General features: G+C 35.6%; 1 protein-coding gene across 2 annotated transcripts; it reads left to right on the top strand.

The window, feature by feature from the left end:
• Positions 1-49,820: 49,820 nt before the first annotated feature.
• Klhl4 (kelch like family member 4) lies at positions 49,821-115,383 on the top strand. 2 transcript variants are annotated; one of them, XM_070040106.1, is made up of 11 exons: positions 49,821-50,427; positions 77,047-77,211; positions 77,581-77,717; positions 80,458-80,654; positions 94,167-94,379; positions 96,668-96,854; positions 102,793-103,017; positions 103,606-103,768; positions 105,320-105,532; positions 111,751-111,922; positions 114,182-115,383. In XM_070040106.1, exons 1-11 carry the CDS (start codon positions 50,012-50,014, stop codon positions 114,239-114,241), a joined length of 2,148 nt encoding a protein of 715 aa, XP_069896207.1. In that variant the 5' UTR covers positions 49,821-50,011; the 3' UTR covers positions 114,242-115,383. The 2 variants fall into 2 exon arrangements, with proteins under 2 accessions (XP_069896207.1, XP_069896208.1); XM_070040107.1 differs by lacking the exon at positions 49,821-50,427 and adding an exon at positions 57,906-57,969.
• Positions 115,384-144,179: the final 28,796 nt, after the last annotated feature.

The raw sequence follows: 144,179 nt of genomic DNA, 5'->3' as shown, positions 1-144,179 counted from the left end.
AAATATTTTAGTTTCCTTATTTACAAAATGCTTATTAGCAGTAATGTATTATATATATATATATATATATCAAAACAGAAGAATATTTTATGGTTTTATTTAGCATACGAAAATGATAAAAGTATTATTTTAGGAATAATTACATTTGAGTTAATCTATGGCACAATGTATACATAAATTAAAATATTATACTGTAGCTCATAAATATTTACCAATGTTATAATAAAAAAAAAAAAAACACTGTACTGGGGCTTGAAGTTAATGCTTTATCCTTGCTCTACCACTTGAGACCTAACTATTTTTTTGCTTTAGTCGTTTTTCAAAAGGGGCTTAAATAGGGATACAGGTTGACCCATTGTAACAATAAGATGCACAAAAAACTATGTTGAAAAACGGACTTTACAATTTAGGTGGGGGTGGGGTGGGAGGGAGAGTGTAGTTGTGGTTGTGGGAGGGAAGGGAGGGAAGGGGAAAAACAAAGGAGGAAGTAACTGCTTGATAGGAAATGTACTCATTACCTTGCTCATGTACATGTAACCCCTCTGTACAGCATTTTTACAATAAAAAACGTATTAAAAAGGGGGGCTTGTGTTTTTATTTCAGGGTAACCACACATCCAAACCCTCCTACTATTGTGTAGCTGGAACCACAAACATACCACCGTAAGAGCTCAGCTGATTATTGGCCAACTTTTTGCCTGAACTGTTGTCTAAATACTATCTTGATTTCTGATTCCCAAGTAGCTGGTGATGACAGGCATGAGGCACCCGGACTGGCTAAATTTACAATTTAAAACAAGTTTTTACAATAAAACTGTTGTTTACTCACCATACTAACAAAGCTTAAGAGCTCAATATTTAATTAAAAATACAACACATCCCACTGTTTTCCTTAGGGAAATTAAATGTTTATATATGAGCAAGAAACTACAAAATTAATATTAGTAATAGTAATACCCTTGTTTCTTAATTTGTTGAATGAGGACGAATCTGTGAAACTTGCTGCAAAGAAAAGTTATGAAATTCAAATATATACCCAAATTAATTGCATGAGCTCATGAAACTGTAGTGTTACATAGTTATTTTAAAGTAACTATGTTGTGGAGTGGTTAGATATACACCACTGGGTTGTCTAGAGATAGAGAACCCAAAACGAACTTTCAGGCCTAACATTCTATCATTTGTAAAAATGAAATCACAACGGTTTCTCCACTACTACTTATAACTATGTTATGGTACATAGATATTCTTCATAAAACTATTCGAAAGCCATTTAATGGGTTATTAACATATTTCTGCATTTTCCAATCTAAGTTATTTTTGAAGGATTTCCCTTGTATACTTTATCCAAAATAGCATATTTGGTCAAATAAAAGATTATAATAAGAATATAGTTAATTTCAATTAAGCCATGTGTAATGGAGATTTCTATATCTCTCTGTATGTATTGATATGTATCTATATTTGCATTTTACTGTATATGTGTGTGTATTGTTGCCATTTGTTGATTTATATTACTTTCATTCTCATAAGATTATTAAAATTATTTTAAGATTAAGTGGTTTATATTTATCAACTAATTTAAAATATGATATATATATATATAAATTAAGAATTGTATATAGAATTGTAACCCAGGTAAACAGTACAACTTTGAGGTTATTAAGAATTTATTCTTTTTATTATTTAAATCGTGGTAAAATATACATAACAAAAAATACTCTTCAAATTTCATGCTTTTATTTTTCCTAAAAGAGCCTATGAAGTGCAATGCTTTAGATGGCTTGTTGTTGAAAGCCTCCACTATTTATTGCAAATAAACTTATTTTGTAGTCCTCTGTTTTGCAGGTCACACCGTGCCTTTTAAAGTAAAATTAAAAGGGGGATATTATCATGCTGCCACATTTCTGTAAGTATATCTCCCTTTTTGATGCTTTCTTTAAAATGGGGAACTTTTGATAGGCAATTTTCCAGGCAGTCATGGCAACTGACAGATACTTCCCATACCCACAAGTTAATTTGAAAAAAAATAACTAGTCTAGCAGTTATTTACCAGAGTATAATAGCATGGGTATGTGATTTGCCACAGTGATGTCTTGTTACAATCTGCACCTTTGCACAAAATCTATCAGCACCATGACCTTCAACACTGCATTAAAAGCAAAAACCTCCCTGGAGATTGCATTAGTAATATGAGTAAAGGACAAAATCTTTGTTGTTTTGGGTTCATAATCCTTAATATGTCTTAATATGTTTTCAGATTGACCTTATTTTCGATATTGCTTTGTAAAGAGGTAAATCATTTCCAAAAGCATATTCACATCCTTTGCGTAAAAGAAGATTTATCTGATCACCAGTGGCTCATGCCTATAATTCTAGTTACTCAGGAAGCTGGGAGCTGAGGATTGAGGTTTGAATCCAGCCCAGGCAGCAAAGTCTGTGAGACTCTTATCTCGACTAAACTAACAAAAAAGTGGGAAGTAGAGCAGTGGCTGAAGTGATTGAGTGCTAGCCTTGAGGTAAAAGAAGCTCAGAGACAGAATCTAAGACCCAAATTCAAGCTCCAGGACCCACACAATCAAACAAACAAAACAGAAACAAGCCACGACTATGTTGAACTTGTAGGACAATAACCCCTCCCCCTGCTTCAGCGGGACTTCCGTTGGAGGAGGAGGAACTTCCGTCAGAGGAGGTGGGACTTCCTCATTCTGCCATTGCCCTCAGCCTTACGGTCACCCGCTCCCAGGTCGCCCGCTCCCACACTCTCCGCAGCATCAGAGGCTGAAGTCCTCTTCCGTCTTGTGCAGTTGCTGGGATAAGTGCTTAACCTTAAGAATTATCACGGTGGCAGGTAAATGTGCCATGAAAAAATGAAGTCTTCTTTTCTAAATGTTCAAAATTTATTGTTTAAGTATTAGGAAAATATAAAATTTAGTGTAGATTTTTATAATGAAAGATACTCTTGTTGGGAGCTAGTGGCTCATGTCTATAATCCTAGCTACTGAAGAAACTGAGATTTGGAAAGCTCTGGTCAAAGTCAGTCCGGGCAGAGAAGTCCCTGAGACTCTTATCTTCAACTAAGGAGCCTAAAGATGAAGTTGAGCTGTGGCGCAACTGGTAACGCCCCAGTCTTCGGCAAAAATAAAAAAAATTAAGAGGCAGTGCCCAGGAAAGGAGGTCAAGTTCCAGGACCAGCACACACACAAAAATTAATTAATAAATACTATTACTAAATTGTGTGAATAATAATACAAGATGGCAGGTTCAATTAGAACGGTAATACCCTGCCAGAATCCACAGAGGCACGATTAAAGGTAACAAAGGAGTTTTATTAGTTATGCAACTGCCCTATCCTGAGCTACCTCAGAATTAGGAGCAGCTGCAACCTCCAAAGGGAGTTCCCCCCCTTCCCCCCACTTTTTCCCTCCTTCCCTCCTACACACAGGTCTCTGTCAGCCTCTGAGCTTTTCTGCCGGCCTCTCTGATTGTTGCCAGCCTCTCAGCCCTGTGCCGGCCTTTCTGAGGCCTCTTGGCCCTGTTTGGGCATCCCTGGGCCTATCCACCAGCCTGGGCCTTTCTTCTGGCCCAGGTCTCCCTAAAGCCGGCCCAGGCTTTTAGGGCCTCTCTGTTGGCTGGGGCTTTCCCTCAGGCCGGCCTGGGCTTTGCTGGGCCTCTCTTCTTGTCTGGATCTCCCCTCAAGCCGGTCAGGGCTCTCCTCAGGTCGGAGGCGCACCTGGGCACTGGTCTGCTCAGGGAGCCGAATTCTTGGCAGCGTGTCTCTTGTGGAGTCTCCCTTCTTTTCCTCTCCCATGAAACCCTGCCCCTCCATATTTGGTGGCCCGGACCCTAAGCCACCCACTGCCCTAACCCCTTGGATGCCCCATTCTGCCAGCAGGGAGGGAGAGTGGGATGAAGCCGGCTGGTTCTCACAGGACCTCCACTAGATGTTGAATATTTTGACTTTAAGTGTATACAATATAACATAAGTCATTCTTGAACTAAAGTTATTCATTTATAGGAAGTACAAATTTAACTCGTTGCTCTTTGTATTATCCCTTAATCTGGCAGTAATTCCCGAGAAGGTTAAAGAATTTCTATGAGAGGGCAGGAGTAAAAAACAAAACAACAACAACAAAAAAATATATATAATCAACTCTCATTGGGTCTAACACATGTACATTAAATTCTATTAGCCAATGAGAATGTGAATTGGGTGGGAAACTTCCTTGAGGTGCAGTTGGTACTAGGCTGGGCAGTTGGAATAAAATGGCATTAATAATATGATCTCTTTTGAGACATAATCCTTTTTAATTTTGATAATTACCTAAGACACTAGGTAAATGAAATTATATTTAGTAAGACTATGAGTAATTATTTACTACTTTAGATTAAATCCAAGTCTACCAAGGAAAGTAAACAGCAGGAGATAAAGCCCATGAAGAAATGGATGGACACAAATTTCCTTTATGGCTAGAACAATATATGTAAATCGCTAATATGTCATTTGTATCTTAGGAATCTTAGGGTCTAAAGTAAGAAATAAAATTCAGCTAGTGTTTAGAGACAGATCTCAGATGGAAGGTAATACCTGGGGGAATTTTCTGAAAAGCAAACCTTGAAAATGAGAACCTAGATTGTAGGTAAATGTTTTAGCCCACAATACCTAAAACATGGCAGTTGTTGTTGGTGGTACCATGTACGAGTTATAACTAGGACTAAAGTTTAGTTGTGTTCCTCAGGGGGAAAAAAGCTATGTTAAGCTTGGTGCTGGTGGCTCATGCCTGTAATCCTAGCTACTAAGGAGGCTGAGATCTGAGGATCATGGTTCAAAGCCAGCATGGGCAGGAAAGTTTGTGAGACTCTTATCTCCAATAAACCATCAGAAAACCAGATGTGGGGCTGTGACTCAAGTGGCAGAGTGCTGGCCTTGAGCTGAAGAGCTGAGGGATAGTGCCAGCCCCAGAGTTCAAGCCTCATGACCAACAAAACAAAACAAAACAAAAGCTTTGCTGAATGTGAGTAGATAATTTAGTTTTTCCCTTTATTTATTTTTTTTTCTTTATGCTGTTCCAGGGGCTTGAACTCAGGACCTGGGCACTGTCCCTTAGCTTTTTCTCTCAAGGCTGGTGCTCTACACTTGAGCCACAGCTTCATTTCTGGCCTTTTGATGGTTAATCACATATATGAGTTTCATGGACTTTCTGCTTGTGCTGGCTTTGAACCACAGTCCTCAGATCTGAGCAACTGGGGGCCAACTTTTTTTTTTTTGGGGTCCGGTCGTGGGGCCTGAACTCGGCCTGGGCGCTGTCCCTCAGCTCTTTAGCTCAAGGCTAGCACTCTACCACTTGAACCACAGCGCCACTTCGGGCTTTTTTGTTTTTGTTTATGTGGTGCTCAGGAATTGAACCCAGGGCCTCATGCATGCAAGGCAATCACTCTACCACTGAGCCACCTTCCCACCCCTGGGGGCCAACTTTTTATAAAGAATATTTCCCCCATACATTTGAATTCAGAGAATTCCACAAAACTTTCCTCAAACTTAGATTGCACAATCCTATAATAATTTCAATAGGAAAAAAATAGAGGAGTTTTGAGAAAAAATTTACTTTGTGCTACATTGAACCTGTGTTCGTCTGAAATGATATTGCTGTGAAATCTTCTTCTTTTTCTTAGGGGGGGGAGGTTCGGTCCCGGGGCCTGAACTTTGGGCCTGGGTGCTGTCCCTCAGCTCTTCAGCTCAAGGCTAGCGCTCTACCACTTGGGCCACAGCGCCACTTCCGGCTTTTTTCTTTTTGCTTATGTGGTGCTGAGGAATTGACCCCAGGGTCTCAGGCATGCAAGGCAAGCGCTCTACCACTGAGCCAATTTCCCACTCCTGCTGTGAAATCTTCTAAGCAAGATTTTTTCTAAATATTTCCCAGAATCAGATAGAAAGGACTTTTAAGTTTGAAACATACAAATGTAAGTGTACTGCTTGGTTATGAAAGTCTATTTGACAAAACTTTTACCTGTTAAAGAGTTGTGATTTATTTTGATTCTCTCTAATGATACCTATGAAATGTGTTCAAAACATAAGCTTTTTAAAAACATTCTCATTTTTCCTGAGGTATTATACTGTATACTATATGAAACATAAGTGCCAGCATTGCTATTTTTTTAATGGTTGATAAAGAGAAGTACTAGAGAATTGAATTAAAAACAAATGTGGCTGACTCAGAGACAATATAGTGTGAAGAAATTTTCATCATTGCTTTTGACTACATGTGAGAAGTTTACCAAAAAAAAGGTGAAATATTTCCCTTCTATTTTAAGAAATCCTATAAAGCAAGTTTTTGTACTTAGCAAACATGTACTTTGTAGTTTCTACATTAGATAAATTTAGAAGTTTAAATAGATTTAGGAAATTCAAAGAAAGATCTAATGGTTTTTATAGGTCTTAAGGCAGATTTTCATGTTCTTTTTTTTGACCTTTGGATGTCATTAGAAAAAACTTTGAAATGAGCTTATTCCATCCAAAAGCTGAATACTTCAGAAAAAAGAGAATACACTTTGTTCCTATGTCAGAAAATATGATTTCTGCATCTAAATATCATTTTGTTCTCTCATTAGCCATAGCAATTAATGTACAAGTTAATTATTGTATTATTTTTCATTCATATTTTATGTTTTTCATTTATATTTAAAAGAGTGTTATTCAGCCACACTCAGGATGGGAGTGGCTGTGCTATACAGAGAATGGGTGAAAACGAAGGATGAGAATTACCACTTGCTTAAAAAAAGATTATAGAAGTCTGGCACAAGTGGATGCCACTTCTAATCCTAGCCACTCAGGAGGCTGATTCCTGGAGGACTGAGGTTGGAAGACAACTCCCAAATCTACAATACTCCATCTCTAGCTTATTAGCAAAAATGCCAGACCAGAGACATAGCATATGTGGTAGAGTGCCTGCCATGGTCCAGCAGGCTAAATGATACCCTGAGTTCAAGCTCCATTATTAGCACACAAAAAGAAGAAGAAAAGGAAAACAAAATAATCCTTCTGGCACATAGTAAGTTCATATTAGTTTTAGCTACTCTTATTTTTTGTTGGCATTAAGGTTGGTCAGTTAAGGTATTTGGAAAAGAATTCTAGTTGTTATTTTTTTTTTTTAACTTTTTAGGTTGGTTTGGGCTGGAGTGAAGGGGATGAGAGAAGGTGGTAGAGAGGTGAAGCTCAGCAAGGTATGTTGTATGAATACATGGATGTGTTCAAATGAAATCCCCTGTATGACTATTTCTAATATATAAATATGAAGTATTTATGATGTAAAATGTGAACTATAAATAAATATTTATTCTAATATGTAAATATGAGAGAAAAATATTTGTTGGTCATGGGGTTTGAGAACTCTGGGCCTGGATGCTTTCCCTGAGCTCTTTTGCTCAAGGCTAGGGCTCTACCACTTTGAGTCACAGTGCTGATTCTGGTTTTCCAGTGGTTAATTGGAAAAAAGCCTCTCATAGACTTTCCTTCCTGGGCTGGCTTTGAACCATGATTCTCAGATCAGCCTCCTGAGTAACCAGGATTATAGGCATTAGCCACCAGAGCCTAGCTCAGAGATAGCATTTTAAGCTTACATATTAGAGCTATGGTTCCCACAATTGGAAATTCATCTGAAAAATTACAAGTTACCTTTGAGAAACAGAACTGAATAGGCAGCCTGAGTTGATAATGAAAACCTCTTTCAATAGTCTGAAGTTTGGGAATGGATTTCAGTGGTAAAGTGTTTGTCTAGCATGTGAAAAGTTCTAGATTTGATTCCCAACACTGGAAAAAACCACTCTTGTGTTGGATAGAGGCATAAGAATTTAGCTAATGGAAAATACAATTTTCTGCCAATGCAGCCCATATATGCATGCATGCATATATATATATATATATTTATATATATATATATATATATATGCATGAGTGAAGCAGAGCATATATATTTGAAGAGCTCTATAAAGCACTGTCAACCCTGAGAGTGTGGGTTTGTCCAGAGTTACTCTTCTCAAGAAATTAAGTTAAAATGAGTAGTAAATATAGCCTGCAGAAGAATTAATGAAATTAACTGGGAATATCAGAGATATGCTGCAAACTGATTGTTTTAGAAATTGAGGGCTTATTTAACAATCTTTCCCAATCATTTCCTTTCTCAGCCATTGCCCAGATAGCAATTACTTGTCCCATGTTACTGTGAATTTGTGGCATGACATTTTTTGCTTTCCAAATAATTTTATATTACATTCATGATTTTATTTAATGGGCCTAAAATTGTCCAGGACTGGTATCATTGTGCTAATTTTATGGACAAAAAACACTTAGAAAGATTGGTTGTTTTAGAGTTTCAAGGTAGATTTTTTAAAAATAATTCCCATTGTGTCCTCCCTCTCTCCCTCTCTTCCTCTCTCAACTCCCTCATTTTCAATACTGAATATTAAATAGTGAATTTACCAACTATTTGTAGGCATTAGTTGATGATACTAATTAAAAATTAAATACTCTGTATAGAAACTATGTTAAAATATAGTAATTGTGCTAACAGAGGTGCCTCATGTCTGTAATTTTAGCAATTCAGGAGGCTGACATCTGAGGGTCATAGTTCAAAGCCAGCTCGGATAGGAAAGCAGTTGAGGCTCTTATTTTCAACTAACTACCAAAAATATGGAAATAGAATTGTGGCTCAAAGTGATGGAGCACTATCCTTAGCAAAAAAGCTCAGGGAAAGTGCCTACCCCCTGTTTTCAAGCCCCAAATGTATTGACTGAAGCATGCACTGTTGGTTCATACCTATAATCCTGACTACTCAGTAGTCTGAGATCCAGAGTATTGTAGTTCATGACAAGCCAAGCCAGAAAATTTTGAGAGTCCATCCTCAGAATAATCAGTAAAAAAGCATGATTCAAATGTTAAAAGTGTGAGCCCAGTAAGAAAGCCAAGAGAATAGGTTCAGTTGTAAGATCTGAAAGGTCCATAAAATCAATAATTTAAAAAAAGTTTTTATGGTACTGTGGTATGAACTTAAAAGAGTTCTAGTTTATACTATTTGTTTCTTGTATTATGGATGAGTATAGTTCACAACTATGTTCTATGTTGTCATATGTAATTTTAAAAACTTAGCAAGATTTGTTAGATTTTTTTGCTTTAATTTGATGACATTTCTACAAATATTTTGGAAGGAGATAATTTTCATAGTAGCTAAAAAGTAAGTTTAAGTGGTATGTGGAAACAAAAGAAACATGAGATTGAGTGTAGTGGCTCACATCTCTGATTCTACCTATTTGGGAATTAGAGATTAGTAGGAGAGTGGCTCCAGAGTAGTCTGGTTAAAATAAAAAGTTCCTGTTTTCACTGTATTTGATGTTGGTATAATTTGTGGAGGGGAAGGGAAAAAACATATCATTTAAATAGGGATACAGGTGGACCCATTGCAACAATGAGATGTACAAGTCGTTATGTCGAAAAACAAATTTTAGAACTTTTGGGAGGGATCGGGTGGTGGGGGGGCATGGGAAGGGATGGGAAGGGGAAACAAAGGAGGAGGCAACAATGCTTGATAAGAAATGCACTCATTATCTTGCCCATGTAATTGTAAACCCTCTGTATGGTATTTTCACACACACAAAAAAGTTCACAAATCTCTATCTAAACAAACAAGTTAGACATGGGACGTTATGAATTTAATCCAAGTAGTGTGAGAAATATAAGTAGGATTGTATTGCAAGGCCTTCCATGGCAGAAATTCAAGACCCTTTTTGAAAAATAACCTAAAGCCAAGAGGGCTGGAAGTATGGCTCAACTGCCCTTGCCAAACAAGCGCAAGCTCTGAGTGCAAACCTTAGTGAAGTAAAAAAAAAAAAATGAACAAACCATCCTACTTCAAAGAATGAATGAGTAGTATATTCTTACTTATGTTCCTATGCCATAAACAATGTCAAATTTTAAAGGAATTTCAAACAGATTTACTGATCATTGAGCTCTTTGTACATATCCTGATCTAATTTATACCCTATCTTAATGTGTTTGCTATATTTGAAAGTATTAACCTTGCTTTTTTCACATTGCCACAGATTGAAAAAGTTAGCCTTTCTTTTTATCCTTATTATTATTCTACTCTGTGACAAATTTTCCCTATTTAATAAAGATGAAATTAGAACAATTGAGGAAGAACCAAAAGCATGGGGAAAATTAAATCATATTGCTGATTTAAAGACACATTAAAATGGACTAAGAATTAATTTCCATCAGAAAAATATGAAATATATATTATACACACATTTCTCTGCCAGTGTATTAATGCATACACTTATATGTACTTGACAAGTTTATAAATTTCTATTGTTAAAGTAATAAAACCTTACATGACATCAATAAGTCTACCAACAAGGAGAGTATACAATAATATATATACCTCCATACCAATGGAGTATGATACAGCTCCTAAAATGGGGAAGTAAAATTATATGTGAATACTTGCAAGATTATCTAAGATTTATTTTCGTGAATTAAGCTAGTTATATAAAAATATGTAGGATGGAGTCATCTGATACATTTACAAAACACATATACATATGAATGTTTGCAAAAGTAAGTGAAAATATGTGGAAAGGAAAACATCTATTTTTTTTCTGATCTCAGCACCTTGTGCTCAGGGCTTGGGCACTGCCCTGAGTTTTTGTACTCAAGGCATTCTACCACTTTGAGTTATAGCTCTATTTCCAGCTTTTTGGTAGTAAATTGGAGATGAGAATCTCACTGGATTTTCTGCCCTGCTAGCTTTGAAATATATCCCTTAGATCACAGCCTTCTGAGTAACTAGGATTAGAGGCATGAGCCACAAGTGCCCAACTAAAACATCTAACGTTTACAAAAAATAAATTCATTATTGTATTTCAGATGCTACAATATTTTTGTCCTGAGTAATCCATTCAAGGTCTTGTTGCTGTCCTTGAGCTTACTTGCTCAGGGCTAGTGCTCTATCATGTGAGCCACAGCTCACCTTTCATATTTTTGGTGGTCAATTGGAGATAACAGTCTCGCAAACTTTCCTGTCCAGGCTGATTTTGAACTATGATCCTCAGATCTCAGCCTCCTAAGTAGCTAGGATTAAAAGAATGAGCCACAGGCATCCGACTAGCTGCTCTAATTTTTAAAATAAAAATACAACTAAGGTTTTCTATGGGTATACACACATTTTGTAATAAAGCCTATGCATTAGTGTTTTTAAGACATTAAAAATATGCTGTTATTTTCATAATTGTATAAAAAATTTGCCCAGATAATGTTTTCTAAGCTTGTCTCTTCATCTCCTTCATACCCTGTCATAATTTGTTTAGAAGTATAAAATACAACAAAATACTGCTTTCTGTAAGGTACTAATATTTTGAATTAATATATTTCTGAAGAGAATTTGGTAGAGACATATATGCAAATACTTTAATGACATAGTTGCAGCAATTCTGATGTTAATTTTAAATTCATTTTTATTTCAAATGACAAAGGACAAATAGTTTTAGTTCTTATTCATTCTGTGGTAATCCTTCCCTATGTTACTAGCTGAAAAGTACAGCCCTATATTTTGGATTTAAAATTACCAAATATTTTCACATACACTCTTCCATTTGAATGTATCTAATTCTGTCATTTGTACCACCTTTAGTGGGACAAACTAAAATTATGAAAGTCATGTGTTCAAAGCCTCACAGGTATTAACTGTAGCTCAAAGGTTCTCAGAAAGTGTAGCTTCTGGTAGTTTTAGTATGGCCTTGTTTGTGATCATTATCACAGCATTAATCACCATAGCTAAGATATGGAACCAACCCAGATGCCCCCCAGTAGATGAATGGATCAAGAAAATGTGACATCTATCTATCTATCTATCTATCTATCTATCTATCTATCTATCTATCTATCTATCTATCTATCTATCTATCTATCTATCTATCTAATGGAATTCTATGCTTCCATCAGAAAGAATGGCACTGCCCCATTTGTTAGGAAATGGAAAGATGGAAAATATCATATTAAGTGAAGTAAGCCAGACTCAAAGAAATATAGTTCTCATGTTTTCCCTCATTTTCAATAATTATTATACATCTAGGATAATTTTATCAAAGCAGAAAAGTTCAAAAGCTATGTACATATGACCATGTAAGATGATGCTAAGCGAAATGAACCCCAAGATATGGGCACAAGAGATCTTTCTTTGTTGTTGTTGTTGTTGTTTTTAATGTACTACGTGATTTTTTTGTTTCCTTTGTATGTTCTTTCCAATTGTCACTGTACTTGATTTTGCCACCCTGCATCTTGTATATACATTTGTCTAATTTGGGAATAACAAAATACTGAGACAAGGACACAGGATGACCCATTGCAACAATGATACCCACAAGACACTATATTGGAAATGAACTCTACAACTTTGGGGTGTGGGGGAGGAGTGAAGGAGGTGGGAGAGGGAAGGGATAGTGGGAGAACAACAAAAGAGCGGGTAAAAATGCTCAACTAGAAATATACTCATTACCTTACTCATGTAACTTTAACACCCCAGTACAGCATCTTTACAGTAAAATAAAAAAGAGAATATTAATAGAAAAAAGTGTAGCTTCTAAGCTAATCTCATTTCTCTACTTATGATTTTCTACTAAAAATGGTCCACAAAGGATTTGTGGTTTGTAACAACATATGATTTAGCAATGCGTTGGGATTGTCTGTTTTGTTAAAACAATGTACAATAAAAGTCATAGACCAAGATGTATTACAGGCATATAATTAGGTGAGGCCAATAGAAATAATATGATTAGACTATAGAAATTTGATATTTAACATAGTACTCTCACATTCAATTCAAGGCATATTTTCATGAGGAAAGTGTCTATATTAAGGCATAAAACTGTATTTTGTGTTACTGACATAGACTGAAGCTGTGAGCACATCACATATCTAGAATGGAATACCCAACCACCTATTTAAATAAATTCTTAAAGAAAGTTGACCAAAAGCATGATCTCTGTACTCGTGGATTCTGATACATTTTAAACCACTTTATTTTGAGTAGGCCATTTTTTGTGCATATTACTACATTTGCTTTTCTTGTTTCAGACAAAAGGATGCCTGAAAGAAGTTTTCCTTTACTTCCTGACAGTATAACAATGCTTGAATAGTGTAAGCAGCAATAAGCAGCAATTTGACACCAACTCCAAGTCTTTCAAAAATTCCATTTGCACTTAAAGCTGCATTTTAATTCAGAACAATGACTGCTAGAATGTGTGGGAGTTTTATAAACATTTGTAAATATTTTAAAAAATAACGTTCAGAATGGAAATTAGTAGTTGGATCTACTGAGTACACACACACACACACACACACACACACACACACACACACACACACACACAAACATGAACAGAGGAATGTGAACAGGAATAGGGAGGGGGTAATTGGCAATACTATATTTTAATTTAAAAAAGATAGGGCTCGATTTTGTTTAGCAGTATAACTCAGTTTGGCAATCCAGCAAAAGAATAGCTGTGAATTATAAAATGTTAGTATATAATGTTGTCATGTTTAAGATTGATAATTAAAGTATATAGGTCAAATGAACAATATTTTCCCATTGCACAGATTGGATAATGGTTTCACAGAGAATTTAAAGTCTCAGACATTTTCTTACTAACACCTGAGATCAAATGACTTGAGGTATACAGAATGTATATATTTTTGCTGTTAGAGTTTTCAGTATCTTTCATTTTAGCTTGTGTCATATTAATTCTCAAGTTGCTTATATCTGCAGCTTACATTTTCACAGGATACATGATGGTTAGGACATTATTTAAATTCATTATGGAAGCAAAAGGCTTTTTTACTTTTTAGTTCTTGATGATTCCGTATTCTTTATCTTATGCATGGTGAATTCGTGTAAATATCTTCGGAAGGGTGGTAAGAGGGTACAAAACTCGAGAGCAAAAAGGGTGAAAAAAATGCAGCAGTAGAGTTCGTGGGACACTGATGAAAGTGAGCTATACAACTCCTGGGTGGAGATGTGAGGGAGGGACTGGGAGAGAATGAGGTAACAGAAGACACTGTAAGAAGGGAAATGTACTCATTACCTGACTCATGCAATTGTAGTCCTGTATATCGCCTCTATAATAACAATAATGTAAATTAATTTAAAACAATTTCTCAAAGGCTTTTAAACTATTCAGATCACAAGTATGAGTACATTTCTTGTTGAGCATTGTTACACCCTCCTTTGGTTTTCTCCTACTATCGCTTCCCCGCCACCTCCCCATACGCCTTTCCCTACCCAAGATTTTCATTTTCAACATAGTATCTTGTGAGTATCATTGTTTCAATAGGTCATCCTGTGTCCTTATTTCAGCATTTTGTTATTCCTCTTTCCCTCCCCAAATTAGATAAATACATTCTTTTTAAAAATCTTTTTTATTGTAAAGATATTGTACAGAGGAATTACAGTTACCTGAGTAAAATAATGAGTACATTTCCTATAGAGCATTGTTCCCCGCCTCCCTGTGTTTTTCCCCTACTATCCCTTCCCACCCCACCTCCCTAACTACTACCACCCTCCCTTAATTGTAAAGTTCATTTTCAACATAGTGTCTTGTACTTCTCATTGTTACAATGGGTCAACCAGTATCCTTGTTTCAGCATTTTGTTATTTTCCTTCCCCTCCCCTCCCCAAATTAGAAAAATGTATATACAAGATGCAGGGCACCCAGATCAAATACAGTGACAACAGAGGTTATACCATAGGGGGAAGAACATACAAAAGAAACAAAAAAGTTACATAGTACATTAAAAACTACACCAACAAAATAAATCTTGTTCCTAAAAGATGATGAAGAAGAAATGTCAAAGAACTTTAGGTAAGTGAAGCCCTGAGAGGTTTTCTTCCAAATCAATGATTTCTATGCAGACATTGTTACATGATTCCATCTTGGCTACTTGTCTGTACTATTCCATTATTACCTTGGTAACATTTCTGACCATGTTATAAGAACAAATGGACATTGATGAGTGTTGTTGCTTTAAATGTTTGGTTTAGCATTAATCTCAGCCCTTGCAAGAGAGCAATTGAAGTTGTTTAGTGACAACAATAGTAGTCTCTTGTCATAATCTAGAGTTTGAGTGATTCATTTTTTTCTAAATGTTTAAATAAATTATGTCATGGGAAGAGGATAATATCTTGATATGAGTTTTAGAGTAGGGAATCATCTATTTTCCAAGAGGTAGGATCTTGTTAGAAGTTTGTCTCCTGAGATGGTATGTGACATGAGGCACAAGCTCCCTGCTTCATGACCTATCGGAGGTGATGTTGTAGACTTAAATCACACTTCATTGGTTGAAATTCTGGCTGTTCTATTTGTAAGCAGTGTCATCTTGCAGAACTTAATGGATGTTGATCTGATCTTTGTTTTTCTTCTGTGAAATACAGATAATATCAGTGTTTCATAGGGAATCAAATCTCCCCTGCTCCAAACCCTTGCTCTGTCTGTGACACTACACTATGATACAATATTTTGAAAGTTCATTGAGATGGATATAGTAATAAAAATGGACAGAAACTACAAAATGAAAATAAAATGTTTAATAATCAGAGGAATGAATAAAGGAATACAAAAGGGTATTTTCAAAAAACAGATTTTTTTCCAAATTACTGAAATAAGCTGGCTATTTCAGAAGACATCTTATTTGGAATTTCTGTCTAAAATAACAACAACAACAACAAAGTGAGTATCTGTCAAACCATGGCAGGCGGGGAATGCCAAAGATGTTGACCTTCCCCTGGAAACACATGACTTCCATTGTTAGCAGTGCAAATCTAGGAGCCTGCATAGGAAGGACACGAGCATATCTTAGGTATCATGATGCTCCATAAGTATCTAGGTTTAAAACATAGGAAACTTCATAGAGTTCAGTCATTTAGTTGTAGAGCTTCTAAATTAAATGAGACAATGAGTTTTATTTTGATTTTATCTACCACCTATGAAACTCAAGTTCTAAGGAGATCTAAGCTAAAATAAAGAATGAAAGTATATAAGAAATATCAAAATTTCTGGCTGAGTCAATCATGTAACCAAAAAATCCCAGTTAATTTAAAAGTTCTAAAATGAAACAAAACTAAAGGAAATATTGGTGGCACTGATTTGATGAATCTACTTTAAACAAGTTGTACTTCTTTAAATTATGAGCAAAAGTATTCATTCTCTGTGTTGTAGAGATGTATTTTAAAGTTTAAATCAGATCTATTTGCTCCTCTAAATAAAATGTTTTTCTATATTGCAATTAGAGTAAGATTTAAACTCCTTACTGTGGCCTACAATATCTTGCTTAGTATGGTTTCTGCCTATTTTCCAACCTCATTTCATGTCCCTCTCCACCTTTTTGTGTTTATTAGTGTAACTTTCTTTCATTACCCTGAACACACCAAGCCGATTCCTACTTAAGGCTGTAGCTATTACTAATGTCTTAGTCTCCAATTTTCTGCCTTCTGTAGGTGCTTCATAAGACAAAATTTTCTCTTTTGGGACTATAGTCCCAGCTTAAAATTTACTTTTCTTTTGAAATTTTATTTTAGTTTTGAATTAGTATTTATTAGCAATATGAGGGTGTTTCCTTGTGATAATTCCATGTACATATGTATACATACATATATATACATACACTATCAAGAAATTTACCTCCTCCATTATATTCCCATTTTACCCTTCCCTCTGAATTCCTTTTACAAACAGGGCTTTCTGGGTTTCATTATGTTTTCTGATCTTCAACCCTCACTATCCTTCTCTTTCCCCTTTCTCTTCCCAGTGGTTTTTCCTTCCTGAGAGGTCAAAAAGATCACAAGTTCCAGTCAGTATGGCTGCAGTTTATTGTTAGGATGCTTACCTAGCATGTGCATGATCCTGTGTTTGATCCCTAGTGCCAGAAGAGAAATAATTTACCCACTTCAAGAATTCAGCTAATGGAAAATGCAATTTTCTGCCAAAGCAGGTTTTATATATACAAGTAAAGTGGAGTGAGGCAGGGCTCATGTGTTTGAAAAGAGCTGTGAAAAGCACTATCAAACTTGGAGGTGTGGCTTAAGACTAGAGTTACTGTCCTCCAGAATTAAAGTGACTAATATGTGCTGCCTGGAGAAGTAGACCTAACGAAATGAACTGAGGATACAGGAGATGTACTCTGAACTGATTCAATATTTCAGAGGCTGAAGTAGTACAAAGACATTTCCCATCAGTTTCCTTCCTCAGCCATTTCTTATCAAGTATTGTTGCATTGTTGCCTCCTCCTTTGTTTTTCCCCTACCATCCCTTCCCTCCCACCTCCACAACTACACACCCCCTCTCACCTGCCCACCTAAATTGTAAAGTTCATTTTTTCAATATAGTATCTTTTACATCTCATTGTTACAATGTGTCAACCTGTATCCCTATTTAAACCTTTTGTTTTTTCCCTTCCCCTCCCCAAATTATACCAACATCAAATACAGTGAAAACTAGTCATACTGTGGGGAGGAACATAAAAAGAAACAAAAAGTCACATTGTACATTATGTTAGGAACAATAGCAAGAAAAAAACCACTTGTGTCCCTATCTTGGGGTTCATTTCGCTTAACCTCATCTTATCATACCTTTTCTGCTTGCCCCAGACATATACTAATTATTGCAAATAAGGGAAACCATGGGACCTATGTTTCTTTGGGCCTGGCTTACTTCACTTAATATAATTTTTTCCAAGTCTTTCCATTTCATAACAAGTATGGCAATGTCATTCTTTCTGATGGAGGCATTGTGCCTACTTTTGAACCTGCCATTGGTTAATAAATAATGACTTACTTGATGATGAAGTTCTTAAAGTGAAGATAATTATTACATCCCCCATGAAGTTATTTTAAGGGGTAAAAGTGGTAGGCTTCACTAAGAACTGAAATATGAAAAAAATATATGTCCAAATGAAAATTTCCTTTAATGGCACAGTTTTCAAAGTCATCCGAAGCTGATGGCCATATCTTCTGTTCTTGAGAGATAAATTCCTCAGGTATTAAGCAATATCTTGAAAAACTTGTGCTGAATCTTAGAAGCCTGAAGCCTGGATGAAGATCTTCTATATTAGAAGCAGCTTGATTGATCATTTTCCTTAGGGAAAATGCATGTCATTTTCATGATAGAGGTATAGGCACTTTTAAAGGAATATTTTGGGGGCTATGTCACATAAAATACTATTAGGTTTTCTGGATTTCTTAGCTACTATAAAAAGATCTCAATTTCTGGTAGATTTTATAGAAATTCACAGGTTAGTATCCTTTGGTCAGAATCTCTTTTTAAGGCAAATTGTGTAGTATATAGTCTTTTAAAAAGGACTTTATATATGCTCTTTCAGGTATTTGAATTGCAATTGAGAACACTTATTTGCAGAAGACAATTGCTTTCTTTGACTCAGTTATAGGTAATAAGACATAGCTGGAGTTAATGATAGCTACAATACCACAGTCACAAAACTATTCTCTCCACCAAACTCCTGTGCTCACTGCCTCCTAGTTATAAAAGGATCTGTTTGTCAGATAATTTTGTTGTGCTTAGGCTAACACCAAAGCAATTTTGTGAGGCAATTCATCTTTGTGATCATTTCTCATACATTAGCTACATTTATAGGTTTAATATTTGGAAATTACAAAGTTTAAATTGAGTATACCCTTAACTTATTTAGAATCCCTTTTTCTATATATTGTTCCTCATTATGCTTAATGTTTCTGAGACCAGAATTGACAGTCATTATTGTAAAAATGGTAAGTGGCTTGTTTTGTAACCTACCTTCTTTCTAATTTCACCCATTGTGACACTTTACTTTTGTTTCTTTGGATATATTTTTCACTCCTAAAGTACTATCTCTGGAAAAAAAATCTCTGATACTTTTTACACTATCTTAAAATAATATGGGGGCTAGAGATACAGCTTAGAGCTGTAGTGCCTGCTTAGCATTGACAAGGCCCTGGTTTGTTTCTAACATTGAGAAAAATAAATAAAATAAAATAAAACTGTTACAAAATCAAAATATTATAGGAGCTGCACCATGTGAAATTTCTTGGGAAAAAATAATTGACTGGGAATCAATGTTAGGAAGATTTTATATTCTATCTTAATGTCTTTAAGGATTCTTTCCATTTATACTTTCTGGGAAATACTATTAAAGGAAAATATTTCTATATTTTGACTGATATATAAACATTAGCTATTATGATATGATGAAGCTTCATGTGATTTTATATATGTATATGTATATATGAGTGCATTGTTCAAATTAGGTTAAACATATCTTCTCAATTATTTCTTTTTTAATATGCCTGTCTTGGGGCTTGAGCTCAGGGCCTGGGCATTGTCCCTGAGCTTTGTGCTCAAGACTAGCATAACTTGACTTCCAGTTTTTTGGTAGTTAATTGGAAATAACAGTCTCTTTCCTGAAACCAGGAGTTGGTGGCTCACACCTTTAATCCTAGCTACTCAGGAGGCTGCGATCTGAGGTTCATGGTTAGCTGGCAGCCCAGGCAGAAAAGTCCCCGTGAGACTCTTATCTCCCATTAACCACTCAAAACAAGACGTAGTCCTGTAGCTCAAAATGGCAGAGATCTAGCCTTGAGCAAAAGAGTGGAGAGACAGTGCCCAGGCCCTGAGTTCAAGCCCCATGACTGACAAAAGAAAAAAAAAAGAACCTCACCGACTTTCATCTCCTGGCTGGTTTCCAACCACGATCCTCAGATCCCAGCCTCCTGAGTAACTAGCAATATAGATGTCAGCCACTGGCACCTAGCAAGTATCATTTCTTTATGGTGAAAATACTAAAAATCTTGTCTACTTGCTTTTAAAAATAAATATACAATTCCCTATCAGTATCTATCATCAATATACTGTGCAATGGAAGACTAAATTTTGTTTTCTCATCTAACCGTAACTAAGTATATCAGCATTTTCCCATCACTCTGTCTCTACTTCCCTTCCTGGCCTCTGATAACTACCATTCTACTTTCCACTTACATAGAGCAATATTTTTTTAGGTTTCAAATATGTAGTCTGGTGTCTGCCATGTTTACATTAACACAATAATCTTTATTTTTTATTTTATTTTTTTAATTTTAATTTTTTTATTGTGAACATAATGTACAGAGGGGTTACAATTAGATGGGCAAGATAATGAGTACATTTCTTATCAAGCATTGTAGCCTCCTCCTTTGTTTCCCCTTCCCATCCCTTCCCAGCCTCCCCCCACCCCTCCACCCAATCCTCCACCCCCCAAAGTTGTAAGTTCGTTTTCGACATGACAACTTGTACTTCTCATTGTTGCAACCGGTCCACCTGTATCCTTATAATTCCATTCATATTATCACACAAATAAGGATGTCATTTTTATGTTTGATAAATACTCAATATTTTTTAATCTGTTCACCAGTTGATAGACACTTAGATCATTTTTTGTGTGTGCCTATGTGCATGCATGCACGTGTATGACAGTACTGGGCTTGAGGCCTCATGATTTCTATCAGTTTGCTGTGTGCTGTATTTTACCACTTGAGCCATGCCTCCATCCCAGCATTTTGCTTTCTAATTGGAGAGGAAGTACTGCAGACCACAATCCTCCATGTCTCAGTCTCCTAAGTAGCTAGGATTGAAGGAATAAGCCACTGAAATCCAGCACATTTAGATAATTTCTATTTCTCTGAATAAATCCACGAGCATTGTTCAATATATCAAGACACAGTGAGGCAGTGGGAAGGTAATTAATTGAAAAGAATTTTTCTAAGAAAGCTGACAGGAGCTAGAAGCTTTAGGCTTGGAAATTCATAATACCATTTTTAATACTTTTATTTTATTGTAAAGATGCTATACAGAAGGGTTACAACATGAGTAAGGCAATGAGTACATTTCTTGTGGAGCATTGTTACCCTCTCCTTTGTTGTTCTCCACTATCCTTTTGCTCCCCCACCTCCCTCATACCATTGTTTTTTGTTAACTAAAAATGAACAGCAAACCAGACTCATGCCTGTAATCCAAGCTACTCAGGAGGCTGACATCTGCAGGTCACAGTTCAAAGCCAGCCCAAGCAGAAAGTTCTGCAATATGTGTTATCTCCAATTAACTGGATGTGGAGCTGTGGCTCAAGTGGTAGATTACTAGTTTTGGGCAAAAGTGCTCAAGGACAGTGCCCAGGCCCTGAGTTCAAGCTCCAAGATTGATACACACACACACACACATACACACACACACACACACTGAACAGCACGTTGGATAGTACTAAATTATATTTATAGGGTATTTATAGAATGTAGAGTGAAAATACAGCTTAAAACAATATTCAGGTATAATCATAATAGGGAAAACAAGTATTAGAGTGAGATAAATCTACTAAACTTCTGCTCTGCAGTTCCTAGCAATGTGAAGTAATGGAAATTAATCTCTAGTTTTTCACCTAAGAACTGTGAATAATAATAATACTAAGATAGAATTCTTGCCTAGCCAGTATGGTTCCCTGAGTTCAAACTCTGGTACTTCCACAAAAATCTGAGGATAAATAGAATCTGGAAAAGAAGTTCTCTGGAGGGCACTGTGAAGACTAAGTTCACAATGATGAATTCTAACACATATTGCAAGTAATATAATGGCTTAAATACGTATTTGGTGGAAATTTACTTGTCAAATATTAAAATAATGCATGAAAATTGCCAAGATGTGAAAAATATATGTTCATTCTTAATTTTTTAAATGTAGTTACAAAGACCTGTAAGTGTGAATTTAAGAAAAAAAATTCCAGATCTCAGTCTCCTGGCAGTCTACAACTTGGAGCCACAGTGCCACCTGTTCAGTCTCCTGAATAGCTAATATAATAGACATGAGCTTTCAGTGCCTGGTCCCTACACAGGTATTAAGAAATTTAAAGATATGCTTTATGTTCCTCATTTCGAAGTGATGTTTTTTAGAATTTTATTCCAATTAGAGGTTTTAACTTCCATTTTAATTGATGCATACATGGTTGCCCATTTGTAGGGAAAGCAGAAATATTTGTGCACATGATGTCTTTAAATAAATTACAAACAAAATCTCATTTTAGTTTTGTGACCATTAAAAATTTCAGACAGAATAGTTTGGGGAAACCTATGCTAATGGAATCAATGAATTGATTTCATGAATAAATACAACTGACTTGATCAATACGCACTGTTTTTACAGGGAGGGAACATCTCCTACTCATTATTTTCTTAGGTTGTAAGTTATATTTAAAATTCTGTATTTCTTACTGTCAAACATTGTCTTAAAATGCACAGTACCTATATGCATGAATTCCACTTAAAATAATTAAGAAATAGGGCTGGGAAAGTGGCTCAATGGTAGAGCGCTTGCCTTGCATGCATGAGGCCCTGGGTTCGATTCCTCAGCACCACATAAGCAAAAAGAAAAAAGCCAGAAGTGGCACTGTGGCTCAAGTGGTAGAGCGCTAGCCTTGAGCTGAAGAGCTGAGGGACAGCGCCCAGGCCCAGAGTTCAGGCCCCACGACCAGACCCAAAAAATAAATAAATAAAAATAATTAAGAAATAAAAGCCCCTAGGATGATTAATTTTCTAAAACATATATGCTGAAATTTAGAGGGGTTTTGTGATCAAAAAAGTCTACTAGCATGAAAGAGAGTAGGAGTAAACCAGAATGGTACACAATATTGACTTATTACTGTCATGCATTCTGATATTTCAAATGAAATTTTCTAATCAAATCAACAAAACAAGGACAAAAACTTGCATCTTCACTGTCTATGAAAAGCATCATGGTTCAATGGAAATTGTAAAAGAATTATAATTTTGGTGTCTTACCTCAGGAAAATAATTTTGTGGTACAATTAGTTTAGGGAAGAGTAAATTAAATGAGTTTAATAGCAATAGTTATTTGTCAATCATTTTCATTTCTAATTTATAAACTAAACTTTATCACAAGTATACATATATGTGAAAAACAATACATACACAAACATACATACATACAATTTATCCTGCAAAAGAACAGTTTGACTACTACTGTATTGGCTGACTCTGACATGCTCATTGAGACTACTTCACAATTTCCAAAGGGAAAGTACTAGAATGCTTATGAGATCAAATCAGCATACCTTGCTTTAACTTCATTGCTCACTTCATTCAAACAATTGTAAAATCTAAGAGCTGTTGCTGAACCTAAATTCCAAATATGTGTATATATTTTAATGACTTTTTTTTGGTTGTTCGTGGGGCTTGAACTCAGGGCCTGGGTGCTCTCCCTGTACTCTTTTGCTCAAGGCTAGCATTCTACTACCTTGAACAACAGCACCACATCCGGTTTTCTGGATATATATTGGAGATGAGAGCGTCATGGACTTTCTTGCCTGGGCTGGCTCTGAACCATGATCCCCAGATCTCAGTCTCCTGAGTAGCTTGGATTACAAGTGTGAGCCAAGAGCACCAGGCTTTAATCTGTTATCTTCTAAGAATGATATAGCATTTAACAAATGATACATAATGTTTATTTAGTTCTAAGTAAGTTTTAACTTTTTAATCTAGAAATTGTTTATTAAAGTGTAGCAGAAACTAGGTCTTAGCTGGGCTGCTAGCTAGGCTCCAGGCTAGGATAGGGTTGTTTATCTGAGTTTTGGGTTAGGCATTTTTTGCCTAGGCTCATTGATTGCATGAGTTCTGTAGTGCCTTTGTCAGGCACAATAATTAGAGGAGCTCTGAAGTTGAATGAGATTATTGGCCAGGGTGCTGGTCTTCTGAAGGATTGTGTGTGTACCATTACCACTAAGATTTGTGTGCTAGTCATTGAGAATCCTATGTTCTAATTTTGTTCTTAGCTGTCCTCAGTGTGGCTGAACCAATACTACCTTCCCCCCATGTCTCACCTGCAACAAAAGTGATTCTTTTGGGAAACACACTAAATCACTGGAATAATTGAACGTTTACTTTGGTTTGTCTTTCCTGCTCCAAGGGAAATTTTGTGCCATGAGGATGCTTTCCCACCAAACTGTTGCTTGACTGGTTCACATTAGGGGCTGTGAAACCAAGTGCAACTATTCCTTTTACTTTTTACAGAGCAGCTTTTATGCTCTGCTATGATACTAGTGCCTCCAGCTTTGTTGTGAAATTCAATCAAGCAAGGGCATTCTTATCCACTAATAGTTGCTAAGTTTATGTATGTATGAAGAGACTAGGGATAGGGACTTCCTTCATGTACTACTTTTTGAGGTTCTGTTTCTGGTTTTTCAATATATACCTTTATTTTGTTTATTTTTGTTTGAATATTCTTTCTTTTTTAACATATACCATACTTTATGCCTCATATATCTATTTCATATATCTTAAAATTCATGTGAAATATTTATTTAATTTACTTGGTACAAAGCCTTACCTACATACTTGATCTCATTTTGATTAGTCTCCTAATGTGAATAAAAAAGAAATTTTATGTAATTTTTCCATGTTAATTTAAACCAATTCAAATAGTTTTACTACATGTTTGTTATGTTTCTTAAGTCATTTTGTGATCATGGCATCTGCTTTGAAAACTGAAATCCTTAAATTCTATTAGGATATGAGAAATATGTCTGTGGAGTTCCTTAAGAAAATGTTAGGTGGAAATGTTTTGATTCACGTCACTTGCAGAAAATATTTCTAAAAATCAATTACCTGTTAATAATAGGTTTGAGTAGTAAAAATAGAGCTTTCTAATGTGTTCTATTATTAGTTGGAATGACAATTGAATTATTAACACACTTAATGCTATAACCTAGAATGTTTCAAAGTCCAGTTTTGCATTATTTTTAAGTTTTCATAGAACTGTAAAGGATGATGGAATTCTTATGATCATGTTCTTTAAAATTGGCTAAGCCAGGCCAGGTGCCAGTGGCTCACACCTGTAATCCTAGCTACTCAGGAGGCTGAGGTCCAAGGATCGCGGTTCAAAGCCAGCCTGGGCAGGAAAGTCCATGAGACTCTTATCTCCAATAAACCACTAGAAAACTGGAAGTGGCACTGTGGCTCAAGTGGTAGAGTGCTCACCTTGAGCTGAAAAGCGCATGGACAGCTCCCAAGCCCCACGACCGACCAAAAAAAAAATTGGCTAAACCAAAAGTTGATAATCTCTTGGGGGAGTGAACTATTCCAGGCTGGTAGTGTATCAGCTACATACTAAGTAGCTACTATAAGTTCAAGTAGGGACTTGAATTTATGATGTGCAGGAAATAAGACATATGGATAAGTAACTTATGACCTAGTTTAAACTATGATATATTTCAACAAGAAATCAGCTCTGAAAGAAATCTCAATTGTGCTAAACAGAACCCTTAGACAGTTGTTCTTGACCATTTTAGCTTTTTTATTTCTTTAATAATGTCAGAAATGTTACAGACTCCCTTCTAATAAGAATAAAGACATTTCAGAGAATCCAAGAACCTCCTGAATACTATTTATGAATATTATAAGTATTAAATTCGAATATAAGGTGTGACCACTGAATATGAGGCAGGTAATATCTAAGATGGACCTTGAAATTTGTAATATTCTGGTAATCAGAAGAAATGGTAGCTTTTCAAATCTGATATAATGGTATGAATAGATGTAAAGAGTTAGTGACAAATCAACAGTATGGCTGGGAGAGAATTTGTAAGAATATAGGTATATTAGCTAAGTTTAGAATGTCAGTGGCCTAATATAAAAAGTGAGATAAACAAAATCATTTTTGTCTCTATCCATGAAGAAATTGATCATATGCTTTCTCTACTAGTTTTACTAGCTATTTCTTTTCTCCTTTATCAGTACCATTTTCAAACTATGGTACCATTTTCAAAATACTATAAACATTAGAAACTGGAAAAGAAAGATATCTAAGCTGAGTGCTAGTTCCAATTTTATTATAAGTTACTTCTACAATTCAACTTACTGAGGTCTAGTCTTTTAAGAGTAATATCTATAGCACTATACTTCTCACAGTGTGCCACAAAATATATGTGCAGTAATAAACTTGCTATTCAAAAAAATGTCTTTCAGAAGCATAGGAAATTGCTCACAGCTTTTAGTCAATGTCAGAATATTTTTCTTAATTTCACTATGTTCTGAGTTGATGCATGGTAGTCACTTTTTAGTTTGTGAGCAAATGACAAATTGTTCTTGTGGAGATGAGAACTATGCATTTGCTAAGTCACTATAATGCATAGAAATTATAATGAGACCTATCACACTGCATCAAATAGTTATGTAGTCCTAGAATTATGTTATTAAGTAGAACTAAATAACCTCCTACATTAACAGAAATGAGAGCTGGGCAGACAGGAGGTGTGTGTGTGGGGGGGGGATTCTGCAATAGATAATGTCTGAAATGACTTTGAATTTATTTTGGGCTACATTCATACCTGGATGCAGGTTAGTAGAGCATCATCATAGAGTCACTTTCCTCAGCCTCAAATATACAGGGCATGAGTAAGGAGATTGGATGAATTGGTCTCCAGAATTACTTCTTTTCTCTTGGACACAATATCTGCCCTGCCACAATTTCCTGCTAATGCTCTCATGCAGCATCAAGACTGTGGCATCACACTTTCTTTTCCTACATAACAGTGTGTACTAGAGATCTGATACTTCCCATATTCCTACTGAACTCTACTTATATAACCTATAGATAACACAGATTTTCTCATTAAACCCTCTCTTCCTCCTGTGTGTGACCATGTTTTGGTTGGTGAAACACCCAAATTAAGACAGAATTCTGTGAGGTTGTAATGATGCTACATTAGAAATACATCACATATTTTCCCTACTTTTGTATTTAGTTTGAAACTTAGTTTAGTCATGTGACATCACTTATCATGATTAGTGTTTTTTACTAACATTTTTAACATGTGAAAGCATTCTAATTAATCAGGTTCCACTTCAAATGATTGAAGTAATTAATCTTGTAATGTAGAATGACTTCATAAATTGTACATATTATATTTTAGTTTTGTGTTTTATTGTGTTACATATTTTTGTTTAGCCTTCCCTAAATTACAAGATCCACATTTGGTGAAATCAATTGAATTTCACTCATTGTGACCTATGTAAATTGATAATCTCATACTAATATATATATGATTTGTTGCTTCAAATAGACAAGAAAATTTAAAGCATGTTGTTTAAATAATTCAAATGATGAATGGCTCAGGTGCTGGTTGCTCATACTTTTAATCTAAGCTACTCTGGAAGCTGAGATCTAGGGATGAAATTTCAAAGCCAACCTAGGAAAAGAAGTCTATGATAATCTTACCTTCAATTAAGTAGCAAAAAACCAGAAGTAGAGGTGTAGCTCAAATGATAGAGTACCAGCCTTGAGATAAAAAGCTAAGTGACAACACTGGTACCTTGAGTTCAGGCGCTATTACCAACACACATACACACACATACACTCATACACACAATAATTAATGAATCACATATTAGACAGCATGGCGTATATGACAAAACCATAGGCAGTCATCATAGTTTTCGAAGGGAGACAATGGCATTTTTAACTTAAGAAGATGGATACAATGGCAAGATGAAAATTGCAAAAATGTAGTGAAGACTCAGACTAGAGATGAATTGGCAAACTCTTAGAGTAGTCCAGGTTAGTGATACAGTATACATAGAGATAAGGATACTGACTTGCATGGAAGATAGTAAGATTGCTAAAAAAATAAAATTCTCAAGGGAAACAAAGGAGGAGGTAACAATGCTTGATAAGAAATGTACTCATTACCTTGCCCATGTAATTGTAACCCCTCTGTACGGTATTTTCACAATAAAAATAAATAAAATTCTTTAAGTTACATTTGTTTTATCTGTTAGGAAATCATGCATTTCTTTTAGATTCATTGATTACATGGATAGTTATTAAAGCTCATCAGATATATGACCTTTGAAGAGAAATAAATGAAATTTATCTTAAAAATGAAGGATAAATGGAATATTGTCTAGTTACTAAATTCTAGATTAAATATTTCAGCCATGAAGTTTCTCAAAGAATCTTGTATATTCCTCAAAGATAATTTCTACTAAATTTGCTGTGGGTTGTATACATGACTCTACTCTTTGTTGGAAGATCTACCTGTGTAGATTTTTTTGTTAGAGATTGGAAGTTCCTCATGTGTTACTACTCTCATGTATCATTATTTTAATTTCAGTCTTCATCCTCTGTTCATATGAAATACTCTTGAAACTAATGAAAATAGTCTTGAACAGGTTAAAACAAGAAGTGAAAGAAATCTAGCCTCTGAGTGTAGTAAAAGGCTGGCAAGATTTATTGTGAAGAGTAGTGGGTAACTTAAAAGAGCACAAGAAGAGCAACTCACATATAAATTGATTATCAAAAGACAAGTTAAAGGAAGGAACATAAGGTAAGAATTAGCTGCGTAAAGATTTTTACTCATGGTGGACACCAGTGACATTTGCCTGTAATCCTAGATGCTCAAAAGGCTGAGATATGAGGTTAATGGTTTCAGTTAACCACCAGAAAAAAAAGCCAGAAATGAAGCTGTTACTCAAGTGGTGAGTCATTAGCTTTCAGCAAAAAATATTCTGGGGCAGCACCCAAGTGCCCAGAACCAGCACAATTTGTTTTGTTGTTTCTGTTGTTTGTCTGTTTCTTTGTTTACCCAAGCCTGGCCCCAGTGACTGGCACCTATAATCCTAGCTCTTCAGGAAGCTGAGATCTGATGATCACAGTTCAGAGCCAGCTGGGCAGGAAAGTCCATGAGACTCAATTTAAATTAACCAAACTAAAACTGGTAATGGAGATAAGGGTTAAGTGATAGAACACTGGAATTGAATGAAAAACCTAAGGGACAGTACCAGCACACACAAAAATGTATATTTTTTTTACTTTTGGTCATTTCTGACTAGAATTGAGAACAACAATAAAGAAAACCTTGTATGTTCATGTTTTGGTATTCATTTCACTTAGCATTATCTTATATGGTCATATGTACATAGCTATTGAGCTAATAAAAATCAGTAAATATTGAAAACTAAGTTAAATGTACAATTGTGCATGAATGAGAAAAACAATGGAGAAATAAAGTAGAAACTGTAGTAAATAAATTCAACCATGTCCCTTTGATGAATAATGAAGTTTATTTTGCAAACTTAACAAATGATCTTGATCAATCCAAGAGGAAAAAAGTGTGAAATTTTTGAAAGTGGATATGTTTAAATGTTTTGTGACGCTTCTAACCAATTTCTATAATAGAGACTTTGCACAAATACAGTTTTTCTTATTCAAGGATTCCTAACGTATACGACTTGTAATAGTAGGCAGGACTAATTGCTGACACATTCTTATAGTACCATATAATACTGTACTTAATAGTATAGACAGGAAAACTGATTTTAATGTTTTGTTTTTGTGGCTTGTGGGGCTTGAACTCTGGGCCTGGGTACTATCATTATGTTCTTCAGCTCAATATGAGCATACTAACACTTGAGCCACAGCGCCACTTCTAGTTTTCTGGTGGTTAATTGGAGATAAGAGTCTCAGGGACTTTCCTTACTGGGCTGGCTTTGAACAGCGATCCTCAGATCTCAGCCTCCTGAGTAGCTAGGATTATAGGTGTGAGCCACCAGTGCCCAGCTGATTCTAAAATTTTGCCCTGAGAGAGGCAGTCTTTAGTGGATACAACAATGCTATGGGATATTTTAGTTTCATGAATACAGATTTGTCATATGCCAGTAAAATAACATAAAAAGTGCTTCTTTGGCCAGGTACTGGTGGCCACACCTGTTGTCGTAGCTACTCAAGAGGCTGAGATCTGAGGATCATATTTTGAAGCCAGCCTATGCACTCAAGTCTGTGAGACTCTTATCTCCAATTAGCCACCAAAAAGCTGGAAGTAGAGCTGTGGCTCAAGTAGCAGAATACTATCCTTGAACCAAAAAGCTAAGGGACGGTGGTCAAGCTTTCAGTTCAAGTCCCAGGATGGGTGTGCGTTCATGCGCGCGCACGTGCGTGCACACACACACACACACACACACACACACACACACACACACACACACACACACTTTTTAAAATTAGAAGCTATATTGACATTGTAGTTCATGATTTTGATTCCAGCTACTTGGGTTGTGGAGGTAGAAGGCCAAGTCAGTGTCTGGCTTGAGCAAAAAGAACAAGATCATGTCTGAAAACAAAGTAAAGCATGAAGGGTTGGGAGCACGGTCAAATGGTAGAATTCTTGCCTAGCAAACACAAGGCCCATTTTTCAAACCCCATTACTACCAAAAGCAAATGAATAGATTGGTAAATTAACAATACCCCAGTATTTGAAAGGGCAAATTGGAATGGTATTGTTTCTCTTTTATGCTGAGAATAGATTATTGAAATTATTGAAAAATAGAATAAAATCCTAATATGTGTTGAGGTTGATTTTTATAAAAGTATCACTTTATCATCTTGGATTTCTAGTATTTTTCTTCATGTAAATGAACTTTCTTATTTCTCCTTCCAACATAAATGGAAGATCTCTGACAATAATTCCATTAGCACTAATGTATTTATCATTATGCTTTTGACCTATGCATGCTACTCAATTCCAAAAAATGTACTTCGTAGTTTTTATTAACAAAATGAAAGACATGAAGTATTTGTAATATTCATCCCAATATCAAATAGTAAAATGTATTTGCATACTATTTTGCAAGAAATAATATTTTGCAAGAAAGAAGCAAGTTTAATTCCTCAAGTATAATTATTGACGTTTGTAACAGGCATAACTTAAAAGTATTGCAGTTTCAGTTCCAAATCACTAAAATAAGTGAACATTGCAATAATGTGAGTGTTGAATCCTTCAAAAATATTCATGGACTGACATTAACTTCTTCCAAAATCGTGTTAATATTGATATTTCTCTGTCTCTTATGAAACATGACTGCTATTAGTGGAATCTAGCATAATGACTCCTTTCCACAGATTTTCAATTTACTTTGCCCAGATCCATCAACAGATCCATCAAAGTAATCACTCTTTATAGCATCAATAGCTTTATGAAATGTGTTTCTCAAACACTAAGACTTGAAAGTTGATATTCCTTGATTCATGGGTTGTAGAATGGATATTGTGTTAGCAGACATGAAAATGAAATGAATCTTGTCTATCTCCATCAGAACTTCTGGGTGACATGGTCATTGTCATTGAGTAGTATCACTTTCAAAGGATTCTTTTTGTTGAACAGTTGGTCTTAATAGTAGACATAAAATATTGTCTGAAATGTTTATGTTGTCATTCAGGCTTTGTTGTTTCACTTATAAATCACACATAGGGCAGCCTTAGTAAAATTATTATAAGTCTTAGGATTTTCAGGATGATAAGTGAGCATTAGCTTCACCTTAAAAGTCATTAGTCCTGCTGGATGCTGGTGGCTCATGCCTGTAATCCTAGCCTATTCAGGAGATTGAGATCTGAGGACAGCTGCAATTTGAAACCAGCACAGGCAGGAAAGGCTTCGAAATTCTTATATCCAATTAACCAACACAAAGTCAGAAGTGCAGCTGTGGCTCAAATGGCAGAGTGCTAGCCTTCAGCATAAAAAGCTCAGGGACAGCACCCAGGCCCTGAGTTCAAGCCCCAGGACTGGCACCAAAAAACAATCAGTTCCTAACAAGTATGTCAACTTGGCCTGTGAAGCTCTGAAGCAGAAATTGACTTCTCTCTAACTACTAAGACCATAGATGGTATTTGTTCAAAATAAGCATGTTTTCTCTACACGATAATCTGTTTTTTAGTCACCTTCAGCAATAGTCTTAGCTACATTAAGATTATTTGCAGTAGCTTTTTCGTCAACTCTTTGCTTTTTCACCTTCATTTTTATGCTATAGAAATAGGATTCCTTCAACCTCATGGACCAATTTCAGCTAGCTGCAATCTCCTGTACTTTCCTCATCTTAGCTTTTCTTTGTAGAAGTAAGGAGACTAATGTTTGAAAATGACCTCTTGGATGTAAAACTAGGTCCAGATAACTGATGACACTTTATTAGAACTGATGTTATCAGCCTAAATCATTCACTTAACAATATCTATAATTATGGAGTGCTTTTCTATCGACGGGTTATTTTAATGAATTTTAGATATGCAGTGATGAACAAATCAACAGTCATGTTTCACCTACAGTGAGTATATTAAATGCATAATTTTGTAATAATAATTATATACTTTCCTAATAATTTATGCTAAGTATTATGAAGGGAAAGTGTCCTGTGTTAAAAAAAAACTATGAAACTGTGATTGCCACAATTATTAGGCTACATATAGTTCTCCTGAGGATGTTATACTAAAGCTGAAAGTTGAAAAATTGGTAGAGAGCCAAGAGAAAAAGGATTGTGTGTATTTTATTTATTTTTGCCTTTACAAAATATGTTCTTATTGCTGTGAACTTCTCCTGGATTACTTAACATATGTAACAGTGCAGTTTCTGAATTAATAAGAAACTCAATTATTTTCTTTGCAGATTTCATATTAGATGTTTGAGAGTTTAACATTTGAAACCAAGTCAAATAAAAGCTATGATCAATTATTTTTTCATTAAGCAAACACAGACATTTGATTTATTTCTGGGATCATAAGTTCTCTAATGTTCATTCAGCAATCATATTTTGACAGTATATTTTATTTCTTGGAGGCACACTTAGTAAACAAAAAGAAAAAAAAAAAAGAAATGAAAAGAAATTTAAACCTGAATGGTAATGTGTGCCTATAGTCCTGGCTGATGGAGGAGCTTAGGCAAGATGATCACTTGAAGCTTTGAATTCGACATCAACATTGAAACATACTGAGCCTTTGTGTAAAAAAAAAAGAAAGAAAAGAAAAATAAATAAGAATTTTGTAAGATCTAACCCTTGTGTATATATCACTTGGAAATGATGCTTTAAATATGAATCACTTCACTATGAATTACTTCACTGTCACTGGCAATTAAACTTACATTGAAAGTTGGAAATATCTTGTCATGGCTAAAATACTTGATCAACACAATTTTTATTGTTATTGTTATTTTATCATGACTCTCATAGAAAATATTAAGTATCTTAGCAAATACATCCACAGTCATTTTTTTTTTTTTTGGGTCCGGTCATGGGGCCTGAACTCTGGGCCTGGGCACTGTCCCTCAGCTCTTCAGCTCAAGGCTAGTGCTCTACCACTTGAGCGACAGCGCCACTTCCAGCTTTTTCTCTTTTTGCTTACGTGGTGCTGAGGAATCGAACCCAGGGCCTCATGCATGCAAGGCAAGCGCTCTACCACTGAGCCACCTTCCCAGCTCCATCCACAGTCATTTTTATATATAAATTTATAAGAAATAGTTCAAAATGAGTTTATGTTTTCAAATAATTATATCATTTATGAGGATTAACTTTGCTCAGGAATTTATTAGAGCTGGCTTTTAGTATAATTTACTTTAAAACTCTTAACCTGAAATCTTGTTATATTTTTTGCCTTAGCACTACACAAACATAGTCAAAAATCTGAGTGAGCAGAATTCGTATTAAGAATTAGTGGGACCATCTCTAATACCTCTCTTATTAGGGTTTTCCCCATTCTGGGCTACATTACAAAAGTAATCTTTACCTTATTTTTAAGTTTTTTTTTTTTTAGGTACTAGGGCTTGAACTTAAGGCCTTGTGCTCTCATTTGGCCAGCTCAAGGCTGGCACTCATCAATTTGAGCCTCACTTCTACTTCTCTAAGGTCTTAAAAGCAATAAGAATACAATTTTCAATCAAGTTTTAGCTTGATCCACAAGTGTGTAATGATATCTACCCTTAGAATCAAAGCTATGAAAATGAGGAAGTCACTCAATGCTTTTGGTATTCTCATTTTTCAAGTGTTAGGCTTCTGGAAGTGAGAATATCCACACAAATTAGATCATGTATTTCATATTTAGTGTTCAGAAAAATGCCATTCACCAAATTAAGTGTCAACAATGAGAAAATTATTCAATGTAAAATCAATCTCAGTACTGACTACTTCCTCTAGTAATTATTCTATCTTCCTAGATCATGAGAATAAATCATGTTCCAACATGACATGTGGTTGTCTGGCAAAACAATACACACTACACACTTAAGGCAAAATAATTTTGTCTCTGACTCCCAGAAATCATTTGTTTTCTACTATAACTGTGTTTTTTTTAAAAAAACTTTAGAAACAGAATAATTATCACCATTTTGGAGGGGCCATTTTTACTCAACACAGTTTCTTTAAGATTTGCTCAAGCTTCTGTGTATATAAATAGCTCAGTTTATAATTAAAATTTGTATTAGCATCAATTAGTTATACAAGATTGTTTCAATTTGACATGACCACATTTTCATGAAGTGCAACTTGATCAGATATAGTTCATTTTTTACTGTTGAGTAGTATTTCATAGTATTAACGCAACAGAGTCTGGTTAACTACTCATTTCTTAAAATTCATCAGGGCTGTTTTCACTTTTTGTCCATTATAAATAAACCTACCGTCAAGAGTAGTGTATAAATTTTGCATGGAAATAAGTTGTAATTTTTCTGGGAAAATAAACATCCAAGAATACTATCACTTATCACATGATATCCATATATTTAATTTTATATGAAACTATTGGTTCAGGCATAGTGGTCCATGTCTGTTATCTCACATACTTTGGAGGTAAAGTTAGGTAAAGTTAGTGACCCAAGGCCTGTCCACACAAAACTGTGAGACAGTACCTAAAAACAACTTGAAAAACAAAAAGGATTGTCATATAGTGCAAGTAATAGAACATTTTGCTAGCAAATACAAGGCTTTAAATACAAGGCTTTAAAAAGGATTGTCATAAAGCTCAAGTACTAAAACACTTTGCTAGCAAATACAAGGCTTTAAATTCAATTCCCATTGAAAGATATAAAGAGTGACAAAGAAAAAAGTGAAAGAAGATACTATCAAAGTGCTTTCCAGAATGTTATCAGTTTGTATTACCACTTTGCAATATGTAAGTGTTCTGCTTTCTCAACTTCTCACCAATATTTGGTCTTGTATTTTGTACTTCTGCCATTCCGATAAGTATAGTTGCATTAGTATGCATCTTTTGCTAAAACAAAATACCTGAGAGTGATAATTTCATAGTAAAAGGTGTCTTTGGTGTCATAATTCTCAAGTAAGGGAAATTAATGAGTATGGTGTTAGCCTATACTAAGCTTCAGGTAAGCTTTTTGTGTTTTTGTCACACAGAGTATAAAAGCAGAAAGTAGGCAGACACATGTGAAGAGAGACTGAAAAGAGGTGCCAAGCTTGCTTCATAACAATCTGCTCTTGTAGGAACCAACCTATTCCCATGAATAGACTGAGTCACCCATTCTTTCCAGAAAAACAACATTAAATATTCATGAAGGTTTTTGGGGATATAGGTTTTGGGGATAAACTCTCATCATGAGTTTTGGTATGCATAAACCTTTCCCAAAGCATAGCTTTCAAAGAAGCAGACACAGAGTATAGACATTCCTAAGACAAAATGAAGAAATACTCCAAAAGAAAGGAATAAGGTGTTCAAAACAAGGCCAAAAGTCAGCATAAAAAATACCTTCTAAAACCAGTGGAAAGTATGTTCCTTTGATGTACATCCTGTAGCTGCTGAGCAGGGAATGAGCTCTACGGTCTTGGGCAGCCCTTCCTCCATGAGTTTACACGTTTCTTTAAAGTTACACATTGATATTGGTTTTTTAAGACAGGGCTGCTTTATGCTCAGCAGTTCTAGAGTCCTGTAAAATGCAGTCCTATAAAATGCTCTAATTATCATTGTAGGGAATCTGGTGGTAAATCTGTCCCTAGTCCTTTAGGCAGTTGGATGTAGCCTTTGAAGTCTAGTAGGAGACTGTCATGCCTTTGCAGCAATTTTAATTCTGCATGCTTGGAGAATTTCTGTAATGTGTAGGCACAGAGAATGGTGGGTTGAGTTGTACCTTGAGCCATTTGATCCATGGTTAATGTGAACAAGGAACACTCTGCTAGGATGTGGAGATAACAGAGGCCTTAGGCAGTGCTTGATAGCAAGTTCTTTCTGCCCTCAAGATCTGAACATCTTGAGCCTGTGTTGGAGGAGGCAACTGGAAGATGTTGAAATATCTTCGAGGACTTGCTTTTCATTATCATATTTTTCGCTTTCAGAAATTGGTCAGTTGGCCAAAGCCTTGTTTTGTTGTCCCAAATAAGTTTTTCTTCTTTATAAGATTATGATTTTTCCAAATATGTGTTTTCTTGATTAAAAATTATTCCTGGACATTGCCCCTGAGCTTTCATTCTCAAGACTAGTGCTCTACCATTTGAGCCACAGCTCCACTTCTGGCCTTGACATTTTTGGTGATTAATTAGAGATGTGAGTTTTGTAAACTTTCCTGCCTGGGCTAGCTTCAAACAGCAATCCTCAGATATCTGCCTTCTATATCTCCATTTTCTAAGTCAATAGGATATTAGACCTGAGCCACTATACTACTCGCACAACCCCCTACTTTTTGTCTTGTTCCACTTTTATTGCTATAATAGAATACTTAAAAATAGGCAATTGAATAAGAAAAGAGGTTTTTTTTTCTGTTGGTCAAGGGTCTTGAACTCTGGGACTGCGGGCTGTCCCTCAGCTCTTCAGCTCAAGGCAAGCACTCTACCACTTGAGCCACAGCACCACTTCCAGTTTTTTGGTGGTTTATTGGAGATAAGAGTCTCACAAACTTTCCTGCCCAGGCTGGCTTTGAACCACGATCCTCATATCTCAGCCTCCAGAGTAGCTAGAATTACAGGCATGAGCCACCAGAGCCTGGCTTGAAAAGAGATTTGTTTTGACTAATGATTCTGAAAGCAGTGGAGTGCAAGTTGGCACCAAGAGCCATTTTACTTGATGAGTTCTTTTGCTTCTCTATGAATGAATGATAGGAAAGTAGAAGGGAAATGGATACATACAGAAGAGAAGAACTTATATGAGAGAGATGGAGGAAAGGTGCTCAGCTTGCATTATCAAAATTGGCTTTTACAAAAACTAACAATTTACCTTCAAAACTAATCTAGATCCTCGTGATCAGTTAATTCTTGAGGGTTGTGCTCCTAAAAATACCTCTTTAAAGTCTGTCCGGGCAACACAGTAAGGCACCATCTCAACATGTCAGTTTGACATGTTTGTATAAATCAGTTTCTGAGTTCTCTATTTTGTTCCAAAGATCCTTATATAAGTCTGTCAATAACACACAGTCTAGATTATTGTAGCTACACAGAAAACTTTCCTCTTAAATATCATGTAGTTAGTGTGATTTCTACCTACTATAGTTTGATTTTCAAGGCCATTTTCTCTGTGCTAGGGCATGTGTCTTTCCTTATGTTTTAGAAGAATCTTGTTGACTGGTGTTAGTAATAATTTAATTAAAACTGTATATATACACATATGTACATACATATACATACTTATTTTTAATTGAGTGACTTAGTGATTTTGTGAGAGAGGAAAGATTATATTAGAGGAAAAATAAAATTGCATCTGTGAGTGAAAATGGAATAATGGAATTCACTGAGAGCTCTTGAATAATAAGGAATGGTAGGGATGGGAAAAAAAATGAGAGCACAGGAGGGGGACCACCTGAATAAAATATTCTTCATACATAGATGAAATACCAGAGTGGAACTCTTAGAAACTTCATATTCACTTAAAAAGTGAAGGCCAGTGTCATTCTTTCTGATGGAGGCATAGAATTCCGTTGTGTATATATACCACATTTTCTTGTTCCATTCATCTACTGAGGGGCATCTGGGTTGGTTCCATATCTTAGCTGTGGGAAATAATACTGCAATAAACATAGTTGTGCTGGTAGCTTTAGTGTGGTCTTATTTGTGATCATTTGGGTAAATGCCCAAAAGTGGGATTGCTGGGTCATAGGGGAGCTCTATGTGGAGTCTTTTGGGGAACCTCCATACAAGCTTTCCAAAGTGGATGAACAAGTTTACACTCCCACCAACAATTGCTCCATTTGTTTGTAAATGGAAAGACTTGGAAAAAATTATATTCAGTGAAGTAAGCCAGGCCCAAAAAACATAGGTCCCATGGTTTCCCTTATTTGCAATTACTAGTATATGTCTGGGACAGGTAAAACGGTCAGAGAAGTTGATGTTAGGTTAAATGAACCCCAAGATAAGGATTCAAATGCTTTTTCTTTCTTGCGATTGTTTCTAACATATTTATAACATGATTTGTTTGTTGCTTTGTACGTCCCTCCCCCATGGTATGACCCCTGTTTTCACTGTATTTAATGTTGGTATAATTTGGGGAGGGGAAGGGAAAAAACAAATAGTTTAAATAGGAATACAGGTGGACCCATTGCACCAATGAGATGTACAAGATATTATATCGAAAAACGAAGTTTACAACTTTGGCTGGGGGGGAAGGGGGGGTAAGGAGATGGGAAAGGGAAACAAAGGAGGAGGCAAAAATGCTTGATAAGAAATATACTCATTACCTTGCCCATGTAATTGTAACCCCTCTGTACGGTATTTTCACAATAATAAAAAAAGTGAAGGTCAGAATGGAATAGAATTGAAAGCCCAGGAATGAAACCACAGACATACAGGCACCTAATCTTCGATAAGAGAGCTAAAAATAATAGAATGCAAGAAAGACAGCCTCTTCAGGAAATAATGCTGGCAAAATTGGTTAAACACCTGTAGAAAACTAAAGCTAGATCCTTCTATATCACCCTGCACCAGAATCAACTACAAATGGATTAAAGACCTTGGAGTCAAAGCAGACACCCTGAAAACATTACAGGAAGGAATAGGAGAAACCCTAGGTCTCCTTAACCAGGCCAAAATTTTCTTAATAGAGACCCAGAAACACAACAAATCAAAAAAAGGTTGGACAAATGGGATTGCATGAAGCTGCAGAGCTTCTGCATGGCAAAGGACATAGCTAGCAAGATCAATAGAAAGCCCACGGATTGGGAGAAGATCTTCACCAGCCATACAACGGACAAGGGTCTCATATCTAAAATATACCTGGGGGCTGGGAAGGTGGCTCAGTGTTACAGTGCTTGCCTTGCATGCCTGAGGCCCTGGGTTCAATTCCTCAGTACCACACAAGCAAAAAAGAAAAAAGCCGGAAATGGCACTGTGGCTCAAGTGGTAGAGTGCTAGCCTTGAGCTGAAGAGCTGAGGGACAGTGCCCAGGCCCAGAGTTCAGGCCCCACGACCGGACCAAAAAGAAATATATATATATATATATATATATATATATATATATATATATATATATATATATAATATCTGGAACTCAAGAAATTAAATCCCCCAACAACAAATCCTCAAAGAAACAACTGCCCAATAAATAAGTGGGCTAAAGACTTACAGAGAAACTTCTCTGAAGAAGGAATAAGAATGGCCAATAGATACATGAAGAAATGCACATCTCTAGCCATAAAAGAAATGCAAATCAAAACAACAATGAGATTCCACCTCACCCCAGTTAGAATGGCTATAATTAACAACTCAAATTAAACAACAGATGCTGGAGGGGATGTGGCCAGAAGGGAACTCTACTGCATTGTTGGTGAGAGTGTAAACTTGTTCATCCACTTTGGAAAGCAGTATGGAGGTTCCTCAAAAGACTCCACATAGAGCTCCCCTATGACCCAGCAATCCCACTTTTGGGCATTTACCCAAATGATTACAACTAAAGCTACCAGTACAACTATGTTTATTGCAGCATTATTTACCATAGCTAAGATATGGAACCAACCCAGATGCCCCTCAGTAGATGAATGGATCAAGAATATGTGGTATATATACACAATGGAATTCTATGCCTCCATCAGAAAAAAAGACATCTCCTCATTTGTTGGGAAACGGAAAGACTTGGGAAATATTATATTAGGTGAAGTAAGCCAGGGCCAAAGGTACACAGATCCTATGGTTTCCCTTATTTGCAATAAGTAGTATATATCTGGGACAAGCCGAAAAAGTCAGATAAGATGATGTTAAGTAAAAGGAACTCCAAGGTGGTGACGCAAGTGTTTTTTTTTTTTCTTCCTTGCTATTGTTTCTAACATATTTATTAGGTACCCTGTGATTTTTTTGTTGCTTTGTATGTCCCTCCCCCACGGTAAAACCTTCATGTTGGTATAATTTGGGGAGGGGAAGGGAAAAAACAAAAATTTAAAGTAGGGATACAGATTGACCCATTGCAACAATGAGATGTACAGGACACTTTGTCAAAAAATGAACTTTACAGTTTAGGGGGAGGGAGTGTTGTAGCTGAGGAGGTGGGAGGGACTGGATGGTAGGGGGAAAACAAAGTAGGAGGCAACAATGCTGGTTAAGAAATATATTCATGGGGCTGGGAAGGTGGCTCAGTGGTAGAGCATTGCCTTGCATGCCTGAGGCCCTGGGTTCAATTCCTCAGCACCACATAAGCAAAAAGAAAAAAGCTGGAAGTGGTGCTGTGGCTCTAGTGGTAGAGCGCTAGCCTTGAGCTGAAGAGCTGAGGGACAGCACCCCGGCCCAGAGTTCAGGCCCCACAACCAGAATCCCCCTTCCAAAAAAAGAAATATACTCATTCCCTTGCTCATGTAACTGTAACCCCTCTGTACAGTATTTTCACAAAAAAAAAAAACAATTACAAAGTGAAGGTCAGGAATATAAAACATCTTGCCTATGCTATGGGGTCTATTGTAAGGGGAAAGAGAAAAGAGATTAGAAGTAATTTTATTTTGTACTAATCTGAAAAATAGGAATTTACATAAGTGATATTTTCATTTAAATTTTACCACTCATGTTTCTGATCTTTTCTTCATACATCAGGCATTCACATTTCTGAAGATTGTGTCTTCATATATATTATTATCTTTTCACCTTTCTATCAAAGTTCATATATGTCTTGCCAGTTATAAATAGTTCAGTTTGACAATAAAGCAAAGTACATATTTGTATGTGTGTCTGTTTGTATATACACATGTGGAAAAGAAGAAACAAAATAATAAATACCAATTTTGTGGCAATCAAGTTAACATATATAAAAAGCGCAATAAAATATTTTAGTAAAATAAGTTTTTTCTATACAAACAAATGACAAAAGTCTCAAAAATAAAGTCTGAAAAGTACCATTCTCATATTTTTGAGTGTAAATATAAGCATTTCTTTCTTTGACAGCACAAATAGTGCTGCATTTTTTGACAATTTTTTGTTCCTTTGCTTTGATCATTCTAAACTGAAAGCCATGCTTATGACCTTACTTAGAAGAGATAAATGCTATAAATTTTGGTGAAATACTAACTATAGGAAGAATATATTATTGGCCTTTAAAAAAAATGTTTCAATTGAAACCTCCCATCATTCATTCCCATGCATCTTCCAATCCTACTACCTGACACTTTTTTTTTGGCATTGAGGACTACTGATTTTCTTTATTACAACTGAAGAGACATATTGGTTCATCCAAACAAATCTAACAATACAAATACTCGGAACAATTGTGATGAGAAATTGTAATTTTACGTGTCCCATTTCTAGTTGGGTAGATGCACCCTATAGATTAAGTTGCCTTTCATCAGAACATCTTACAATCTAGAGAATGGGCATATTATTATTATTATTTTTTTTGGGGGGTCCGGTCGTGGGGCCTGAACTCTGGGCCTGGGTGCTGTCCCTCAGCTCTTCAGCTCAAGGCTAGCGCTCTACCACTTGAGCCACAGCACCACTTCCGGCTTTTTTCTTTTTGCTTATGTGGTGCTGAGGAATTGAACCCAGGGCCTCGAGCATGCAAGGCAAGCGCTCTACCACTGAGCCACCTTCCCAGATGGGCATATTATTTTAAAATTATTTTTTATTTGAAAAAGTGATGTGCTGGGAGGTTACATGGGTAAGACAATAAGTACATCATCTGGACTGTGCTGGCAGAGGTTGTGAGGGCATGGGGCTGGGCTTGTGCAGGATTTGCGTAGCCTGCAGTGATGCTGCAGTGGCTGTGGGAGCCCAGGTTCATTGCCTAGTGGTGGCAGGGAGGGTGGGGGTCCCGGCAGCACACGGAGTCAATGTGGTGGTCAGATTGGTTGTGGCTGCGGTGCCCTGGGGGCCAGGTGCGGCAGGGGCGGGGTCCACTGGGATCCCATTGGTATGCCTGCATGGGACCTGATGTTGTCTTGAGTTGCAACTTTGGGGCACTTACTTGGTGGTGCTAATTCCTAGCTGTTCCAATGGTGGCCTTTGCTGGGTCTGTGCTGTGCACCTCCTCAGTGCCCTGGCCACCCTCTTGGGCGGATTGGTGCTGGGGTCTGCTCACCAACTCCAGAATTTTCACTGCTTTCTCTCCTTGGTTTCTGAAGGTCTGGTGTTGAGTACTTTCTTCAGTGTTTGGATGCTACTCTGCTTAAAATCTCCAGAAAGCCTCTCAGTGCGGTGCTGAAGCTGTGGTTCTGGTGCTCAGCAGGGGACCGCTGACTGTTTCACTTTTCTCTTTCTTTGTTTGGCTGTTGGGATATTCCTTCTGTAGCAGGAAAAGTCTTTAGATATTTAGAATTTGATTGGAGTGGGTCTCTTGAGGTAAAGGGTGTCCTGTGATCCTACATCTCTGTTTGGTCAGACAGGTAGTGAGATTACCTGTGAGAGCATCACCATCTTGAAACGTCCATTTTAATTTTTTTATAACAAGAAAAGGTAAAGTATAAGGCAGATTTTAGTATTTTCTCAACCAAGAAGTCAGTAGAGTAACTGAGAATAAGATCAGGTCAAGGATACTACTTTAGATAACTGAGAAAGTTGCAGTTTATGCCATTATTTATTCCAGAAAGGGTCATAAAGACAGAAGCCTTCATAGGCTTAAGCTGTTCTTTTCAAATGGAATTTTACTTAGCATATCTCAACTATAAACTAAAAATATTTTATTGAGCTCATTTTTTCTTCATGACCAAGCAGGCAGTTAATCAGATTTAGAAGAAATAAAATTGTAAATGATTACAGCTCACTGTTGTAATCCTAACTACTCAAAAGCCTGAGATCTGAGAATCACAGTTTTTAGTCATCTGGGCCAGAAAAGTCTCAGGTTAACCACCAGAAAACAAAAATGGAAATGTCTAAAATAGAAGATCACCAACCTTAAGCAAAAAAGGTAAGGGAGAGCACTCAGACCATAAGTTCAAGTCTCAGTACTGGCAAAAAGAAATAATTACAAATTATTATTAATTCAGTCTTAATATTAGTTGAGATTTCCAGTTGTGGAAAGCTTCAGGTGAGCACTGACATTTGTTTCATCGGTTTCATGTGTTATTCCAGTTCCTATCTCCAAGACAGAAAGGTCAACTACATAATGTTCAGCTTGTGGATTTCCTCAGCATGCACCTCAAGACTGTAGTACATAATTACCAAGAGAATGATTTATAAAATGTTCTACTTGTAATTGTTAAAATGAAACCCTGTGACACCTCAGCAGATAGTAAAAAAATTACACTTAAAATCTCTGTGTTCTTAATAGAACACAGCTTAGAATAATGTTTCTAAATAGAAACTTTCAGTGTTCTATATAGTAATTAATTTAAAATTATGTTGAAATTATATTTTATAAATTATATTGTGTAAGCTATTTTGAATTGTTATGTCTACTTTATCTAGATTTTTGTTTTGTTTTTGCTGGCACTGAGCTTGAACTCAAGTCCTGAGTGCTTTTTCAGCTTGATGCTAGTGCTCTACCACTTGAGCCACAGTTCCTCTTCTGGCTTGCGTTTGGTGATTAAGTGGAAATAAGAATCTCCTGGGCTTTCCTGTTAGGGCTGGCTTTGAACTTCAATCCTCAGATATCAGGCTCCTGAGAAGTTAGCATTACAGGCATGAGCTACTAGCACTTGGTTTATTTAGATGTTTTTATAACAATTCTAACTTTCTTGTTTTCTTAGTTCCGTTTTTCTTTAATTTTTTTTTTGTGGAACTTAGGATTACTCATTAAAAGTATCCCTTTATTCTCTGTATCTTAATTTTCCTCATATCTTCTGCTGAAATCATTTCTGTGCAAGTTGTTCTACTTATAACCTTTAAAATTTTATTTTAACTGAAAATTACATACATTTTAAGGAGTACAGCATGTTATTTTGATATATGTGTGACCAAACAGGCTAAATTACACATAAATGACTTCCAACATTATTTATTTGTGGTAAGAACCTAGTAAAAATCTTTTCTTTTTGCATTTTGAAATATGCAATGCATTATTATTAACTATAATGTATAATAGGACATCAGAAATTGTTCTTATCTTACTAAAACCTTGTAGCCTTTGACCAAGGTCTCTTCTTTTCAAGATGACTTCCTAGTTCAGGTTATGGGAATGATTCTTGTATTATATGAGTTCAGTTGTATTAGATTCCACATATAAGAAAGCATATCCTGTATTTGTCTCTTTATGATGTGTGATTTATTCCACATATTCTCTAGATTCATTCATGTTTTCACAAATCTCAGAATATATATATGTATATATATGCTATCCCATTTTGTATATAAACCCTGTTGTTAATATATCCATCAACTGATAAACACATAGGTGCTTTCTATATCTTAGCTATTTTAAATAGTGCTGAGATGACCATGGGTGTGCAGATATCCCTTCAATTTAATGATTTCAATACCATTTTGTATGTAGTGAGACTGTTAATTTTCTATTTTCAGTTGTTTGTTCTTTCTTTGTGTGTATGAGTGCTTGTACTAGGACTTGAACATAGGGCTGGGCACTGTCCCTGAACTTTTTTGCTGAAGGCTAGTGCTCTACCACTTAAGTCACAGATCCACTTTCAGCTTTTTGCTAGTTAATTGGAGATAAGTGTCTTATGGACTTTCCTGATGTGCCTGGCTTGCAATGGCAATCTTCAGACTTCAGGCTATTAACAGCTACTATTACTTTTACAAGAATGAGCTACCAGCACTCAGCTTATTTTCAGCTTATCAAGGAAACTCCATACTGTTTTCTGTAATATTTTCTTTCAAACCCATAACTTTATAAACATTTGTTAATTTTTGTATTTATGATAGCAGATGGGGTATAAAGTGATATTGTGATTTTAATTTACCTTCCCATAATTAGAGATATTGAACCTTTTTATACATCTGTTGGCAACTCTCTGTTGAAAATTCACAAATCTTTACATCTACACTTGATACTGTATTGAGATTTAGGTCCAGATTTTTAAAAATGGTTGAACATACTCATGTTAGTATTTTACTGAGATAGCAAACTCAATTTACTTCAAATTGAACTCATTATTTCAGTCTCTACTCTCCCATTCCATGATCTGTTCCTACATTTCTATTCCCAACTTTCTCATCAAAGTCTGTGATCCAACCATATCAGATAATTATTTGGCTCCTATCTTCATATGAGGATTTATGTTCAATCAGTCATATCTTATTGATGTTATCTGATGATTTCTTTTATGCTTTTTTTCCCCTTTCCATTGACCCCTTATAGTTTTGGTAACTTGTCTTTCACAAGTTCTTAATATAATGATGATTATAATGACTTAATTTAGATTTGGCAATGGAATTAGCAATATAAGTTTAGTATGCATAGATTCAGAATATTGGAAGTCAAAATGCCTACCAAATAACAGAAGAGTTTATTTTATTCTCTAAGTTCTTTTGAAATCCATTCCATGTTGTTGTGGGTAGAAAGCTAAGTATCTGCTCGGTCTTCCTACTATATACAAAAAAAACCCTGAGAGAAGATATCCATATACAGTAAGACCAAAAGTGGATAGACGTGGTAGAAAAGCACCAATTGTAGTACCCAGACTGAAAAGAACCCCAAGCATAAAGAAACAAAGGACCTCTTCTTAATTTGTCTTATCATTTTGAGATGATATGCCTCAGGTATGGCATATACATGTGCACATCTAAGGGAAGCTGGGAGGAGGACACAGAATCAGTGGAAAGCAGGTGAAAAAATACAGCAGAGGGGCCCATCAGCTTCACTGGACATTGACTCAAGGGTGGTGATGGGAGGGAGGGAATGAGAAAGAAAGAGGGAACAGCTGATACTAAGCAAAAGGACAGAAATGTACATATCACCGGATCTGATGTTCATAGATTTCATAAGCTTTTTAGATTAGAATGATGATTATCATTGTGAGGGTTAAAATGTGTTTGTGACTTTAGCTAAGTATAACTATACCACAGAACTGTGAAACATATGTAGTTACTTAATCTCAATAAAAAAAATCTTTGGGCAAAAATAAAAAAATCCTTAGATATAAGTAAAGTGAGGTTGATGTATTGGTGCATGACTACAGTCCCAGCTACTCCAGAGGCATACCATCTCTGCAAAAGAGTTGTGAGATTGTCACCAGAGACTGATAAGAATGGTGGAAAGCTTCCCATTAGAGTCCAATTTCCACACAGACCCACTAGTCCATGACATAGAACAATAAACAGAACTTTAGGATGTACCAAAAGAGGAGAGTTCAACTAGGTGTAAGTTTTAGCATGCTTAATTTTAGTATAGCAAGGTTAAAGTAGGGAGAAAAAAGTGAAACATTTTTAGCTTCTAGTACAGGAAATGGGTGTTAAAGACTCAATGTGGCAGTTGTTATTTGCTGTTTTTATTCCTTTTATTCATTCCTTTTATTTATTTATTTTCTGTGCAATTCCTGGGGCTTGAGTTTGGGACCTGGGTATTATCCCTGAGTTTTTTTGCTCAAGGCCAGCCCTCTAATGCTGGAGCCATATCTCTACTCTGGCCATATATATATATAAAGTTGTACAGAGGGGTTACAGTTACATGAATAGGGTATTGAGTACATTTCGTAGTGAGCATTGTTACCTCCTCCTTTGTTTTCCCCATACCATCACTTCCCTTCCCACCTCCCCAACTCCTCCCGCCTACCTCACCCCGACATTGTAAAGTTCATTTTCAACATAGTGTTCTGTACATCTTGTCGTCACAGTGCGTCAGCCTGTATCCCCATTTAAGTGTTCCGCAATATCCCGTTCCGCAATATCCCTTCCCCTACCCAAATTACAAAAATGTATATACAAGATGTAGGATACGGACATCAAATCCAGTGAAAACAGGGGTTATAGCATGGGGAAAGAACATACAAAAGAAACAAAAGAATCACAGTGCAATATAAGTACATTAAAAACACTAGCAAGAAAGAAAAAAAAAACACTTATATCCCTGTCTTGGGGTTACTTCACTTACTGTAATTTTTCCAAGACTTTCCATTTCCTAACAAATGGGGCAATGCTATTCTTTCCTTTGGAGGCATAGAATTCCACTCTACATATATACCACATTTTCTTAATCCATTCATCCACTGAGGGGCATATGAGTTGGTTCCATATTTTAGCTATGATAAATAAGGCTGCAACAAATATAGTTGTACTGGTAGCTATAGACTGGCCTAGTTTGTGATTTGAGTTTGAAAAAATGCCCAAAAGTGGGATTTCTGGGTCATAAGGGAGCTCTATGTGGAGTCTTTTGAGGAACCTCCATACTGCTTTCCAGACTGGTTGGACAAGTTTATACTCCCACCAACAATGCAGTAGGGTTCCCTTTTGGCCACATCCCCTACAGCACCTGTTGTTATTAGGTTTCTTGATTATAGCCATTGTATCTAGGATGAGGTAGAATCTCAATGTTGTTTTGGTTTGCATTTCTTTTATGGCTAGAGAAGTTCCAGCATTTCTTCATGTGTCTATTGGCCATTCTTCTTTCCTCTTCACAGAAGTCTCTGTTTAAGTCTTTAGCCCTACCTCCCTCATTGCTCCATGTGCATCCCTCCTGAAGCTGTGCACTCCTTCGAAGAGGACGACCATCCCTGACCATCCCAGTCAAGGGTATATGAGTAGTTGTGCTCCCCTGCTAGAACCTCCAAACCAGGTCTCTGGCTTTTTTTTTTGGTGATTAATTGGAGATAAAAGTCTCATGGGTTTTTGTTCTGCTAGCTTTAAACTGGGATCCTTGGGTCTCAGGCTCCAGAGTCCCTGGGAAATTACATAAGGCAATTGTTCTGGGTAGGCCAAAATGGGTGTTACTTGTTTTTTTTTTAAATGTGGAGGTGTCCTTGGGCCTATGCAAAACACAGTTACAATAGGTGATTTTTATGGTTTCCATTTCTCACATAAGCCTCTCTTCCAACTATCTCTATTCAGTGGTTGAATAGCCAAGTTTTTAGCATTTCAAAGAGAAGGCAATTTCAGAAAAGAACTCTCACTTGAGTCATCCAGACCTTATAACTTAGCATTTAAATAGTGGGAAGCTTAACCATTGTGTTAGTTGCTTCTGGGTTCCAACTTCCCAGACTGGCCCTTTTTATATTTATCAAACATAATACAGTTTCCTTGGCTCCTCACCTATTTTTCTTGCCAAAAGCCTTCATCACAACAAAAACGGTGAGTATGATTGCATGCCCTTGTAATCCCTTCTACTGGAGTGATGTGCATGGGAGGAATTTGATCTTAAACCAGCCCTAGTCAATAACATCAGAACCTATCCAAAACTAACTAAAGCAAAAAGGTCTGGGATTGAGGTTCAAATGTTTGCCTAGCAAGAGCAAACCCTAAATTTAATAATCAATTCCACCAAAAATGTAAAGTGACTTGTACAGGACCACATATCTCACTCATTAATTTTAAGCAAGAACTAAACCCCAAACAAAACCTCAGTAGTATTCTTCCTACAGGATACCTACAATAAGTTCTGGCTTGTGTGACAAAAGAGATAGATACAGTTGAAACTCAACTTCAAAACCTGTTCCTGACATAGACTGATCTGTGGTAGAAATATTTTCTTCAGCACAAAGTAATGAATCTCATTTAGGCATCAAAGCTCTTTGGGTACACATTTGAACAGTGTGGTAATTTTGAGTTAATTCAAAACATGCCCTGCTGCATCCTTTCATAAGGACTTCTGAACAAAGAAAATAAGCTATTAACTTTTCCTGTGAAAGGAAAGAGTGCGATGAAAGTGCTTATAGTAGCATGGATCCACACCAGACTATTTTATGTTGAAACACTAAGAGAATACATCTCTTTAACTAACTTAAAAAAGCACTACCCTCTTTTTATTTGTGAGCTTCAGATATTATTTTTATCCCGTGTGTGTGTGTGTGTGTGTGTGTGTGTGTGTGTGTGTGTGTGTGTGTCTGTATGGATGGATGTGTATACAATTCTGGTCCTGGACAGCCAATATTTTTCTAGGTTTCTGCAGTTACTTAGGTTTTCAAGTAGATGGGATAAAGACATTCACATTTTTAAATGTGGTTTGGATATAATAACTACAAGTCTGAAACAAGTGGACTGGGGACAAGATGTTTTTCCTTATTGACCTGCTTTCAAAATTTCTCCCAAGGAGAGTCCCAAAATAGATCATAATGAATTCCCCTGTAACCAATTCTCCTAGGACAAAGTGGCATATTTTCAAAATTGGGCTACTGAGGAATGAATCTGACAAGGGAAAGATGAAGAGATCTGGAAGGGAGTTTAAATACATTGATTTGATTTGATGGCTAAGTTGCACCTACTGTCCATCAGTATAGAAGAGCCTGGGTTTGATATTTACAAGCCCAGACCAAGCCTGCTGTGATCATTCAAATATAACAGTTGGAGTGCGTTGTGCTTGCTGCTTTCCTGTGCTAAGCTGATTTATTTGTTTAAGGTCTGACCTCATCATCCTGTCAGTATGGGTTCCCACCTCTACTGTTAGCAGCAGCTTTTTGCTTCAGCTGGAAGGCTAGAAGTGTTCACAGGGTGCCAGAGGCAGAGGGGGAGGGGACCGAGTGCATGAAAGACTGCTCTCTCTCTCTCTCTCTCTCTCTCTCTCTCTCTCTCTCTCTCTGCACTTGTGCTTTTGTTAGTTCTGTGTAAGAGGAGAGAAGCAAGAGATAACAAAGGCTCCATTTCCTTGCTGTTAGAGAAGGCTTTTGTCTTTCCTCCTTTCCTCCTGTAACCATGTCCGGCAAGAAGGAGTTTGATGTGAAACAGATCCTAAGGCTGCGCTGGAGATGGTTTAGTCATCCTTCTCAAGGTTCGCCTATCACTGGAAGCTGCCCTCAACAGGAAGGATATGAGCATAGAGGAACCGCGGTTCAGGGCAGGCTGAAAAACCACTCTCGGGATAGAAACGAACTGAGGAAAGGCAGCAGTCCTGTCCACCCCAATATACTGACACCAGTTCCAGGACCTGCTCCTGTGCATCAAAGAGCCCAGCAAAATTGGCACCAGCAAAACCTTATAGAACATCTCCAAGCAAATGAAGATATTCCTCAAGCAATTCCAGAGGAGAATTTGTCCAAAGAAGCTTGTGGGAAACACTTAGGAGATTTGGAGATGATGACTGATAACAATATAGAAGATTCTAGAGCACGGTAGGAGTTTTTGGTTAGATAAGTGAAAGCTGTAATCTACATTAATTTTATCTCTACAATTTTCATTTTGGGTTAAATAGTGTTACAGTGTTCTCTGAATTCATGTGTAGCCAAATAATGTCTCCAAGAAACCTCATGCTCTCAGCTAAAAAGAACACTGTAATCATACGTATGTTTTGATAACAAATGGGAACTGTTTTAGGTTAGTGAGTTTACTTCTGCTATTCCATTTCCACTCCATTCAGAATTCTGTTTCATAACTAATATTTTTATAATTACTGATCTGTGTGTACCCCAGAGGCTTCGATCTTCCAGTAATAAGGCACAGTAAATGACAGCAGCTGGTTAATAACTATTAAAGTACTTTAATCTGGAGCTTTTTACAAATAACTTAAAATGTAAGCAGTGATTCTGAAACTTTTTCCAGATGGTTCATTTAAAATTCATTTTACTCACAGCCTCTTTAGTAAGAGTGAAATACTATGGTCCACATGTTACATTCCTAACAGTGGGTGTCTGCGCATACATATTTAAGTTAGTATGCCTTCAATTATAATGCTTAAAATTAGATATTCTAATATCTAATAAGATAGTTGATCTTGTAATATTTTGACTTCTTTAGCTACTATAATTAAACACCTCTTGTTATTATCTCTGATATTTAAAAGTATTATTTCATTTCTGAATTTGCAAATATATATAATGAACACAAAATATATTGTATTATATAACACATGGCATCAAGAGAAATATGTTAATTATATTGATTTGTTGGGGATTGGACAAGTGTTCAGTCACTGAAATATTTTTTTTTCTTTTTTTCAGTCACTGAAATATTTTAGCCTGAAGTTTATTTCTTAAATTTGTATGTGTTGTTTCCTACTTTCTAAAGACATTTTTACTTTAGTGTTAACTGTATTGGAATTTCCCTTATGAATTTATGAGTGAAATAGTTGATATATCACATGTATATATAGCATTGTGCTATATATTCATGGATATATATGCATATGTGTATTTGTGTTCTATTCGTTTATATAAATCAAAAGGGAAAATGAAAAAGGAGAGGTTTGGAAAGCACTGGATTGTCAATAAACAAGTTCTTTAATATGATCTTCTGAAAATGAATGTTGACCACCTTATACTTTCTGAAAATAAGAAATGCTAAAAATAATGATGAGAATGTGTCAAAGGGACACAGGAACCAACTGAGAGAGCTCCTTATAGCTCATATTTAAACAATTTAGAAAACAGTATTATTAGATTGTAAGCCAGGGCATAAAATACACATCTACTAGTACAAATTGATATAAATAAATGATTGAGTAAGTAGGGTGAAAAAACAAAATCTCTTGGGCAGAAGTATTCCAAATCATTTAGGTAGAAATGCTCCCTTTTAGAAAGTTGGGCACAACACTGGGCTTTTAAGAGTGAACGAATATATGTAAAAGGGATAGGGAAGAACACATAGATATGGTCAAGTAGGCACTGGACATGCTGTCTGAGTTAAGTAATCAAGTTGAATATGTATTTGGTATGATATGATGAAATGAACTTTTGTCTCTTGTCTCTCCAAATCTCATCATTCCAGTTTATTCATGAGATAAACATAAGACAAATTCAAATATGGAGGCATTCTATCAAATACTTTGTTAATAATACTAATACTGACAATGTCATCACAATTTTAAAATGTAAAACAAAAAAACAAAAAACAATTCCCTCGATGAAGTGGAGCTTAAGAAGACATGATGAAGATATGGAATATGGGACAAAGGGACTTTTTCTAGAACAAAATGAGGAACTCTGAGTAAAGTGAGGCTTTATCTAAGAATGATATATGAATACTGGTTAGTTATTTATAATGCATTTATCATGCTAATATATGATAGGATTAATAGAAGAAATTGATGTAAAGTGTATGTGGGCTCTATCCATTGCCACTAAGCTATGAAATATCTAATGAGTCCAGCGAAATACTGGACTGGATGTATGGCTGTAGTGTGATAGCGCCAGGCATGAGTGAAAAAGCTGAATGAGAGCCCAAGGCCCTAAGATTAAGCCCAATTCTAGCACAGACACACACACACACACAAACACAAATATATAGTTTAGCATTGTGATGTTACTCAGGAGGATGGGACAGATGATCATAAATGGAGGCCAGCCTGAACAAAGTTACTAGAGTACCCTCTCTGAAAAGAAAACTAAATGAGAAGGACATGGCATGTTTCTCAAATGGTAGAACTTTTGCCTCATAAGCATGAATACAAGTTCAATTCCCCCATGCTGTAAAACTAAAGTGTGCTTAAGAGGCATTTACAGTGTATTATGCTGTACACTAAAGCTCTGAATGCAAGAAAACACTAACACATTTGAGCATGACATACTCTGTAACATCAAATATATACTTTCTTGAATTCAAGCTTGATATTTGATTTGTTTTTATAACATGTTGAACCATCTTAATTACTGAGTTTTGCTTCTGCTATATTATAGTGTTATTTCCCCGAAGGTTTTCTTTGAGACTTATGCATAATAAAGAGAAGTAAAATTATGGAATGTTTTATTTTTAGTACAATAATACCTACTTTTTTCCCTGTATCTTTCATCCTGGAAAGATGACTCCTGAGATTTTTAACAACAGTGCTTATGTCATCATTGCTATGCTAAAGATTACATATGTAGTGATGGAAAGTAATAAAGAGAATTTAAGAATAAAACAATAAATATATCTCAGGTTTTTCCAAGCTTTTGTTAAAAGTTAGTTTGTGGGTACCAAGGTATCATTGACTTGGAGAAGCTTGTCCTTTAAAAAAAATTATTGGACTACATCAAGAAGACGTAATAAAACAAAAAATGATTTCTTTTTGTGGAACTGAAGATTAAACTCAGGTCTTCACAATTGCAATTTGGGTTCTCTATCACTTGAACTGCACATCCAGTGGTTTTTTGTGTTGTTTGTTTTAGAGATAGAGTTTTCCCTTAGGCCAGACTGGCCTGAACTATGTCCCTCTTATATACAGTATTGGATGAATTCTAAAGAATATTACCAAATGATTTTTATCTTTATGATATAGGATTTTGTATGATTTCTTAGGGTTTCAACTTTAAATGGAAATTATAAAAATTACTTCAAGACCTTTATCTTAAAATGTTATGAATTGCATATTGTTTACTAAAAATATTCTAGGCATTCTGTTGCATGTTAATTTATAATTATATCATATACTTATATCATTGTCAGGTCAAAGGTGTGAACTGTATAATTTGAACATCGTCTGACAGCTCCTGATTAAAACTGTAGCCAAATATCAATTTTACATCCTAGGGATTTGAATGTCTCTATTAACAATCCTCAAGATGAGAATATATTAATTTTTACATCATTTTTCTTATTAACTATTGCCAGAATAGCCATAGATTCATGGAATATTTCTATTCATGGAATATTTCCTAGTCCATAATTAGTTTTACATCCACATATATCTTATTGCCCAAAGACATAATCTTTTCTAGAATTTTTTTTTTTGTTGTTGGTAATGGGGCTTGAACTCAGTGCCTGGTTGCTGTCCCTGAGCTGTTTTGCTCAAGATTAGCACTCTCACTTTGAGCCACCGCTATACTTCCAGTTTTGGAAAGGTTAATTGGAGATTAAGAGTTTCATGGGGACTTTTCTGCCTGGTCTTGCTTTGAAACCGGATACTTAGATCACAGCCTACTGAGTAGTTAGGATTATAGGCATGAGCCACTAGCACCCAGCCTCTCTTCCATAACTTTTATTAGGATCATTAACACTTTGAAGTAGGAAGTGGAGGTTCCTAAAAAGCAGCTCAGATAGTGACAAGAGAGAAAGAAAAACATATAGATAGATATAGATATATAACATGTTTTGTAGACTGATTATATATATAATAATTATTATATATATGGTTAAATTTCAAGTGAGCTGTTACTGAAAAGCAATAAGGTATGGACATTTGCCAAGGTTAGTTTTTGAAAAATCCCTGTACTTTTATATAAATACATTTATATAAATACATTTATATAAATACATTTTCTTGGTAATGGGAAAATGTAAGCCAGTTTTCTTCCTGTTCTTTGATCATTCCTATGCTTCCAGTGCCAAATACAGGAATTAATTGGGAATATCTAAATAACAGAAAAAAGTGTAAGTTTTTTCAGTTAATAGTTTGTTTTCCTTAGAAGAAACATCATTTTCTTAGTTTATGTTAATGTTTATTCAGTCTTTTCCAGAATGTCAACTGTCATTTCTTTCTAAAACTAATAGGGATAAAAATCACTTTGATTAACGAATTAATTGATATGAAGAAAAGAATTTATTTTTAAATCATAGTAACTAGTCTAAAACATCCATTGTTTGAATATAAAAGCTACTTATGAATTCACGTACACTGCCATGTAAAATGTGTTCCTTTATTGGAACATTTTCTTTCATACCCTTTATAAAAACACAAAATAAAGAGCCTTCAGAGTCAAAATAGTTTCAGTTCTCTATTTTATTTGCTAATATGCTTTCCAGCTAATTTTTTATTTCTGTGAATTTTGTTCTTTCCTTTGTAAAATGATAAAAGTAATTATACTTTGTTCATATAACTATGGATTAATAGTAAATAGTGAAGTTTTGGAACATTGCCTCACACATAGGTGTTCAATAAGTGTTAATATTATTATTTTACACTTTTAATAACTTTATGAAACCTTATTTATCTGTGATAATGCAAAATATTAAGCATACATAGTTGCTTAGAAGTTATAAAAATTCTCTCCTAGCTGCGTATCTGTGGTGGCTCATACCTGTACTCCTAGCTGCTCAGTAGGCTGAGATTTGAGAATCATGGTTCAAAGTCAGCCCTGGGATGGAAAGTCTGTGAGACTCTTATTTCTGATTAATGAGCAAAAAAGCTATAAGTGGAGCTTTAGCTGGAGAGGTAGAGTGCTATCCTTGAGCAAAACAACTCAGGGTTAGCAAACAGGCCTTTAATTCAAGCACACACACACACACACACACACACACACACACACACACACACACACACACACACACACACACACACACACACACACACACACACACACACACACACACAGAAAACCCAAAACAAACAGCAACAACTTCAAAATACCCTTCCTCCCAGATATATAGTTATTGCCTGAACATTCAGTAAATTATTTTATAGCATAATGTGGCATTATAATTTTAATAATCTCTAACTTTTCATTTGAAAAGATTTTTGTGTTTCTGTTTTCTGGTCGGTTAAAATTTCATTCTTTTGCTGAAAAGAATTTGGTAGTGGTCCAAGCAGTAGTTGGAATTTGAAAAAAAAATATCAAGAAGCTCTTTACTACATTATCAACTGATATGGATTGTAGTAAGTCAGACTATCAAGATTAAATATAGGTTAGTTAAAACTTTGCCAGCTGCTTTCTGTTGAAGTATTCAACTCCAGCTTGAAAGCAGCCTCTTGTGTGTAAATGAGTGTGACAGTGTTCCCATAAAAGTACATTATGATCATTGAATTATGATTGTTATAATTTCAATTTTCTTTTTCCTTTTTATTTTAACCATTAAAAGTATAGACTGTATTTCTGTGTCTTGGAGTATTCAGATGTCTAGCTGGCTGAATTCAGCATGCGGACTAATTTGTCAATTCCTGTTGTAGAAACTATGAGACTTGGAACAGATATTATCTAGAAGAGAAAGCTATTACCATGCTATTATGTTGACAGCTTTATTTGGGATTCTGAGCACTTTGAAAACTGTGGCTGAATGAGTATTGCTTATTTTTTTTTACAAGTGTGTAATATGTCAGTAGGCCCTTACTACTGTTAAAGAAGCTAAAATAAATGTAATGTAGGGTTTATACACTGATGCAAAAGAATAAGAGTCCAGAAAGCTCATTAGAAAGCACCATATTTAGCATACAATTCCATGAAAAAAATTAGAACCAAGCTATCTTTCATTCTTCAGTTCAGTACATATTTTAAATGCATAAGTTCATGACACCTAAAACAGAGAAAAATGTATATGACATAACTGTTTCCAAGTTTCTTACACTCTAGAAGGTAATTTATGTTTAACAACAGTATGGAGTACTATAAGTGCTATAAGTATAGCATATTCAAATCATGGACAATCAATTTTAAAATAAATTAGAAACAATACCAATATAAACCATATTATTAATCTTAATATGTAACTCCTACTGGTGCACAGTGTGTGTATATGTTGGAGACTTGCTCCTTTAGGCAATAATGAGATGCCTTGTACTTTCATAAATAGTCCTTCACATGTATTTACAAAGCATAGATTTATATTAAGGTAAAGCCCAGATATGTAAAGAGAGTATTTCCAACTAGCATTTGCTTTTGAAGCCCTGTGACAATAATGCCTTCTTTGTTCAGTATTGTTCTTGATGTGTCCGTTAGGTGGGCAGAATGTAACTTGAGGAGTACTAAAAAACAGATCAGGCCAACATATTCTGTTCTTAACATCTCACAGATTTCCACATTTATTTTTGGAGATTACTTCCTCTTTAAAAAGTATGTCATTGTCCTTTGTTTAGCCATAAATAACTATGGGCTTTCTGCTACCTCTTTCAGTATCAGTGTGTTCATTGATAGGTGTCTGGTACAATTTTCGTATGTTCTTATTTTATTATTTCTTTGTTGTGGAGAGAATACATAAAATGAAGCCTAACCTCGTAAAAAATTAAGGAACAGTGTTTTGTTGGCTATAAACACATTGTTTTACAGTACATCTGTAGAATGTATTGTTCTTATATAGATTTATACTCATTGAGCAGTTTTGTTAGCTATAAATTGTTTTTACAACATATCTCTAGAATTTATTATTCCATATAAATTTATACTCACTGAATAGCAGTTAATAATGATCTTCATCCTCTTGCTCCTAGCAACCACTGCCTCTTTCTCTGAGTTTGATTATGAAGGATATTTCATGTAAGTTTAATCATGTTGTATTTACTCTGGATCATCCATGTTTTCATGTAGGTAGTTTTTTTTATAAATTAGAATATTTCATTGTATGTATAAACTGCAATTTCTTTACCCATTCAAATATCCATGTGTTTCCATATTCCTGAATCTTTTGCAATTGGTGCAAGAGCACTGATATCCTTTCATGATCTGGGAATTATACCCATGGTCTTGTCCCCTTGCAAGGCATATGCACTAATATTGTAGCTATAGTTCAGCTTAAAAAGTGTTGTTTTGAGTCTCACTACCTTTATTCTGACTCCCCTCAAACTACCTCCTACCTCTGTCTCCTAAATTAGTTTTACACTTGCCAAAATTTTAAAACTTTTTATTTATTTGTTTTCTACCTCTGACAAAAGAGTTGAAGATATTTGAAGTTAAACCACCTTTCTAGCTTGGATTTTGCTATTAATTTGGAGACAGAGTCTCAAGGACTTATCTGCCCCAACTAGATTCAAACTGCAGCCCTCTGAATCTCAGCATCTTGAGGAGAAGGGATTACAGGAATGAGCCACTGATGAGGTAAACGTTCCTGAATGTATGTGTGTATATATGTGTGTGTAGGATGGGTCAGGGGATTAAAGTCATTGCCTTACACTTGGTCAGCTTGCTTTTTTAGCTGGCTCCCTACCTATGAAATATGCAATTTACCCTTGACATTATATTTTCCTTTACTCAGTTAAAATTTAGCCTAACATTGGCAACATAAACAACTTCTTATTATGCTTTTGATTAAGCTAATATACTATGCATTTATTGTATTTATCTCTCAGTAATAGTCAGACATTTCTTGAAAATCCTACTTATGCTCTCTTTTTGCACTTGTTACAGGTAGGACCTGAACATGTTAAATATCTGAAGTAAACATATAATCAAATTCACTTTATCATACAAATGATTTAGAAGTCTGAAAAGTTTAACTAATAAAGAAAACAGTGATTTCATTGTTAGGGATTGCCAAACACAGATTTGGAGAATGTTGTCACCTGTGCTGCTTTGAATAGAGTGTTTTCACAGCACTGAGGAGAGGAGCAATTACTTCAGTTCAGCATTTCTACTTCTGTTACTTTCCCTACTCTGGATTTGGTATAATGTCATTCTCTAAAAAAAGGAGAAAGTGAGTGGTCACTTGATGGAAATACAGTAAGCCCGTAAACCCAATACTATTGGAGTAAGAGGAAATCTTTCATTTTGCTTTGAATTCCCATTTATAAAGACACTACTAGAGTCTAAAAATAATACAATTTGTGTGTATGTTGGGTGGTGCTTCACCTTCTCAAGGCTAGATCTGTGCCATTTGCCACAGTTCCATTTCCAGCTTTTTGGGTGGTGAACTGGAGATAAGAGTCACAGACTTTTTTTTTTTTTTGGGGGGGCCTGGGTTGGCTTCGAACTGTGATCTTCAGATCTTAGGCTCCTGGGTAGCTAGGAGTACATATATGAGCTCACAAATTGAGGTAGTACAAAGATTTCATTACTTTGTAAATTAAGTGATTGAAACAATTAAGTATTAAAATATTATTGGGACCAGTGCACTGAACACAGCCTTAGAATCAGTCAAATCCTGGTGCTTGAAAACTATTTCTAGCTGTGTAACTTTGGTCACTTTTGATATCTTTAAGGCATGAGTTTTCACATCTGAGAAGTGGAGATAAAATTTAATTCAAACTCTAGAAGTTAAATGGATTAACATAGAACTGTCTGCATGTTGCCTGATTTATTTTTTTAATTTAATTTTATTGTGAAGGTGATGTACAGAGGAGTTACAGTTACATACATAAAGTAGTGGGTACATTACTTGCCTGGTTTATAACTGACCTGCAGTAGTTTACTACTACTACTGTTGTTAATGTTATTTTTAATTTAGTATGATGGAAAGTGTAGACAAATTGGAAGGTTCAGTTATATTTGCTTGGCAACTTGTACTCAAATTGTAGTAATTCATGAAGTAAATACAAGTCAAGTTGGACATGTACTTTGATTAGCTAACAGTGCATACATTTTCATAGTCTCTTAAGAAATGTTTTTAAAAATACAATTTTGTAATTATTTGATGATTTATTAAGCTTAAAGATCATTTACCACAAATATCTTATTTATATTCATCATTTAGACATCATTTGGCACATATTGAGATTATACATTTAACCTTGTCTTTAGATCAACATCTAGATGTTGGATTGGATATAAATACATATGATAAAAAGTTGGCTTCATGTCTTTACCTAATGGGCAGAAATATAATGAGTCTGAACACATATGAACATTAAGTTCAGATCTTTTTGATAAGTCCTGGGGTTTGACCTCAGGGACTGTGTGCTTCCCTTGAGATTTTGGCTCAAGGCTGGTCTACTATACCACTTTGAGCCATAGCATCCCTTCTGGTTTTCTGGTGGTTGATTGGAGATAAGTGTCTCATGAACTTTCTTTCCTGGTTGGATCCTCAGATATCAGCCTCCTGAGTAGCTAGGATAACAAATGGGAGCCACCATCACCTGTCCAGATTTTTTTTAAGTTCAGATAATTTTATAATATATTAATAATATACCAAACACATAGAAGAATGCTAAGCTGGTGCTGGTGGCTCATGCTTACAATCCTAGCTACTCAGGAAGGTGACATTAGAGGATTGTAGCTTGAAGCCAGGCCTGTTAGAAAAGTCTATGAAACTCATGTTTAATTAACCACCAAAAAAGCTGGAAATGGGAAATGGAGGTGTGGCTCAAGTGGTAGAATACTAGTCTTGACAGTGCTCAGGCTCTGAGTTAAAGCTCAAGGACCTGCACAAACACAAAAAATGCTAGTGAGTCTTTTATATTAAGATAGGGATAAATAGCCAATAAGGAAATAAATGAAGCATTCTTGGCAGATCTACAAACAACAGAGACAAGTATAGCTCTTGTGCCTAAGTATGTTCTATTTTCAGTAGTTATGTTCATTACATACTGGATACTCATTTCTGTGTTTTTAATTACAGGAACTTTTCTTGAATGCTGTATTATAATATAGCAATATTTAGTATTTATCTTTATAACTTAAATAATAAAAATGTATTGTGTAAGTTATTAGCAATTAATAATTGTGAAATTTTAATTTATTTTGGGTATTTTTATTATAAAAATATTGTACAGAGGGGTTACAGTTATATAAGTAGGATAATGAGTACATTTCATATTGAGCATTGTTACATCCTCCTTTGTTCTTTCCCTACCCTTCCCTCCCCACCTCCCCAACTACTCCTTCCCCGCCTCCCCCCATTATAAAGTTCTTTTTCAACATAGTGTCCTGTACATCTCATCATCACAATGGGTCAACCTATATCCACATTTAAGCATTCCACTATATCCTTTCCTCTGTCCAAATTACAAAAATGTATATACGAGAGGCAGAACACTGGAATCAAATACAATGAAAACAGGGGTTATACTGTGGGAAAAGAACATACAAAACAAACAAAAGAATCACATAGTACAGTGCAAGTACATTAAAAACAATAGCAAGAAAGAGAAAAAAACACTTGTGTCTCTGTCTTAGGGTATATTTCACTTAACTTCATCTTATATGGTCATATTTACATAGTCTTTGACCTCCTCTGCTTGTTCTAGACATGTACTAGTTATTATAAACAAGGGAAACCATGTGACCTATGTTTCTTTGGGACTGACTTAGTTCACTCAATATAATTTTTTCCAAGTCTTTCCTTTTCCTAAAAAAATGGGGCAATGTAATTCTTTCTGATGGAGGTATAGAATTCCATCGTGTGTGTGTGCGTGTGTGTGTGTGTGTGTGTGTGTGTGTGTGTGTGTGTGTGTGTGTGTGTGTGTGTGTATATATATATATATATATATATATATATATATATATATATATATATCATCACATTTTCTTGACCCATTCATCTACTGAGGGGCATCTGGGGTTGGTGCCATATCTTTGATATGGTGAATAATGCTGCAATAAACATGGTTGTGCAGGTAGCTTTGGTATGACCTTGTGTGTGATCATTTGGGTAAATACCTAAAAGTGGGATTTCTGGATCATAGGGGAGCTCTATGTGGAGTCTTTTGAGGAACCTCCATACTGCTTTCCAAAGTGGATGAACAAGTATACATTCCCACCAACAATGCAGTAGGGTTCTCTTTTGGCCACATCCCTTCCAGCATCTGTAGTTATTAGATTTCTTGATGATAGCCATTCTAACTGGGGTGAGGTAGAATCTCAATGTTGTTTTGATTTGCATTTTTTTTTTTGGCTAGAGAAGTTGAGCATTTTTTTAAGTGTCTATTGGGCATTTTTATTTCCTCTTCAGAGAAGCCTAGTCTTTAGACCACTTATTAATCATGCTGTTGTTTCTTTGAGGATTTGTTGTTGGGGGATTTAATTTTTTGAGTTTTAAGTATATTTTAGATATGAGACCCTTGTCCACTGTATTGCTTGTGAAGATTTTCTCCCAGTCCATGGGCTTTCTGCTGATCTTCCTAGCTATGTCCCTTGCCATGCAGAAGCTCTGCAGGTTCATGCAATCCCATTTGTTCAACCTTTCTTTGATTTGTTGTTTCTGGGACTCTATTAAGAAAATTACAGCCTGTGCTACGGAGCTGTAGAGTTTCTCCTATTCCTTCCTGTAATGTTTTCAGGGTGTCTGCTTTTATTTCGAGGTATTTGATCCATTTGGAGTTGATTTTGATGTAGGTTGATATATGGGGATCTACTTTTATTTTTCTACAGGTGTTTAACCAATTTTGCCAGCACCATTTACTGAAAAGGCTGTCTTCCATTCTATGTTTTTAGCTCCTTTGTCAAAGATTAGGTGACTATAGGTTTGTAGGATCATTTCTCTTACATTGGTCCTCAGGTTAGTTTTTAGGCCACTACCAAGCTGGTTTTTTTTTTTTTTTTTTATTACTATGGCTTTGTAGTAGAGTTTGAAATTTGGAATTGATATTCCTCCATGGCTGTTTTTTCCACTAAGGATTGTTTTTGCTATTCAGGGCCTTTTATTTTTTCATATGAATTTTTGGATTGCTTCTTGTATTTCATTGAAGAATGAGGTTGGGATATTGATAGGGATCACATTGAATTTGTTTATAGGTTTTGGCAGTATTGCCATTTTCAAGATGTTAATCCTCCCAATCCAGGAACATGGGAGGTTTTTCTACTTCCTTAGTTCTGCTTTAAATTCCTTTTTCAGGTTTTAAAATTTTTCATCATAGAGGTCTTTCACCTCTTTAGTTAACTCCTAGGTATTTTATTTTTGTGGGACTATTACTAAAGGCGTTGCTTTCCTATTTTCAGCTGTGCTCTTCTCCTTATTGGCATACAGGAAAGCCATGGATTTCTGAGGGTTAATTTTATACCCTGATACTTTGCCAAAGTTTCCAATCAGCTCAGGTAACTTGGGAGTGGAGTCCATGGGATTCTTTACTCCATACAAGATCATATCATATGCAAAGAGGGAGAGTTTTACTTAATCTTTCCCTATTTGGATCCCATTTATGTTTGCATCTTTTCTTATTGCCCCAGCTAGGCATTCCAGTACTAAGTTGAAGAAGAATGGAGAGAGAGGACATCCTTGGCTTGTTCCTGAATTTAAAGGAAATGGCTTTATCTTTTCACCATTAAGCACAATGCTGGCTGTAGGTTTATCATACACTGCCTTTATTATATTGAGGAATGTTCCATGGTTTCCTAGTTTTTCCAGAACTTTCATCATAATTCATCATCATCTTGTCAAATGCCTTTTCTGTATCTATTGAAATAACCACGTGGTTCTTTTTTTTGGGGGGGGGGTGTCTGGTCGTGGGGCCTGAACTCCAGGCCTGGATGCTGTCCCTCAGCTCTTCAGCTCAAGGCTAGCGCTCTACCACTTGAGCCACAGCACCACTTCTGGCTGTTTTTCTTTTGCTTATGTGGTGCTGGGGAATTGAACCCAGGGCCTTATGCATGCAAGACAAGTGCTCTACCACTGAGCCACCTTCCCAGCCTCAATCATGTGGTTCTTACCCTTGCTCTTGTTGATGTGATAATTATATTAATTGATATTCATATATTGAACCAGCTTTGCATCCCTAAAGTGAATCCTCTTTGATCATGATGTATGTTTTTTTTGATGAGTTGTTGAATTCGATTGGCCGAAATTTTGTTGAAGTTTTATGTGGATGTTCATCAAAGAAATGGATCTACAGTTCTCTTTCTTTGATGAATCCTTGCCTGGTTTTGGGATGAGTGTGGATTCATAGAAAGATTTTGATAGTGAATTTTCACTTTTAATTTCAGTGAAGTGTTGGAGGAGTATGGTATGAGTTCTGTTTTGAAGGCCTTGTAGAATTCAGCTGTAAATCCATCTGGTCCTTGGCTTTTCTTGGGTGGGAGGTCTCTTATTGCTATTTCTATTTTGATGCTCGATATGGGTATGTTAAGTCGGTTTAAATCATCTCCGTTTAGTTTGGGCATGTAAATATTTGCTAGAAATTCGTCCACGTCTTTCAGATTCTCACATTTATTAGCATAAAGGTTTGAGAAGTATCCCCTTATTATATTCTGAATCTTGGTTGTTTCTGTAGTGATGTTACCATTCTCTGAGTTTGCTTATTTGGGCATGTTCTCTTTTTTTTCTTCATAAGATTTGCTAAGGGTCTGTCAAAGAACCTCTTTGTTTTGTGGATTCTTGTAGATTTTTTGGACTCTGATTCATTTAATTCTGATTTAATTTTAATTAGTTGTTTCCATCTACTGGATTGGGGTTTAGCTTGTTGCTCTTTTTCAAGGAGCTTTAAGTGTCTCATTAAATTTTTGCATTCAGATCTCTCCAATTTTTTTAATGTAGGATCTCAGAGCTCTAAATTTGCTTCTGAGTACTACTTTCGCTGTGTCCCAGAGGAGCTGATAGTTTGTGTGTTCATTTTTGTTAAATACCATGAATATTTGAATTTCCTTTCTAATCTCTTCCATGACCCACTGGTGGTTCCACAGTGTGTTGTTCAGCCTCCATGTATTACAGGATTTCCTTTGGTGGCTTTTGCTATTATATTCTAGCTTTATTCCCTTGTAGTCTGAGAGAATGCAGGGTATAATTTCAATGTTTCTGCATTTGCACAAACTCTCTTTTTGGCCTAGAATTTGGTATGTCTTGGAGAATGTTCCATGTGCTGCCAATAAGAAGGTGTAATGTGATAGTGCTGGGTGAAATATTCAGTAAATGTCTGTTAAGTCATGTTGACCTATGCAGATGTTAAGATCCAAGGTTTCTCTGTTGAGTTTTTGCTGTGTTGATCTATCTAGTTCGGATAGTTATGTGTTAAAGTCCCTCACAATTATTGTTTTAGGATCTATGTGTGATTTGAGGGAGAGTAGTGTTTCTTGGATAAATTTGTGTGCTTCGCTATTTGGTGAATAGGTACGTAGTATTGTAATATCCACCTGAAGGAGAGATCCCTTAATTAGTATGTGGTGACCTTCTTTATCTCTTTTGTTTGATTTTAATTTGAAGTTTATTTTATCTGATACTAGGATTGCAACACCTGCCTGTTTATTGGGGCCAATTGCTTAGTAGATTTTATTGCAGCCTTTCACTTTCAGAATATGTTTATTTTTGTGGGCAATGTGTGTCTCTTGACAACTGCAGATAGAAGGTTCTTGCTTTGTGATCCAACTAGACAATTTATGTCTCTTAATTGGAGAGGTAAGTCCAGTAATATTGAGAGTTAGGACTGAAAGGTGTTTGTCTGTCCCTGCCTTTTTATCCATTTTTTTTGGGGGGGGAGGGAGGAGCTGTGCATTGGCTGTAATTACATAGTTCTCTGTTTGTGGATCACTTCATTGCCTGTATTCTGTTCTTTTTGTTTTTCTATGTGTAGAATGTCTTTGAGGATTTTTTGTAGGGCTCTTTTTGTGGCGGTATATTGCTTCAGTTTTTCCTTGCTGTGGAAAGTTTTGATTTGTCCTTCTACTATGAATGCGAGCCTAGCTGGGTAGATTATTCTTGGTTGGTAGTTATTTGTCTTTAGGGCGTGGCCTACCACTTTCCAAGCCATCCTTTTATGGTATCTGCTGAGATGTCTGAGGTAATGCTGATTGAGTTACCTTTATATATGATTGTTCTCTTCTCCCTACATGTTTTAGGATTTCCTTTCTTAGTGGCTATTGATCCTGCATGATTTATAATGTGGCGGTGGGATGACCTCTTCTGGTCTGGTCCATTTGGGGTTCTAAAAGCTTCTTGTATCTGGATGGGGCTGTCCTTTTGTATATTTGGGAAGTGCTCTGCTCGGATTCTGTTGAATATATTTCCTAATCCATTGGCTTCACCCTCCAGGCCCTCTTGTATAACTATTAGTCTCAAATTTGGCTTTCTGAATGCATCTTGCATTTCCTGAAGTGTTATGTTATGCTTCTTGGTTTTGTCATGAATATCTGTGTGCTCTTTCTCTATGGACCCTAAACTGTCTTCTGCCTCCTCCATTCTGTCTTCTGCCTCTTCCATTCTCCTATCAAGGTTTTTTACTTTGCTGTTTATCTCCTTTCTTTCTTTCTGGTCTTTTTTAATGGTGACCAACTCTTTACTAAGGCTTTTTTAAAGTTTTAAATAGATTTCCTTACCTCCTAGAGTTGGCTTTCAGACTTCTCTTTCCACTCCTTTACCTGGGTTTCTGTCTTTTCATTAGACTATTCTCTCCTTCTCTTGGAATTCCTTTATCCTTTTATTTGTGGAGGCCATGAAATCATATATTAGCTTCTAGTTGGACTCATCATCTTCTCTTATAGCCCTATGCAGGATGTCTAATTTTTCATTCAGCAGAGTTACCAACCATGCTTTTAAAATATCTTGAGCATTATCCTCTAGGTCATTCTGGGACTGCCCTGTAGTTTGTTTATGTGGAGATGGTGTTGGGGTTAGTTGATTGGTCATGTTTCTTGTGTTTCTTTGGTTAGTTCTATCCTTTTGGAGACAAGAACCACACCAGAACGACAATAAGACAGTCTTTTAGGGCTGGAGCCAACCCAGTGTCATATAGATGCATTGATCTTTGGGTTTTAGAATTATGAGTGGGTGGTTCCTTATTTAGCTTCCTTTTTCTTTGCTTTGAAAGGGATGCTGTGGCTCTGGGGTAGAGATTATACATAGTTGTACCTTTTGAGACAATCTGGGTTTGGCTGATAAGTGGTCTGCACCTTAGAGTTAACAAGATGGGCCCCTTGTATTCAGTCAAAATAGAACCAACTGTAAGTTGGATCAGATATAAACCTTTAGGGATCAATGGACTGGAGAAGATGGAGAAGAGAAGGGTTAGGATTGGAGTGATATTAATTTAAGTTCAGAAGAAAAATTGGGTATAATTATAGTAGAGGAGTAAGAACTGCTTAGTGGAGAGGTATATGTAGTAGGAGGAGAATAGAAACCTTGTTTCTGAGTGTGAGAGGTAGAAATTAATTCGAAGAAAAGGTGTGTAGGGAATAGCTTAGAGATCTTGATGAAGATAAGAAAAAAGTAGTATTTGGGAGAATTGCTGAGATTACAGAAAGTTTTATTCAAAGAATATTGGAAAGTCACTTAATTGAAGACACCTCCTGTAATCATTGTTTACACACATAGAAGGAGGCCTTACTTTGTGTGTAGAAGTAGACAGGGTTGTTCTGACATACTAGTAGTATAATGTGGAGAGAAATGAAAAAGGGGAGACTGAGAAGAAACAAAAAATTAAAAATTAGGAAAGTGAAAAGTGGTAGAAAAAACAAATAGTAGTGAAAAATAGATTTAAGTGAAATAGCAAATCCTAAAAAAAATACACAAAAAAACACACAGAAATAAAAATAACAAATGATCAGACATAAAAACAAACAACAACAACAAAATTTAAAAAAAAAACCTGAAGAGTGGGTTTTTCTGGTTGTTTGGGGGAGCTTGAGTCTCCACATATTCCTCAAAGCCGATTCCTGGATTCTTGATAAAACCATGTATGCTTTGCAGTAATCCACTTTCCTTTTGGCTAGAAAGGGTGACTGCTACCTAGAGTTCCACTCTTAGGCCTGATGGCAGACTGCTATCACAGGCCTAGAGCTGTGTTCCCACAGGAGCTGTAGGAACAGAGCTTATGTCTGTGTTCTGCTCTGATGTGATCCCTCCCTTTTGGAAGGGGATTTTGGTCAGATCGCTTTGGGATCTCACAGAGCTTTCACCCCCAGGGAGTGGACCCAATTGGGTTATTCACAAGGTGTGTAGCTGGTGGTATGCTAAACCACAGAGCCTGTGATGTGGTGGCCTGGCTGGGGTTGGCGGGTTCTCAGTCGGAGGGTCTGGGTGTTGGCAGCTCCCAGTATTGGGGTGGAGTCTGCAGCAAGTCTCCTCTGCGGCACAGGGAGTTCAGGTGCTGAGGAGACTGGGTGGACCTTTGTTCAGCGGGCTGGAGTGGGCAGTGGCAGCCGTCCTGGTCTGCAGAGGAGGCAGTAGGCAGCCCTGTGGGTGGCTGCCTGCGGCTGCCAGCCATGTCAGTGGTAGTGCCTGCAGCAGCATGATACTGAAGTGGCTTTGATAGCCTGGGGGTCTGTGCACTGTGGTGGCAGGGAAGGAACAGGACCCAGCAGATCACCCAGTCAACAGGGCAGTCGGCCCATGGAGTGAGGGATTGGTTGGGGCTGTGGTTTCTTGGAAGCCATGTGTGGGGTTGGCAGGGGTCCATCGGGATCCCACCTGCGCTGCAAGCTTGGGCTGACTTTGGGGGCTTACCCGGTGGTGCCGATTTCTGGCAGTTGTAATGGGGGGGATTTCTAGATTAGCTTTTTGTCTGTAGCTGCGGGGCGGGGGAGGGGGGAAGCGAGTTGGAGCGGCGGCGGGGGGGGGGGGGATGTAGAAGGGGGGGCTGTTGGCCAACTGGAAGGTCTTCACCAGACTCCCTCCTAACTTTCCACGGGTCTGGTGTTGAGCACTTTCTTCAGATTTTGGGTGCTCCTCTGCGTCAAGTCTGCAGAAGTCCCTCATGGTGTGCAGTGCCCACCAATTTTAAACTTTAAAAATTGTCTTTTAGGGGCTGGGAAGATAGCTCAGTGGTAGAATGCTTGCCTTGCATGTTTGAGGCTCCAGGTTCGATTACTCAGCACCACATCTCAATTTTTTATTAGATGAAATTGCTACTTGGATAGAAATACATACATAACTTGATGATCATAGTAGATTTATAGATGTACTTTATATAAGGAAAATCAAAATTAAGATACAGATAATCAGAAGGTTTTGCACTCTTAATAAACGTTATTAAAGGAATTCTGTCTGTGTGTGTGTGTGTGTGTGTGTGTGAGAGAGAGAGAGAGAGAGAGAGAGAGAGAGAGAGAGAGAGAGATACAGACAGAGAGACAGACAGACAGATTGGGGACTGAAATGAGAGTCTGGTGCATGCTTACTTTTCCTATTACAATGCACTCCCCACCCTAGAGTGCTATCTTTACAAATTTGGCTTTTTTGTTTAATAAAATTCAGTCATGAATTGCTTGTCTCTTGTACAACAAACGAAAAATAGCAGCATTAAAACTCCATTAGTGAGATTGGGCTCCAGTCGTTCATGCCTGTTCTGAGGATCACGGTTTGAAGCCAGCCCAACCAGAAAAGTCTGTGAGACTTTTATCTACGTTTAACTACTAAAAAGACAGAAGTAGACCTGTGGCTAATGTAGTAGAGTTCTAGGCTTGAGGGAAAGAAGCTCAGGGACAGCACCTATGCCCTGAATTCAGTCCTCAGGACTGGTACACATATACACACACACACACAAGCAAAAACAACAAAAATTTCCTTCAGTTGTCTTCAGAAGACTCATAAATACATTGTGTTTAAAGTGTTGCCACATTGAGTAATAAATAAGCAATTATTTTAACATAGTTAAAAATTGTTTGGAAGACTTCCTGCTTCCCCTAACCTGGCCAACTGTTCCCACTGGAAAATCTGGAACTTCAGCAGTTACTGAGAAAGCCATCTTATTACATCAAACTTCACATTGAATAATCTGCTATTTGTGTATGGAATATGTTTGGTGTGATCAAGTTGGGCTATTTAAGCTTATTTGAGACACATTGGTGCCCAGCATGTTGTATCTGAAAAAGTGTCATGCTCCCTGGTGTTAAATAACCCATTCAGATTAAACACAAACTAATAAAAATGATTGGCCTAATTCTCTTAACTATTCAGCTGCTAAAATCCTAAACTCTTTAGTCCTCTCTTATTATTTTTATTAAATGTAACTCTGAATTTTATTTGTTGCTTTGGTTCATGTTTTGCACATAAGTTGTATCAGCTGTATGGGCCAGTGAACCTAGTGAAGCTAGTTAGAATGATACCGGTATTAAACATACTACCCATTTTTTTTCTTCTGGAATCTGGTTCATAATTGAGTGGTGGGAGTTTGGCTTTGTGCTTTACTCTTTGTGCTGCTTGGTTTAGTCATTGTTAGCTGTTACACAGTGACTCCTCAGACTAATTCTTCCTAATAACCCCTTTCTGTTGACTCAGTTCCTGACCATCCTTTTCCTTGTTTTCATTTTGGGGACTAGGTTTGGTGGTTGGACAACGATTTTACTGGTGCTTAATCTCTCAATAGTTTTAAAGGTTTGTTAATGGATATTAAGTGTTCTCAACACACAGTAATAAAGTATTTAAGACATACAGAAGTTGCCCTGGTTTTTAAAATAATTTCACATGTATTCCATAAATGCAAGTAATGATTGTCACTTAAATAAAAAATACTACAAGCAAAAGAGAGAAAAAACACTTACTTAAAGGAGCAAAAGATATTTCTAGAAACTACCTGAAAGAACCAGAAGTTGCTGAGTACTATGGCACACTTCAGTAAAGCCTATAATCCCAGATACAGAGAAAATGGCAATAGCAGGTTCATGTCTGAAGGCCAGCTAAGGCAACAAAAGTGAGGAAGATCTCTTTAAAAACAACAGCTATTTTGGTGTACCAGGTATATAACTCCAGCTGCATTGGAGGCTGAGGTACAAGGCTTGTGTTCCAAGCTTCTTCAGGGGCCAAAGCAATACCCCACAAGAAAAATAAATGCTTGTTTTTATTTTCTAGGAAACTGGAATTCAATTCAGAATTATCTTTTCAGTGTTTTCTCTGTTTGCCTCTAGTAGATTTAAAGTTTCAAGTCTTTTTAAGTTTTTGATGCATTTGGAGGTTATTTTTGTACAGAGTGAGAAAGGGGAATCAACTTTTAGTCTTCTGCATGGAGATCATTTGTTGAACAATGTGTCTTTTCTCTACTGTATGGTTTTGGCACCTTTGTTGAAAATTAAATAGCTGTAATTGTGTGGATTCACTTTGGGATTGACTATTCTGTTTCATTGGTCTTCTGTTCTGGTATGTTTGGGAGCTTGTATCATGTGCATTCTGTTACTGTGGCTCTATAGAATAATGTGTGTCCATCACTGCAATTTTTCCAGCATTGCTTTTGGTTGATATTCAGGCTTGCTTTTGCTCTTCTGTGTCTTTTATGATTCCATATGAGGTTTTGGAATAATGTTGGTATTTCTGTGAACAATCATTGTGGGTCCTTGATGAATATTGTATCTGTAGGTTGATTTTTGGCAGGATAGTCCTTTTCAAAATGCTGATTCTGCAATTCCAAAAGCATAAGATGTTTTTCTAATATTTCTGTGTCTTCAGTGTGTGTGTGTGTGTGTGTGTGTGTGTGTGTGTGTGTGTGTGTGTGTGTGTGTGTGTGTGTGTGTGTGTGTGTGTGTGCGCGCGCGCGCGCGCGCCATTCATCAGACTGGAACTCAGGGATTGAGTGCTGCCTCTGAGGTTTTTGCTTAAGGCTTGCTTTCTACTTACTCAATTCATAGCTCACAGAGTTTTTCTGCCTGAGCTGGCTTCAAACCATGATCCTCATATTCCATTCTGAGTACTTAAGATTACGTATGAGCCACCAGTACCTGTCTAATCTTCAGTTTTTCTCTTCAAGGTTTTATAGTTTAATTGTAGAGAGCTTTTGGCTCCTTGATGCAGTTCGGGTCAGTCCAACTAGAATAAGCTGAGTGCCCTGTTACCCAAGAATTGATCAAGTGTTGTTCATATATACTATGAAATATTGTACAGTCAATTAGAAAAGTGAAATTATGTCATTTGCAGGAAAGTTGATGAAACTGAAGATCATCAGGTGAGTAAGATAAATCAAACTCAAAGAGTCAAATGGCACAAATATTTTCTATCTGTGGAAGCTAAATGTAAAGAAAGATTTTTCAGGGATATATACGTAAATTCATGTATATATGTATGTATACACACATGTCACTTTTTGCATAGTTGCATTGTATTTCAGTATTATTTACCCTCTGTGTCTTGTTCTTGTCTCCCTTCCTCTCATCTTCCTAAACAGTCCTATAGTTAGGGTCATGTTCTGGTGTGTGTGTGTGTGTGTGTGTGTGTGTGTGTGTGTGTGTGTGTGTGTGTGTGTGTGTGTGTGTGTGTGTGTGTGTGTGTGTGTGTGTGTGTGTACATATAATAAAAATACATTTGAAAAACATTAAACACAACCGAATTTTCAACAGAAAATATAAATTTCCTAACAGGCAAACACAAGGACAAACATGCAAATGAACATTATTTTAAGTTTGGTTCATAATTCTACTTTTAAGTGTAAAGTCAGTCATTATCAAAACTATAAAAAAGGATTATAAATGCATACAATATGTATATATATGTAATTTTAAGTGCAAAACAGAGGAGCTTAGTTATAAAAGAATAATTTTCTATGTAATTGAAATTATTAGTAGAGTACATTTTATAACTTTTGTCTAGTATATTTAATTTCTTAGCAGCTGCAAATAACTTATCTAGAAAATATTCAATAAAGAAAATAAGCAGGGAATTAAAATAATTAAGCAAACAAGGAAGCCAGTAATGGATAAATGAAGGGAACATCTGTAAGAAATTCAGAAAATAAATTTTTAAATCTTGCCAATAGTAATTCCTTTAGAGGAATATGTATTAAACTTCAATAAAGAATCATTTATTGACCTAAGATTCTTAGAAAACAATTTGAACTATATTATCTAAAATAAACTCCCTTTAAGCATTTATATAATTTGGTGATAAATGATGGGAGAATACAGTATTTCCAAATAGTAACCAACAGAATAGCAGTAACTATAATTAATCAAATAAAATATATTTTAAGTAAAAACATCAATGACAAAGGAAAAGGCAAATATGCTTGTAAATAAGTCAATTAATAAATAATAAAGAATAACTGTAAACAAATGTGTACTTAACACAAATGCTCTTAAATATATGAGAAAACCATTAACAGATTAAATAGAGAATTAGGTGGTTTTGCAATGATATTATATTTTAATGCACCAATATAAATAATGTATAAAATAATCAGGTTTAAGATCAGTAAGGAAACAAAGCACTTAGATTGTACCGTACATGAGGTACTCCTAACACATAAAATACATTCAGGCAATCTTGTCAATAAAATGAAGGACATGAAAGTTCTACAACTAATAATATAGTCAATGACAATTAGATTAGGAACATGACAAGAATGCCTAATTTGCCCACTTCCTGTCAGGTCCTCCCACCACCTGCCTGGAAGTCCTTCCTAGAGTAATTAGGCAAATAAGTAAGTAAAGTTATCCAATTGGAGAAGAAAAATCATGGCCTTATATTGACAAAAGCAAAGATATCATAAAAAACTTAATAAACTAATAAAATCAAGTTGTAAGATATAAAAACAACATACAGTATTAAGTTGTATCATCATTATTTACCAAAAACATCAATTAATAAGGAAGTTATTTGTTCCTTTATAGCTGCATCAAAAATACCTAGAAATAAATCTAATCAGAAGGCTAGTGGGGGGCCATATTAGAAATGCAAATCAGAACTAGAATTCTATATCAAACAAATGCATTATGTTACCTTTTTGTCATTTTAAAGCCAACCAAAAAGAAAATATTTTTGAGGATGTGAATAAATTTAAACCAACTAAGAAGTTGGTGGGAACAAAAGACTGTGTAGCCCTTATGAAAATCAACCTGTATGATGAAACAGTTATTCTGAGTTTATGTTCCAAAGAACTGAAAGCAAAGATTTGAACAGAGATATGTAAAGCCATGATCATAGCACCATTATTCACAGTAGCTGAAATATGGAAACAGTCCAAAGCCCCAATCATGGATTAATGGATAAACACAATGTGATCTGCACAATGGAATACTAGTCATTCTTACCATGGCAGGAGATTAGGATGCATGCTGCAATGGAGATGAACTCTGACACCATTATGCCACTTGAAGCAAGGCAATCACAAAAAGAAGTACATTCATGTTAGTTTTACTACTTATATGAAGTACTTAGAATAGTCAAATTTAAAGAGGCAGACACTGCACTTGGATTTTCAAGGGGCTAGAGGAAAGGAAAATGGGTTGTTTAATGGTTGCAGGATTTCCGTTTTGCATATTGAAAGATCTGTTACATAATGATGTGCATATAACTTTACTGAACTTGAAAATATTTATAATACTTTATGATGTATATTTTACCACATTTTAGATAGAAAGAGTGGTGAAAAATAGTGTGAAAGTCATGCTAGGAGAGAGTCTTGGGCCATTGCTAGCTTTGAGGCATTGAACTTCTGGAAGCGTGGAAAGTCATGAATGCAGATTCTCCTCTGTAGTCCTCTGAAAGAAAGGCAGCTTTGGCAATAGCTTTATTTTAGGCCCAACTGAGAAACCATTTCAACTTTCTTCCTTCATGACTGAAAGAGAATAAACTTGAGATATTTAAGTCATACCTCCAAGGGGAAAATATTAAACATAAAACTATTGTCTACCCATACAGGTACAAGATATATAGTGAAAGGGATTAAAAGCAAAAATTTAAATAGGTATTTATACATCAATGTTTACATTGTTATAATTTCCTACTCATAGTATTAAAATATTGAAAGAACCTCAGTGCCCACATACACATTCAATTCATTATACTTATACAGTGAACTACTAATCATAAAGAAAAATAAAATTTTGATAGGGGTAACATTCTGCACAGGCTTTGAAAACACAATATGAAATATACCAATCACAAATTAAAGATACTGTGTGATTCCACTTATGTAAGATGTGTGTGTGTGTGTGTGTGTGTGTGTGTGTGTGTGTGTGTGTGTGTATTATGGCATATTCATTCTTTCCCCAGTAAAGCTTGGGGATGAGTATATGCTGAGTAAATTTTATATCAGTGCAAGATTTTGGTTATGAAATATGCAAAGTATTTCTCTTGTTGCAAAAAATGTGAATGTATTTAATTTATTTAAGACATGTGAGGCAGGAAAAGATGACAATGATGATGATGAGTGCAAATGGCAAGTTTGGGGTGGAAATTACAGAGAGATATAATTGAATGGGTATACGTTATAATATAGAAATGTTCAAGGGATAATCAAAAGAATTAGGAGAAAGTAGCACAAATTCTTTGTATGAGGCAGAGGATTTAAACTGAGGTCTTCTGTGTCAAAGTGAGAACTTTGTATTTAACCTGAGAAAAATTCTGTAGTATTGTATAGTTTGACAAAGGTAGTTATCGATTTATGTTTTACTTAAAACAATCTAGCAGTATCTCATAAGATGTTTTAGAGGATACAAAATTATAGGCTAGAAATCTATGAAAGACACTAGTTTTTGTTTTAACCAAATTAGACTGAAGGGAAGTCAAGAAAATACAATTATGTTCTGATTGAAACATGCCAAATATATTCCTTTTTTAAGATATGCCCCCAATGTTAACTGTGCGTACATATGATGACAACTAAGATCATTAGCCACTGCATGTTTGGCACATTCAATGTGGAATAAACCACTACTAAACCAGAAGAAATACAGTATCATGACTTAGTTGCAGTCTGAATATTTTCAGTCATACTGCTAATGGATTTTTCCACAACAATTAAACAATGCAGCTGAAAGAAGACATGAAGCAATTGTTGGACTGTTTGTACTAGAAAAAATAAACTTAAACTTTTGAGCAAGAAAATGATTCTAGAACTGGGTAGCATTCTGAACCAGAATGGAAATCACAATGGAAACCAACTTTGATTCAGAATACTGCTTCTTGCAACATAGCAAGTTATATTTTATACTGAGAAAAAGGAAATGGTATACAGAGATTATGTAATTAGTGTACTTTATTATTTGCCTTTCTTGGAGATAATCCAATAGCCTTTGTTCTGAGATTCACTGAAGATTTGGCTGCTATGACTGGTGGAGACTCAGATGCTTTGTTACAAGGGTCTACTCTTGTTAGTTTATGATTTGTTTGACTGTCAACTAGTATTCAGTGTACCATGTGTAGAGGCCACTTTGGGCCAAACTTTCAAGTATGGCAATGGGTTAAAGACAGTTTTAACTCATTAACACTAGAATCCTAATTATTGTTAAAAATATTGTGACTGAATTTCACAAAGGTTCTTTTAAAGTCTAAGATTACTTACAGGTCAATCATTTATTTCAGTCACACAGAGCGAGTAGTGTTATCAATAGGATAAACTGGAATAGAGGAAATTAAAAGCTCTATTAGCTAATATTTGGCAAGTGGTTCCTAGAAAGTAACAAAATATTTAAGTGTATTTACCAATCTATTTAAGCTTTGAAACATATGCCTGCTTGTGTATCTATTTAAATTCTACCATTGTTTGCTATTGAAAATGCATGTGAACAGCTTTTATTATAAATTCATTAGTCATCCCATTTGCTTTTACACTATGATTAAAGAAATTGAGGTATGTTCATTTCTTCATGAGACTGACATACTGCAAAAAAAGCTATATATACAGTCTAGAAATTCTGTGTGTGTGTGTGTGTGTGTGTGTGTGTGTGTGTGTGTGTGTGTGTGTGTGTGTGTGTGTGTGTGTGTGTGTGTGTGTATGCCAGTCCTGGGGCTTGAAATCAGAGCTTGGGTGCTGTCTCTTAGCTTCTTGTGCTTAAGGCTAGAGCTCTACTATTGGAGCCACAGCTCTACATCTAGCTTTTTGATGATTAATTGGAGATAACACTCTCACAGACTTTCCTGCCTGTGCTGACTGAACCATGATCCTCAGATTAGCCTCCTGAGTAGCTACAATTACAGGCATGAGCCAACAGCACCTGACTCATGTCTAGAAATTATTCAAGAAATGTTTCTAATGTGTTATGAGTACTTGATGGAAAATATTAGGACATAATAATGTGTATAAATTATTTTGAGTCTTGTGTAAAGTTTCCATTCCTAATGACATAATTGTGATAGCCATAAGAATCAAAGGAAAAAAGTGATTGATAATTTGATAATTATTTTTATGTATATATCAGTTGTTAGTATGGGGAAGTACACCTAGTTAAGGTTTGTTTCTCAATATAAATGTTAATCATGACTTTTTATCTTAACAGAAGGTTGGGAAGAAACCACTGAGAAATATTTAAGATTAGAGAGAAAACTAATTTTATTTTGATTTATCGTGTATGTGGAATTTGATATGATTCAATTTGATAAATGAGTATATTCTAGAACAAAAATGAAGTGTTTCAAAAATGATTTGATGAACCTTATTGTCATTCTCACTTCACTTTCAGATATTATAGCCAGTATACTGAAGAAATGACTGACCAATCTGAGGAGAACTTCTATGCAGTGAATCATGCAAAGCAAACTATCCAGAAAATGGAGAACTACATGAAAGAGAAACAACTGTGTGACGTGTTCTTAGTTGCTGGGCACCTACGAATCCCAGCTCATCGGTAAGTATCTTTACGCAGACAGGACAGAAGAAAGAAGAGGTATGACTGAGGGAAGATTGCTACATTGAGTATGAATTAGAACATTGGGGAAATGCATTTTTTCTTTTCCTCCATTGAGAGAACATGAGCCTGTATGATATATTTTTCCATACAGCATTTAGAAGAACCAAACTTTGAAGAGATTGATGAATAGGAAAAAAATAGGACAAACTCATACAGGAAAATCAGTTTAGTAATTTTAACTTTCTAACTTCACTACTCATGAATTGTAAACTTTTCATACATAAAATGGACTGAGAAATTAGACAGGTTTGCTGAATGCATTTTATGGTTTTGCTGCTAATGCCTATGAACTATTTCTCTTTCTAGGCTGGTTCTCAGTTCAGTGTCTGATTATTTTGCTGCAATGTTTACTAATGATCTGCTTGAAGCCAAACAGGAAGAGGTCAGGATGGAAGGAATAGATCCAAATGCACTGAATTCCTTGGTGCAATATGCTTACACAGGTGAGTCCTTGAGATGAGATGTATTAACTCAGAATAGCCCTATATAACATGTTGTTATTTCCATATCACAGAGGAGAAAATTGAAGGATAGATAAGCTAAATAACTTTCCCTAGGTAATAGTATTTAAATTCAGTATCATAAAATAACAAGTAATTTAAAAAGTGAGAGCAGAGAAGTATTTTAACTCAAAAATAGATGAGCATGCCTATTGAGCAGGGAAGATACACTTTTTTGTCTCTATTAGCTTACATTAGTTATACAGGGATAATTTCCTTGCTACCTTCCCACACATGTTTATAATGTATTCCAACTAATCTCACACCCTATTTTACATTCCTTATCTCCCTTCAGGGTGTCCACATTCTTGGTTGTACAAAAGAGACTGGAGGGAAGAACTTCTGATTAGACAGTTGAGATTTATTTGGCGTCTTTCCTATTTACTAAAAGTACAAAAGTAATTGGATTATCCTGTACAAAAATGTACTTTGATTTTCCATAATCAATATATCATTTTAAGTTCTCCTACTGTTTAAATAGATTTATTTAATTATGTATCATTTTTCTTGTAGAAAGTTAGAACATACCTCCTGAGTTTCTGCAGGATTATTTTCCAACATTTTTGCCTGCATTTTCCTTAAAATAGTTTCGAAAAACTCTTTTTCCCTTATAGTTTTCCACTATTGAGTGCGTTTTTGTGATTAAAAAATAGTGTTGCTAAAATAAACACCAGGAAACTCATACGTGCAAGAGGGGAAGAGGGTAGATGAATGAAGAGGAGAAGAGGAGGTGGATAATGCAGTCAAGAATTCAGTGTTTATACTACAAAATTAAGAAAAATAAGGGAAGGGGTAGGTCAGGCTGTATGGTTCAGAATCTTGAAAGGGGCGACACTAATTAAGCTGCATTGTATTCATAAACTTTTGTTAAATGGCAACTGCTTTGTATGACTACTTAAAGATAATAAAAATTAAATTTAAAAATAGTGTTGTTACAAAATTCCTAATATATAGTGAACATCTCTATCATTCAGAGGCACTATTGTATTTATGTTTACATGCATCCAATGAAATCTCAATTGATAAATTGATTTCAACAACTATCTCTTTGAAATTAAACAAATATAGAAGTTCTTCAAAAATCAAGCAAATTTGAAAAAGTGAACCCATTTGAATATTGTTTATAATGTATAGCTTGTAACTGAGCAACACACCTCTACGTATATACCTTAAAGATGTGAAAACCATTCCCACTCCAAAATAAGTACAGCACTATGTAAACCAGCATTTCTACTACTATTACTACTACTACTACTACTACTACTACTACTACTACTACTACTACTAATACATAGAATTAATCAAAATTTGAGGAATAGATGCATTAACTTTAGTAAATAGGTATAATAGGAAATTAGTAGACAGTGCTAATGAGAGAAATACTGTTAGGTGCTATGAGATAAGTTACTTCTGACATCACCATACTAGTGGAAAGAAGCCTGTCACAAAAGGTACTCAATGAATTTCCAGAATAAGGAAAGTCAGAGACATAGGGGGTAGATCAGTAGCTGTAGGTATGCAGGGGATATTGAGAATGACTGTTAACTGATATAGTTTACACTTCTCAGGAGATACTGATTGGTAGGGTTGTCTTTCCAAAACCTGTGGCAAGGAACTACATAAAACAATGCAGATAGACCACACTCCTTTACAACACATTTCACATATTAAACAATGTAGAGAAACCATAACAGTATCTACGACTACACTTTCCTTATAGTTGGGCAACTATATAGGATCTATATTAATGTATTTTAGAAGAAAAAATAAAACATTTTTAGGGCATTGGGACTTGAAGTCTTTTGTGGTTGCTAGATAGGCACTCTACCACTTGGACTACACCCTAAAACCAGAAAAAAACAGTTTATAGTTTATATAAGCCATTTGAAATATTATCTATAGCTTGGCTAAAACAGTACAATGTAAGAGTATCTTAGAAAGTAATCTATAATATTTTCAATAATCATCCATAATGCTTGTTCTAAAAATTATGTATACATATGATATATATCATTATAAAGGAAATATTATTTTAATCACGTTAAAAACCATTCTAGTTATTTTGAAAGAGAGCCTGATTTTTATCTTAAAACAGTTATAAAAATAAGTCTTTATCAGTGCTACTTTTGTGACACTTTCTCCCTTTTGAGACAGTGCCAGAAGTCAGTTCCCAACATTGTATTTGGCAAAGACATCCTCCCTAGAAAATAAATATAGTATTAATTTTCATTTAGTCAGAAAGACATTTATGAACAGAAATAGTTCACTACTCTTCCTATATACTGGGACATAATACTACTTCAGTTATAATATAAACAATCTTTTCTAGATTTATTTCAGTATCATTGACAACTAAAATTTTGCTTATTTCATAGTGATATTACTGTATGCTCTCTTGAGTGACCAATGCAAGGTTTAAATACAATCATAAGATGATAAATAAGTTGCTCTTCTTTGTACAGATACTATTCACTGTTCATTTGTTATAGTTGCATTTAGTACTGTAGTGAGGCTCCCTTCAGCCATTTTTATTAGTAAGCACAAGATTTCAGCCTCAAAACATATTCTCATAGTAGCTCCTATCACTAAATACCTAAAGTGAGAAATAGAATAATTACCCCAGCTAGCATATCTATGTCTATATTGAATGTTTTGTCATGCTATACTTTTCCCAATTGTCTAGGTGTCCTGCAATTGAAAAAAGATACTGTTGAAAATTTGCTGGCTGCAGCTTGTCTTCTGCAGCTGACTCAGGTCATTGAAGTTTGCTCCAATTTCCTCATAAAGCAACTCCATCCCTCAAACTGCTTAGGCATGCGGTCATTTGGAGATGCCCAGGGCTGTAACAGGCTCCTGAATGTGGCACATAAGTACACTATGGTAAGACTGCTTCAAATTGACAAAGTAGTAATGTATTAAATATTGTGATAAAATTAAATTAGGAAGCAACATAGACAAGTAATTTATAGATGTTTTGCACATAATATTTCACATGAATTTATTTGTCTTGCTGATCTATAGTACAGAAAGTTTTTGTTTTTGATGGTACATAAGGTTTTAAATTCATGGCCTTAGGCTTCCTAAGTTTTACTCCCCCAGACCTTTTTGCATGAGTTATGTTTTATATAGGTTCTCCTTGTTTTTTTGTTTGCTTGTTTTTTGTTTTTTGTTTTCGTTTTTTGCTTAGGCCAGCCTTCACTGTGATCCTCTGATTGATAAATTGAGATTCTTATTGATTGAGATTGGGTTGGCCTCAAAGCATGGTTCTTCTGATTTCCCCCCTACTGAAAATCTGGGATTACAGATATGAATCAATATATCTGACAAGTTTTTTACTCAGGACACCAAACACATTTATCTAGATCTCAAAACTTGAAAAACTGAAAAGACTACTCCAAACTAACAAGAGAAAGAAAAATTTACAAGAGAAAGAAAAATAGTACTTCTCTGATATTTTTCATAATTAGAAATGTAGCTTATAAAATTGTACAAATGATTTCTAATAAAATATCAATTACATACAAGTGAGCATGTAAAATTTTTAGATAGAGATCACAAAGATAAATATTTTTCTAGAGTCTGTATCAGATTTAGAATTTTTAAATCTGTAAAATTTGAGTGCTAGAAATTTTTTCTTTAACTCTTTTTCCTTCTTTCTGCTGACCTCAGGAGATTAGTCAAATTTTGAGATTTCAAACGTGTTTTTAAAATGGCAATATCAATATCAATATCACTCATTTAAGAAAAATGCTAATATTCATGAATCAATACTAACTAGAAGAGCTTAAGAGTACTAAAATTAGTAACTAAAACAATTTTCTTGAGTGGACTGTTTGTCTTAGTATTTGCAGTTTTAACAAATTTTCAGTTCAGTCTCTTTTTTTGTGCCAGACTTGAGACTTGAACTCACGGCCTGGGCCCTGTCCCTGAGCTTTTTTGCTCAAGGCTAGCATTCTACCACTTCTGGTGGTAAACTGGGATAACAGTCTCATAGACCTTTTTTTTTTTTTTTTTTTTGCCAGGACTGTCTTTGAACTGTGATCAATAGATTGCAATACCCTTCTCAATAGCTAGGATTACAGGTATGAGCCACTTGTGCCCAGCTTGCAGTTTCATCTTTTAACTAAATTAGTTTTTAATTCTACTTGTAATTGTAATGAATTAAGTGAACATGTCAGTCAAGGGGCTGTCATGAAACCTAGACTGTAGAAGACATAAGGAACCTGAACAGAGGTTTTCCTTTAATTTTTTTTTTCCCTGCTTATGTGGTGCTGAGGAATCGAACCCAGGGCCTCATGCATGCAAGGCGAGTGCTCTACAACTGAGCCAGCTTCTCAGCCCCTTCTTTAATTTTTTAAACATGTAAAATAGTAAATGAAAAAAAAAGATTAATTTCAATGTGAAATCTAATTGAATGATTTTCTTTTCAGATAAGTAAATTGTTTTCATTGTTTAAGAATAAAGAATAAGTTCTGGGAAGGTGGCTCAGTGGTAGAGGGCTTGCCTTGCATTCATGAGGCCCTGGGTTCAATTCCACAGCACCACAAAAGCAAAACAAAAAAGCCAGAAGTGGTGTTGTGGCTCAAGTTGTAGAGTGCTAGCCTTGAACTGAAGACCTCAGGGCAGTGCCCAGGCCCAGAGTTCAGGCCCCACAACCGAAAAAAAATTAAAAGAATAAAGAAATAAGACAAAATTACATAAAAGTGAGCATGTAAAAATTTTGGATAGAGATCACAAAGATAAAGAATATTTTTCTAGAGTTTGTATTAGATTTAGAATTTTTAAATCTATAAATTTGGGTGCTTGAAATTTTTTTAAAACATCTTTTTACTGGGGCTGGGAAGGTGGCTCAGTGGTACAGCACTTGCCTTGCATGCCTGAGGCCCTGTGTTCGATTCATCAGCACCACATAAGCAAAAGAAAAAAGCCGGAAGTGGCGCTGTGGCTCAAGTGGTAGAACACTAGCCTTGAGCTGAGGAGCTGAGGGACAACACCCAAGCCCAGAGTTCAGGCTCCAGGTCCGGACCCCCCACCAAAAAAAAAAAAAAATCTTTTTCCTTCTTTCTTTTGACCTCAGGTGATTGGTCAATTTTGAGATTTCAAATGTGTTTCTAAAACGGCATCATTATTGTAGTATCACATTGTAATGGATTAATGTTTTCAAACCTGACATTTCATCAATGCTATTTAAATTCTAGGTTCCCAATATAGATTGTATTCTGTAGAATCTAAAGTAGCAGCTATTCTATAGGTTTCAAGGTAAATCTTTACCACAAAAGCCACACACTAAATACCTCCTGTTAAATAACGTAAATTCTTTTTTTTGAGGGGGGTTCCGGTGGTGGGGCCTGAACTCTGGGCCTGGGCGCTGTCCCTCAGACCTTCAGCTCAAGGCTAGTGCCCTACCACTTGAGCCACAGCGCCACTTCCGGCTTTTTTTCTTTTTCTTATGTGGTGCCAGGGAATCGAACTCAGGGCCTCATGCATGCAAGGCAAGCGCTCTACTACTGAGCCACATTCCCAGACCCTAAATAATGTAAATTCTTGAACCTAGGTATTTTAATACCTGATCTAGTATCTTCCTTTCTGGTATCTTATTCTTGCAGGCAAAATATATTATCATAAACAGCTTGAAACATTTTTTTGTTGCTCAAAATGAATTTGTCATGTGTGCTAATGCAGGATATAATTAAAAATTCAGTCCTCAGTTATATTAGCAAAATATCAAGAAGACAGTGAAATGAGTGAAAAGTCTTGTTTTAATAGTATGTAAGGAATACTGTATAGATAGTATAATAAAGCAAATATATATTTTCCAGTTCTGGGGCTTTTTTTAAATTTTAATTTTATTTTATTTGAGAACATACTGTACAGAGGGGTTACAATTACATGGGCAGGATAATGCATACATTTCTTACCAAGCATTGCAGCCTCATCCTTTGTTTACCCTTCACCTCCCTTCCCAGCATCCCCCTCCCCCCCCACCCAATCATACCCCCCTCCCCCCCCCACCGACATTGAAAAGCTGGTTTTGACATGACATTTTGTACTTCTCATTGTTGCAACAGGTCCACCTGAATCCTTAAACGACTTGTTTGTCCCCATCTCCTCCACATGTTATACTGACATCAAATATAGTGAAAGCGGGGGTTACACTGTGGGGGAGGGACATACAAAGCAACAAAGTAATAATCTTATAAATGTGTTAGAAACACATGCATGAAAGAAATGAAAACATTAAAATACATATTTAAGGGTTCATTTTCCTAACATCACATTATCTGACCTTTTCCACTTGACTCATACCTATACTAGATATTGCAAATAAGGGAAACCATGGGACCTATGTTTCTTTGGGCCTGGCTTACTTCACTTAATATAATTTTTTCCAAACATTTCCATTTCCTAACAAATGGGGCAATGTCATTCTTTCTGATGGAGGCATAGAATTCCATTGTGTATATATACCACATTTTCTTGATCCATTCATCTACTGAGGGGCATCTGGGTTGGTTCCATATCTTAGCTATGGTAAATAATGCTGCAATAAACATAGTTGTGCTGGTAGCTTTAGTGTGGTCTTGTTTGTAAACATTTGGGTAAATGCCCAAAAGTGGGATTGCTGGATCATAGGGGAGATCTATGTGAAGTCTTTTGAGGAACCTCCATACTGCTTTCCAAAGTGGTTGAACAAGTTTACATTCCCACCAACAATGAAGTAAGGTTCCTTTCTGTCCACATCCCCTCCAGCATCTGTTGTTGTTAGAGTTCTTGACTTTTGCTGTTCTAACTGGAGTGAGGTGATATCTCAATGTTGTTTTGATTTGCATTTCTTTTATGGCTAGGGATGTTGAACATTTCTTCATGTGTCTATTGGCCATCCTTCTTTCTTCTTCAGAGAAGCTTCTCTTTAAGTCTTTTGCCCACTTATTTATTGGGCAGTTGTTTCTTTGAGGATTTGTTGTTGTGTGGTTTAATTTTTTGAGTTCCAAGTATATTTTAGATATGAGACCCTTGTCCGTTGTATGGCTAGTAAAGATCTTCTCCCAATCTGTGGGCTTTCTATTGATCTTGCTAGCTATGTCGTTTGCCCTGCAGAAGCTCTGCAACCTTATGCAATCCCATTTGTCCAACCTTTCTTTGATTTGTTGTGCTTCCGGGTCTCTATTCAGAAAATTTCGGCCTGAGCCAAGGAGACCTAGGGTTTCTCCTATTCCATCCTGTAATGTTTTCAGAGTGTCTGCTTTGAGTTCAAGGTCTTTGATCCATTTGGAGTTGATTCTGGTGCAGGGTGATATATAAGGATCTAGCTTTAGTTTTCTACATGTAGTAAACCAATTTTGCCAGCACCATTTACTGAAGAGGCTGTCTTTCTTCCATTCTATTGTTTTAGCTCCCTTATCAAAGATTAGATGGCTATAGGTCTGTAGGTTCATTTCTGGGTTTTCAATTCTATTCCATTGGTCCTGAGGTCTGTTCTTATGCCAATACCAAGCTGTTTTGATTACTATGGCTTTATAGTAGAGTTTGAAATTTGGTATTGATATTCCTCCAGCAGTGTTCTTTCCGTTGAGGAGCGTTTTTGCTATTCGGGGTCTTTTATTGTTCCATATGAATTTTTGGATTGCCTCTTCTATTTCCTTGAAGAATGAGGGTGAAATTTTGATAGGTATCGCGTTGAATTTGTAGATAGCCTTGGGAAGTATTGCCATTTTCAAGAGGTTAATCTTGCCAATCCAGGAGCATGGGAGGTTTTGCCATTTTTTAAATTCTGTGTTGATTTCCTTTTTCAAGATTTTAAAGTTTTCATCATAGAGGTCCTTCACTTCTTTGGTTAAGTTAATTCCTAGGTATTTTATTTTTTGTGGGGCTATTACAAATGGAGTTGCTTTCCTAATTTCAGCCACACTTTTCTCATTGTTGGCATACAGAAAAGCCATTGATTTTGGGGGGTTAATTTTATACCCTGGTACTTTGCCAAAGTTTTGAATCAGCTTGAGTAATTTGGGAGTGGAGTCTATGGGATTCTTTAAATACAAGATCATGTCATCTGAAAAGAGGGAGAGTTTTATTTCTTCTTTCCCTATTTGGATCCCCTTTATGTCTGCATCTTGTCTTATTGCTGTAGCTAGGCATTCTAATACTAGATTGAAGAGAAGTGGAGAGAGTGGGCATCCTTGTCTTGTTCCTGAGTTAAGAGGAAATGGCTTTAGTTTTTCACCATTGAATATAATGCTGGCTGTAGGTTTGTCATATACAGCCTTTATTGTATTGAGGAATGTTCCATGGATTCCTAATTTTTCCAGAACCTTTATCATAAAGGGGTGTTGGATCTTGTCGAATGCTTTTACTGCATCTATTGAGATAACCATGTGGTTCTTATTCTTGCTCCTGTTGATGTGATGAATAATATTACTTGATTTGTGTATATTGAACCAGCTTTGCATCCCTGAAATGAATCCTGTTTGATCATTGTGTATGATTTTTTGGATGAATTGTTGAAGTCGATTGGCCAAAATTTTGTTGAGAAGTTTTGCATCAATGGTCATCAAAGAAATGGGTCTATAGTTCTCCCTGCCTGGTTTTGGGATGAGGGTTGTGATAGCTTCATTGAATGTGTTCGGTAGTGAGCTTTTCTTTCAATTTCATTGAAGAGTTGGAGGAGTATTGGTGTGAGCTCTGCTTTGAAGGCCTTGTAAAATTCCGCTGTAAAACCATCTGGTCCTGGACTTTTCTTAGCTGGGAGGTCTCTTATTGCTGTTTCTATTTCAATGCTTGATATGGGCCTGTTAAGCTGGTTTAACTCATCTTGGTTTAGTTTTGGCATGTCAATATTTGCTAGGAAAAGGTCCATTTCTGTCAAGTTCTCAAACTTATTAGCATAAAGTTTTGAGAAGTATTCCCTTATAATGTTCTGAATCTTGGTTGTTTCCATGGTGATGTTTCCATTCTCATCTCTGAGTTTATTAATTTGGGTGTGTTCTCTCCTTTTTCTGATAAGGTTTGCTAAGGGTCTGTCAATTTTGTTAAGTTTTTCGAAGAACCAACTCTTTGTTTTGTTGATTCTTTCTATAGATTTTTTGGATTCTAATTCATTTAATTCTGATTTAATTTTGATTATTTCTTTCCATCTACTGGATTGGGGTTTATCTTGCTGCTCTTTTTCAAGGAGGTTTAGATGTTTCATTAAATTGTTAGTTTCAGATCTCTCCAATTTGTTGATGTAGGAGCTCAGAGCTATAAACTTGCCTCTGAGTACTGCCTTTGCTGTGTCCCAGAGGAGCTGGTAATTTGTGTGTTCATTTTTGTTGAATAGCATGAACATTTGAGTTTCCTTTCTAATCTCTTCCATGACCCACTCATGATTCAGCAGTGTGTTGTTCAGCCTCCATGTGATACCGGACTTACTTTGATGGCTTTTGGTGTTGAGTTCTAATTTTATTCCCTTGTGGTCAGAGAGAATGCAAGGTATAACCTCAATGTTTCTGAATTTAGACAAGTTTGCTTTGTGGCCTAAAATGTGGTCTATTTTAGAAAACGTTCCGTGTGCTGCTGAGAAGAACGTGTATTCTGATGCTGCTGGGTGAAATGTTCGGTAAATGTCTGTTAAGTCTAGTTGATCTATGCAGCTGTTTAGATCTGCGCTTTCTCTGTTGAGTTTTTGCCAAGTTGATCTATCTAGTGGGGAGAGTGGTGTGTTAAAATCCCCAACAATTAATGTCTTTGGATCTATATGGGATTTGAGGGAACGTAGTGTTTCTTTGATAAATTTGGGTGCTCCATTGTTTGGCGAATAGATATTTAGAATTGTAATATCCTCCTGAAAGAGAGATCCCTTAATTAGTATGTAGCCACCTTCTTTATCTCTTCTCACGAATTTTAATTTGAAGTCTATTTTATCTGATATTAGGATTGCAACTCCCCCGTGTTTATGAGGGACGTTGGCTTGGTAGATTTTGTTCCAGCCTTTAACATTGAAAATGTGTTTGTTTTTACGGGCAAGATGTGACTCCTGCAGGCAGCAGATAGAAGGGTCTTGTTTTTTAATCCAACTAGACAGTCTATGTCGCTTAATTGGAGAGTTCAGTCCGTTAACGTTAAGAGATAGGACTGAGAGGTATTTGGGAGTTCCTGCTATGTTATCCACCTTCTTGGGGGCTGCGAAAACTGGGTTCTTCCTAAGGTTCTTGGATTCTCAGTTTGGGTGCAGTTTCTTGGCCTTTGTTGCAGTCTTGTTGGTTTTCTATGTGTAGGACATCTTTAAGAATCTTTTGTAGGGCTGGTTTGGTGGAGATGTATTGTTTCAATTTTTCTTTGCTATGGAAGGTTTTTATTTGGCCTTCAGTTATGAAAGAGAGTTTAGCTGGGTACAGTATTCTTGGTTGATAGTTGTTTGTTTTTAGGGCATGGCATATGTCATTCCAGGCTCTTCTTGCTTTGATTGTCTCTGCTGAGAAATCTGAGGTAATTCTAATTGGTTTCCCTTTATAGGTGATTAACCTTTTCTCCTTGACAGCTTTAAGGATCTTTTCCTTGGTCTGGGTTGATCCTGTGTGGATTATAATGTGATGGTGGGATGTCCTATTCTGGTCTGGTCTATTTGGGGTTCTAAAAGCTTCTTGTATCTGAATAGGCCTATCTTTTTGTATGTTTGGGAAGTTCTCTGCTAGGATCCTGTTAAACAAATTTCCTAGACCATTAACTTCTGTTTCTAGGTGCTCCTCTACACCCATTATCCTTAGATTAGGCCTTCTGATGTTGTCTGCCAGGTGTTGGATAGACCTATCATATTTCTTGGACTTGTCTTGGATGGTTGTATGTTCTTTCTCTATAATATCTAGGCTGTCTTCAATCCCTGAGATTCGATCTTCTGCATGGTCTAACCTGCTGTCAAGACTCTCTACTTTGTTTTTTATCTCTTTTCCTTCTAATTGGTCAGCTTTGATGGCTTCAAGTTCTTTGTTGAAGCTCTGTTTTAGGTCTTGTATGAATTTCTTTGCTTCCTTAATTTGGTGTTCAGTGTTTGTTCTCAAATCACTTAGTTGATTGGTTATGGTTTCTTTGGACTCCCATTCCTTCTGTTGGGTTCCATTCAGTATTCCCTTTGTGGTCTCCCTGACTTCCTTCAGCTCTTTGTTAATGGATTCCATGAATGCCTTTAGTGATCTTTGTGTATTCTCTACCTGGTCTCTCAATTCCTGAATTACTCTTTTATTAGCTTCCTCCCGTCTGTGGGATTCCTGCAGTTCTCTTTCCTCCTGTTCGTGGGATTCCTGTAGTTCTCTTTGAGTGTTCTCAGCCTGCTCACGCCATTCCTCCCTTTCTCTTTGAGTATTCTCAATTGTTTACGCAAGCCTGTATCAGTTTTTGAGTAGCTTCCTCACGCTTATGATATTCCTGTATAAACTTCTGGGATGCCTCCTCTCTCTCCCTATCACGCTCATACAGAGTCCTTTGTACATTGTCAAACTTCTCATTTATCATGTTTGCTAGTAGTTTTTGTAGAGCTATTTGGGAACTCTCCTCTGGATTATTCTTTATCTCTTCTAATCCCTGATTATCAAGATTGGGAATTGTGATACCCGAATTTGCCATTTTTCTTGTGTTTTTCCGGCTTACTCTGCCCATTTGAGATGAAGATAGCACCAGTTTTGTGCTAGTACACTATCTTAAGGCAACAATCAACCAAAGTTTGCATTTGTACAGTCAATAGTCTACAGATACAATCTAGTTCAACAGATACATCTATTCAGCATCAAACAACTATATGTTAAAGGACTTGGAACCGCAGAAAAGAATTTGGAAAACCAGAAATTATTAGGATTAGGGAGAGATGTGGGTAAAAAATAGGAATAGATTCTTGTGGGGAGGCACAGGGAGAGTTAACTATGTTCTAATCACAATGCAGAAATGGGTTGGGTAGGATGCAAGTAGAGAGAGAGAGAAAAAGAAGAGACGGAAAGGGGAATGAAAAGAGACCAGAAAATAAAATAGAAACGTAAAAATTAATGTTATTATAGAGATTAAAAGACTGTCTATTTAGAGAGGAATGTGAATATGTTGAGAGAAAAGGAGGGACATAGAGGAGATGTGAAAAACTTTAAGGATGGGAAAGGGAGAAGAAAAGATCAGAAGTTCAGTAGAGCTAGACAAAAAACAAAAAGATAATTAAGAAAGAAAGAAAAAGAGAAAGAAGACAAGAAAAGAAAGGAAAACGCTCATTCACATATTCCTAAAATAAAAATTATAAGAGGAGAAAAAAAAAGTTACTGGAAAACAAATATTTTTTCAGAAGAGGCAAAAATTAAAGATTAATAAAAGTTTTAGAAGAGAAAAAAAAATTATATATATATATATATGGTAACAAAAAACAAAAAACAAACAAAAAAAAGAAAAGAAGAAAAAAAAAAGAAAAAAAAAGTCTTTTGATTTTTTTTTTTTTTGGGAGGGAAGGGTGGGAAGAATCGTGTATCTCCCTTTTGTCTGTAACCAGTCTCTTGTTGGAGTCTCTGGTCAGCTTGAGGTCCTGTGGCTTGATTGGTTTCTTAAGTCGGTTTATTGGAAGAGGCAGAAAAATGCTCTGCTTTACCCAAGATTTTGAGATCCCCCTCCCAGGTTAGTTTTCTGGGAGGGTGATCTGCTTTGAGAATCACAAAAGAGGGGGATGCGGTGATGAGGCTAGGTTCTGGGTAGAGTTGAAGCCTTTCAACAAACAGTAGCTTTTCCCTGGGGCTATTTCAGTTCTGGGTCTTGAAGTCAGAGCCTGGATGCTGTCCCTGAGCCTTTTTGCTCAAGACTAGTACTCTTCCACTTGAGGTACACACTTCTGTTTTTTTGGGGGGATAGTTAATTGGAGATGAGTCTCATGGACTTTGCTGCCCATGTTGGCTTAGACCCATGATCCTCATATCTCAGCCTCCAGAGTAGCTAGGATTGCACAGGTGAGCCATTGACATCCAGAACCTAAAGCAAATACATTTTTTTTCAAAACATTGGTGGTACTGGGTTTGGACGCATGTGCTTGCTTAGCTGGTGTGCTACCACTTGAGCTTATTTCCAGGCCAGCCTTTTGCTGGTTGATTTGAAGATGGAATGTCACAGACCTTTCTGCTCAGGCTGGGCTCTAACTAAGATCCTACAGATCATAGTAGCTAAGATTAGAGGCATTAGCTACCAGTACGCAGCTCAAAACAATAACTTAATGTCTAAGAATAATGCTTAACTTTTTTGTGGATTTAATCACAATCACTAATTGATAGTAAATTGAAAGACCCTTTCTTATGTGGGTAGCACTTTTTCCAGAAATACCCTCACAAACATACCCCAATATTGCTTGACCGATTGTTTGGACTCCCCGTAATCTAATCAAGTTGGCACATAAAATTAACCATCTTGAGCATGTAAATAGTTCTCTGCATCAATGATGCATGACCAAAAAAAGACCATATTCATTTAATAAATTTATAGCAATTTAAATATAGACCTAAAAAATGAATGATGAACCCAATGCATAAAAGATTATTGTGAAAAGTACATGGAAGAAAAAATATTTACCTTGAAATATCAAAATAATTTCAAAAGTAAACATTCAAAAATTAGTCTTCAGCGCTAATGGCATGGTTTGAGTATAAAATTCCTGCCTAAAAAGTTCAAGGCTCTGAATTCATTGTTAAAACCCTAGTACTCTAGCTAAAATGAAGTCTTCCAGAGTAATTAATTGTCTATAGTAGTGGATTCTGCTGTGTTGTACATACATACTTTGGGGATGTGTTACTGGGGCTTTAACTCAGAACTTAAATACAAACTTCACTCTTGCTTAGCTTTCTTGATCACAGTTAGTAGTACTCTACCCATTGTGGTATGACTCCATTCCAGCATTTTGCTGATTAATTGGAGAGGGAGTCTTGCTGACTTTAAACTGTGATACTTCAGGTCTCAGCCTATTTGAGTAGATAAGATTACACAGGTGTTCTACTCACTGGTATGCATAATATTTAAAATCAGTCTATTTACTTTTATTTACCTTAATCTACAATGTTCAGTAACTTTCAATAGTTTCATAAAGCAGCAACTCATAAGTGACCATCAGAAAATGCAATATGTAGCTATGGGTGATAATAGCCATTTATATTAACTTTTACTCTTTCAGATACATCATCATGTTGATAAACTATTCTGTTGTCCACATTAGCATTGGGTGGGTCTTACAAATTGAGATGTGTCCTCATCCTACCTTTTTCCTCTTTCTCTTTTTTCTTTTCTCTTTTGCTTTTATTCCACTGGAGAACAAAGAGAAAGAGTAAAATATGTTTTTTTTTTAAAAATCATATTAACACTTTCTCATTACCAATAGGGTTTTGTTGTCACTTGGAAAGGCAGATGAACTACAGAATAGAATGCTGTAGATATCATATTGGAAGCTTCTATTTGGATCAGACTTTACATCTCATTGTGTAGGACATCAAATTATATGTTGAGTATGCTTTTCCACCGGAGAGATTTCAGCTCCCCATAAGATCACATTGAAAATAATAGAATGCATATGAAATAATTTAGTAAAGTGCAATGTATTAATGACAGCAGCACAAATAGCATTATTTTCTCTCATTGAAAATATTTTCAGCCAGATATGTGGCACAGTAAGAGTATCTTTTTTCTCTTGATTACTTGCCATAATCACAAATGGGTTCCTTTTCTAAATTGTCAGGTTACTTTGGAATAAGATGGTTTCAAATCTTCTTTATTGGGCCATAAAACTTCTTGATGGCAGTGTATATAAGTTTGTTGTTAGGCTCATTCAGTTCTACAATTACTAAACTAAGGAGGTGATGGAGTGATTTGATTTACCTATAGCCACAAAATATTTAGAGGCTGTATTAAGGTTACCCCTAGTAGAAATGCTTATATCCATTTCAGAACCATATTGTATTGCATTTCTTCTTGAGATATTCACTGTGAAAATGTTATAAATGATCATGTTTTCAAAGAAAAAAATAGAAAAAATTTGCAAACTAGAAAAATATGGTGGTATTGTTTTGGTGAAAAATTGAAACAGTTGTGAAACTTGATAACATTATTACAGAAGGGAAAGTTGAGGTATAATATATAAAATATGCATGAAATGGAGCACCATTTCATGGAAGTGTTGAAGAAACATTCAAAACAATCATTTTTACATTATCTTCATTTCTTTGCTTGTTAAGTAGAATTGGGATTTGTACTCAGGGTGTCTAGCTTCCTAGACAGGCAACTCTACTACTTGAACCATGTCATAGCTCTTTTTGCTTTAGTTTACAGGTAGGGTCTCTCCATTTTTAACTGAGCCAGACTAAGAATGTGATGATCCTTCTCTTTCATCCCCCAAATTGCTGATATTATCAGCATGTGCCATTATACCTGCTGTTTCTTGAGATGTAACCAAGCTAACTTTTTGCCTGTGCTGGCATCTAACTGCCATCCTCCTGATCCACACCCAGTGTAAATGGAATCACATATGTGAGCCACTACATCTGTCTATTGATTGTCTTGAATGTGTAGGATGTACCATAAAAGGATATATTTCAATTCTCCAATAGATAATTCTTTAGTATTAATATCTATTTTTTCTTTTAATAAGTCTAGTTGCTGTGTCAAATGTGGAGCCAAAGTTAACTTTTCCAGTCCTTCAAAATATTCCATCTTAAAAATGCTCAGCCGTTCTTTTAAGGCTTTTGACTCAAAAATAGTTTAGATAGTGCTGGAGTCTGAAGTTGCTGTCATAAGAAAGAGCTGGAAGAAAAAGCCCTGCTATTAGATATGACATTCTAACAGCACATGACATTCTACTGTACCAAATATAATCAATAATTTATACAATGTGGAAGAATATATTGTCCATATGCATTTAATATTTATTGATTCAGTCACTGTAGTTCTTAAGGGTATTCCTTGTATTTCATAAACATTTCCTAGTGGACACATTTGGCTTCTCAGTTTGGAAGTCTTTTATACACTAGTCATGGGTAGCCCAAAGCAACTATTGAGTATATAAATTCACATATCCATCTTTGTGACTTTTTAGAAGTTTGACAAAGTGATATTCTCGTAGGCTTCTTTTGTTAAAAATTTTTTTAATTAATAAGTTTTTTATTGTGAAAATACCATATATAGGGGTTACAATGACATGAGCAAGGTAATGAATACATTTCTTATCAAGCATTATTGTCTCCTCCTTTGTTTCCCCTTACCATCCATGCCCTCCCATACCCTCCTCCCAGCCAAAGTTGTGAAATTTGTTTTTTCCACATAGCATCTTGTATATTGTTGCAATGGGTCCACCTGTATCCCAGGGAAAAAACAATTGCTAAAAAGTTTTAAAGTGCAAAGTTTCAATAGTTGGTCTTTCTTCCCTAGGACAATTTCACTGAGGTGATTAAGAATCAAGAATTCCTCCTGCTTCCAGCTAATGAAATTTCAAAACTTCTATGCAGTGATGATATTAATGTGCCTGATGAAGAAACCATTTTACATGCTCTGATGCAGTGGGTAGGCCACGATACTCAGACTAGGCAACAAGACCTGGCGATGCTCCTTTCTTACATCAGACTGCCACTACTCCGGCCGCAGGTATGGAACTTTATCTGGATCATAGAAATTAAAGCTCTACCTATGTACTTATTCAGCTGTCCAATGCATCCTATGAAACCATAGATTTCCCTTGATTCTGCACTGATGCAGTAGTATAATATGGACTGCCATACTGGAGACAGCAAATCCATCCAGAGCTGTGACAACAGTTATCCTAAAAGAATTACAGGCCTATGTAATTTTAAACCCAAGATTCTAAACCTAGAATTCATAGATGAGCTTCAGAATATACAAGGATTTTATATATTGTAAACTTGTACATGTTGTGGTACTTGCAAGAGAGTCTAAGTGACATACCTGTTCTCTGAGAAAAGGTATGTATGAGGCAGCAGCATGACATCACTTGAAGGATTGTTAGGAATATAATTTCTCAGGCCCTGATTCAAATGCACTTAAGCAATGTCTGCAAGTCAGGCTGAGGAGTATGTTTTAACAAGTACACCAGATAATTTTTATGCAACCCCAAATTTGAGATAAATTGATATAATGTATTGGAAATCCTCACATTTACACTCACTTATTTATTTGATATTCTTGCAGCAGTTATTCTTTGGAAGGTCTGTTTTCTTGATTTGTTTTATGGTAATGAGATTTAAACTCAAGAGTCTCATGCTTGCTAGTCAGGTGCTCTACCATTGGAGCCATGCTCCTAGACCATTTTACTTTAGTTTGTCTTCACACAGGATCCTCCTTTTTTGCCTAAGCCTGCTTGGACCATGATCCCTCTATACTTCCTGCATAGCTGGGATAACAAACATGCACAATCACATCTAGCTTCTTTTTATTGGTTGACATATGCTCTTGTGAACTTTTCAGTTTCTAATCATGAGCTAATCTCCACCTCTCACATAGCTAGAATTACAATCGTGGGCTCCCATGCGTGGCTTGAATTTGCAACTCACACACCCAACCAATGGTACTTTTGTCTTTTTACCTATGAGAATGGCTTTTTCCTAGCTTTCAGGTTATGATCTTTTCTTGAGGATGTATTTGATTGGCAATGACATGCAAGTGTAGACTTTAAAAAATCAATTTAAAACTTACTTTAAACTAATAATTTTGGAAATGAACTGTGACAAGAGCATGGTGATAAATATTTCTACAAAGCAGTTAAATATTAAGCTAAAGCCGGGCGCTGGTGGCTCACGCCTGTAATCCTAGCTACTCAGGAGGCTGAGATCTGAGGATCGCGGTTCAAAGCCAGCCCGGGCGGGAGAGACTGTGAGACTCCTATCTCCAATAAACCACCAGAAAACCGGAAGTGGCGCTGTAGCTCAAGTGGTAGAGCGCTTGCCTTGAGCTGAAGAGCTGAGGGACAACGCCCAGGCCCAGAGTTCAAGCCTCACGACCGACCAAAAAAAAAAAAAAAAAATTAAGCTAACAAGGTGGATGAAGCAAGTTAAGTAATGTCAAAATGGATTATTCACAACTATAAAAAATAAACCTGTTGAAATTGTTTTCGGAAAAGAGAAATTGGATAGGAGGAAAAGGGAATAAGATTGATTGGAACACGTTGTAAACAAACATGGAAATGTACCAATGAAATCACCTGTATAATGAATGTAAGCAAATGAAAAATGAAAGTATTTTATATCTTAGTCTTCAAACCTATTTCCAACCACAGAGACAATAAATAATTCCCTAGGGTTTCATCAGGCCATCAGTAATCCATCAGTGATTATAGGTGGTGTGATAAACCATCTGAAGATGATGGTGTAGAGTAAGAAACCTCAGAGAGGTTTCATAGGGTGACATTCATACTACCACTCTGACAAACTTGCTCCATGTCCTGTCATACTGTGGAACCCAAACCAGGAGAAAACCAGTCTCAGATGCCCCTTGACAATATTCTGAAGCATCCTCTTTACTTCTTTCTACCTCATCTCAGGACAAAATATACTTTGTCAACTTTCATCAGTGCATTATGATGTTATTTTATGCCAGATAATGATTTTTACCATTTACTTTTGATGAGATCTTGGCTGGCTGGAAAACAAAACATATATTTCCTTACCTGATTCAAAGTATGTACTTTCAGAATGTTCCATAGAAGTGATGCCATCTCCTCGGGTGAGACTATTTTAACAAAGCCTGTTTGCATGCCCACTAGCACTATACTGCCTCCAATCCTCCAAAAGTTCACTGCTTGAATGAACTATGTGCAGTAGACTAGGAGCTGCTTTCTTTGGGCAGACACAACTAGTCTCTTGGATTTGTTTTCAAGTGGTGGGTTCTTGATATAAATGGATGGCATGATTTTTTCTCAGTTGCTTGCAGATCTTGAAAACAGTTCCATGTTTACTGGTAACCTTACCTGCCAGAAGCTCCTAATGGAAGCTATGAAGTATCATCTTTTGCCTGAGAGAAGACCTTTGATGCAAAGCCCTCGAACAAAACCTAGAAAATCAACAGTGGGTGCACTTTATGCTTTAGGGGGCATGGATGCAATGAAAGGTAAAAAGGAAAAATCAATAGTTTAACCAAATGAATATCATCAAGAGGTTCAAATATGTATTAAATGAGGGAACTAGCCAGGGAGTGGGCTGATGAGTGGAAAAGGGAACAGTAGATGCATATAGTCATAATACTCAATATATACATATGAAAAAGGAAGTGGGAAAATTGAGGTGACTGGTTAGGGAAATGGTAAGTGGAAAGGAAGAGAATGGTGGAAGACATGACTGATTGAGATATCCTGTAGACATTAATGGGCATATTAAAGTGTAATCCTCTTGTATAATAATTTGATGATGGAAAATTTGAAGGCAGAAAACTGGAAAAGAAGAGCCACAGGTGTATGTAGAAAAGAAAAACACAAAGGGGCAACTATATATTTTTTTCTATTTTTATTGACTACAAACTGTAATGGATTTCATTATAATATTCATAATCATGCAGCACATTTTGATAGCATTCACTTCCTCTACTGCTCTTTTTATCTTCTCTCCCTCCACCACTCTTTTCTTTATCACAGCATGTTCTCATAGTAAATAAGCCAGTTTTGTGAGAGAGCTAACTCTTATCACCTCTTACAATCCAACCTATCCCTCAGTTTTATTACTTTGTGAAGAAATTCTTCAATACAGTTTCCAAAAGATAGTTTCTAACCACAGGACCTATAAAAAGTTTGTGCAAATGCAGTGATTTTTAAACTTGTAGTACTACCTCAGAAATGTACAAATACAATGAAGTCCTCTAATTTCAAGTCTCCAGACGTGATGTTTTACTGCACTGTGTTGAATAAAATGAATACTGGTAGTGTATTAGTATGTTCCTATGTTTGGTATTTAAATTCAAAGATACTAACTACAAAATCAAAGTACATTTATTTTTAATCTTTTTTTGTTTTATAGTGTCTAGTATCAAAATCAGCAGCTTGCACATGCTAGACAAATCCTTTATCACTGAGCCACATCTCCAGGCCATAGTTTCCGATATATTTTTTAGGTGTAACATACAATTGAGTTTTGGAAGCTTTGTGTTTATTTGGTTTTCTAATGGGTTAGTTTCTATTTTTGTCATTTTCCAGACTTAAAATTTATGTTATTGTTACAGAAGGGTGGGAAATGTCCTGCCCATAGGCCATGTAAGGCCTGTGAAATAATGTCAGGTCATGTACAAGAATTTAATGTGGAGTCCATCACTAGAGAGCCTTTGAGTTTCTACTATATAGAGATACTGGTAAATTGCTTTCTGGGAATTTGCTGACCATAAAAACTGTCAAATTTTGAGTACTTACTCCCTGACTGGGATTTCAAATACATATTTTCTAATTTTCACCATAATGGTATGAGAGGTACATCTTAAATTAGTTAACCCAAATAAAAACATCTAGAAATGGTGGAAATTGAGTTCTTGCCTAAAATCTGTGCTTTTATCCTATACTGCTACTGTTGCAGAAGAAATAACAAGGAGAAATGACACAAACTACCTTTGATGTGGTTGAAAACCTAGGGTGAGTTGGATGCTGATGACTCATGCATGTAATCCTAGCTATTTAGGAGGTTGAGGTCTGAGTATCACAGTTTGCAGCCAGCCCCAGCAGGACTTAGACTCTAAATCTCCAAAGTATTATCCATAAGCTGAAAGTGAAGCTGTGTTGTAAGTGGTAGATTTAGTGCTAGCCTTCAGCAAAAATGCTCAGGGACAGCACCAGGCCCTGAGTTCAAGCGAGAAAAAAATAAACATACCACCCAGGATGAACACTGCACTCAGGATCAACAACAACAGAAAAGAATATTTAAAAAATAAAAATCTACATGATGAAAAGGAAAAAGTAGCATTTACTTATATAAATCAATATGATATTGAGGATACATACCATTTCACATTCTTTCACAAAACTAAAAAAAATCTATGCATATACTTTTTATTTATTTTAAATTTTTCTCAGTTGTGGGGCTTGAACTCAGGTTCTAGGCACTGTCCCTGAGCTCTTTTGCTCAAGGCTAGTACTCTACCACTTTGAGCCACAGTGACACTTCCAGTTTTTGAGTGGTTAATTGGAGACAGGAGTTTAATGGGGAGTTTTCTGCCTGGACTGGCTTTAAATCTCAGCTTCTTGAGTAGCTCAGATTACAAACCTCACGCACCAGCGCCCAGATTACTTTTTTTTAGAATTGGTTTGTTAGTGGGGTTTTTTTGTTGTTGTTTTTGTTGTCTTTTTCTTTTAAGAAATTGTTTGAACTTTCACCTTTGATGCTTAGGAAATAAAGTACTTCATCAGAATTTAATTTCCTTTCTGACTCATACAATAAACTCAGATTTAGTTGTTAAATATAGATATTGCACAAATGGCTAGCACTAACTCTAACAATGCCCCTAAATGATTCACTAGAAATTTCTAAGCTTGAATTAAGTTAAAATTTAATTGTCAGATGGTAACTTTTAGATAACTTATACACACAAAGTATTCAGTAATTTTTATTTATTAACAGTAGTTGATTTGGAGCACATTGCAAAGAACAAATGGAAGGCAAATATAATTCCTATATGGTCATTTAAAAAATGGTGAAGGAAATTACTATATCAAAGGTACACACAATTGCAGGAACGATAGTGTTCCTAGTAATGATGCTGCTTGGTGGATTTTGTTCATTTTTGCAATATCCATACATGAAGATTTTGTAGGGGCTTAGAATGAAGTAAGAAACAGTATTCTTAATATTCTATGCAGAGAAAGTTCATTTACACAGGAAAAATCATTTAAAAATAAATATCATGCTGGGTGACAGTGGCTCACGCCTGTAATTCTAGCTATTCAGGATGTTGAGATCTGAGGATCCTGGGCAAAGCTAGCATGGGTAGAAAAGTCCATGAGACTACCAAAAAAATTCCAGAAATTGAGCTATGGCTCCAGAGTCAAGCCCTAGTACTGATGCACCAAAAAATAATCAGTAATGATCTAGTTTATGTTTTTCCAATAAAGGTAGAATTATCTTAGTCAGCCAACTAGAGATTTTACATTTATTGATTAGTTAGTTGGTGGGGATGGGGAAAAGGGCTAAGGTAGTCATTAGAATTGAAGAATACAGATCTAGGAGTGAACATGCTCATCTTCTCAATAAAAATGTTTAAGAATGTTGTTTTGTAAATTACAAACCTGGAATAAACAAACCTGGTATAAGGAAGATATCCACATCTTGTAGATATATGCTCAGTTACTGGACTACCATAAGTTCCATAGTATACTGTCACTGGTACCATTGTAAATTATCATTACTGTCCTAACACATCATCACAAATTTTTGTTGATTTTAACCATCATTGTTTTACTTAACATATAGTTAATATGTTTCTATTTAGAAAATTGATACATAAGTGATGAAATATCAAGTGATATTCATATAATATCAATTGCTGAAAGACCAAAGATGATAGTCCAACTCACCTAAGACCTGTAGATAATATATTTGAACTTAAAATTTAATATGTAAGGTCAACTTTCTGTACATATAGATAATTCATGTAGTACGTACAATTTCCTGATTACTTACGTTACCATTAATATCTGTATCATCTTAATAATTAGTGTAGCCTTGCTTTTATTTTCTCATCTAAATTGGTTCTTTGATGATAATTTCAATTGGCAGAAACAGAAGTATATGGTAAGAAGTAGCAGATAGGAAGAATGCTTTGGTAAACTGGTATTGGGGAAATGGAAAGATATAAAAAACCTTCAGGGAAACTTGCAGAAAGCTCATAGAATGAGGGTTGATGTGCATTTTTGCATATTTCAGCTTCAACAGTATCTTTACTGTTAAAAAGATACTATATTGTGAGACAAATTTGAAGCAGGACAAACTTAATAATCGGCTATAAATCTAGAATATATTGTTTAAATTTTTCTTTATTAATCCATGTAATTGCCAGTGCATATTCTTCAGATATTAACTTTATTTATTTTACTACAAATGGATTAACTTTTCTTGACAAATTTCTCACTGAATGAATAAGTGAAAAGACTTTTTTAGCCCTGTGATTGGCTTTTTGAAATTGTAGTGGAATTCCCTGATTCTTCCCAAAACTGTCTTAGGTAAATTGTAGGTGTGGGTAACTTTTTTCTTATTGATCACATTAGTTATTTGTCAGAAGGGTCCCTGCTGTGCAAAACTGGCTTTAACGAAAACAGATTAGCAGCACTGGCTATGGAAGTGACAATTTATGCTTGAATGTACTATAGAGACAACAAAGATCACATGATACCACTAACAGTTTGCAGCCTATGAACGTGAATATAAAGTGATACAAGTATGAAGAGCTTTCTTCCTAGTCAGATTAAATAGTGTGGGTGTGAGGAAAGATCAGAGTAGACCTTGGTTTATTCAAAGTCAAGAGAGATGAAGAGAATTAAAAGTTTATTTAAACAATTTATTTGTTTTTTCTCTTCCCCACCACAATTTTGATGAGGGCAGGGATGGTAAAGGGAAACAAAAGGAGGAGGCAACAATGCTTGATAAGAAATGTACTCATTACCTTGTTCATGTAATTGTAACCCCTCTGTATGATATTTTCACAATAAAAAACTTATTAATAAAACAAAGTTTATGTCAGGGAACAATATATTTGATTATCATAGAGCTTTTTAAAAAAATTTCAGGTTAAGTATAATCAAATAAAATAGAAATCTTAAGGCACGCGCTGGTGGTCATGCCTGTAATCATAGCTACTCAGTAGTAGCTGAGGATTGTGGTTTGAATCCAGCCCAGGGAGTAAAGGCCATGTGACTCTTATCTCCAATTAACCACTTAAAAATCAGGAGTAGAGCTCTGGCTTAAAGTGGTAGAACACTAGTCTTGAATAAAACAGTGCAGGACTGCCCCCAGGCCCTAAGTTCTAGCCCCAATTGACAAAAAAGTAGAACTCTTACTGATAGTAACTAGGATAAAAATTCCTCTGGCAATGGGATAACAACAATAATATGTTTAGATATAACTAATAATGCAGTTAGTAATAATGTGAAATAAAAATAATTAGATAATAAATTTTGTTTAAATTCAAATATATACAGGTATTAGGTGAGGTAGAGTATCATCTTTGATCTTTCAGCAAGTGTTTTATGAATATCAATTGATATTTCAGCACTGACATGCCAATTTTCTAATTAGAAACATTAACTACATGTTAAATAAAATAAAATGATGGTTAAAATCACCAAAAATTGTGATAATGTGTTAGTACAGTAGCAATAATTTACAATGGCACCAGTGACAGTATACTATGAAAGTTATCATGGTATTCCAGTAATTGAACATAAAATGAGATTGAATTAAATTAGAAAGTAATGCCTCAGAATTTTATACTCTTAGTCACAATTACTACCATGAAACACTGTGGGCAATTATAGCAAAGGCATGCTTCAAAGGAATTTTCATTCCTCATTCTTCAGTCATCTGTCTTAAATCAATACATACACTTTCACAAACATGCACGTACACACATTTGCCTACATATATAGATGTATACCCCAAACTAAAAAAAACACATAATATATTAAATGGTCATATGTAATTCAAACTGTAAAATATGTGCAAGTATTCAATAGTGGATTAAATTACATACACACAAACAATGCTTGACTCTTGTTACTTTGGAAAGATCTTGTAAATGGTTTATTTGACACTTGTCTTTGTTAGTATAAGTAATAGCATAATACAGCTAAAGAAGTCATTATGATGGTTTAACATTTATATATTAAACAATTTTTCTCTGTTTTCTTCATTTTTATCCAGCAGTGGTAAACATTTTGTCCTTCAACTTATCTGTCAGGTTGTAGTGTCACCTGACTTAATTAGTGAATTCTGGCTGTTAATTAGATTTAAAACCTATGTGAGGTCAGTTTGAAATTTTATCTTAAGTGATTTTTTTCTTCTATTCACTATCCCTCTAACAGGTACTACTACAATTGAAAAATATGACCTCAGGACCAACAATTGGCTGCATGTTGGCACCATGAATGGGCGTAGGCTTCAATTTGGAGTTGCGGTTATTAATAAAAAGCTTTATGTTGTGGGAGGAAGAGATCGTTTCAAAACATTGAATACTGTGGATTGTTTTAATCCTGCTATCAAAGTCTGGATGGTGATGCCACCCATGTCTACACATAGGCATGGTTTAGGTAAGAACTTGATATTTTTCCATTTCTCCAGAATGTTGAATATAGCCTTTAAAAACACAAAACTTCACAATAAAAATAAATAAATAGCAATAAAAACTGAAAAAAAAATAAAAAAAAACCCCAAAGCTTAGTTGCACATTATGGATATCTTACAAAAACTCTTAAAATGCTAAAAAGCTTTAAGCAAACAAAGCTAATTTAGAAACTTTTCAGTTATAGCCCTTCTATCAGTTTTTAAGAAAGATAGCAAAGATAGGTTTAGATATATTATCAAGAAACATAAAAGTACAACTGAGGGTATTTTCTCTAGGCTACATTTATTTATTTATTCATTCATTTTTCTTTTAAATGTAGTGCATTCCACTACTTACTTATGTTGACTTTAGTATTGCAAGAGTATGCCCTCTCCTGAGTCATAGCTATGGTTAAAAATATCTATGGTGAGAAAATCATAATTACTTCATAGAGAATAACCAACTTGTCCATATATGGCAAACTCATTTAAGAAACAACTTTTGAGCATTCAATTGCTTGTAAAATTAAATAAGATATGTTATAGGTGAGCCTCATGCTATTTTTATCATTTAGGTGTGGCCATACTTGAAGGACCAATGTATGCTGTTGGTGGTCATGATGGATGGAGTTATCTAAATACTGTAGAAAGGTGGGACCCTGAAGGATGCCAGTGGAACTATGTGGCCAGTATGTCAATTCCTAGAAGCACAGTTGGAGTTGTTGCATTAGGCAACAAGTAAGTCCAAATATACATGCTGTTCACTACTACATCGTGTGTCGTAATCCATCAATTACCATGCATTCCAAATGACTGAAATCTCTTTGTTATCAAATGTGAAATCTCTTTGTTGGAATATGTATTTGTTATTATAGTCATTACTTGTGTAAAATAAACATTCTATTAACTGGAGACAATTGCTGTTCAGTGTAGTTTGTAGTACTAGGATTCCCTGAGATCTCTTTAGAAGTGCTGGATCTTAGCCCTACTACAGACCTGAAACAGAATGTACTTGAACAAGATCTCAGGAAATATGTACGCAAATTGAATTTGGGCAGCACTTTTGTAGGCAGGCAGTTTCAATTTTGCTCTCAAGGAGCTACCCCTTTTACATTATTGATTCTTTGGTTATCAAAATATTTATCTATCTGTGTAACAAGGTAAGTCTTTTTATTCAGCAGTCTCCTGAGTGTGAGTGTTCTAAGTCTGTAAGCTATAGAAACTCACTTTATTAGGCCTTTCTCAATATTCACCTCTTCTTTATTCCTTCTTTGTGAGAGTAGTATAATATACAAAACTAGATGATGTCATAGGTTGCCACTAGCTAAACTTGTTATCAATTTATATGTACTTTTTCACAGAGGAACCCTGGAAGTAACTAACATATAGAAAGGGGCTTGCTTGCAAGCTAAGCATTTCAGACAATATAATGGGTCATTGGAGTTGTGAGTCTGTATGGCCTTTGCATAAAGCCAATGTTTCATATAAGTGAGTCCAATAGAAATTTCAACATATATGAATTTTGGAACCTTGCTCAGGAAGAAATAGGAATTGTTTATAGTTAGGAAGATATATAATCTCTTAGAACTTAAAGTGTGCCTAAATCCAGTACTGTCTAGTCTGATATGAATGAGGTCAATTGCTTCAGCAACCATCACCTACAATGAATAGGCAATTAATCTAGATTCCATGTTTTATGTTTTACCTTACTTGCCTATTAAATTTTTATCATTATAATGGTAAATAGTTTCTACTAAATGCAGTAGCTTATGATAGGGATTCTGATGTTAGGTTTTTAGACTGCTGGAAAACATCTTTAAGACCATTCTAACAACAGTTTTAAGTTCACCTACTTTTTTTCTGTGCAAATTTCTTATGGTATAGTTTGCTATATTATTTCAAAATTACTTGAACAGAGATGATATAGCTTTGGGAGTAGGCTAGACCTTAACAGTTGCCCAACATAGGTCTTTTTGCAAACTCAGACCATGCATTGCAAGATAATGAAGTAATAGTACATATACAGTACATCAGAATTGTCAAAAACTCAGATGGACATCGTGGCTTATAACTGTAATGCAAGATATTCCAGATTGGAAAGATCACTAGTTGAGGCCAACCCTAGGCAAATAGTTATCACAACCAATAAACTGACATCCCAGCTACACAGGAGGCATAAATAGGAAGATGGAAATCTAGGCTGGTCTGGATAAAAGTCCTATTCAAAAAATTACTAAAGCAAATTCTGCAATTCTGTTTTGTTTTTTGATTTTTTGTTTTTGTTTTTAGATTGTATGCTATTGGTGGACGTGATGGAAGCTCTTGCCTGAAATCAATGGAATCCTATGATCCACACACTAACAAGTGGAGTCTGTGTGCTCCAATGTCCAAAAGACGTGGAGGTGTGGGAGTTGCAACATACAATGGATACTTGTATGTTGTAGGGGGCCATGATGCTCCTGCTTCTAACCGTTGCTCCAGGCTTTCTGCTTGTGTCGAAAGGTAAACTTCTTCTACTTATGTGTGCATGTGATCAGTGGGTTCTTTAGAAATGAGCAAGCTCTTGAAAATCCTCCAAGGTGATCTTCCAAATAACTGTTAATCTTTTATATTTACTGAGTCCAAAATATTTTTTAAATCCCTATGAATTTAAATTCAGTATAAAACTTAAAAAAATATGTCTTTGTAATGGTCATATTATAATGAGTCAAAAAGATTAAAAATAAGGAAAGTTTATGCTAATCTTCCAAATAATTGTTAATCTTTTATATTTAGTCTTAGTCAAAATATTTTTTTAAATCTTAGCTGAGTGCCTATTGCTCACACCTATTATCTTAGCTACTCAGGAGGCTGAGTTCTGAGAATCACAGTTTGAACCAGCTACACTTATAAAGCACTAATACAGAAATGGAGCTGTGGTGCAAGTGCTAGCTTTGAGCAATAAAACTCAGGGACAATGCCCAGAGTCTGAGTTCAAGCCCCAGGACTGGGACATTGCTCAGAGCCTTGGCTCCAGCCCCAGGACTGGTACACATATACAAAAAAAATTTAAGTTCACTATAAAACTTTATAAAGTAGTCACATTATAGAATAATGAGTCAGGAGTATTAAAGAATAAGGAAAGTTTATGCTGCTATTTCAGTCACTTCACCAGACTCAAAGCTAAATGCAGCTTGAAAAATCATTAACATAAAATACACAAAATTCCCTCATAAACTTGTTGATGATTTTATGAACAATGACTATTGGAATAAGTAACTACTTTCCTAAAATATAGCAATGTGGGACATTAATTTTGATGAATGGTGTGGCAAGTTGGTTAAAGCAAGCATCTTATGGTCCTATAAATTTTTATTATTTTTCCATTCACATTCCCTTTTAAGATAGACAAAATGTATATACACAATAAAATAATAGTAACGGAGCAAATTTTGATACTTTTTGTATTCCTTATGGAGTTATGATGGATATTCACATTTTTGCCATAAAAACTGTCACTGGTGTTTTGATAGGAATTGCACTGAACTCCTGATCACATTTTGTAGTATTTTTCAACTTAGAACATTGAGTCCAATAAACAATAAATTAAAGACATGTTTCTATTTATCAGTACCTTCAGTTTCTTCCTACTCAATTTGGATTTTCTTTATTTCTCTTTATTGCTTAATTTTCCTGGCTGAACTTACAGAATCATCTTGAATAGAAATTTTGGAAGAACAGACTCTCAGTCATAGAGGGAAAACTTACAGGGAAACATTACTTTTTTTTAACTGTTCTGGCAAGTATTTTAGTATCCTGTCTTTCTTTGTGTCTTTACAGAACAATTTCTGGAGATGAATTCTTTTGAATGGGCCTTGTTTGTATTTTTTTTCCTGTTTCTTTGTATACCTGTGATCTTTTGTTCAAAGTGGACATATGGAAGACAGACCCTTCTCTTATAACATTAGATTGGGTTCATGTGCAAGAATGTCCTCATTAATTAACAAGTCATGCTCTCCATCTGGGATCAGCTCAACATAAAATCTTCAAGCTTTTTTAGGTTTTTCCTTTAAATGGTGTGTGTGTGTATGTGTGTGTGTGTGTGTGTGTGTCCTCATACAATGACTACTTTTAAATCTTTAAACATCCATGTAAGTCTGAGCCCAGTTGTTTCTGAGTCTATTCAGTTCTTTAGCTCACTCATCACTTGTTCTAGTTGTCTACATATCTCTAATCTACATCAACTTAAAGAAGCATTGCCCTATGCCAGTAGAAATATATTAGCCTATTTCCTATTTGCTTTTGTGGAAAAGTTCCTGGTATGTGGTACAACATAAAAGCAGTTCCCTCATCTAAAAATGGGAAAAGAATAATCTAATCACATAGGTTATGGGGTTAAAAAATATGTGATGCACTTACCAAACTGTCCACTATATACTAAATCTCAGAAGTTAGTGCCAAGTATTGTTTCTTTCAGTATTATAAATTTGCAGTTGTTTGTTCTAATGGTCCTTTAAAATTAGTATAAGTTTTATGGCTGTCACTATCCATTACTTCACTGTCATGTTTATTGAAAAACATTTTAAAAATTGTACTACTGAAGTATAATTTTCAGAATTTTGTACTAATACAAAATGGAAAGAAGTATATTATTTTATTTGATTTATGGGTTAATAAAGTAGCTCTAAGATGTTAAAATTAATTCAAAAGAGTATTTGAAATAAACGTAGAAAACAGAATGCTGAAAAAATCTTAATAGAAATTAAAAGATGTAATATATAAAGGAAATAAAACACAGTCATAGAGAATCATTGATGTCTAGTATGCAGATCTCAATGCTACATGGTAAAATGAATCCATTTGTATTAGAACAAATAACCCTTTTTATTATTGTGTAATTCCACATTCTATTATCATAGAATCATGAAAAACTATTCTATAAGTTGGCTTCTACACATGCAATTATGATACAGCTGTTTCAGTAGGAAGTCAGTCACAGATGGACAAATTATGGAATTAGATATCATCATTTCTTTTTTTGAATGGATTTTCAACACTTGTTTGCTTAAATACTGTTGTTCTACCCGATACCATTGGAGGATCTTATTCAATTGTATCAGATAAACATTTAACTCAAGAGATTCTAAAACCTCCATATTGTTTGGGTCAGAGACTGTTATTTCTATAATGCTAATAAAGCAAATTGAATTTACAATGTCAAGTAAATTATACCTAATTCTTCTTAAGTGGGACTATAAGTCCCTGACTAATTCTTCTGTTCTCAGTTTGAATTTTACTTTTATAAGAATATATGTACTTATATCAATAGTAATAGGAGACAGAAAAGAAGGAAAAATGGAGAAAGGGGACATTGTTTTAACTTCAATATGATGGAATGGCTAGTTTTGCTTTTATAATTATCACTGCATGTCTTTAAAGATGGTAAACTATATTGCCATCATCTTCTTTTTTTTCTTTTGAAAATATTGTACAGAGGGGTTACAATTATATGGGCAAGATAATGAGTACATTTCTTATCAAGCATTGTCGCCTCCTCCTTTGTTTCCTGTTACCATCCCTTCCCACCTCCCCTCCTAAGGCTGCTTTCCCCCCCCCCCCTTCCCCTTTCACCTCTTCCCCATGCCAAAGTTGTAAAGTTCGTTTTTCTACATAACATCTTATACATCTCATTGTTGCAATAGGTCCACCTGTATCCCTATTTAAACAATTTATTTCCCTTCCCCTCCACAAATTATACCAACATCAAATACAGTGAAAACGGGTTATATTGTGTGGGAGGGACACACAAAGCAACAAAGAAATCATCCTATAAATATTTTAGAAACAATAGCAAGAAAGAAAAACCATTTGAGTCTTTATCTTGGGGTTCATTTCACTTAACATCAACTTATCTGAGCGTTTCTGCTTGTCTCAGACATATACTAGTTATTGCAAATAAGGGAAACCATGGGACCTATGTTTCTTTGGGCCTGGCTTACTTCACTTAATAGATTTTTTTCCAAGTCTTTCCATTTCCTAACAAATGGGGCAATGTCATTCTTTCTGATGGAGGCATAGAATTCCATCGTGTATTTGTGTATTTATACCACATTTTCTTGATCCATTCATCTGAGGAGCATCTGGGTTGGTTCCATATCTTAGCTATGGTAAATAGTGCTGCAATAAACATAGTCATGCTGGTAGCTTTAGTATGGTCTTGATTGTGATCATTCCAGTAAATGCCCAAAAGTGGGATTGCTAGGTCATAGGGGAGCTCTATGTGGAGTCTTTTGAGGAACCTCCATACTACTTTCCAATATGGTTGAACAAGTTTATCCTCCCACCAACAATGCAGTAAGGTCTCCTTCTGTCCACATCCCCTCCAGTAGCTGTTGTTATTAGAGTTCTTGATTATAGCCATTCTAACTGGGTTGAGGTGGTATCTCAATGTTGTTTTGATTTGCATTTCTTTTATGGCTAGAGAGGTTGAACATTTCTTCATGTTTCTATTGGTATCCTTCTTTCCTCTTCAGAGAAGTTTCTCTGTAAGTCTTTAGCCCACTTATTTATTGGGCAGTTGTTTCTTTGAGGATTTGTTGTTGGGGGATTTAATTTTTTGAGTTCCAGATATATTTTAGGTATGAGACCCTTGTCCATTGTATGGCTAGTGAAGAGCTTCTCCCAATCCATGGGCTTTCTATAATGAACCAACATTTCCTCAGTTCCTCTAGTTAATCAACCAATATACTGACAATATGATTCTGAGCAGTAAGTGACATTCAAATGCAGACAAACGTTTAGTGGTTGGATGGAAATGAGTTCTGCTTCCCTATTCATACACTTCCACATGGGGACTGTTACTGAGTGCAGCTTTGCTTAACAATAGCTGATGTTTGGAAGATACAGCTTGGTTAGAACATGCAATTATGAATTTTCTGACTCTGTGTTTTCTAACATTAAACTCAAGATGATCTACTACATGACTATTATATTTAATAGATATTGAGCTTGTCCTTGTGACTTTTTAGATAGCATTAAATATTTTTGAGCATGAGGTCAAATATGTATGGATGTTGGGAGGTAATTATTTAGAATATGTTTACAAAGATAAAGTAAAAAATGACAGGTTATAGAACTAAAATAAATTAGAAACTGATAAGTGAATTTGTTATGTGTGTGCTTGTGTGAAATCAGTCTTCCTCAATGGACTCTGTGTGTGTGTGTGTGTGTGTGTGTGTGTGTGTGTGTGTGTGTGTGTGTGTGTGTGTGTGTGTGTGTGTGTGTGTGTGTGTGTTGGTCTTAGGGCTTGAATTTAGGTCTGGGTACTGTCCCTGATCTTTTATACTCAAGGCTAGTACTCTACTATTTGAGCCACAGCTCCACTTCCTGCCTTTTTGGTGATTAATTAACCATAAAAGTCTCATGGACTTTCTTCCCTGGGCTGACTTTGAACCTTGATCTTCAGATCTCAGCCTCCTGTGTAGCTAGTATTACGGTCAGGAGCCATTGGTACCTGGGTCCTCAGTGGACTTTTAGAAGCATATAGTTTATTATTTTATTTTATTTGTATATATATAAATATATATATATATATATATATATATTTTTTTTTTTTTTTGCTGGTCCTGGGGTTTGAACTGTGGGCCTGGGCACTTTCCCTGACCTTCTTTGGCTAAAGGTTAGCACACTACCACTTGAGCCACAGTGCCATTTCTGTGATAATTTATTTTTTTAATGGAGCAACATTCCAGGAACAGTTTACAGATTTCAATTTTACATATTTTACAAACATATCTCAAGAGTCAGGAAAAATATTAGGGAGGATTTTGTTTTTATTCATTGAATTACTGTTCATTCTATTTACTGAAAATGTTGAGTATTTATAAAATTTTAGTATTAACAAAAATTAGCAAAAATTTAACAAAATTAACAATTTAACAAAAGTAAAGTTATTATGCGATATAGTCTTATTTAAAAATCAGATCAAGGGCTGGGAAGATGGCTCAGTGGTAGAGCGCTTGCCTTGCATGCCTGAGGCCCTGGGTTCGATTCCTCAGCACCACATAAGCAAAATGAAAAAAGCCGGAAGTGGAGCTGTGACTCAAGTGGTAGAGCTCTAGCCTTGAGCTGAAGAGCTGAGGGACAGCGCCCAGGCCCAGAGTTCAGGCCCCACAACCGGACCCAAAAAAAAAAAAAAATCAGATCAAAATAGGGTAATTAAAATCTTAGGCTCCTGTAAAGATATATAAAAACACAGATGGGAAAATACAAGATAGAATTTTATTCATTGCATTAGAAAATAATATCAAAATTAGAAAACTAAATTTAGAAGCAAACCTGAAGCACTTTAAAATTTGAATTATTATATAAACAGAATCATGCTTCTCAGGTCTAATTTTAATAGCCAAATAATAAAAATATAACTTTATCAATGTTTATACTAAATGATACTAATATGAATAATATGATATATTATACTTATACATTAAAAAATAATGTTGAGATCTGAATATGTGAAATTTCCAAGAATGAGTTCTAAAATGTATTTAGGAAATCTTTTTTTAAGTATGCTTTCAGCATCCTCTAATGGCCACATTGAATTATGTCATGCACATACTCAATCTACATTGACAATGGTTTTAGTTGTTTGCCCTAATAAGTATATATTTTATTATTGACATTATTTTATACTGTAATATTGTTGGATTTTCTTTCCTAATTGCCTTCCTAAATCTCTTAAGATATGATCCAAAAAGAGATTCCTGGTCAACTGTAAGGCCCCTGAGTGTGCCTCGAGATGCTGTTGCCGTATGTCCACTTGGAGACAAATTATATGTGGTTGGAGGATATGATGGACATACTTATTTGAACACTGTTGAGTCATATGATGCTCAGAATGATGAATGGAAGGAGGTACTCACCAACATTTTCATATTTGTATATTTCACTTTTTAATGTTTATTTTTAGTATTAATTGTACATTGTTCCTTACCATGTCTTAACCATATTCTTTAGTGAAAAGGAATGTATGTGCTCTATTTATGCCTTAGAAAATTACTAGGGAATGTAGTTGACCATTAACAGAATCCTTCAGTACCTATATGAAAGAGGATTATACTTATGGCTTCATGAAAGTATTTCCTTCACAGAAAAGAAGTTAATCTACTTCGATAGTTCCAGAGCTTCTCTCTGGGAAACTACCTATGTAGGTATTGTGAATTGTGAAATGCACAACTATGTTCCTTTCTGTGATTTAATTCCTTTATTGGCTGAGAGACTGTGAATGTCCATACTCATAGCTTCTTCAGTTATTCAAAAATTTAATGAGCAGAAAAATGCCAGAATTAAATATTCTCAAAAGAGCTGAGAATCATATAGAATACCTAAAAAGGATGGTACTGAAAAAGAAGGTCACTGAAAGCATATCCTAAAGATGCTAAAAGAAAATTACTTTTTGGAGGTTGGGGTCAAGGGAAAGAGGCGTAGACAAATGAAGAGAAAGAGAGAAATGCAATAAAAAATTCAATATATATACTGTAAAATTAAGGAAAGTAAGTAAAGGGATAGGTTGAGAGAAATGGGTAAGAGTGAAGAATGGGGTGACAGTGATCAGTATTCATTGTATTCATAAAGTGCTTTGACAAATGGCAGCTCCTTTGTAAAACTACTTAAAGGCAATTGAAAGAGTGGAGAGTAGGATGAGATGAGGAAGACTTACATACAGAAAGAATTGTACAAATCTCTAAGTGTTGGAGCACATTTTTGAATGATATGCCCACACTTGTTTCTGTGATTTGTTGAAGAGGACCCTCTGAGGTGGATCATAAAACATGAACTTTTGTGAGCACTTTAGAGCTTGACTTGATCCTTCATTTTCATCAACAGATATTTACTGAGTGCTTAATATATGCCAAACTGCTGCATGTGTAATAGATTTTAGGGAGATTTTTCAGTAGCATATTTTAAAATATGAAAGAACCATGGCAAAAACTAATTTAGCAAAAAGAAAACCCACTTATCCACACATCCCATTCTTTACAAAAATAACACTGTTGATCACAGAAACTATCTGAGGCAAATTAATCTCTAAACTGCTAGGAAACTGAATACTTCTAATATATGAATTTATTTTCTAGGCATTGTGCAATGTACTTTCTTAGACGGGCTATTTATCTTTCTGTGAATGTATAAAATAAAAAGAAATTAAAGAATGAATAAAGGACCTTTAAGATATTTTTCCTACTGGTAGGCTTAGATTTGTACATATAGGTGATTTGTCAATAAAATTATGAGTTAATATAATAAGGTATGATAACTTGTTTTGTGTGTGTCTGCAATGGTTCTGGTGCGTGAATTCAAGACCTCACACTTTGTCTTTTTGTTTTCACCCATAATTAGAGCTATACCACTTGAGCCACCTCTCTAGTTCATGTTTTTAAATAGTTAATTGGAGATAAGAGTCTCAGGATTTCTCTGCCTGGACTGTATCCAGACCATAATCCTCAGATCTTGGCCTCTTGACTAGTGAGTATAGATAAGCACATGCCACCAGTACCAGCTATTAAATTTACTATGTACACAAAGAAGTTGACAAAAGGGGTTCTGTCTGTCCCTTCAAAACATCTCAAATTCTACCCTTTAAGTAGGTCCTTAACTTTAGCATTGCTCAGGACTAACCAGAAATAGGGAAAAAATTAGTAAACAGAATTTTAGGTAAAAATAATCAATTTATTAGTAAATTATCAGTATAATATTAAATTCCAAGAATATATTGGAAATTTCTAGGTCATTTACTAAGAGCTCTAGATTATGTTCTTGGGTCGGTCACTATTTTAATGTATGATATTTGGAAAGAGTAATAAGAGAACTAACAGTAGTATCATATGTCAAATTCTTGTCATTCATCATTTTCTCGATTTCTAACAAAAATCTTCTTGGGTATTTTTTGCTGTAATCTTTGAAGTGTCCCGAGATCACATGATCTTCAGACGTAAGTCTCTTATTATGAAAGTAGATCATTTCAACAATCATACAGTGTTTTGCAGGGTGCAATTTTTCTTATTTTTATGTAAGGTTAAAATTGGAACAAAAACAGGAAGGACTTTTTAAACTCTGACATTCTATAGTATGCTAAAAATGCCTTACACACAGTGTTTCTTCTTTTTGTTTTAGGAAGTTCCTGTTAACATTGGAAGAGCTGGTGCATGTGTTGTGGTGGTGAAACTCACTTAAAACTCAAAAGAATGGCAGTGGGATAATTTCAAGAAACAGAGCAGGTGGAACAAGAGGAAAAAAAGAAAAAGAAATAAGACCTTTTCTTCACTTTATAACCAAACTTGAAAATCCTTGCATCAGTTTATTATGTTCTCATTTGTGAAGCTGGAACCAATTTTAAACATGAGCTACATGCAAATCTTGAATATATGTGTTGTCACAGCTGATAATATAAACAGAAATCCCCTATGCTCTTTACGGTAGCATGTTAAACTACTTAAGCAAAATTGATAGTGACTGAAGTGTTAAGGTGAGAAAAGCATCATTAGTTTTGTTAAGAGCCTGAGAAGATAAAAACAGTTTGTATTTAAGAAAAGGTAGTCTGTTATTTGGAATATAACTTGATATCAGAGAAAATGTCTGACCCTTAAAATATGAAGGCTGATTTTCAGGGACTTACCCTTGTCTTATTCAAACAATAGCCAAAATACCTAAATAATATCTCACATTAACCTGAAAATAAGGGTTTACTCTATCAAGGCTTAAAAAACAGACTATTAGCATAATTTACCATGTTAATTATATCAACATTTTCCAAATTTTATTCTTTCCATAATTGACAGAGCTATCAAGTAGATTTGATAATTCTTAACATATTGCATTGTTACTTAGTTACCCATAAAATACTATCGTAATGCCACAAACATAATCCATATAATAAAGAATATTTATCATATTGATATAAACTGTGACCTTAGCTTCCTAGTGTCAGGGGCTCATTTATAGAGAAAGTAATGTTCTCCACAAATGTTTGTCTTCGTAAACACCTACATTTAAGTTAAACTTTAAAAATAATGATTTTACCAAAGAAACAAAAAAAAATTACATAGTCCATTAAAAACAAGAGCAACAAAGAAAAAACCTCTTGTGTCCATATCTTGGGGTTCATTTCACTTAGCATCATCTTATATGGTCATATATACATAGCTTTTGGCCTTTTCTGCTTATCTGGTATAACCCCTTTTGTCACTATATTTGATTCTGGTGCCCTGCATCTTGTATGTGGATTTTTCTAATTTGGGGAGGGAAAGGGAGATAATAAAATGCTGAAAAGGATACAGGTTTACCCATTATAACAATGAGAATATATTGAAAACAAACTTTACAACTTCAGGGGTGGGGGGTGGGAGGAATTGGGGAGGTAGGTAGCGAAGGGATGATGGGGGAAAACAAAGGAGGGGGTAACAATACTTGATAGGAAATGGACTCATTACCTTACTCATGTAACTGTAACCCCTCTGTACAGTATCTTTACAATAAAAATAATGATTTTTAAAATGCATTAAAATTGAGAAGTTACATAGTATTAACATGGAAATACCAAAATATTTCATATATATGGTCCATGCTATAGTTAGGTTTTATGTACCAACGCACACCTTTATGTTAATGTTATATTTATAACATCACTAGACTCTTAAGGACATATGTTCTGCAAAAAAATACACCTTTTAAATAGAAAAGTAACAAAATCTATTTCAGTCATATTTTAACTTTAAATTCTTATTTCCATTTAGTCCATGTAGTTACAAAATTGTAAGGCAAAATATTGATGTGATACTCTTTATGAAAGTAGCTTTTCAATTCAATGTTCAATTTCAGAATTTCTATAACATGTTCTATTAAATTAACTTTATATTGTAGACTGTTAAACCAACAAGTAAAATCCAGAGTGATACTTATAAACGTACTACTCTGTAGTCAATTTACAAAGGGACAGCATACATTGTAGAAAGATATTTGTACTTTGACAAATTGAATTTAAATAAAAATCTTTTTCCTGTAGTTATAAAGAGTGTGCAGCCACCATCAGGTTTAGAAGGTATTTAGATTTTCATGAATGCTGGAAGACATACAGATAAATTGAATCACTCCACATGGTATATATGTCCCAAAACATCACATTACTCCTGATAAAGTAATTATTTTCAATAAAAAATAAGTCACTCTAGGCATTAGTGGCTCACCCCTGTAATCATAGGCATCTAGTAAGCTGAAATCTGAAGGGATCATAATTTGATCTTCTGTCAGCCCAGGCATAAATGTGTGTACAACTCCATCACCAATTAATCAGCAAAATGCCAAAGTGGAGGCATGGCTCAAGAACCACCACCATCTCCCAGCTTTGAGTAAGAAAGCTGATTTGAGAGAATAAGGCACAGAGTTCAATCCTTGGTCCCTGCATCATCATCATAATCATCATCATCACCATCATAAACCACACATTGGTGGCTCACAACTCTGATTCTAGAGATCTAGAAAGTCCCAGCTCTAGGCATTCTAGGAAAAAATTTTGGCCAACTCCATCTCTAAGGTAGCCAGCAAAAAGCAGTGTTGGAAGCATGGCTCAAAAAGTATAGCATCAATCTAGCATTCACAAGAATCTGAGTTCAAACTCCAAAATCCCAAGGAAATATTAATCAAATTAATCAAAGTACTTTTTTGGTGTTGTGTTTTGAACACAAGGCCTTGTGTTTGCCAAAAAATGCTCTGCTACTAAGCAACACCTCTAGCCCATTAAAAAAAAATTAAGCCTTTTCTACCTTGGCAATACTTGTTTTGCAGTATGGTTGTTACAGACAAGGAAAAAGAATCCTAAACTAAGTGTTAAAATAAATATTGAACAAGTTTACACTCCCACCATTGTAACAATGAGATGTACAAATCGTTATGTCAAAAACAAACTTTACAACTTTGGTGTGGGGGAGGGAAAAATTGGGTGGGGGGTGGGGAGGATGGGAAGGGATGGGAAGGGGAAACAAAAGAGGAGGCTACAATGCTTGATAAGAAATGTACTCATGTAATTGTAACCCCTCTGTTCAGTATTTTCACAATAAAAATAAAAAAGATCTTTAAAAAATAAATATTGACACCATTTTTGTATTCCTATTATAGTTCTAATTATTTCTCTTAACATGCATGCATCTGTGTACAAAACAGCATACATGAACCATGACGCAAAATAAACATTCATATTCTTTTAAAATAGTATCTTGATATATATGAATTTAATTAGTGTTTTATGTCCTGCAGACTATATATATAAATTAGCCTAAATGTATGGAATTTATACTAAACCCAGACCTATAAAACACATAAAATATTCCAAATGATAATCAGAAATTATTGGCCTCTGCAAAGTCCAGCTGAACTTGCCAAGTATCCATTTTATCTGTCATCAAACAGCCCCTTTCCATGTGCTATATTCAGTGCATATCACTGTGATTAAACCATCACACCTGACTTGGAACGAGTTTTATTTTACAATGTTGATGCAATCATCAGAGCATGTCTCTTCATATTTTAAAATAGGCCTAGAAAGATAAAATCAGATGGATACCTTTACAAATCATATGTTCATGAATCTATTAGATGGATTCAGTTTTGTCATTTCTGCACTAATGAGATGAAGCTGGGGAAGAAGTCAGGCTTGAATAGTCCATCTGATTTTATTAGAGCAATCCTTGCCAGGCTAATGAACTTTAATGTGGCCAAATGAGGGAAGTTCTGAATGAGTGGATATAGACCATGCTTTTCCACTAATTTATCTTTCTGGTGGCTTAAAGTTTTATTCAATTTATTGCTAATGCATGTGTCGATTTTAGTGTAAAATCAGTGTTCAATACATAGTTTTGGAGCCGGGCGCTGGTGGCTCACGCTTGTAATCCTAGCTACTCAGGAGGCTGAGATATGATGACTATGGTTTAAAGCCAGCTGGGACAGGAAATCCGTGAGACTCATCTCCAATTAACGACCAGAAAACCAGAAGTGGCACTGTGGCTCAAGTGGTAGAACACTTGCCTTGAGCTGAAGGGCTCAGGGATAGCACCTAGGCCTAGAGTTCAAGCCCCATGACAGACAAAAACATAGTTTTGGAAAATAATAAATTCATAGATTTTTAAAAATGAGATTGGAGATTGTGTTTGTTTAATAAAAATGCAAGACAAAACAATATTTTAGGTTTATTGCTAAACTCAAGGTGTAAAATCAAGTCTTTAGTTGCCAGGGATTGAGAGGGAATTTAGAATAGTAAACCCTAGTAGTAATGGAGATAATCAAAGTTAATGAACCACATTCGGGAATGTGTTTTTATTTTATTTTATTTTTTTTGTCGGTTATGTTGTATCAAGAAAAAGTTGACAGAAGATAAGGTCTTTAAATAGTTGTCAGATGAATAAAACAAGTTAACCAATCTCAATGCATGCTTCATTTTATTCATAGTATTAAATATAGCTCTTTGTCCTGTTTTGTATCTGGGACAACTCAAACTCAGCTGATTTCAAATGACTCCAATTCATCTTCCATGTACTTGATCAAGTTGTTGTTGAAGCTACCTGCTACTTCAGTTTTGCTCATTATCTCCAGAATTTCTATTTTGTGTTTTTGTAGTATGTCTCCTCATTGAATTTCTTATTTTCATGTTTTCCCCTATATTTGTTGCCTAATTTTTTCCTCATTGTTCTCTTGCCAATAAGTTTCTGTAAGACAATTAATTGGAATTGTTGTCAAGTATTCAGTCTATTGGATTAGTTACTCTCATTTTACTTTTTCCTATATAGGGTGATGAGTTTTTGATTATTGGTGGTCCTTGTGGACTTATATTGGTAATAAAAAAGTAAATATGACATGGAGACATTAGCAAGGTGTGGAGGAGGCTTTGGAATGGAAAGCCAGAATGAAGCAGGGATCTGATGGCCTTCATGAACAAACTTTATATTCATGTCCTTATGTATTCTATCTAGCCTAAAGCCTGGCCAAGTAGGTGGTTAGGCTTAGGTCCTGGGCCCAGATAAAGCCTGGGCTCCTATGGGACAATCCAATGCTAGGGAAAACTACAAGCCTGAGACTGCTTAGGTAGATCTGGATCCTGGATTAGTGGGCTGTATTCGAAACTGGGTTTCTGAAGCAATCAGTGTCATGTGTTTTGGACCCTGAGGCTACAGGGGATGAATGCCATTTGGAGTGGCGAAGAGTTTGTTGCAAGCTGGATTCATTGGTGCCATGAGTAATATGAAATTATTTTTCAGAGCATTGTTAATGTATCTTTTCTTATTTCTGTGTTATAATCAAGTGTTATAATCTCATATGAATTTCTTAGATCTTTTGAATATATTTTCATGCATAGACAGTCATTCAAATTGATGTTTCAGTTCCAGCATAAGTAGTAGGATGACCTCTTCTACACTTTGCTGATATCTCCATGTTATCTTCTTTTATCATCATAACTTTTGTGAAATATACAACAACCTGGCAAGTGATTCTTAGAAAGATAATGGGAGGCATTGCTCCATTTGTTAGGAAATGGAAAGACTTGGAAAAAATTATATTAAGCCAAGCCCAAAGAAACATAGGTCCCATGGTTTCCCTTATTTGCAATATCTAGTATATGTATGAGTCAAGCAGAAAAGGTCAGATAAGGTGATGTTAGGAAAATGAACCCTAAGCTATGTATTTAAATGTTTTTTCTTTCATGCATTTGTTTCTAACGCATTTATAAGATTATTTCTTAGTTGCTTTGTATGTCCCTCCCCCACAGTATAACCCCTGCTTTCATTGTATTTGATGTCGGTATAATTTATGGAGGGGAAGGGGAAAAACAAGTCGTTTAAATAAGGATACAGGTGGACCCGTTGCAACAATGAGAAGTACACGTTGTCATGTCGAAAATGAACTTTACAACTTTGGTGGGGGGGAAGGATTAGGTGGGGGGGGGTACGGGGAGGCTGGGAAGGGAGGGGAAGAGGAAACAAAGGAGGAGGCTACAATGCTTGATAAAAATGTACTCCTTATCTTGCTCATGTAATTGTAACCCCTCTGTACAGTATTTTCACAATAAAAAATAAATAAAAAAAGATAATGGGATTCATGCTTATGACAGCATGAATTCTATTCTTGGTTGCTAGCATGGTGAGAATGACATATTACCTAAGTCAAAGAAATGAGCAAGGTACAACTTGTAAAGTTAGAGACACTACAGTTTGTTTGGTCAGATTACTTCTCCAAGTAATTTTTACCTTGTAATTTTACAGGTAATTTAAGGGAAATATTTCTTTGGCACAAATGATAGAAGACATTTCAGCATCTGCAGTGACTTTTTCACTCTCATTCTGTCACACTGAGGTTTCCACACTCATTCCCTCATTTCTCTCTGTGCATATCAGGGATAGGGAGGTTAATGTTACAAAAGCATATATATCCACTTGGTGAATTAGTAAGGATCTAAGCCCTAGAAACTGCCCAATGTGATGCATGTATGAAAGAAATGACCTGAAGGAGACCCAGAAAGCTCCACTGCTTCTAATCCTACTCCTATCTCGGCAGTTCAGTAGTAAATTGTCTATAAGATGTGGCAGTATGAAAAAACAGGAAGAACAAAATGAATACCAGAAAGCTGGAATATTGTCAGGTAGAGGAAAATGCAGTCATAACCATCAATTGTACACATGTGAAAATGTAACCAGATGACTTGAGAGGATGGGTTCAGTTGGAAGGGGTGGGACAGGATGATTAAAGATGTGAAAGTGACTAAGATGCAGTGTACTCACAAAATGATATTTGAGTTGAAGCCCTGTTACACAACTAGTAAAGACAGTTAAAAATTATATAAATAAAAAGAGAAGACACACAATGTATCCAATACTGCTTATTTGAGAGTTCCACATTTTTCCCTAACTATGATTTCAAGTAGGTAGGGCAGTAAAAAGTGCTATGCTGATCATCTAAAAATTATATGCTTTGAAGAAACATTACTCTTATGGAAAATATCTTTTTGTTTTTTTAAATGATATGTTGTAGTAGTATCTCTACTATAGTATTTATTTATATAAAGTGACATAAAGTTAGGCTGGCATGTCCCTGATAACCTGTTTATAATGACTTTTGGAAATAGCTTAATCAAGATAGCAGGTATTCAGTGAGATGAACTGAATTACAGTCTCTTATAGAAAGACTTCCTTTAGTAAGTACAAAGAGAACATGAGTCCAGATGTGAAGTTTAGACAATAAGCTACCACCAGTGGTTTGTTCAAGTTGATTATAGCTTCCACATTTCTGCAAAGTCAGCTCCATTGTACAAATGGACATGGAGGGCTCAAGTGCTGCCTATGGTGCTAACAGGTAGCAGGATGAAAGCTGGTCAGACAGGCTGCCAGCTCCTCTCTACATTAACTTGATTCAGCAGAACTCGAGTTCTAGTGATATTAGTCACAGAATGCAATTACTTGTTAAATAACAAAATAATTTCAGTCTTCTGTGACAATCTGTAAAATTCATGGTTTGCCTAGCTCTTCTACTCAGAGAAGTCTCCACATGAATAACACTTTTGTCCTTCACTCAGGGCTGAAGAGCTCTACACTTCTTTATGAGCTAGGTACTAATGGTGCATTCCTAGTATCTCAACTAAGATGAGTTAGAAATATGAAAATGGGCTACAAATATGAAAAATAATGAGTAGGAAAAAGTATTAGTGACATAGCTCAAGTGGTAGAGCAACAGCCTAGAAAGAATGAGGTCCTGGGTTCAGACTCCAGAATGTGGGATTTGCCATTATGCCTATATAAGCATGATCACTATTTGGGGGTTAAGAATGAGAAGATGCTTTTGTAAATCCAAAAGATAGGCAAATGGGTAAAATAATACTGATTCTTCAGTCCAGAATTTTAAAAGTTTTTATTCACAGTAAGAAATCTTGGTCAAAAGTCCAAGTGCTGAAGTAAATGGGGAGAGTGAGGTAGGACATAGCAAACAGCAGGTGTAAAGAGGTAAAGGCACAGAGAATGAGGAACAGATGTCCAATGTACTGTGACAATGGCCACCAGAGACTTTCTGCCACCCTAAAGCACAACCTAATAAGCTACTGATTTAATCTTTCATGTAATAAATATTTGATAAAAGAAATTTCTGCTTCTCTCTCTTATTTTTAATCTCTAACTTATTTTTTCAAATTCTTTATTGTGATTAAGCAATTACATAATTCTCCAAATTTCACAGTATTGTGGGCTAGTGATACTTAGTTAAAGTCACAAAGACATTGTAAATTTCATGGGGCAAATTGTCTATTGTAGTCTATAACATTTATGAGTTCTATGAGCTTTGCAATACAGTTATTTCTTCCACAATGGGTGAAATGTAGATTTCCTTTGTTTTGCATAGCATTACCTGTTCACTCTTTCCCACTCGTTCCCTCCCTTTGATCACTGCCATTGAGTTTTTTAGTTCGTTTTGATCAATGTCCAGTGCAGCTGATGGGTCCCGCTATTGAATGTTTTTCCCTGATTCCCTCTAGTTCTTTGTCATCCTCCTGGTTTCCCTCTGGTGTGCACATATATACCATATATGTGATCAGCAGCATGAGGCTATTTAGTAGTGATTCAACCAGATGAGTGGAAGTCCTTTGTTTTTTAAGTCTTGTTATTATTATTTTTTTTTGTCAGTTGTGGGGCTTGAATTCTGGGCTTGGACACTGTCCTTGAGCTCTTCAGCTCAAAGTGAGCGCTCTACCGCTTGAGCCACAGCACCACTTCCGGTTCTCTAGTTGTTTATTGGAGATAAGAGTCTCACGGACTTTTCTGCCCTGGCTGGCTTTGAACTGTGACCCTCAGATCTCAGCTTCCTCAGTAGCTAGGATTACAGTCGTGAGCCACCAGCGCACGGCTTAAGCTTTGTTCATTTTGTTGCATCACCTTACGTTTTGGACTTAGCATACATTTATCAGGTAGACCATGTGCCATTTGTCTCTTTGCTCTTGGCTTACCTTGCTCAACATGATTTCTTCTAGCTCCATCCATTTCCCCACAAATGCCATTATTTTGTCCTTTCTAATGGCTGCATAATATTTCATATATACATATATCATAATTTTTGTATTCATTCATCTGTGGTGGGACATCTGGGTTGTTTCCATATCCTGGCTATTGTGAACAGTGCTGCAATAAACATGGAGGTGCATGTCTCCTTGTATACTGGTTCCTGTTGTTCAGGATAGATGCCTAGAAGTGGTATGACTGGGTCATAAGGGAGGTCAATATTTAGCTTTCTGAGGACCCTCCAGACTGCTTTCCAAAGTGGTTGTATAAGTATACATTCCCAGCAGCAGTGTAATAGGGTACCTCTTTCTCCACATCCCCTCCAGCATTTGTCATTGGCTGACTTTAGGATGTGGGCCATTCTGACTAGGATAAGGTGGTATCTCAGGGTTGTCTTTATTTGCAGGGATGGTGAACATTTCCTCATGTGTTTCTTTGCCATTTTTATCTCTTCTTCTGAGAAGTCTCCCTTGTCCATTTAGTAATTGGTTTGTTAGGTTTGGGAGGGATTAGTTTCTTGAGTTCCCTGTATGTACTGGATAGTAACCCCTTGTCTGATATATCGCTGGTAAATATTTTTTTCCAGTTAGTTGGTTGTCTTTCTAACTTGGTTGCTATAGCTTTAGCTGTGCAGAAAGTTTTCATTTTAAGGTAGTCCCATTTGTCGAGTCTCTTTCCAATTTGTTGTGACCCTGGGACTCTGTTCAGGAAGTTCCTGCCTGTGCCTATTAGTTCAAGTGTCTCTACTACTCTGTCCTGCAGTAGTTTTAGAGATTCAAGTTTGATGTTAAGGTCTTTAATCCATTTTGAGTTGATGTTGGTGCATGGTGATAGGCTGGGGTCCTCTTAGTTTTCTGCATGTGGCCTCCCAGTTTTCCCAGCACCAGTAGTTGAAGAGGCTGTGTTTCTTCCACTGTATGTCTTTGGCTCCTTTGTCAAATATTAGCTTAATGTAGGCATGTGGTTTTATTTCTGGATCTTCTATTCTATTCCATTGGTCTTCAGGTATGTTTTTGTGCCAGTACCGTACTGTCTTTGTTATTGTGTCCATAGTAGAGTTTGAAGTCCTGCATCGAGATCCTTCCCATGTCGTCTTTTTTGCCTAGAATTGTTTTAGCTATTCTAGGTCTTTTGTTGTTTCATATGAATTTTTGGACTGTTTTCTGTATTCCAGAAATGTACATCATTGGGATTTTAATAGTAATTGCATTGAATTTGTATATTAATTTTGGCAGTATTGCCGTTTTCACTATGTTGTCTGCCTATCCAAGAGCGTGGAAGGCCTTCTCATTTCCTTGTGTCTTCTGTAATTTCTTTCTTTAAGTTTTTATAGTTTTCATTAAATAGTACTTTTATGTCTTCGGTTAGGTTAATTCCTAAATATTTTATTTTTGGGGGGCTTATTGTGAATGGGGTTGCTTCCTTTATTTTCCTCTCTGCTTGTACATTGTCGGTGTACAGGAAGGCGACTGATTTTTTTTTTGGGTTGATTTTGTATCCTGCTACTTTGCCAAAGTGGTTTATACTTTCTAAGAGTTTGGAAATGGAGTTTTTGGGGTCATGAAGGTACAGTATCATGTCATCTGCAAAAAAGTATAGTATAACTTCTTTCTTCCCTATGAAGATCCCTTTAATATCTTTTTCTTGCCTTATTGCCCTGGCTAAGGGTTCCAGGACTATATTGAAGAGGATTGGAGAGAGTGGGCATCCTTGCTTTGTTTCTCATTTTAAGAGAATTCATTGTAGTTTTTCTCCATTAAGTATAATATTGGCTATTGGTCTCTTGTATATGGCTTTTGTTGTTTTAAGGAATGTTCCTACTATTCCTATTTTCTCCAGAGCTTTGTATCTTAAACACATTTTCAGCATCAGTGGAGATAATCATGTGGTCCTTGACCTTGGACCTGTTGATGTGTTGGATTACATTTATTGATTTTCATATGTTAAACCATCCCTGCATCTCTGGGATGAAGCCTACCTGGTCATAGTGTATGATTTTTTTAATGTGTTTCTGGATTCTGTTAGCTAGAATTTTGTTAAGGATATTTGCATCTCTGTTCACCAAGTAGATTGATCTGTAGTTTTCTTTTTTGGTTGGGTCTTTGCCTGGTTTGGGGATGTGTGATATTGGCATCATAGAATGAGTTTTGGATAGCTCCCTCCTTTCTTATTTCTCTGAAGATCTTGAGGAGTATGAGTATTAGTTCTTCTTTAAAGGTCTTATAGAATTCTGTTGTGAATCCATCTGGTTCTGTGCTTTTCCTTGTTGGAAGACTCCTGATTTCTTCCTGTATCTCGTTGTAAGATATTGGCTTATTTAATTGATTTATTTATTCTTTGCTCAGTGTGGGCAACTTATATTTCTCTAAAAATGCATCCATTTCTGCTAGGTTTTGTTTCTTTACAGAGTATAACTTTTGAAAATAGTTCTTTATAATTGTTTGGATGTTTTGGGTACATGTTGTGATTTTTCCCGTGATATCCCTGATCTTGTTAATTTGGGTTTCCTCTCTTCTTAATCTTGCCAATGTTCCATCAATTTTAATTTTTTCAAAGAACCAGCTTTTTGTTTTATTAATTTTATTTATAGTTTTCCTATTTTCTATCTCATTAATTTCCACTCTTAATTTGATTATCTGGCTCTATCTATTAACTTTAGGTTCCATTTTTTCATGTTTTTCTAGCTGTTTTAATTACAACATAAGAATTTTTACTTTGTCTCTATTTTTTTGATGTGGGCACTGAGGGTGATAAATTTGCCCCTCAGGACTGCTTTTGCTGTTTCCCACAAGTTTCTTTGTGATGGTTCTTCATTTTCATTGAATTGTAGGAACTTTTTTTTATTTCTTCTCTAATTTTTTCTGTTACCCAGGTGTTGCTTAGAAATATGCTGTTCAATTTCCATGTATTTGAGTAATTTCTGTGGTATGTTTTATTATTGAGAACTAGCTTGATTCCACTGTGGTCAGGTAAGATACAGGGAATTATGTCAATACCCTTGTATTTGCTTAAGTTCCTTGTAGGAACAAGGATATGGTCTATTTTGGAGAAAGTTCCATGAGCTGCTGAGAAGAACATGTACTGTTTTAGGGTGAAATACTTGGTAGATGTCAGTTAGTTCCACTTGAAGTATGGCCTCACTTAATTCCGTAGCTTCTTTGCCAATTCTCTGATTGGTAGACCTGTCCTTTGGTGAGAATGGGGTGTATTATCATATTTGGATCTATTCTAATCTATAAATTTGAGAGTATTTGCTTAACATATTTGGTGCTCCAATGTTTGGGGAGTATAAGTTGATAATGGTAACATCATCCTCTTGGATTGTTCCCTGTATTAATATGTACTGTCCTTCCTTGTCTTTTTGTATTGATTTTAGTGAAAAGTTTATTTTGTCAGATATCAGGATAGCTACTCCTGCTTTCTTACTGGGGGCATTCAATTGGTAGATCCTTTTACAATCCTTCACTCTGAGTTTATTTGTGTGTTTGGCTGAGAGGTGTGTCTCCTGAAGGCAACAAATAGATGGGTCATGTTTTCTGATTCAATCTGCAGTTCTTTTTCTTTTGATTGGTGAATTAAGTCTGTTAATAATTAAGGTAATTATAGAGAGATGCATTGTGATTCTTGTCATTCCCTGTTTTCCTAAGTTTTTCTTCTTTCCTTTCCTCCTGTGCTTACTAAGTTAGACTTCTATTAATACGTGTCTGGTGCGGGTCCCTGTGCCTGGATGCTTTCTTCAGGTTGTGTTCTTCCTCTTAATACTCTTTGTAATGCTAGCTTGTTCTTTATGAATTCATTTAGTTAGTTTTTCTTTACTATTAAAAATTTTCATTTCTCCATTGAATATGAATCCTAGTCTGGGCTGGCAGTTACTGGTTCCCAGGGCTCAGATGGTACTTTCCCAGGCCTTTCTTGCATTCAGTGTCTGTGTGGAGAGATCTGCAGAGATTCTATTTTTTCCCATTGTAGTATAGCTCCTTCTTTGTTTTTGCTGTATACAAGATTGTTTCCTTATTATTGAGATCTATCATTTTTACTATAATGTGTCTAAAAGTGTTTCTCCTGGGATCCTGCTTGTTAGTTTTCTATATGCTTCAGTTATCTAGGTAAGATGTTCTTTTTTAAGATGGGGGAAATTTTCATTGATAATCTTGTTGAATAGGTGTTGCATTCCCTTGCTTTGATATTCCTCACCTTCGTCCACTCCAATTATATGAAATTAAATTTCTTGGCACTATCTGTTTGCTCTTGGATTTCCCTTTGGCATCATTTAAGTGATTTTTCCATATCTGTGACTTTTTGGTCCAGTTGGTGCATTCTGTCTTCTGTATCTGACACTTCAAATTCCATTTCATTCACTCTGTTAACTATGGCTTCCATTGTGCTTTGCATGGAGGAAATGGACTTATTTATGGATTTGATGTTGGTTCTCAAAGTACTAATCTCACCTCTTAGTGAGGTGTGTACTGGCTCTATTTTTGTGTGCACTTCCTGTTTGAGTTCCTGCATCTCTTTTGATAATTCATCCCTGTGTTCTTTAAATTTCTGGTCTGTTTCTCTTTTTAATTCTTGAGTTATTGCTTCCAGAATCTGTTGGATGTAGATTTTGCTTTCCATTCCTGCTTTGCTCCCACTGGGGCTCTCCCCTGGGTGGCTGCTGGCTTTGGGGGAGGGTAGCTTGCTATCCTGGGTGTTGATAAACCTTGTAATTTTTCTTTGTGATCCCCAAATCTCAGCTTCCTGATTACCTAATATTACAGACTAGTACCCAGTGAAATTCACACTTTATTGTGTAAGCAACTATTACATGAGGCCTAGAGGGCAGGTGCATAGTCATTGTCCCTCCATCATATTCTCAGCTTTATCCACATTCATGCTATCATTCCACTCCTCTCCTATGGAAAATTCTTCATTTTCTGACCTTATAATAATAATGGAGAACATAATCGAAACTTGCAGTTCATATTGACACTGGTCTCCTTGGCATATTGTTTTTGGCACAAGCATTATCTATATGGAAATTAAAATTTACATTGTACCGAACTTAGGATTTTTCTCTCCCAAGATCTGGAAGACCAGCAGAACAAGTTTAGAGACAAAGATACCTGATGACCCATATTCCAAATTCCAGGAGACAGCATCCATATAAGTCTGTATCCAGGCATGATGGCTTATGTCTGTAATCCCAGCTTCTTGAAAGGTGAAAATTCAGAGAATTGCAGTACACGATTAACCAAAGCTAAGAGTTAGAGATTCCCTCTCAACCAATCAAAATGTGTGTTCTAGTGCATCTCTGTCACCCCACTTCCTTTGTAGAAGGATTGAGACCCAAGAGGCATTAATTAATTAACATAAAATGTGCTGAGAACATAGCTCCAGTGGTTGAATGCCTAGCAAGTACAAAAACTCCAGGATTGGCCAAAATAAAGAGGCAAAACTGAAACCAGAGTGTTTGTTCTAGGATTAACTCTGAATATGAATGAAAATCATTAAGCCTAAACAGCCAATGAATGGATGTTTGTGCTTTCCTGGTTATGAGCTGTTACTCAACAATATATTTTCTCAATCACATATAGAGAACTTGGTATGGTGGCATGTGCCTGTAATCCCAGCAACTACAGAGGCAGAGACCAAAAAGATCACTGTATGAGGCCAGCTTCAACAACAGCAAAAAATGTTGAGTAAGACAAATAAGTCAGATGGAGTGGTTCAGAGCTGTAATCTCAGCTATGCAGAAGGAATATCTTTGAAGGGTAACAATTCTAGGCTAGCCCAAGAAATAAAAGTGAAACTCTATTCGAAAAATAGCTAAAGCATTAAAGGTAAAAGGGCTTGAGTGATGGTTCAAGAAGCAGAACACTTCTCTAGCAAGAGCAAGGACCTAAGTTTAAACAGGTAAATCAGAGATCATGATTTGCAATAGTTGTCCCACTTCTACAAACTTATTTAAAGGAAGATTTTGTTCAAGTTTTGAAAAAAAATTCATACTTTTATTGTTCTCATTTCTGGGACAAATGAGTCACTCTTGGGTGAATCTCATTATTATATTGCTCATCATTCCCAGCGATGGATGAAACATTTCACGTTTCTCAGTCATACAGTAATGGGGATCAAAAAGTTATTCTTAATCAGCAAATTTCAAGAGACACTTCAGTGATGAAATAAATTAAAAAAAAAGGAACATTGACTTTGGCACTTAATTAGGAGTCAGAAATCTAAATGTTACATAGAATATTATAAATTGGTCATCCGTAGACATCGAAAGCTCTGGAATGCCACATACGTCATTTACCAAAATGAGCCCCTTTCAAAGGTATATGAATGACATGTGGTTCTCTTGTAGAAGTAGCTTTTTCATCCCATCTTTCTACCTGTTTTCATTGCTGGCATTTTTTCATTTGGTCTCTTGGGTACTGAGATACATTAACTCATTTAGATTGCAATGGCAAGCTTGGAATATGTAATAGTAATAGTCATAGTAATGGTGGCTTTTAAAGCATAATGTAATGACTTTGTGACTACATATTTGACATTTAAAATATATTGTATAATATTTCTATTCTGTACCTATTTATGATATATAATGTTGATGATATATTTTATAATATTTATTTTACGAGAATTTTTCTCAATTCTACTCCTCCATCAGGTATTAAGATAAAACTCAGGGAAGGGATAGTGAGAAGAACAAAGGAGGGGTTATCAATGCTCCAACAAGAAATGTACTCATTACCTTACGGATGTAACTGTAACCTCTCTGTACAGCATCTTTACAAGAAAATAAAAAAGATAAAGCTAAGGGAATCAGCCCTCTCACAGTTTTCCTGTCCAGTAAGAAATGTCATTTATTTCTACTGCACTGTGATCTTAAAACTGTCTAGTGGTAGAGGAAATAAATGATTTAGGAAGATTATGTACACATTTCCATATTTAATTTTGTAGTTATCAGGAACACCCCAAAGAAAAAGAAAAATGGCCGCACAGGTATTATATTTTAGGTCTCCATTTTTTACTCCCAGATTTTGGGAGACACTGAAAAGAAGTTGGGGAAATGATAGTATGATATTGCTTTCCTAAAAAGTTAACCTGCAAGCATTTCCTGCCTCTATTTATAAAATATACTTTTACTGATCTAAAGGTCCATAGAGGAATAATGTGGTCTAATAACTACACATACATTGAAGCCTTATTTCAAAGTGTGAAAAGAATAGTCTAAACAAAAAATTCCATTTGTTCTACCCTTTAAAATCAATGTCACTTGACATTTGTGGCATTACTGAGCCTCTGCCACAGAATCGAAGTAGGAATTATAGGACAAACTTTATGCAAAAGAAATTGAGATGGTTAAGTGTGTGTTGCTATCTGCAATGTTTGTTTTCATTGCTGTTTCCTTAGGACTAATTAGGAGACATCAATAACTCAGGATTGGCAGTTAAAGGACTTGAACCTAAATTTTGTTTACTGGAGACCAAACTAGCTTTCAGCAATGAAAACTCCAACATATTATTTATTTTTATATTATTTTAAAACTAACACATTTGTAATATTTATTTTAATATTTCTACATATGCACACAGTGTATTCTGAACAGATTTATTCCCTCCATTATATTTACATTTCTTTCATCCCTTTATCTAATTTTTTAAAAAATAATGTTTGCTAGATTTATTATGTTGTGTGTGTATGTATAGGTGTATACACATACATATATATATACATATATATCATCTCTTCACTATACATATGAACATAATGACATCATTGGTACTTGGGGATTAAGAATATAAACTCAGGCAGGCACTAGTGGCTCATGGCTATAATATTGGCAATTCAGGAGAATTAATTAAGCAGATCAAGGGTCAAAGCAAAGCCAAGAAATACAGGCAAATCCTAGAGACTCTTCTTTCCAATTAACTAGCAAAGAACTGGAAAAAAGAGGTATGGCCCAAGTGATAGACAGCCATGAGCAAAAAACGTTAAGCAAAAGCACACATACACACACACACACACACACACACACACACACACACACACACACACACACACACACACAGAGTACAAACTCTTTGGATGTTATCTAATTATCCAATTCCATTTTCAAAGTCAAACAAGTTATGACTGCAGTCAGATTTGATTTGTCAACTTTGCACTATGAAAGTTTGTACGTTTATATAAGAATGAAATTCAGGTGATTCAGAGCAAAGGAAATCCTTGCATAATTTATGGGACTATAAAGCAGTGCAATCAATGTGGAAATCAGTATGGAGGCTCCTCGAAGTAATAAAAATAGAACTACCATGTGATCCTGCTAGACAACTCCTGATCCTATTTCTGGAGGAATTAAGTCAATATACAGTCAAGATACAGGTTTATTCATATTGATTACAACACTATTTACTATAGCAAGCTATAGAATCAGGTGATCAATCAATTAATGGATAAAGAAAATATAATATGCATACACAGTGCAATATAATTCAACCATAAACAAGAATTAAATCACCTTATCTGCAGGAAAAAAAATGGATGAAACCAGTGATCACGTGATTTAAATAGGTTATACCAGATTCAGAAAGACAAATATACCATGAGTCTCTCATAAGTGAAATGTTGGATTAAAAGATATGAAAGTAGAGGGGAGACCTCTAGGGATTAGTAAGTGTCCTAAAGAGAGTGGGAGGAGCATAAGTTTGATAGGAAGGTGAATATGATCAAGGTACTTCAGATATATGTATGGAAATAGGATAAGACCCACTGTTTTGTACAATGAACACACATTAATTAAAAAATAATTAAAAAACAGGCTCATGCCTGTAATTCTAGCTATTCAGGAGTCTGAGATCTGAGGATCGTGGTTCAAAGCTAGCCCAGGCAGGAAAGTCCGTGAGACTCTTATGTCCAGTTAACCACTTGAAAACTTGAAGTGGTGCTGCAGCTCAAGTGGTAGAGCACTTGCCTTGAGCTGAAAAGCTCAGGGACAGTGCCTAAGCCCAGAGTTCAAGTCCCATGATTGACAAAATAAATAAGTAAATAAATGAAATAAAATAAAATATGGCCTATATAAACCACATATTCATCCATAGAGAATGAAATCCTATAATTTGCCATGTACTGGATAGAAAGAGAGTACCTCATATTGAACAAGATAAGCCAGACACAGAAAATATTACATGTTCTCAGTATTTTCACAATAAAAAAAAGAAAGTATTACATGTTCTTACTCATACGTGGAAATGAAAAAAAAAACCCAGTAATTTAAAAGATATGAAAGGGGGGAGGCTGGGAAGGGATGTGAAAGGTAAACAAAGGAGGAGGCTACAATGCTTGATAAGAAATGTACGCATTATCCTGCCCATATAATTGTAACCCCTCTGTACAGTATGTTCACAAAAAATAAAATTAAATTAAAAAAATAAAAGATATGAAAGTAGCAGAGGGTTTATTAGGAAACAGTGCAGGTCAGAGGAAGAAAAAGTAGAAGAAAGGTGGATGGACCTGGTCATTCTAGCAATGTTTGCTTATATGTAAAGGTCACAGTAAATCACATTAATCCACATAATATAATTTTTTTAAAGCAGGACTAAGGGTATGTTTCAAATGGTAAAGTGCTTGCCTAACAGGTATAAGGGCCTATATTCAATCTTCAATTCCCACTACTGAGTACAGGAAAGATTCTGTTTTTTAGGGACATCTCAATCCACAATTTGCTCTTTAGATTAGAAGGTCTTGAGGGCTGGTTTGCTATAAGTTTTGGCCAATATAGAAAACTGAGTTAGGCAGACCAATATCACAAGTTAATATATCAGATGTGATTTATTTAGTATCAAGTTAGAATACTCACCTATGTTGGCCAAGGTAACACTTTCCTAACCAAGTTTCTTGGAAAGCTAAATTAATAATCAGTGTGAAAGGAGTTATTGCTTGGGAGGGATATATATATTCAACTAATTTTTTCCATCTAGGTGTAGTATCTCTTGAATGGATTTACTGTAAACAATGACTGATTTTTAAAATAATTTTACTATCATATGCTTGTTGCATAAGGGCACCTTGTGATGATCGTTGCTCACATGCATATAATACATTCTGATCAAATTAATTCTCTCTTCCTCACTCAAAAGCAATTTTATAATTTTATTTTCATATATGCAAATAAACCACTTCACTTATATTCTTCCTCTATTCTTCTTCCTCGGCCCACTAATACCCATCTCTCCTATAAGAACTTATTTTATTATCCTATTACTAATTTAAATTTCTAGTGCGTATTAATTCCATAAAGGGTTTCACCACAGCATTTCAAGCATATATTGTATCTTAATCAGAATAACTTTCTCTATTGTTTAAGACGTGCTAAGATATTTGTGAAAGAAGATGGTGATGTCAGTGAACTGTATCAACTCACAAATGGATTTTAATACAGCTGAAAGATTTGCAGTCAAACTAGACTGAGTTTAAATCAGGACTCTGCACATACTAGCTGAATAATCTTGAGAAAATCACCTAACTTCTAAAAACCCACTTCCTCACCAGAGGGATGGAAATAATAATGGAAGTTACCTTGATTACACAGCTATGGTGTGCATACTATTAATCAAGGAATATACTCATAAATACATGTGCACACTGATTCATATATATATATATATATATATATATAATTCATACTATTAAGAACTACAAATCAATAAATTGGAACAATTTCTGTGAGGTTTTTGTTTTTGTTTTTTAGTTTGCCGGTTCTGGGGCTTGAACTCAGGGCCAGGGCTTTGTCTCTTAGCCTCTCTGTGCTCAAGGCTAGTGCTTTACCACTTGAGCCACAGCACAGCACCACTTCTGGTCTTTTCTGTTTATGTCGTAATGAGGAATCAAACCCAAGGCTTCATGAATGCTCCCTACCACTAAGCCAGCCCTGTGATGAATTTATAGGCACGTATATGCTTATGTGCCCTTGTTGCTGTTCACACAGTGAGACCCGAGAACTCAGTGTCTGGTAGGCAGAAAGGGACCATACCATGCGGGTATGGACAAAGTTTATTAAAGCATCATACACTTATATACGGCATAGGGGCACAGAAGGCAAGTCTGTAATCACGGGACAGTCACAGGACATTCACCGGACAATCACAGGACAGAAAGTTGACCTTAAACAATTTTGGGGGAATGTGGACAATTAGCAACCTTTCATCAATGAGCAGGAAGAGTTGTTCAAGATAAAAGAAGCAGCAAGGTGCAGGCGGGCTCCATTAAAAACCACCAAAGGAATCTTGAGGCATTGCTCTACATGATTAACTAGGAGGAGCAGGAATGGCACTTCTCGCAAACCATCACCTGAGACTGGTGCAAACCATCATCTGAGTCTGGTGCCAGGAGCAGGACCTTTGCCCTGACTGGAAGAAGGGACATCCCCCTTCCTCCCTCAGAGGGAATGCATGCCCATGCAACCTCACGGCACACAGGAACTCAGATGGGGTCACGCGAGTCGATGCCTCCAACAAGCCTTGTTTGTAGTTTATTATTAGGGGAGAAGCCCTCTCTTAATAAATTATGTTTTTAATAAACTTTTCTATTGTTTTTAGTAGGTTTGGCGTCTTGCCTGTGGTAAGAATTCAAGAATCAAGGAATCCAATATAAACTCCCAGTAAGAAGACCTAGTAAATCTGGTAAGATTAGGCAAACGCCTAGTCAGGAAATTTATCAGATTCCCTCTTCTAACCCACAGAACCATCCTGCCTTTCTCATCTAAATTTTCTGGCCTATATTGTGCTTTGAGTCTTACCACAGCTGACAGAAAGCACCTGTTTTTCTGCACAGACATTGTACATAATGTTCTCAGTCACAGTTACTTAGTATGCTTGTAATGAAACCTTGAGGCTTCATTGATTTCCATCACATCAATGGAGAATTTCTCTACCAAGTGCATTTGTTGCTCAAGACACAGCAACCTTGTCCTGTGGGAAGGAATGCACTAAATGTGAGGAGACAATAAATAGCTGTCTGTGGTGACTTTCTCAGGGCTTTGTTTTGCAGCAAATTCTGTGATGTAGAAGTCTGTATTTCATATGAAAAATCTAGGTAATGTCCATGCATACAAAAGTTGAGAAACTGGTTTGGTCATATTTTCTGTAATCTCAGAATTTCTCAGTAGATGGTGGTATATAACCATTTTCCCCATATTTCACTCATATGAATAGTTTGGTCTCAGTATCAAAAAAAAGTGGTAATTGTGTTTCTCCATATTGTCTCACTCTTTCACAAGGATCAGGTTAGAAAACCAGATAACAGCTCATGGATGGCAATTATTTTCTGTCAAAATCTTGAGTCAGCAGGGCATCTAAGACTGACACCTGTAATCCTAGCTACTCAGGAGCCTGAGATCTGAGGATCACAGATCAAAGTCAGCCTGGGTGGAAAGTCCATGAGATTCATATCTCCAATTAACCACCAGAAAACAGGAAGTGGTGCTGTGGCTCAAAGTGGTATAGTGTTAGCCTTGAGCAAAGAAGCACAGACACAGTGTTCAGGCCCTGAGTTCAAGCCTACGATGATGACCACCAACACCACCAACAGAAAACCTATGTAGGCAATATATTGGTTCTATCACCATAGAATCACTTTAACAGCTTTGTGATCTTGCTGTATGCATATGAGAACAACCCTAGATAGTATATGAATGATTTGTGGGTATGTTCTAGTAAAAAAGCCTAAAATGTTGGTTACGTGTATTGACATTTAAATTTCAAGTAACTTTTACACACCCCAGATACGATTTTTTGGGGTTGTCTATCAACAATCTAAAAATGTAACATTTTTAGCTGTGGTTCACACAAAACAGATAGCAGACCAGAATTGGCCTATTGCTTGTAGGCTATAGTTTGATAATCCCTGATCTATGTTCCTGTGTTTGTTCAAACTGAAATCCTGTTACTTGAAGGCCTAGATTCTGATGTCTGACAGTCTGAGAACAAATGCTGGCTCTTAAAATCCTTTATAAGCCTTAGTTTCTTTATCTGTAGGGTAATAATGTTCAGCAAGAAAAGTACTAATTACCTTACTTATGTAACTGTAACCCCTCTGTACATTTCCCTTACAATAAAATAAATAAATAAATGTAAATAATAGTAGAGATCTCTTAATATCACTGTGCTAATTACACACCATTTAATTTTATTTCTTCTTTTCTTTTTGTTTAATTTTTTTTTAGCAGTTCAGGATTAAAGTCAAGGCCTTACGCTTGCTTGGCAGGCTCTCTATTATTTAAGCCACATCTCCTGCCTGTTGGTTTTGATTTGTTTCGTTGAGGTAGGATCTTACTTTATGCCTTTGGAGTCCTGACCTGTGTTTCTCCTACTTGTGCTTCCCTGTGGATGTTGGGGACTGTAAGTGCACACCACTGTGCCCAGACTTTATAAAGAATCTCAGGAAACATTGTGTCACAGCTAGCCTCCAATCCAATGTAATTCCCCATTCTTTACTTCTCAAGTAACTAAGTTTACAGCTTTGAGCCATCAAGCCCAGCTGAAGAAATATTTTGAAGAGTTTATAATAGCACTGACTATATGGAAAGCAGCCAATATATATTAAACATTTTTATAAATTCAGTCCTTTTCTACATTTAGTCAATGCATCACATTATATTAACTTCATAAGAGCTACTGGAATTATTATCATGCCAGTTTTTTTTTTGGTGTGAGTCTTGGCACTTGAAATCAGGGCGAAGGTGTGGTCCCTTAGGTTTATTTTTTTCAAGGCTAGCACTCTACCACTTGAACCTCAACTCTTCTTTTCAGCCTTTTGGTGATTAATTGGAGATAAAAGTCTCACAGGCTTTCCTGAGTGGGCTGATTTCAACCTGCAATTCCCAGATTTTAGCCTCCTGAACAGCTAGGATTACAGGTGTGAGCCATCAGAACCGGGCTTATTATATTAATTTTCAAAGATTGAGGAACCAGAGCTGTGAGAGCATAGTGATTTGTCCAAAGCTTACTAGTGAGTAGGACCTGGCTTTAGTATTACATTTAGGTTTGAGTTTCTGCAGCCATCCTGTTTTGTTTTGTTTTGTTTTTACCATAGCACTCATGTCAGCTTTGAGCTCATGTGTATTATGCTCTAAGTAAACTCTACAGCTCTATACATTTCTTAACCAATACTATTAAGAACATTTCCATTTTGTAACACACATCTACTTACTATGTGTTTATTAAAAATAGCTTGTAAAATTAAAAAATTTAGGTGGTGTGAATGTTCTAGGTATCAGCTTGATACCCATTATTCAAACGTGATGCTAAGGAGGCATTTTATACATGTGGGTACCACTTTAAATCAGTTGAATCATGTAAAAAGATTACTTTGCTAATATTGATAGCCCTCAGTCAATTATCTTAAATGTCTTAAGAGAAAATTTAGTTTTCTGTAAGAAAAAAAAATAAAACTTTGCTTTAAAATTGCAACAAGGTCTTCTTGAGGGTTCTAGGCTGCAAGTCTACCTTAGAAATTTCACACCCACAAAAGCCAATGTCTTAAATCACCACTTATGATTTTCTGGAAAATCCTGACTGCTACAGATGAAGAGTTTTAGCACATATGAAAAAGACTAGGTGTATCTTCATTTGTGCATATTTCTCATGCTTCTTTTCCTTGAGAGAACACTTAGATTACACTAACATTATAAATCAGGATTTCTGACTCTGCCCATGCTACACCAGTATTTCTTATCTAAGAAATATTTTCCCAGCCAGGGGCTATTTGACTGTATCTAGAGTCAGTTTCAGTTGTCCTAGCTGATAAGTAGAAGTAATATTTGGTAAGTAGAGATCAGGAATGCCACGCAACCTCTAACTGCACACAATATTCCCACATAACAAAGTACTAGCCTTTGAAAAATGTCATCATACAAAACTAAGAAAATTTGATCTGTACTAATACTGTGGTCCATTAACATCTTTTAAAATGCATACTGGTTGCCCTTTGTAGAAGTAGAAAGAAAGTTTTCCACCCTAAGTCTTCTGGATTCTCTCACTTGCAATTGCTTGTTACTTCTGGTATCCAAAGCTACATCCTTGCCAAGAAGTAATGGACACTGAAGTTGAAGTTTGCTGAAGGTACAGATTTTATTGCTGAAGTCTTTTGAAATCTGGGAAAGACCTATCTTCAGTTTCCTAGAGGAGAAACCCACATACACGAGCCCCCAATTATTGTTGCTACTTGCCAGGCAAAGTAGATGACTAGTCATTTTGGGAAAGACCCACAGTGTCATCAGCTTCTAGAAAAACCTTAGCAGTCTAGCTGTTGTATTTTCTCCCATAATGTGTTCTTAAAGTCTGTTCTGATGAGTGTCTATGAACTCTTCCCCATGCTCGTGGGTTTAAAAAATAGTTGTGAATATTACTGTGTGCCTTTCACAGCTGCTTTAACCTGGAAGTTGCCCTAATGTCTGAGAATCTGAACTGTGGCCAAATGTCCCTTTGACAAGAAATTTGTTTATAAGGACAGATGCTCAATGGCTATTTTCTGAGCATAAAAGTCAAATTAAGAGAGCAAACACAAGTTTTGTGACTAAAAAGCTTCATGTAATCATTTCAGGAAATACCGATGAAAAGAGAGTTTCATTGCTTTTGTTTCTCTACTGTCAAGTTGGTTGAAATGATTTTTGAGAACCTAAATAGGCTCCAGAATCTGGAATTTTATTGAGTGGTAGTAGGAAAAGGCAATAAGAACTCGCACTTCAACTAAGGAAATATTTCCTTAATATGAGTCCTAGAGTAATGTTTCTTAAAAAGTGATTAGTCTGTGAAGACTGTCAATTTGACTTTAGTTTATTTTCCCTCTCTTTTAAATTTTAATACATCACTGCAATTGTTGTGTTTGTAATACTATTGTTTACATTAAAATAAGCTGGGATATTGGTCTAACTTCCAACATGTCCTTCTAGTTCCTGCCATTATTTTGTCTCTTTCTCTGTATGAGGCATGAGCTGTAAACAGTTTTATTTACTAAGCTGCTAAGTCTGAAAGACTCTTCCAAATACAGCAGTGTTAAGACATCTCTTTAAGGACAGCAGGAATAATTCCTACTGAGAAAACAAAGTGAGTTAAACACAAGCATCTAGGGGTTGCTTCAACATGGCTTTAAATAGTGTTACTCAAACCTGCCAATGTGCAAATCTTACCTGACTGCCAGTTGTTGGGTGAGAATGTTAGTAGGAATGGGTGATATGAGAAATAGGGATTAGGTAGTCATTACATATGTGCAGGACAAGGCTGAGGAGTGAGTTGCATCATAGACCTCTCTTCTGTATTTTGTTGTAACATTATATTTTGATACAATAGCTTTGTCACTTGTTATATGTTATAAAACAATTTCATTTCTTCTTAGCACTTTTTTTATTTTGCAACAATCAGATTTGTTAATCAAGGTAGAAGAAAGAACGAGGAAAAGGGGAGAATGTAGTAAATAATTCATTGTATATATCACAAAATTAAGAAAACTAAGGGAAGGGGTTTGTGAGAATGTTGGAGGAGTGACACTGATCAAGATGTATTGTGTTCATTGTTAAATGGTACATCCTTCATACAACTGTTTAAAGATAATAAATTTTCTTTAAAAAACACATGGGTTTAGTGAAAATTAAGGTACACAACTTTCTCAAGATGTGTACTATAAATGTGTGACTTATACAAAATATATTAGATAAATAAACAAAATGATTCATTCTGAATTAATTTAACTCACTTTGTTTTAGGTTTTTATGTGCTTAAAACAACTGAAGGGATAACTTTGTGAGGCGATTGCCTTCTCAGAATAGCTTCCAAGTTGTAGGATGACAGTTTTGAATTGATGACATCAAATACTTCAAATGCAAATTTATTTTTATCAAATATTTTATGAAACTTAGCGAGTGAACTTAAAATTTTGAGCAGATTGTGAAAAGGAAACTTTTGAGATTATTATAGATGATAGTTTCAATTCAGTTTCACAATTTTATTAGAACATGAAATTATTTTAGAGTAATATACAAATACAAATATTGGTAGGTTCACACATCATAACAAAACATCTTTTTTTGCAGTAAGGAACATGTGGAGAAATGAAGCTGAAATTGTTTGTGGTATACACATGTTACAACTGTGATATTCTACTATCCAGAATAAAAAAAAATTATTGACAACATTTACAAATACTTATATAGATAAAGAATATAGATAAATATAAAGAATAGTAACAGTAATAATAGCTTTATAGAAAATTAGGAATGTAAATATCTCCTTTCTTTCCTTTGCTGACAATCTTTAGTTTGTATTTAGAAATGTTTAGTTTCAAAGAACTGAGCTTTTGAGGAATTATTTCTCGGTGATAGTATCCTACAATTGTTATGAATTATTCTTTATATTTTAATTCTTTAAATTTTGGCTTGCACTTTTAATCAATACATTGGAAATCTTTAATGTACAATGAATGGAACAAAAATTGTTTTTATCTTTGAGTGAATCACAATTATTGAACACAAAGCTTGAAAATAAAATACAACACATTGAAGAAGAAAAGGAGAAGAAAGGAGTAGTGATGTACAACTGTAATCCAAAGTACTTTGGAAGATGAGGCAGAAAGATGGTAAGTTTAGGGAGAATTGAGCAACTTAGAGAAATTCTGTCTCAAAATAAAATTAGAAAGATCTTGTGTTGTTGCTCAGGGTAGAGTGGTTGCCTAGCATGTATGAGACCCTAAATTCAATTCTAGAACTTCAAAGAAAAAAGAGAAGAAATGAAAGCCTTGAATAAAGATTAATCTATGGTAATTATTACCCAAAATTCTATTTTGGAGTATATTGACAAGATTTGTTAATATAAAGTAATAATCTTAAGTAGTTGAATTTCTATTCACTAACCAATTATATAAAGTTGAAAACTGATTTTACCACGTGTAAATTTACCAAAAATAATTTCAAAAGCTTCAAAAAAGAATGTCCCTCAGTAATTATATTTGGGAAAAATTTTGTTGAAGAGACATACTCTGAAAAGTTAAGAACAATATTTAAACTAAAGCACATATTTATTTTTATTGCAAATAATAAATCTGAGAATGTATTCCATTACCTGAATTTTTTGTGAGTTGTTCAGAAACCTCAAGATTCAGAGATAAAATACTTGCTCAACTAAAACTACCATAGTAAAAATATGATTCTAGTTCACCAAATATCAAATGCAGCTTCAAAAATTATGTCAGAGAAAAAAATTTAAAAATCAGTAAGGTAATATTTTTAAATGTATTAAAAACAAGATAATCTATTTCTTTGCTGTATTTTCCCAAAATACTATGTATTAAAAACAGTAGCAGACAGTTGTAGCAAAGAATTCAGTGAATGTACATAAAATGGACAAAGAATAACTTTTGCTTACTATTGTTAATGTTCAGGCAAATTACTATGTTTCAAAAATATATTGGGTTAATGTAGAGTGACTATATGCTATTTTTTATTGTGAAAATACCATACAGAGGAGTTACAAGATAATGAATACATTTCTTATTAAGCATTGTTGCCTACTCCTGTGTTCCCCTTTCCTATCCATTCCCATCTCCCCTCCCCATATCAGTATATACTATTAAAAAAAAAATAACTTCACTTTTGAAAATAGTCTCTCAGGTAATTTTCATTTAATACATAAAAGTTTAAATTGCATAATTTGAATTACTGCAGCACTCTTTTTTTGCTCTCTGAAGTGCTCCTGTTGGATTATATATTATACTTCTCATGATATTTCTCAGTGCATACTGAGCACCTTCATCAAAATTACTAGGGATTCCTCTTTCAAAAATATAGACTATGCTGGGTGCCAGTGGCTCATGCCTGTAATCCTAGCTACTCAGGAGGCTGAGATCTAAGGATCATGGTTCAAAACCAGCCTGTGCAGGAAAGTCCATGAGACTCTTATCTCTAATACACCACTAGAAAACCGAAAGCGGCACTGTGGCCCAAGTGGTAGAACACTTGCCTTGAGCTTCAGAGCACAGGGACCACACCCAAGCCCAGAGTTCAAGCCCCACGACTGACAAAAAAAATACATACTGACAAAAGGATGTTACTCATCTGTGGCAGACACGAATCTGATCTATTATAATTATTTCACATGAAAATTTGAAAACATCTTTGAGTTCTTTGATCAAATTTCTGTGATAGTGCAACTACTAAGTTCAAAGAAGCTAAAGCACTGTGGGCTTTGCACCAGGGAAATCTAGCCACTTCAACAATTAGCATATGCAAAAGATTACTCATTGTAACACAGGTAGCTATTTTCACATAACCAGTCACTTCAGCAGGGTTTTTTCTTGTAAAAGTATTTCATTATAAAAAAAATTCAGAATGCAAACAAGAAAGAAGACATCTATTACTGAAACACTGACTAATATTATATATACACACATACATACTTTAGACATTTTCCTAAATTATATTATTCATTCAATTCTAATTTCAAATAAAATTACCTACTTTGGAGTATAATAAGCCTTATGTAGGCATACAAAATGTGCATTCAAAAATATTATGACAATCTTAGTATTATACTAAAGCTTTTAAGTTCTTGAGCTGTGGCGTTAAGACTGTATTAAAAGTGTCTTTATGAATTTCTTACTATGTGCTTTTAGCACATACTAAAACTCTTTGTCCTTCATTTGGCTTATATGTTGAGAAGAGGTTAATGACAGAAGAAATGCATAAAAAAATAAATTGTTTACTGTGAGCAATCATTAAATGTTGACTATTTTTATTTTGAACTCTGCGGTTGTATAATTATCATTTTCTTTGGTTCAATCCAAGAAAGACTCAATTTTCAAAGATTAGTTTCTTGTACCATGTGATTTTTTGTTTCTTTGTATATTCCTTTCCCATGGTATAATCCCTATTTCCACTGTATTTGATGTCAGTGCCCTGCATCTTCTCTAATTCAGGGAGGGGAAGGGAAAAAATGCTTAAGTAAGGATACAGGTTGATCCATTGTAACAATGGGATGTACAAAACACTATGTTGAAAACGAACTTTACAACTTCGGCAGTGAGGGGGAGGGGTACTTGTGGAGGTGGGAGGGAAGGGATGGTATGGAGAAAACAAAGGAGGAGGCAACAATGCTCAATAGGAAATGTACTCATTACCTTGCTCATGTAACTCTAACCCCTTTGTACAGTATTTTTATAATAAAAACATACAAAAATTCAAAATTCACACACAAAAACACACACACTATATATATATATATATATATATATATATATTTGTTATTGTAAAGATACTGTGCAGAGGGGTTACAGTTACATGAGTAAGGTAATGAGTACAATTCCTATCGAGCCTTGTTACCCACTCCTTCGTTTCTCCCCTACTGTCCCTTCCCTCCTCAACTTCCCAACTCCTCCCTTCCCCAACAAAATTGTAAAGTTCATTTTAAACATAGTGTCTTATACATCTCATTGTTACAATGGGTCAACCTGGATCCTTATTTCAGCTTTTTGTTATGTCCCTTCCCCACCCTAAATTAGAAAAATGTATGTACAAGATGTAGGGCACCAGAATCACAGTGACAACAGAGGTTATACCATGGGGGAAGAACATACAAGTGAAATAAAAAAAATTGCATAGTACGTTATAAGTACACTAAAAACAACAGCAAAGAAGATAAAACCTCTTGTGCCCCTATGCTTGGGTACATTTCACTTTGTATCATTTTTTTGTATATATTTTTAATGGTAAAAATACTGTACAGAGGGGTTATAGTTACACGAGTAAGGCAATAAGTACATTTCCTATGGAGCATTGTTACCTCTTCCTTTATTTTTCCCCTACCATCTCTTCTCTCCCCCTCCTCAACTCTTCCCTTCCTCCCCCTGACCACGCAAAGTTATAAAGTTTGTTTTCAACATACTGTCTTGTACATCTTATTGTTACAATGGGTCATCGTATATATTTTTTTTCACATTTTGTTATTTTCCTTCCCCTCCCCAAATTAGAAAATATATATATAAGATGCAGGGCACAGGAATCAAATACAGTGAAAACAGGGGTTATACCATGGGAGAAGAACATATAAAAGAAACAAAAAAATCAC

The sequence above is a fragment of the Dipodomys merriami genome, unplaced genomic scaffold, assembly GCF_024711535.1.
Source record: "Dipodomys merriami isolate MVZ:Mamm:240054 unplaced genomic scaffold, mDipMer1.0.p SCAF_3, whole genome shotgun sequence".
Classification (NCBI taxonomy): domain Eukaryota; kingdom Metazoa; phylum Chordata; class Mammalia; order Rodentia; family Heteromyidae; genus Dipodomys; species Dipodomys merriami.
The sequence above is the reverse complement of the archived record's forward strand: the minus strand, read 5'-3'. Positions and strand labels throughout refer to the sequence as shown.

Coding starts and splice junctions, on each gene's coding strand:
- Klhl4 (XM_070040106.1), top strand. CDS start 50,012: ATGTCCGGCAAGAAGGAGTTTGATGTGAAACAGATCCTAAGGCTGCGC. Junction 103,018..103,605: donor TACACATAGGCATGGTTTAG/GTAAGAACTTGA, acceptor TTTATCATTTAG/GTGTGGCCATACTTGAAGGA. Junction 105,533..111,750: donor CTTTCTGCTTGTGTCGAAAG/GTAAACTTCTTC, acceptor AAATCTCTTAAG/ATATGATCCAAAAAGAGATT.